The 120,000-nt window shown below is 39.2% G+C and overlaps 3 protein-coding genes across 4 annotated transcripts in view; all 3 read right to left on the bottom strand.

Moving 5' to 3' along the window:
* LOC139696464 (E3 ubiquitin-protein ligase ZNRF2) overlaps positions 1–17,831 on the bottom strand; it is a 327,751-nt gene extending 309,920 nt beyond the window's left edge. The window contains exons 1-2 of one of the 2 annotated variants that reach the window (XM_071595245.1): positions 17,679–17,831; positions 17,331–17,576 (exon numbers count right to left, since the gene is read on the bottom strand). In XM_071595245.1, the coding sequence (XP_071451346.1) occupies positions 17,331–17,576; positions 17,679–17,706 (274 nt within the window). In that variant the 5' untranslated portion in view covers positions 17,707–17,831. Of the gene's footprint in view, positions 1–17,330 lie in introns of both variants that reach the window. The other variant, XM_071595244.1, reaches the window with a different exon arrangement.
* Positions 17,832–23,725: 5,894 nt separating this feature from the next.
* LOC139696498 (pre-mRNA-splicing factor ATP-dependent RNA helicase PRP16-like) lies at positions 23,726–104,998 on the bottom strand. Its single transcript, XM_071595286.1, has 22 exons — positions 104,783–104,998; positions 104,573–104,696; positions 103,499–103,722; positions 95,505–95,727; positions 91,754–91,897; positions 79,369–79,487; positions 70,927–71,141; positions 68,780–68,968; positions 68,485–68,643; positions 66,167–66,325; positions 65,704–65,946; positions 55,192–55,338; positions 52,996–53,206; positions 51,977–52,195; positions 49,304–49,463; positions 42,685–42,835; positions 38,452–38,623; positions 35,814–35,955; positions 30,865–31,025; positions 24,879–25,033; positions 24,018–24,235; positions 23,726–23,926 (listed from the first exon to the last, which is right to left on the bottom strand). The coding sequence occupies exons 1-22, from the start codon at positions 104,931–104,933 to the stop codon at positions 23,845–23,847; spliced, it is 3,768 nt and encodes a 1,255-aa protein (XP_071451387.1). The 5' UTR covers positions 104,934–104,998; the 3' UTR covers positions 23,726–23,844.
* An 852-nt stretch (positions 104,999–105,850) lies between these two features.
* LOC139696451 (apoptosis inducing factor BLCAP-like) lies at positions 105,851–106,680 on the bottom strand. Its single transcript, XM_071595222.1, has one exon. It carries the CDS (start codon positions 106,575–106,577, stop codon positions 106,335–106,337), a length of 243 nt encoding a protein of 80 aa, XP_071451323.1. The 5' UTR covers positions 106,578–106,680; the 3' UTR covers positions 105,851–106,334.
* Positions 106,681–120,000: the final 13,320 nt, after the last annotated feature.

Below are 120,000 nucleotides of genomic sequence, written 5' to 3'. Positions count from 1 at the left end.
GGACTCTGACCACAATTTAGTGGTTATGAAATGCAGCGTACGTTTCAAAAAGATACAGCAGGGGCGGCGGGTTAGAAAATGGAATTTATAAGCATTAAATGGTTTGACAAGGAAGGAGTGCTAACAGGCGGCAGAGGAAATCATGGCGGATGGTAAAGAGCTAAGTACTATCGAAGAAAGATGGAAAAGTATCAAGAAAGGGTTATCGAAAGCCGCAAAAGACACTGTTGGAACCGTTAACGCATAAAGGACTAGGAAACCATGGATCACGGATGAGATGATTACAAAGATGGATGAGCGGAGGAAATAGAAAAATGTAAATACAGAGTTAGGCAAAATAAGTACAAAGAGTTAAACAATGAATTGAGGCGGGCAACAAATAAAGCAAAAGAAGCATGGTGGAAGACGCAGTGCAAGGATATGGAAAGTCTGCAGAGGATGGGTGAAATCGGTGCACTGTACAGCAAAGTTAAATCTTTAAAAGGAAGTAAAAAAGGGAGATCTATGCTAACAGTTAGAAATAAGGCGGGTAGGGTAATAGTTGACACAGGAAAGATCCAAGAGAGATGGATGGAGTATATAGAAGAACTGTATAGTAAAGAGCTTAGACCAACAAAGTTAGCCATAGATGACGTAGAGGAAGATAGCTTAGGTCCAGGCATACTCGATGATGAGATAGAAAGGGCATTAAGGGAGAAGAAACTAAAAAAGGCCGTGGGGGTGGATGACAATCCCGCGGAACTATTGAAATGCTTAGGAAAATGTAGGAAGAAAAGGCTAAATGCGCTGATTCGTAGTATTTATGAGGAAGGAATCTGGGCGGAAGACTTCGTGAGATGAGTTTTAGTCCCTATTCCGAAAAAGGTAAAGGCTACAGCATGTGAGGACTACAGGACGATAAGTTTGATATCTTACGCAGCTAAGTTGTTCTCAGGATCATAAACACAAGTATAGAGAGTATGGCTAATGTTTACTCAGGGGATTATCAGTTTGGGTTTAGGAAGGGGAGAGGTACGCGTGATGCCATTGCAGTAATGAGATTATTCATCGAGAGGAATGTAAAATACAACACGTACATATTTGCCTGTTTCGTGGACTTCGAAATAGCGTTTGATAGAGTGAATTGGGAAAAAATAATGAGTATATTGCAGAAAATAGGAATAGAATGGAGGGAAAGGAGGCTAATCCGCAACCTGTACATGTCTCAGACTGCTTAGGTGCGGGTGGGGAACGGGGAGTCCGGATGGGCAGTGTTAGGAAGGGGTGTAAGGCAGGGTGCCACTTATCACCGTTGCTGTTCAGCCTGTACGCAGAGGAAATGATTAAAGAGGCATTGGAGTAACTTGAGATAGGAATGAAGGTGGGCGGGGAATTCGTAAAATCAGTTAGGTTTGCTGATGACCAAGCTTTAGTTTGTCAGTCAGCCAAGGGGTTGAAAGCATTGCTGAGTGAATTGGAAATTCAGTGCGACAGGTATGGGATGAGAATCAATATTAATAAAACAAAGGTACTGCGATTTTCTAGAAATAAACAGTCTAAGCTAAACATTAAAAAAGGAGGGCAAAAACTAGAGCAGGTAGAACAGTTTATGTATCTCGGAAGTGTTTTGGACCAACACGGTCAAAGTAGTTGAGACGTAAGGAGCAGAATTGCGCTAGGTAAAGAGGCCTTCACAAGGAGGAGGGAGTTGATGACGGGGACTTTGAGTAAGGATGTTAAGAAAAGTCTCGTAAAAACTTTGACCTGGAGCGTAGCTATGTACGGCGCGGAAACGTGGTCAGTGAAGCAGGAGGATAGACGTAGACTGGAGGCTTTTGAAATGTGGGTGTGGAGAAAAATGGAGAAGGTGAAATGGACAGAGAAGAAAACAAATGAGGAAGTACTTGGTATGGTGGGCGAAGAGAGGGGTTTGTTGGGAGAAATCCTATGGAGGCAGGAAAAGTGGATGAAGGGGGTATTGACCGACAGTGGGATGTTGAAGACTGTAACAGAGGGGAAAATGTTAGGCAAATGAGGAAAGGGAAGGAACAGGATAGGGATGTTGGACGGGATGAAGGGAGGAAGAAAGTACTCTGAGATGAAGAGGGGTCTAATGTAGAGTAGGATACTGGATTTTGTATTTTGTTAGGAAGCACAAAATATTTATCTAGTAGCTGTGTCCATCCAAAACCTACATTAACCGATAGATTACCTAATAATAAATAATTATATATATATATATATATAATATATAAATGTATACCTGTGTATATATATATATATATTTATATATATATATATATATATATATTTATATATATATATATATATATATATTTATATACATATATATATATATATACGGGTACCAGATCATCCTGGGAAGCCATAACCGGCGGCACAGGGAAAGGAACTGGCACTCCTACGCTGATGTGTGAGTTTCACACGCTGTGTGAGGCTTAGTACTGGGTGAACTCTACCATCACCTACTGAACCGATATATATAAGTATATATATATATATATATATATATATACTTATATATATACTTATATATATACATACATATATACATTCACATATGTACGTATATATATACACATACATACAGGGTCGCACCCAAAAGTGGCAGGACTGATTTTCTCTGGCAAGAACGGAGCGGTGGAGGGGGGTCTGCCTGGCAGGGTAAGGTGGTAGGAGCTCTTAGCAACAGACCGACACCAACCTCAGTCGCCTGCGGGCTGTCGTTGAGTGAGGACCACGTTTTTAGCGAAGCAAGTTTTTTGTCCGCGTCGAAAAGCAAAATGAATCTGAATTTAGAGCAACGTTATTCCGTGAAGTTTGGTGCGAAACTCGGGAAGACCGCAACTGAGACCCTCGATATGATCAAGCAGGCTTATGGGGACACTGCCTTAAGCCGTTCCACAGTATTTGAGTGGTACATGTTGTCTAAAGAGGGTAGGGAGCTCGTTGAAGACGACCATCGCTCCGGACGGCCGTCGACGGCAAGAACCGACACGAATGGGGACAGAGTGAGGACACTGCTCAACACAGACCGACGCTTAACCAGTGAAGAAATTGCAGACCAGTTGGGTCTGTCTGCATCCAACGTCCAACGCATTATTTCACAGGATTTGTCCATGCGCAAGGTGTGCGCCAAGATGGCGCCGAAAATTCTGAGTGTCGACCGACAGCTCCTGGCCAAATACGGCGTTGCCACGTTGCCGCACCCGCCCTATTCTCCCCATCTGGCACCACCGGACGTTTTCTTCTTCCCCCTGATGAAAAGACAGCTCAAGGGACGACGTTTTGACTCGATAAAGGCCGTTCAAGAGGCTTCGACGAGGGTCATCAACGGCATCCCCAAAGAAAATTTCCAGCGGGCGTACGGGGAATGGGAGCAACGTTATACTAAGTGTGTAGCAGCTCAAGGAGCATACTTTGAAGATTATTAAGTCGATGTAAGTATATCGTCAATAAAATTCCCTGTAAAAAAATCAGTCCTACCACTTTTGGGTGCGACCCTGTACATACGAGGTTGACCCGAAAAGTATCCGACCTGCTTTTTTTATTGTGAGTGTGTGGTGCACTAAAATTTGCTCCAAAAGGTGAGACGATCAACAAAGAATAATACGTTGAAGTTCTGAGAAGATTGCGTGATGCCGTGAGAAGAAAACGACCGCGTCTCTGGTCAAGCGGTGAATGGCTTCTTCATCACGATAACTCGCCAGCGTATTCATCGAACCTTGAGCAACAATTTTCGGCGAAATAAGATTGTACAGCTTCGCAAGCCCCCGTACAGTCCCGAAATAGCTCCCTGCGACTTTTGGATGAAAATGGCGCTCCAAGGAAGGCCGTTCGACGACATCGAGACGATTCAGAGTAATGCGAGGCGGGAGCTGATGGCCATTCCAAAATCTAATGATTAAAAAAATATAAACTCACAATGTTGATTGTTTGGTCACATGCTCTCCGACTCACTATTGCTTCAAATTGATCTGATAAACTAGCACAATGGGTCATCTCGCAGCTGACCACTTCCACCCCCAGCTGAAACCCTCCCCACGCTGACCTTCAACCTTTCCTTGGCATATTAGCCCGCCACTCACGCTCCCTCTTCACCATCCCGATTCTACCTTTCTCTGCTGCCCTTACCTCTCCCGTTAGCTTCGCGTTAGATTCACAGTTTAAATGGACCGCCTTTCCCTCCTGTCTATTCCTGTATTCTGCAAAATCTCCAGTAACTTTGCCAACTCTGCACAGTCGTGCGCCTTCTTTATATGCACACGAAAACATGCCCATTATATTCCAGGCTTCTTTCTAGATATGCTCTCACCGAATCGAAAGTCGAATCACAATTCCCTCTTCACTCTCTGAAGCCCTTACTGATCTTCACATATCTAGTTGTTGGCTACATTTTGTACCTTTCTAGTGATGATTCTTAGGTCTACCTTTCTTGCCTGCGAAATTGAACTTATCGCCCTACAGTCCTCGTATAGTACTCGGAATAAGAATTGACCCGAGGAAATCTTACGCCCATATTCCTTACCCATAAATATTGCGTCTGATCCTTTCTGGAAGGATTTATCCGACACGGTGGATTCAGCTAATACTCACAACTCCTTTTTTAACGAATGGTTTTGGAGCCAAGAAAATAAAGCAAAAGATATCGTTGGTCAGTGATCAGTTAAGAAACGACAGAGCACCTCATTGGGGAAACAGCACAAAACTGCTCACGGCCTGGACAAGCTCCCATTACCCCGGTAGACTCGTATTTCGTGAAACAATAAGGAAGATGAGAAAAAAACAAGTGAGTGAGACCAGGAAACACGAGGTCTCCTCAACACGTTTCTGAGCTTTGCTATGGCGCACCTCCCGTGGGTTAATTTTCAAACCGCTTGGGGGCGTTGTGCCCGCGTAAACTTTTCGAATAACCGCCTTCAACAACATTGTTGATATAATGTTTTTTTGATTAGTTACGGCCATTTATGTGAAGGGGTGCTCGTGGAGTGCGGCGAAAATTCGGATCCGCGGAAATGATATCTAAGAAGGAGGTTGCTACGAAATCCTGCAAATCCTTCATGGAAACTTTATTGAGTTGATTACCAAGGCTGATGGTGAGGGTGCTATGGAACGCACCGCGTGATATGAGGGGTTTACCCGGTTCAAAAAGGGGCGGCAATCAGTGGAAGACGACGAGTACTACGGAAGACAATCAACGTCGACTGATGACCCCCACCATCGAGGGAGTGGACAAGTGGTTGTTCGTGCAAATCGACGTTTGGCCATCAGGCAAACTTGCAGAAGAGTGTGGCATCTCGGTTGGTTCGTGCTCGGAAATCCTGACTGAAAAATTGAGGATGCATCGAGTTGCCGCCAAATTCGAGCCTCGCCTAATCCGAGTGTTCGATCTAGCTGGAGAAGATGAAACCTTTTTATCCAGGATGATAAGAGATTAGGGATGAGTCATGGGTGTATGTGACATCAAAACAAAAGTGCAATCTTCACAAATGATTGGTGAAACATCCCCACCCCCCCCCCCCCCCCCCCGCCCCAAAAAAGCTCGATCGAATGACAAGGCGGCGATGCTAACTGCCGTTTTCCACGCAAATGGGGTTGCGCATCACGAATATCTACCTAAAAGCCAGACAATCAACTCGGAGTACTACATAATGTTATGCAACGCCTAAGAGAGAGAATCAGGCGAAAACGGCCCGAACTTAAAGAGGAGCGGCGAGTGATTATTTCACCACGACAACGCGTCGGCTCATTCGTCTCTCGGAACTCGTTGAGTTTTCATCCAAGAGGATGAAAAAAACCCGCTGTCCTTCCCCACCCTACTCCTGGCCCCCCTCCACATCCGGCCCCATGCGACATTTTACTGTTCCCATAGCTAAAATCCCCGCTCAAAGGAAAAAAGATTCACTACCGTACCAAAGACAGAGAAAAATTCGACGGCGGAGCTTACGAGAATTCTAGAGAAGGCATTCCAGAACTGTATCAAAAAGGGGAAACTCCGTTGGGATAAGTGCATATGTTGGGGAGGAGACTCCTTTGAACGGGACTCTGACCAATAATGTGTTATTGAAGATTTTTGTAATTAATAAATTTAGGGAACCATTATTTACTTATTAATTTCAAAAGAACAGACCTCGTATATCGAGGGAAGTTCTTTAACTGGGCGGTACCGCAACCACTCCGTATCTACCAATTCTATTCAATGTACCTTTAAATTACGTTTTCTTGCCTAGTGATTAGAAAAAAGCGAACAGTGCGCTCATTTCTAAGAAGAGTCAAGACGATAGCTGAGAATTGAGGGTCGGTAAGCATTACAACAGTCGTTTGCAAAATAATGGGAAAAAGATCTCAGACTAGATTCGGGAATGGTGGACTTGGCGTTGTCCACTCAAAAACCAGCTTGGATTTGGAACTCGTACGAAAGAAAATGTTTAGGATCATGTCAGAACATCGGTGACGCCATAGTTGAGGGAATGGAAGCAGATGCGTTGGCCTATTGATAACTCTCCACTGATTGTTCGCGATAGATTGTTGTGCAAATCTAGATTTAAATTGTTTTAGAAAGCAGTGACCACTGGACTTGGCGTTAAGTACGACCGTTAGCAAACGTATTTGCGTCAATTGCTGCCTTCCTCTGCAAACTATCCATATTTTCGCACTGCATCTTCCACCACGTCTCTTTCACCTCGATTGCTTCCGCCTAAGTTTATTATTCAACTCTTTGTACCTCCTCCTACCTAACTCCGTGTTTACATTCCTCCATTTTTTTTCTCATCTCATTTTTTTTCTCTAGTCAATCTTCCATCATCATATTGCCCATAATCATTGTCCTTTTCCTGTTTACCATTCCTATAGTCTTGCTCGCGGCTTTCGGATTCCCTTATTCATATGTTCCATATTTACTCCGAAGTACCCAGCTCCTTTGTCTCAGACATGAATTTATCCACAGCCAGCCGATATTCCTTTCCTGTCAATCCTATTTATTCTTCCTAGTTCTATTTCCTAAATCTTCCTCCCCGATTCACCTTTTTGAATCGGACGCTACACTTCATAGCTACTAAATTATTGTCCGAGTCCGCATCCACCCCCGGGGGATCTAAGGGAATAACCGCGCTGTTTCTTAAGGTGCCTCGCCAAAAATAGTCGTACTGATATCTTTCTGAATCCCCGGGCATTTTCCATTCATACCTACGCCTGTGGCGGCAGTCTAAACAAAGTGTTCGTTGTGATTAACCCCAATTTCTTTCAGAATTATGTGTTTGATTTTGAGGGTCAACGGGCGGAAAGTGGTGATCAGGTAAAGGTGTTTTGGCACGAGGAGTATACTGGGCAGAGGGTTTGAGGATTTTATCTCAGAGTAGGATTTCCACATTTTCTGAGAGGATGATGCATGTGGTCCATGTATTTCTGCTGGGAAGGGTTGTTGGTGCAGAGTCGCAGGCCACGGACCGACCGACAGTGGAAGGGTACGGAGCGTTTGGTGCTTGACTCGGTGGCAGCTGTAGAAGGGAAGGCATTCTTGGTTGTTGGTGGGTTTAATGTGGGCTGAAGTGATAAATACAATGTTTCGGAAGTGAATGTCGACACATAAAAAGGTCATATTCGAAGTGAAAGATACCGAGGAGGAGTTGAGAGAGGAAATGAATGAGGATAAAGTCATCAATAGGACCAAAGGAGGAAGACTTCGCCAATGCATCAGCGGACCCAGAAGAGTGGTCCGAGGGTTGAGTGAAGAGGCGCTGGAATTTGCCTAAGAAAACATAAGCAGCAGCATACGAATATCCACTGCGGTGCCTTTTGTTTGTAAATAGAATTAATTGTCGAAATCAACCGAAGACATTCTCTGTGAGGAGGAGTTGAGTCAGTTCAATGAGAAAATCCGTGGATGGAGCGTGGCTCATGGGGGAGAGGTGACATTTGACGGGTTCTAGGCCTTCTTTGAGGGGGATGGAGGTGTAGAGAGAGGTGACATCTGTTGGGGCCATGAGAATTTTAGCGTCTTGAGGGATTGGGATGGAGTGTAAATGGTGGAGGAAGTGGTTGCGAACCTTTGATACAGCAAGAGGGGTGGGAAGCGACCGCGGGTTGACGGTACTGGTCTATTAATGCGGATATTCGTTGAGAGGGTAAGTTGATGCAGGAGACCGATGGGCCGTCCGGGGTTATCTGTTTTCCGTAAATTGGTTAGAGAATATAAGGGGGAAGTCCATCCATCCCGCCCGCGAACGCTGGGAGGCCTCCGCCGCGATCGTCATTTATTTTATTTTATTTTAAAACATTGTTCACATACAGCAGTAGCGCCTTTTTACAGTGAAACATATAACAAACATGAAAGAGGACAAAAGACAATAACAGCATAACAATAACAACGAGAACCAAGTATGGACCGGGGAAAATTTTAATTTACTGAAAGTTGGGCTAAAGCTTGGGTGGTGAAGTTGTTGCATGATAAGTTAAAGGGGTCGACAGTGTGAGGGAGTGAATTTAGAAGGGAGGAGAGGCGAAATAGTAAAGGTCAGCGCTTGGTGAGAAATATTCTAGGAATAGGAGCAGATATGAAGTAGGGAGTGGGTGCGGGTGGATCGGGTTGGTATCCTGAAGTTGAAGAAAGATAGCAGTTCAGGGCAATCAATAGCCGAGTTTAGGGTGTTGTAGAGGAGTTTTAAATCAGCTTTAAGTCTGCAGCTTTGGGGACTAGAAATGGATAGGGAAGACAGGACAGCATTTGAGGACATATTGCGGTAATGTGGGACTCGGTGTTTGACTATTTTGGCAAAGAAGTGAGAGATGCAATCGAGGGATTTAAGATTAGTTGGGGATGAGGTGGACCAAATGGGGGAGCAATATGATATGATGGGAAGGACAATTATTGAGAAGTATGAATGGAGTGCAATTGGATCTTTAATTTTTGTGAAGCGGTAAAGAAGGCCAAGTAGGGACAATGCTTTATTTTTTAAAGTCTGTATGTGGTCAGAGTAATTTAGTTTCTGGTCAGTTAAAACGCCAAGGTCTTTAATGGTTGTTACTCGATTTAAGGGAGTTGAATTAATTGAGTAGTTAAACATCAAGGGGTTTTTTCAGAGCAAGAGTCATGATGTTGCATTTTCCAGGGTTTAAGTTAAGCCTCCAGGTATCACACCATAGGGAAATTTTATGTAAGGCAAGTTGAAGGTGAATAAGGTCAGAAATGTTATTAATTTGCTTGTAGATCTTGCAATTATCAGCGTAGAGAATTGCATGGACCTGGGAGGAAAGGAGTTGGGAAGGAAGATCATAAACGAATAAATTTAAAGGATATGGCCCAAGGACACTGCCCTGGGGAACCCCAGACGTGACAGGAGACCAAGAGGAAGAAGCATCCGAGAGTATCACACGCTGGGTTCTGTGGGTGAGAAAGGTAGAGAGGAGGCTAAGGAACATACCATGAATGCCGAACTGTTGGCTGAGTTTATGAAGGAGGAGTTGATGATGCAGGGCGTCGAAAGCCTTGGAGAAGTCAAGGTAGATTGCATCGAGTTGACTTGATTTGTCTATTGCCATGACGGCGTGGTGCTGAAAGACAGCGAGATTTGTCAGGCATGATCTGCCTGGGAGGAAACCATGCTGCTGAGAAGATAAAAAGGGAGAGGTGAAATAATAAATCCTGTTGAGAATAATGCGTTCACAAACGGAAGACAGGATTGGAAGCGATGAGATAGGGCGATAGAGCAATGAGATATGCCGGCAGCATCGCCATCTCTTTTATGACGATGCTGCCGGAGCGAAATTCAGATATCACCGAAAAAGGCATCGCCACCCCCCCTCCCCCCCGCAACCGCCCCTCCGATGCGCCCGCCATGTCCTCAGCATTAACAACGGCCGCCCGCCATGCGACAGCGGTTTCTCCAACGCATTTCATCAGAATGATCGGTGTCCACTCAATCGAGAGGGTGAGGTGACAACGTGCCAGCGAAGGTCTCCCGAGCGCTGAATACAAGCTTTTTCTGTATTTTGCATTTTTAGTACCCTCCGAGCCACCGCTAAGGTGCGTGGCAGGGGGTGAACACGCACCAGACTACTTTTCATGTTAAGTATCTTTCCCCACTTCCGCGGTCGGACAATGTTATTCCGATCGTCCGAGGAAAAAATGACGTCTTAAATATATCCGTTCAACACTTGGTCTCTAATTTCAATTGGCAAGATGTCTCCTACAGTATTACGATTGGGTTCATCAAACATATTCAACACCAATGTTACAGAGACGTCCTTCCAATTTATGCAAGAGATTTAATCTGTACTTTAACCTTCGCTCCGTGATTCCCAGCCTAGCTGCTCTAGTATTAATAATAAGCTCGCGAAATTTCGGAGTGTAACAGAAAACTTCGGCAGCTTAACTGGCTAACACTCGGCCGGAGATCGAGAGATCCGGGTTCGAATCTCGGCCAAGGCGAATCATTTTTACACTCTGAAATTTTTGCATTGCTTAACAACGTTTTACAAATCTAGCTCCCCTATGCTGCACGCAATCCAACTTCATGAGGATCCCATATACTAGCAGCATATTCTAAATGTATTTATTTTATTTATAGACTTAATTGGGCGAGGTTGAGACTCATAGTCCCAACTTCCACACAACCCTTACATTAAAGACATTACATTGAAGACAATTACATGCAACCAAGCCCAAGATGGAGGTCAATTCCAACTTGGCGGGAATCGAACCCGCTACCTCTGGGTTGGCAGGCGAGGACGTTACCCCGCCGGGGCCGAAATGAGGCTTAGACAGCGACAACATAACTTACATATCTCGTAAACGTCCCTCGCATTTGGAGCCGATGCGAGCGATCTACTTCATTGCACCCAAATTCTCGGTCACCAATTGCCACATTTTTTCCTCGGCGCGAAGTATAGTGACGCCCTAATCAAGGACAAGGTCGTTCCCGTTTTAGCTCATGCTAATGGCCTGACTGCGCCGACGCAGCCCTCAACCCATCCAAAAACTATAATGTGCGACTATAATTAGCAGAGAAGTGAACGACGACGTTTTTAAGTGTGCCAAAGAGGAAGAACAACTGACTCGAAAAGTGTTCCCTCTCGTCACGGTAAACACTTTCACTTTCAAAGTCCATACGACCTCAATGCTGCGAACCAGAAGAACCATTCTCATAAATATTATCAGTTGAGGGCAATGAGGACGCTCGAAGAAATCACGCGTCCGATGACGCATTCCAAAGATGTCGCGCACACAACGGGAATGGACAGTCGACTGTTTCCCATCACAACATTCTCCGCATTAAAAGAAAACGAAATCCATCGATGCCAATGATATTACGACGGAAACAATAATAACGGCAAAATCTCACATGTACGAGATAAGATAACGATAAGGGGCTCGAATATGGACAAGCAACACCGATAGAACATCCAATATTTACGTGCAAAACGTTTTTGTGCATCATAGCAATATTCATATTAAAACACAGACACGGAGTATTTTGATGAACGACGCGTTCCAGAGTGCCAAGGCACCACAAATCAGTGGAAGTGTACTAAATTACATCCAAACAATACCCCGTAAGCCGCCTCCAGGACGTGTGGCGGGGGGTATTAGATCGCAAGCCATGCATGCACAATCTCAATCACGTAACCTCTAAACACACACACATTTATAGTCTGACCATGCACTCGAAAAATTATAATCACACGGAAGAAATTGCTAACATACAACAATATTAAATAAAAGGATACGTACATTCAAATCATGCGGTAGAAATGTTTAAAACGGTGAGTCTACGTAATAACTGAAAAGAACGCAGAAAGAAACGCAGGATATAAAAAATATACATGCATAAACTACCAGTTCTAATTATCTCCTACGGGATTGCTGCCATAACTATTATGATTTCTAATGGTTCGAGGGAAAAACGCTACATTTTAAATCCATCCGTTCTACATCTACCTTCGTGATTCTACGTTGGGATATGATATACGATAGTAAGTGGGGGCCTGTCATATGTCTTTAACATCCGCAGAAGTAATCTACCACGAATTTATGCATTAAAGGCAGCCTGTATTGAAGCCTATGGCCAACTAGTGGCTCCCACCTTAATTCTTCCAATAGTGTTGTGGCGATACTGCTACCTTGTTCCTAACAACTTTTCACAAACCTAGCTGCTGCTGTACGTTGCACTCGTTCTAGTTCCAAAATTAAGCCCACTACATGAGGATCCCACCGTACACTTGCAGCACACTCACGATAGAGCCCAACTAACGTGAAATGGCACCACTCCCCGACCCACTCGATGGAATTCCCAAATATCCTTTTTATGAACTCTTTATTTCCTATTCCGCAAATTTCACGAATGTGTTTTCCCCAGGACATATCCTCAGTTATCGTAACACCCAAGTGTTCTATCGATTCCAAGTGTGCAATGTTGGTTCCCTGGATTGTGTGTTTTAGGGTGAAATACACATCCTCCCAAAATTTATACAAACACATTTATTCAAATTCCAAAGAAACTGCGGGAGATGCCGCAACAGTAACTTTTAACGGAGTCATCCGCTAATGTGCATTTCAATGCAACTATTTCAGAGCGTAAAAATCATTCGCCTTGACTGGGACTCGAACCCAGATCCCTCAATATCCGGTCGAGTGCTTTAACGCCTCGGTAGCTTAAGTGGCTAAAGCACTCGACCGGATATTGAGGGATCTGGGTTCGAGTCCCAGTCAAGGCGAATGATTTTTACGCTCTGAAATAGTTGCATTGACATTTATTCAAATTTAATTCTAGCTCCCATATCTCGCACCACTTTTGAATTACATTTAGGTCATAAGATAATGATTCCCTCAAAAAGATGAAGTTCACTGGAAACCTGGGATCCAATGTCATTGGTGTATAAAAGGAACAATAGCGGACCGATAACATTTCCTTGTGGGACACTCGATGTAACATTGCTCACGGTGTCGGATGAAACTCCGCCTACTACGCCCTTTGCTCGCGGCCTGTTTAAAATTGATGAATCCAGTCTATCACACAAGTATCGATCCAGTAGCTTCCTAACTTCTCGAGCAACTTCCTACGAGGGACTTTGTCGAATGCCTTTGTAAAATATAGAAATAAAGCATCGGCCTGAATATTAATTTCACCCGAGATCAAAATATCATGAACGAAAAGTGCCAGTTGGGCCTCGCAATATCTACTCTTCCCAGAACCAAGTTGATTTTTTGCACAATCTTATGGCGAGAGGTAATGTTTTGGGAAAGATTAACCAAGGAATCAATCGAGATCTGGCTGGAAGAGAAGATTTTTAATGGAGACGCGGGTTACTCCCTAGTAGCATGTGGCAACCCACACTGAGGAAGACCAAGGCGGCAAGAAAAAGGCGGGAATCCACCGAGCAATCAGAGGGTATACCATCAGTATATAAACCGGCCATTACAGTCTCGACATCATCAGCCCTAAGGATGGAATAAGACTCGTTTTTCGAAATAATGGCGTCATCGAGGGAGGAACTGAATCCTATTTGCTCTGTCCCTTCTGTACATTCCAAAGCCTTTAGGAAAAATCTTGTCCGTAATGTCTTGCGATAACGAGCTCTCGATTCCTATAATTACTTCGGCTTCGGTACTTCTAAAGATATGGTCAAATTCGGCTATTTTGTTATTTTAAACTTCGGCAGTTGATTGTCACAACGGAGATAGCTATATTCTTGAACAATTCATTGCAATTTTCCTTTCTGATGCTACTTATTCAAGGAGTTATATTTGCTTAAACCTTAAACCAGGCCTTCTACCCTGTGCCTTCCCTGAATGGGAGTGGCGCGAAAGATATGATTTATATGTAATAACTTACTTTCCTTGCAGTTACGGACAAACAAACAGAATTATGGGTTTTCAATGGCAGATATTCGTCGCAGTTATTGACAATATAACTCTTGAGTAATACGCATACTCTCACTTCCCAGGCGGCATCCATCATGTTTCCAGCTAATATAAGATTTATGCCGGCAAATGCTACACCGGCGGCGGACATCATTTTGACCAATAAATGACATATATTGATGTAAAATGACATCGGGCAATAATTATGGCTCAACGTGGGATGAATACGAGAAGTTAAAGGCCATTTCTGAAAATATATACGAGGGTCATCCGGAAAGTAGTACCCGTTCGTGAAATAAAGACACAAAAGTAAATATTAACAAACATAAAAAATTTTATTTGAAAGAGGATACTTTAAACTACTTCTCAACATAATCTCCAAGCAAATTAAGGCATTTGTCATAACGTGTGACAAGTTTCTGTATTCCTGCTGCATAGTCCTTCGCCGCCAGCTCATTGAGATACGCGAGGGACCCATCTTGCACAAATTTTTGCATAATGCAGATGGTGTTTAACAATTTCATGAACAATTGTTCGAGAAACATTGGGAAAATGCTCACAGATGTCATCAATTGTGACGCGCCGATCGTTCCTCACGAATTCGTCAACTGAGCTCACCAGTTGGTCTGTAATGACAGACGGTCTCCCCGAACGCTCACCGTCGTGTGTGTTCCCCCTCCCCATGTTGAAGTTGCGACACCACCGCCGAACAGACGACTCGTCCATTACATTGTCTCCATACACCTCCTTTAATTGGCGATGAATATCACATGGGCGAACGTTTCTTGCATTGAGGAATTTAATCACTGCCCTCACTTCACAACTGGCGGCGTTCTCAATTTTTTTAAACATTGTAAACAATCACAGAAACAACACAGGCAATGCTAGCGTCACGCAACTTGGCTCAGAGAAGGCAGACAAGCCACTGAAGCTATCTGACCTCGTCCAGCGGCTACTCGCGTCGTCAGCACTTCATGCGGCACGAACGGGTACTACTTTCCGGATGACCCTCGTACAATAGTCGCAATCCCAGGGTATTATGTGCTATTATTAGTATTAAGCTGTCTACCATTACGGTAAGTTTTGGATGGAAAGATTAAGCACCAACATTTTTTTAGTGTCCCCAAAGAAACTAACCTGACGCCAGGTACCCAGCAATGAACCCTTCTTCAATTTCACGTAAGTCCTTTCTCATACCATTCCGTCCAACATGCTTCCTACCCCTTCTCCGCTTGCCTAAAGTGCTCCCCTATTTTAGTCTTTAACACCCCATTCTCCACCACTATGCTCAGCATCTACCCTTCCTGCCTCCTGCGTATTTTCCTCAAGAATCCTCCGTCCTTGACATCCTTCATCAAACGTGCTCTTCCAAAACGCCCTCGCACAACTTTTCCGGGATCTCGAGTGAAGTTGCATTCTGAAATTAAGTAGTTAATTCACCAGAAAATTTTGCATTAACTGATCCCATTAAGGAATGTTTTGAAAACGTTCAAATGTAAAGAATTAAGAAATTATTGGAATTAATCAAGGCATTTAGCAACAAAAGAATTTCTGGAAGTCTTCCCTTCACGTATTTGTAAATTGTGAGTCACAGCGGAAGGACACCCGATCGACTTCAGCTTCTGCTGTATATAAATACCAATATAAGATGTTTATATAGATGTGTAACGAAAGTAAATATTAACATTATAAAATCACGAATGACACACAAAGTACAGGCACGCGACAAACTGTGATACTAAATATTTACTTACGAAAGGATTAAAATAGCGAACGCCGTCATTGCAATGTTGAGATGCTATTTGCCACAGCAGGTGCCCTTGTAGAAAACAAATGTATCAGATTTTTTCACCAACAGCAGTGAGTGACCCATAGCAGTTTTATAACCTTACTCCCTCTCAATGAAAACATTTCATTATTTCATACGAAAGGAAACTTATTGATATTTCAATTTTCAAAGGGCTACCTATTAGTGGCGAGTTAGGGTATCAAGTAAGGTGATTTTATTTCACACCTTGTGTTTTATGAAGCGAAACCAACTAAATTTAGTCAGTTACCATGTAATTCAACCAAGAAAGCCTAGCACCCTAGAGCGCCTGGCACACACATGAAATCCGAAAGCGATTGTGAAGGCCGCGTCCAAAACATAAGACAGACGCTTGGCGCATAATTGGAATTCAAAATCTGATAATCAGAGACGGTGGGATAACAATATATCTCTGTGGATAAAAATTAAATAGCTAGATTTTTATCAAATTCATTTCAACTTGGTAAAATTACTAGCAATTGTGAAATATTTGCTGACACCTTAATAAAGTAAAAATCCTACTGTCGGTGTTCAAAGCAGTTACATAATAGTATTTCAAAAGCTATCTATGAAGACTATCGTTGCCCTGAGGTAAAATCAGAATTAACTTAATGCCATATTGATAATATCGAATAGCTACAGTGAAAATGAATCGTCAAATCTATCAGTCAAAACTCAAGCAACTATGGCCCACACGTTTCAAAGAATCCTCTGTATTCCTTAATAATAAAAATTCAATTTCAATCAAGTGAGGAGATAGATTCAACAGCACGGCATAAAAGCATAGGGTTCTACGCATATTTTTTTCAATTTAAACTACCTTATCACACTGAAGTCAACAGTATTACTCATAAACAAATTATAATCATAAAATGAAAATTGCATATAATGCATTAAATTGTACGATTCTCATCATACAACGGTTGGAGATTAGTTTTTACTAAATTATAACAAATTCAAATGCACGACAAATCTACAGGATGAAAAATCCACATCTCTATTGATTACATGATAGAACATTGACCTTGGTTGAATGACAGTCCTTGGTGACTCCAAGAATCCTTCGAAAGTTGACACCGAAATCGAGGCAGAGAAAAACAGGCTCGCGAGCGATATATTATCGTCAATAAGGACGGTTCATCCAGAGACATTTTTCTCCAACATACAATCAAACCAAACGTATAAAGGGTACTATTTCATGACAATTTCCATTGGCATTGAATTGAAAACTTGGATAACATGTAACTAAATAATTTTCAAAATTTGTACGGCACCTATATGGATCAAGGTAAATATGACGCATTTATTCCGCGTAGATTATAATTACTGCTGTCAGCAACTAAGAGTTGAATTTTGAAAACCGTCAACTTTCTGTTCCCTGCATTAAATCTTTAAATACAAAGTCTCAATGGAAAAATAAATTGAATTAAATACAATATGAAAATAACGTGGGGTTGCTGAATGACTGATTCTATGGTATTCTCATGCATTGCGTATCGGAATCTTATTTACCAACAAATAAGCCTAGTGCACCAGATATCATACTCATCTCATGGATTATAAAATAGACACACAACAAGCCAACGAAGAAGTATGGTTAGACTACGAAGCTGCAATTGTGGTCAATAATTAATTGTCGAACATCTATAAGTAGTCAGTACTTACCATTTAAAGACCATATGTGGGAAGGTAAGGAGTGCGCAGCATAAACACGGCCAAGACTGATACTTGCAGCAAGAGGACTGTCCAAGACATTATCTTCAGGTGAGCTACTGTCCGTTTCTGGAGACTCAGATATGTCATATGCTCCAACATCACTCGAGTTAGGTATTCCTATGGCCTCATGGCTTGAGTGGCTGTCAGGTACACTTGACAGTGATCTTGCCCGCTGACGATCACTGGAAACAGTCCCTGGAATTGCACGAAGAATACGGAAACCTTCAGTAGTACTTCCTACGACTTCGGAACTACTACTCGTAGAGAAGGTCCTAGTTCGCGGACTGGCTCCCTCACCATTCGCGGTGCTCGCCTTAGCACCCATTGCACGAAATAAATTTGAAACGAGGAAACTTCCCAGTCAATTTCTAAACCTTTCCTTTCCCTTGATATTTGTGTAAACACGCAAAAGAAAACATTATTTAACTTCACAATAAATGACTGTTCTGAGTGAAGGCGGCCATATTGCGAATGACAAGCGGAGCGACCTCTACTAAACAGCTGACAGTGGTCCCGCGGAAAAAACGCACTAAGTTTGAATAACAAAATGACGGGTCCGTGCTTTTATTTCAGTATTAACTTTTTCACTGAAAGTCAAATAGCTACAAGATTTGAAAAAAACTATCCTGTTTCTTTTTTAGTGTAATTGCGGTAAACTGCACGAAAAGTATCGTCAGAGTACTATGTGCGTTGGAGTCAGAAGAAGGGACAATATCGGCACAACATCCAGTTGTCGTTCAATGCTGCTTAGGAAGCCAGAGGAGAGTTAAACAGGGAAACGAGAGTCACCCAAATAACAAGCCTTACATAAAAAGCAAATGCATGAATGGAACAAAATTGCACCAACATTTTTCGAACTTTATTTCATTACTCTTTACGCTAACTCTGGTGATATGAGAGAGCAATTACAACTGGCAATTTTGGCATAGAGCTGAAACATTTGCATATCCCATCTGTCAAAGAAAGAGAACATTGATTGGTATTGAAATTGCATTCTGTACTATTTCTCTCCATTTCTAAGGTATACACCGCGTACGCTGACAATTGTCGACAACGGTTCAATAGGTTTTCCAACCAGAGCGGAACTGCTGTAAACAATGTCAATGTTCGCGGAAAAGACTCGATAAATGAGGAGATACTCTACTGATAACGCCTAGAAACCTAAGAACCAACATTCTGGACTCTATAAATGTGTAGTCTTTATAGTAATTTCCTAATAAATGACGTGCAACCCCATTGTACTATGTGTGCTCAAAAAGTAACAGGGATTTTGTGATTTCGCATGGTGTACAATCAGTTCTTGCCACAAAGTCAAACGATCAATTAAGAGTACTAAATACAAGTTGAACGCCGTTTGCGAAAAGCAATACGAAAAAGCGCCCGATTTTTGTAGCGAATCAATCCATGACTTTTGCACCACCACAATAATGCCTCTTCGCTTTACTTCCCTGCTTGTTCGCGAATTTTTGGCCAAAAACAGCGCCGTGGTGATTGATCATATGATAAATCTATATCCGATATACATGGCCCCATAGTGTGACTTTTTCTGTAGCCAAAAATAAAGAGAGCCTTAAATGGCCGTCGTTTTACTAATACAGATTAAATTAAAAACGCATTACTGAGAGAGCTAGAAGCTATCCCAAAGATCGAGTTACATAAGTGTTTCGAGGATTGGAAAAGTGGTGCGTTCCAAAGGTAATGTAATAATTATGAAATAATATATCGTACAGATTTGCGCAAACACTTAAAATTCTTCAAAGTACTGTCCTTGAGCCTCAACACATTTTTCCCAGCGACTCTGCCATGATGGATACGCGCCCTGGAAGACATCTTCGGGGACCTGTCACAAGATCTTCCTCACGGATGATTGAATCTCTTCTGTAGATGAAACATTTTTAAGGTGCGTAGTCATGATGGAGTTGCCAGGTAGCGGAGATGTCTTTTCTCGTCCTGATGACCCTTTTTTGGAGTCTTTCCAGCACATCCATGAAGTAGGCAGCGTTAACTCTTTGTCCTCGAGGGACAAACTCTTTATGGACCACTCATTTACTGTCGAAAAAGGCAATGAACATTGTTTTCACTATTGCTTTACTCATTTTTGCCTTTTTGGGCTTGGTGGACTGGTCGGTGTGCCATTAAAGGCTTTGGCATTTTGTTTCTGGGTCGTATTCAAAACCCAAATTTCATCGACAGTGATGACGTTGTCCAAATAATCAGGTTCATATTCAATGCGTTTCAAAAGTTCACTTGAAATTTCCGCTCAGTTTGTGTTTTGTGATACGGTCAGCGCGCAGAGGTTTACAATAACTGACGCCCTGCTCTCTTCCACAACTTGGAGATCATTTAGACCGGTTTCGCGGTAAACCTTAGCGTCCCCCCTCCGCACCTACTCCAAGTGGTTCGATTTCACTCCGACCAATAGGAGAGGCGCGGAAATTCAGTTGCATTACTTTTGGAACGCACCCTGCAAGTTTGACTTCGAAGGGAATAACATTACATGATGGATTCATTACATGGCGATTTAGAATGGAAAGTGTCCCTTTTCACCTTTAACCATAGGGCGCTCAATCCAAGCCATTAATCTGTCCAACAATGCATTCCATACAGATTTACAACTTTTTTTCCAATATTCAGATTTTTTTACCGCAGTGCACTCAATGAAGACATACCTTTTCCATAAAACATTTCACAGAGATTTACAGCCAACTTCTCTTCAATATTAAGACTAATATTTTTTAAGTATTTTCAATGTAATTATGATATCAATAATCATATGTTTGACACTATTTATCATCACCATGAATGACTAAAATACACCGGTAACATTTACACCTGCTTTTGATGGTAATTTATTAGGAATCTTAACTGCACAAGATTATATGGCTGTATCTTCGCCAATTTGTAGCTACTGCCTCAAAATTCTCATCTACTGATGCTTATCACGAGTCATTACATACATCATCAGGTGTAAATTTTATGTAATTTTTTTACCAATATTGTGATAGACGATCGAAACTATTTCAAAGCATAGCACCCAAGGCAGACTATTATTGAAGAGAATAAAGCAGGATGTTAAAGGATGGCATTATGAGTGTCATCCTTCCCGTCAGTCATGAAAGTAGCAGTAGAATTAATTTAAGGTGCTTAATAATAAGCTACATCCAAGTTCCATCATCACTCAATCCACATTATTAAAAGTAATGTATAAAAATAACTCATTCTACTACCACTGTAATCAACCTGAAAGTTGGTCTGAAATGCAAGGGTAGGGCCCAACTCATACCATATGGCATGTGACACACAGTCGGGTATGGATGATAGTTTCTCATTCCATGTGCCACCTGTGGTCTCTCAATAAAACCTGTTTCCCAAAATATCACACAGTTTGTTTAAAGCCGAAGGTATTCAGAGGCACCACTAGGAATTGGACCAGGGCCCTTCCGTCAGTAGCCTAGCACTCTAATTAAACTCATATTGCACAATAATATCTTTGAGATCTGCTTGCCATAATTTGCTCGGCACTAAAAAAGACATTCTATGCCAAAAAAATTCTGCTATAACTTATAATTTTGATAAAAACAGATTTGCTTCAAGGAATAACACAATCTTCATTTAAGTGACCACCACCGAGTACAAGGCGTATTTGCTCACTGAGCAGGTAATCATACCCTTCATCTAGGTTTTCCTCCACGGTAAATATTGTTTCCACTTTAGGAGACCAATTGACAATACAGCAAAAACTATGAAGATTCAGACTGTGCCTCTCAGAAATTCCTGGACTCAAAAGCAGAAGAGAACTGCCAAGAACCAATTTGAGATCTTCCCCAGCCAGAACAGCCATGGTTGCCCTCATACTTCTTCCCAAAAAAATCTCTCCCTCATGACCTAATTCAATTCCCTCCCATAGTCCCATATCATGGAAGAGACTGCTGATATTGCATTCCATGCCTTCTCTATTCCATTAACCCCTTGCGCTAAAATGATGAGTCTAGCTCGTCACCAACTTCCGATGCCAAATCACCCAATGACAAGTGTAGCTCGTCATCAGATATTCATGATTTTAGCATTATTTAGAGGAACAATATAATTATTTTGAAAGTTTAAATATGTTAAAACATCACTAATTTACATAAAGAACTCATATTTCATGAAATATGATGCATTGGAAGTAATAAAATGATTTTCTACGAGTAGCGATAGCTGTTTTCTTGATGTTTCTTTGGGAAGAGGGTTCGTAAGCAGATTTTAAATCGCACTTGCTCAGGATCTATTTCCTTGGTCGCCATGATATGTAGAAATGAATCAATTGAGTTCTCTTCCATACATGTTACGAATTCAAAGGATAAATTCTATTGTAACACAAAAATTTAAAAATAGTTTTTCATCAGTATACTTTTGGCAACACTATTGGTGAAACTAAGCTACAATTTGGAATCTTTGACAAACTGTTAGTTTAGCCATCCATCCGTAGTATTATTTTCTTTCATTTTCGTATTCACATAAAAGTATCAAGTTTCTACTACAGAGTTGCAAGTTTCGACTAGCAAGTTTCTACTACAGTTTGTACAGAGTTGGCCTTCTCGAAAAGGGTGTCACTATTACACGATGAGTCATCTTCTCAGCATTTCTTGTGGTGTCTACACAGTTCCTTCACAATAACCTTAGTTTGAATGCGATCATTCATGTGGTCAGACAGAGTTTGTCACAGGTTGTCGTTTCGGTTTTTGTCCACGTTTTTTTATATATATAGTGTGGTGTGAACTACCCTTCAATGAATAAAAGAATTATAAATAGTGTACGTGAAAGTGACGATGAGAGCATTGAAAAGAAGAGTTGGAGAGATGGTAGTGAAGATATTGTTTCAAAACCAGCTTGTGTGATTGATTATAATTGAGGAATGGGAGGAGTGGACAAACAAGACGATGGGCTGGCATGCTTCCCGTTGATGAGAAAGTTCATGAAAGGATATAAAAAAATGTTCTTCTATATTTTTGATAATGCACTGTTTAATTCTTACACTTTATACTCGAAAGTAAAAAAAAAAGAAGAAAAGAATAACTAGTTTTCTTTTGGATGTTGCCGAGTTGTTATTGGCAAAGGTCACTCTGCCAAATTACAATGTTCCTGGATGACCTTCACATGGTGACATACCAGTCCGATACAAGCTAAAAATTGGGCTCATTTCCCTAAACATATCCCATCAACAGCAAAGAAACAACATCCAACAAAAAGATGCCGTGCATACTTCAAAAATAATGTCGGAAGTGAGACAATTTGGAAGTGCCAGGTACCTCCACATTTGCCAGAGTGTTTTGAGAAGTATCATACTTTCTCTCATTATTAATTATATATATGCATATAATATTATGTATTCAAATCTATTATATAATTATGTTGTCTTACTTTAAATATAAATATTTCCCAATTTTTAACCTAATGTATAGATATTTCAATGACATATATGTAATTTTCTTTTTTGTTAAATTTAAGATTATTATTATTAGTTGTAGTTAAAAAAAATGTCTTCATGAAAAAAAATCATTTAACTAGATACTTTACAATATGACATAATAATAACTTTTCATTTCACTATTCTACGTTGATTATCAACTACAAAAATTTCATTTCATTACCTACCATACCTTTTTTTAAAAACCACAGAAAAAATAAATATAGGATAGGGGCATGATATTCAGAAAATAAATTGAAGTGGAAGGAGTGCACCTGCTGGACCCAGATCTTTACAAATTCGACTGCCGGAGGGGACAAAGTGCTAGTATAGAGAAACTTATTTTGCATCAAAACACCTTGCAAGGAATCCTCCTTCATATCAAATAGCAGTATCTGTCAAACTTAAAATTAGCCATAATTATTGATCAAAACCATGGATTTTAAGAGAAATAAATGATTTCAAGTGCATAAATATCATATTTTGCCATCTTATTGGGTTGGGACTTACAGCATGAAAAAAATCATACGTTATACCCTTTATGAAAGCAATTAAGTTGATAAAAATAAACATAAAGATATAATAAATATTGCATAAAAATTTCCTCTTTCATGCAGTGCCTAAGTTATATTTGAAAAAGTTAAATTATTGATTAGATATTATAATTTTGATTAATGTGTGTGCAAGAGTCAATACAACAGCCATCGGCACTTTTAGCTAGCCCTAGGAGCAAAAGCCTTATTATTGGCTGGCAGAGCTGAGAGGGCTAATTTAGCTCTTCTACCAAAATATTAATCAAGATATTGTTTACTTTCTTCTATTATATGTCAGTAAGGTTGATATTTTAACTAATGAAATTGAATTCTAACTTAATAGGCATTAATTGAAAAAAAAATTACCAATGAAATAAAAATACTTTATTTTTAAATAGTTGACGAAATATGACATGATTAATACAATTTGGTTTTGCCCAGTCAGGAAATGTACAAAAAATGCTGGATTTACACTCAAAATTCATAGTCCCAGACGGGCCGGTGTCCGCCGAGGTGTAGTCGATGCTTCAGGATCTCGCATTCCTGGAGTAACTATTTCAACCCTGAGATGAAACAAGAAAATGTTATCAACTGAATAAGACTACAGCATCATCACTTAGATTGAATTCCACACATAATATCCAGTCAACTAACCTTCGAATACTCGCTTGCCCGAGTCTTTCCTTCTCCTCTCTTCGAGATTGCAGCTCTTGCTGGGCCACCTTCATTTGACTCTCCATTTCCTGCAAATGCTCCAAGGCTTGGCGTCTTTTGTCCCTTCCAGATCTCCCAGTTTCTTTCACAGAGAAAAACATTGGCCCCAGCTCAGCCAACCAATGTCCATCGACAGCTGTCACACATTGCATGTATTCCTGTAATTGAAACAATACCATCAATAGAGAATATTCAGCATTGATTAATAAAATTAAAATCATTCACACAAACAAAGGTTACCTTTAAATACAAAAATGATTAGTTATGAATACAATAAAAGATGAAGCAGGTATACATTTATGTGTAAATATTATAGATCCAGACATTTATGATTGGAATCTACAAAATCATTGTACACACAAAATGTCATAAGAATGAATATGAGAGGAAGGGCATGAAATAACGTCAGCCCCATTTGCTAAAAAGAATTACTTTAACAGGTTACATTGATTTTAAGTCATGAATATTTCTCAAAAAACTCAATAAATAAAGGAAATTATTAATTATGGGAGTCCCAACCCATAAATTCAAGGCTTACTTCAATCATAAAAAAATAAGTTATAAATCAGTAACTGGGATGCAACATCCTAGTTACCACATGCCACATTCTAATTATACAAAATGGAACAGAAGACAAACTAAAGTCACAGCTAATACATATAATTTGTCTATTCAATGCATTGTAATTCTTCATTAATATTACACAAATTCTTGCAGCACATGCTTTCTCAAAAAAAATGCAACGACTATGCTCAAATAAATTTGTTTTTCAAATGTTCCAAAATGAAAGTGATGAATTACCTTAGCAGTCATGATGAGCTCATGGTAAACAACATAATCAGGAGTGAATCCCATTCCAAATAATGCAGACGTAGGGTGCAAATGGCAAGGCATTCCGGTTCTACAATTAACATATTCGCCAATGCCTTTTAAACGGGCTGCTTGATGGAAGTAAGCTGTGGAGATAAATTTAAGGCCATGTATTACAATGCAATCATTTGCCACACAACTCTGGTGGCCTGTTCACCCTAGGGGTCCTAAATAAACCCTGGCTGGTAATCAGGCTCCCCGAGGGATGAACCACCAATACTCATGCCCTTGCGCTGCCTTGGCTGGCTGACATATAGCATCAAACAGGAAAACAATTAATCAAAATCATATCAAAGGAAATCACTCACCCGTTAGCTGAAATTTTATTTCGATTCCATGACAGACGCTCCAATTTCACGGAGTTTTGTGATTTTACAAGGATTATTAGAAAAATAATGACAATTGGAATTACACAACCTTTGAAATTGTAAACTCATCTCAAAAGTAAGTTTACATTTCTGTTATCATCTAGGGAAAGAATTGAGCATCACAAAACAAATATAAATTACCCACCATCGACTTATTAAATTATAAACTAATAAAACTGTACTCATAATAAGAAATCTCAGTCTCCTGCCCCACATCATTCAATGTCTGCCATCAACGTCTCAAGGTAATGGCTGAAAATAAAATGTAATCCAAAAAATTCCTGACAAAGAAAATGAGCAGTCCACTAGTTCAAAGAAGTATTCATAGTGAAGGAAATGAAATTAATCAAATTGTAGATGCGATGGAAACAGAGGATTATCATTTTTATATTGTTAAAAACTAACAAGATATAATATTATGAAGACCATTAAAAATTACGGTGCACTGACAGCACTTTATCTTTTGGGTCCCTTTGCGATTTCCATGGAAATAAAAATAACCAGTGAAAAACGTACAACCCATTAAAACAAACTACATTAAATACTAATACACACTAATGCTCACATTACTATTGCAAAGAGTTTGTTGATTCTTTAAACCCAAATACTAAAAATGCTATTCAACACGAGAGCGCATCACCCCTCAGTTACAACACAGTAATTTATAACACTGGCCATATGTATGATACACCTGGATGTGAAATTATTGTTAAAATGCCATCCTGACTGACAGCTAATCCCCCAATTCAAATGCCAACATTTGCAAGAGAGGAATGAGTGGGGGTTCTAAGAACTACTTCTGCGGGCAAGTTCAGAAGAAAAAAATATGTCTAGACAACAAAACAGATTCTGCTCAATTATATGCACAGGTAGGTACGAGGGCAAGGTGAAAAGTTCTCGGCCTGGCACAGATATGGCGTTCCAATCAATTCATCATCATTCCTGCCTGGGTGCCCGTGTCATTAGTTCGTACGACAACTTCCACCTTGTTCTCTCGAGTAGTTTGTTTACACCTATTGTTGCAGTGGATGTCTTTCGTGTTTTCCGCTTAAATGGAAAAACTTGAATATGGTGCGGTCAGGAAATGCTTCGTTTTGGATGGATCAACCCCATGAGGAAATTCATCCCAAGTTGACAAAAGTGCACAGGGATTCTGCTTCTTCAATCAAATCAACTGTTAGAAGGTGGGCAGCTGACTTTGAATGTGGTTGCATTTCCCTCGACGATGACCCACGTGTCAAGGATGGCCAAAAACCACAACCACACTGGAGACCATCGAAACGGTGCACAAGAGCGCGATGGACGAGAGGCAAGTGAAGGTGATTGAAATAGCCGAGGCCGTGGGGATGTCGATCACAAGAAACATTGCAAACATCTTGCACAAATAAATAGGGAAGCTATACCCAAGGTGAGTACTGCATTTGCTGGATGCCGATCACAAGCAAATGCGCAAATGATTTTCGCCGCAATGTTAGGACGATTCAAGAGGGAACTGATCGATTTAATGCGGCGATTTTTCATCATGGATGGGACCACCACTACGCACCACAAATGAACCATCGGTCGAAGGAGTGGGTGGAAGCCGGTGGTTCGGCACCAAAGAAAGCCAATCGTAACTGCCGCAAAGGTTATGGCCAGTGTGTTTTAGGAAGCCAAAGAGATCCTGTTCATTGATTACCTTGAAACAGGGAGAAAAATTAGAGCGGAATCCAAGGGTTGCTATCTATATTTTCATCCTAATAATTAAAAGACAGTAATTTATTGTTGAATATGGCTTTATTGTTTTGCGAAGTATTCTCCATGATAATCAATACTTTTTTGCATGAGCTCGGGCCAATTTTCGTAACACTTTTTCCACTCCAATTTAGGTACCTCCAAAACGTGGTTTTTTGATTCATCAATGGCTTCTTCATGCACCAAACAAAGTTGGCAATACTATTTTTTCTTGATATACAGGAATAAAAAGAAGTCACTTGGTGCTAAATCAGGGCCGTATGGAGGATGACCCATCAATTCGGTGTTTCTGCCAGTCAAATAAGCACTTGCTTCAGCCAGCAGATCTGTGAGAGCTTGCATTGTCATGATGAAGAATGATCCTTCGTTGCCGCTTCTTTTTCTGTACTTCAAGAAGCACTTCTGGCCAACAAATGCTCGTGTACCATTCAGAATTCACGGTTCTACGTTGCTCTAACGGTACGATTTCCGCATGTCCAGTTATTCCGAAGAAACGGGCGATCATTTGCTTCGATGTGCTTTGTGCAAGAATCACTTTTGACAGATTTGGCTCGTCTTGGAAGCCCCGTACAGTGGATTTCGGCTTTGTTTTGGGCTCATACGCATATATCCAATATTCGTCACCCCTGTAGACGTTATACACAACTTTTGATGCACCCCGATTGAATTTGTTGAGCATTTCTTTGCAGCAATTGACACGAGCATTTTTTGAGCTGTCAAATTATGCGAGATCCATCGCGAATAAATATTTTTCACAGCTAAATGTTCAAGCATTATCTTATTGATGCTCGTCATACTAATCCCCAAGAATGCAATCCTCAATCTCACGATAAGTCACATGACGATCTTCCTTCACTAGTTCTGGCTCAGAGTCATTTTTGGACGACCTTCAGGACTTTCGTTGCTGAGCGAACGGCAGCCAGGATGGAATTTTTTACACCAGCGTTTCACAGTCGCATTGGATGGGGCTTCATCGCCAAAAGTGGAAGTAAGTTGATTGATGCACTCCTGTCTTGATAATCTACGTCGAAAGTCATAAAAAATCTCTGCACCAAAGTCTTCACGAGATAACTCCATTTTTTCACTGAGACAAAATTTTTGAGTAACTTTAAACAACACAAGTTATGATTAAATGACAAAATGTTCAGAAGAAAGTTAGCGTTTAAAGGGTCAAACTGTCACATGGACACTTATATGGTGCCAAGAGCACTTGGTGTTGTCAAGGCTCAGGATATGAATAGCAACCCTCCAACCTTCTTGACCAGTTGAAGGTCGAAATTCGCAGGAAGAGGCCTGGGTGGAAGGGGAAAAAAATCATCATTCACCCAGCACGCAATGCCCTGCTCACAAAGGTTTGTTGGCGATGGGAAAACCATGGGATTTTGGGTAAGATTTGCTCCGGCATTTCTCCTGTTTTATTGCCTCCTTCAGACTTCCCTCTGTTCTTGTATTTGAAGGAACGTATTTCTGGGAAGCGTTCTCCTCCAATGAAGAAGTTGAGATGGCCATAGATGGACATTTTTGAAGCCTTTCAGACTCTCACTCCTGAGAAGGACCACTGATGTTGGAGAAATGCTGGTCAAAGTGTGTTGAAGTCAAGGGAGAATTGTAGAGAAATATGATCATATTTAAACTGAAAATTGCAGTCTATCATTGTCAGGCTGAGAAATTTTCCCCTCACCCTTGTCGTAGTGACAGGCTTTGATTAATGGATACAAGCATGCATACATATTCCAAGAATTTTGCTCATTTCAATTTGTCTCATTCGATTAACAGTGCAAAATCATCAAATCGTGACAGCATAAAACAATGTTCTAATGCCTTAGAAACTATAAGTGAAGATTTCTTCGATCTTGCAAATGTGTCGAATCTGCAATGTTCAACTGAACACTGTGACTGAATTCTGTGGACATCTCCGATCCGCTCCAAACGAAATCCGGAAGCCAAGGGTGCTCGTGTGTTTTTAGATAAAGCAGGAACCCAGAGTTCGTCCCATGTGGTCATGGGGGTCCAGTAAGTATCTGATGCATTTTTTTTAAAATCCAATAACGCAAAACCCCTCCCCACAGAGAACTGAGCAAATTAAAAGGATGGCTGATTGCAAATTAATTTCTCATCTGATTCAAAGAAGTTTTGGTGGGGCAGGGGAAGTGCATTTAAGAAAATAAAGCACTCATGTTCATACACAATACCATCACATCCAACAGTTGACGGCCCCATGTCCACACATGGAAATATATTAAAGTCGAGTATTCACTAGAAATGCCACAGTATTAATCCTGACATTTTACTAAACAATAATTAATTATTTAAAGTAAATAACATATCCAAGCTACTTTTATTTTAGCCATCCATTAAATTTCCAGAGCTGCCAACTCTAAGGAAGTGGCATAGTTTAGTGGTGGCATTTAAATTGAGATTGCTTGTGAGAGTGTTTAGTAAGATATGATTGAAATTAGTTAGGAATGATTTTGGAGGCCAGGTCATGGCTATACACATTTCACATGGGAAAATTAATTGCTTTGTCAATTTATCAACTTCATTTTCTGCAAAGTTATGTTTCCACTGCATAGGAATTTATGGTACAGGTCTCTGAACTGTTGCACATTAAAACCATTCCAAAAATTATAGAAAACTAATGATTAACAGTTTAATGACTAAAACTATAGGAACGTGATTATAGCATGGCTGCATTGTAACATCCTTCCCCCTTCTTCCCCCACCCTTAAACTCTGTGGCATAACTGGGAAGCTGTGTATCTCAATCCAAGACAACACACATATTAAGCAGCAGGCCACTGAGTAAGCCCTTGACAGCTGTATCAGTTCCATCAAGATCGATTAACATGTTCAAAATTGTCGTGTGGTTAAGTATTAGAAATTAGGGGAAGGGACCGACAGCTGAGGTCATTCGCGCCGTTAGGGGTGAATGGATGGGGGAGGAGGAAGGGTGGAGGGAAATCCTGCATCAGCATTATCCCACTCTTAATGAAAGAGTCCACAGCCAGACATCCCATCCAACAGACAGCACACTCACTCAAAGTGCTCTCCACAAAGCACCTCAAGTAGAGATCAGAATAGCATTGAAACAGATCTGCCGCCTCTGGGATTCAAACCCGGACCCCCTGAGTGGGAAGTCGGGATGTTATTCACCATCCTGCTCCCCTCATGCAGCTTACAATGCATTACTGAACTCACATAAACACCTGGTCAAAGGTATTGCGCTAACATTGTATCGTGTACTATGACTATATGAGTTAAAGTTGGAATCAACTTTTTGATACGACAGTGACATAATGCACGTACATCCTAACTCTTTACACAGAAAAGCCACTTCTTTCTGCATCTTATTATTCTAAGACATCTTTTACAATAAATATAGTGATTTCATGTAGCATCATCACGGAAATGCACACCCAAATGAATATCAACCAGGAATTTTGCATGCAGTGCCTTTTTGTTTGGTTAAAACCAAGTGACATTTAAAATTTCCAATCATAATGATCTGATTTTCAGGTTTATGCATGAATTATTAGCCATCCTTATAATCCATCAGGACTACAAAGAAGGCAAATGAAAATATGGTAAATAATGCTAGAACAGAGAAAACAAACAACATTTAACTAAACACAGTGGTTCCGACCGTTCACTCTGCTGAAATTGGGCTCTGTTATCGAAGAGAAGGTGAGCACTAGGGGGTTATACTCCGTGAATTATGGAGGAATGTCATTTAAAAAAGATTTGCTACATTTAGACTGGTGCTACTTGGAAAAAATATCACAATAAAAACCTTTCTGTAAAAGAAAGCAAGCTAACCTGAACAAATACATTTTCTGATAATGTCCCAATCAGTCCCACAAGAGGACACTTCCACTTTTTGCTGAACAAGAATATCCTTCAGCTGTTGCCTTACTTCTCGAACTTTCCTCATAGCTTTGATGTGGATGAAATGCTCATTACACCATGCAGAGGAATAACTATTGAAGGGGGGAGGAAAAAATAATTATTAGCATACATACAAATAATAGTACAAGAGCAACTGCAAAAACGGTATTGCCACAATGCCAATCATCTGAAAGCTCTAAGTATTTCCTGATTTTTAAAAAGGAGCCCTGCCTAAAAAATTAGGAAATGTATACAGCGAGGTAGCACTGTTATGATGCCTATATCAGAATATTATACCCATCAAATGTACAGTTCATGCCTAGGATGACTCAAATAAACAGGTAAAAAACACATTGGAACAACGCAGGTGATAGTCATACAACTAAGATGAGCATCCGAGTGGGTTCCAACTTAACAGAGAATCGAGTAAGCGAAGATTCAAACAAAGATAATATTCTAATTTTAACTAATCATGAGTAAATGAAATATCAAAGATAGAATGGTTTATCAAAGTAATGAAAGTGAAGATGTTTGTAATAAAAAGCTGCTCTGCACTAGCCGCTAACAGCCCACACACAGGTGTCCATGGCAGTTTTCACTTTGTCTTACAATGCTTTTTATTTTTCAGTGCAATCAGTTATGATTAAACAGCCAAAGACAGTTATGGTGGTTGTCAATTTCACTGAATTTTCTAGTTTTCCAAGAAAAAATAGAATCTTTGATTCAAAGCTTTCCAGCACGGGTGACTCATCAATCCTTGAATTATCCCACACACTCCCAACACCCCACGCTGTAAATCACTAACAACACCAGTTAATACAACAATGCGGTCAAATTGAAATTGTTATGAAAGTAGCTCAGCTTATTTCATGCATGATTGCCAGCTGATTTAACTTCCATAATATCGTGAAAGTAACTATCATTTATGTAGCCAGCATATGAGGTCCGTCCATATGGATCCAGCCTTGCAATATTTTGAGAAAAATGACCTCCCTGAAACAATCAGGCCTCACACACTTATCCCAGCATCTGTCTTCCACTTTTCAAAACTATCAGCAAAGCCCTTCCTATCAGAATGGCCAGCTGCCCCATCACATCCTCCTTTATCTCGTCAAAGTCGAGAATTTCGTGGTGCAGTTGCAAGAGACTTGCTCCAAGGCGCTAACGATGACTCAGGTTTTCTGAAAAAGGTGACAACTGGAGATGAGTCATCGGTCTATAGCTATGACCCTTCAGCAAAAGCCCAGTCTTCATAACAGTCGGTTGGCGAGATAAAGGAGAAAGCGCGGACGAGGCAGCTGATGATGGCCATTCCAACAGAAAGGACTTGGCCGATTGTTATGAAGAGACGCTGGGATGAGGGTGAGTGAGGTCTCCCAAGGGCAAAGTACGTACTTTTATAGGGAAACACCAAAGCCTCCTAATTGTTTTAGTTTCGGGTATTTTTCTTAAAATAATGCAAGGCTGGATAGTTTCCTGACGGATCTCACATGAAAAAACAATTTAGAAGATTTAATGCACTTATAACGCCTCAATATTTCAACATATTACAATAGATTTCCATGATTATTTAAAGCTCCTAAAGCAAATGCTAAATTTATCTTTACAACTTTTAAAAAATTTTTACATTTTAACTCCTATTAAAATAAAGATAAAAATTATTAAATATAGGAAAACTCCATTATTCTTCCTCCATTATAATAAATTGTAGATTATAATGTGAAATACTGAAAATATAACCTGATGAAGGACTTCATTTTTATAATGCAAAGTTAGATATTATAAGCTATCTACTTAGACATATGTTCACTGTTCCATGGAAGAAAATAAACACTTTTGATGAAATGCTTTTATTTCTCACCAAAAACATGCATATCTGACATAAGCATCCTGTTGTTTCAGCTTTTCATTAGCAAAGTTAACTGAGGATGCCCTCCTCATTTTCCAAAGCCATACATGTACATTGCATTTTCACTCTGCTATTCCTCATTCCTATCTTTTCCAACAATATTCTTCATTCTTCCAGCTTCTCTTACAGTTTTCCTCTGCTCTCTTCGCAGAGAACTATCTGCCACCTTCAAACAGCAAGCCACATGGCACCCTGCTCCATATATCCTCACCAACACACCCATGGCCTGATCGAAGATGCGTGGGCTGAAAGCTGATCCCTGATGCAGCCCAAATGCTATGCAAAACCCTACAGTTTCACCGACACTACTGACTTAGTTCTCAGATCCTTGCATATTCCTCCTGCAAGTGCCAATTCCTCACCACCCTCAAAGATTTTTCTGGCACACTCGCACCTCTTGCCGGGAAACATATATATCATGCCTTCTCAACATTTATAAAATCCATGCGTAGATCTGCAAGCTACATTTTCAATCATGCCTAAGAGCACTCATTAAATCTACTCCTCCTCCCCTCTCCGGCACAGAACCGTACTTTTACTCAACCATGGCCGTCTCCGCCGTGCCGTGATCACCCTTCCCAATATCTTCACCGCACGTGACACCAGTTTCATTCCTCTATGGTGGCCCTCTTTCATCACCCCTCCATAGATTGGTGCACGCCCCTTCCACCTCACATGCTGCCCTGCTCCCACTGCGCTCCGATCAAATCCTCCCATAGCCCATCGATCCCAGCCCCACTCCAAAGTCCACCTGCTCTGCAGCCACAGCCCTTCATCTTGCCAAGTGCACATCCCACTTCTTCACCACTCATGCACATACCTTGAGCCATTCCCTCATTTGCCTGCCTCCCTCTCCATCATCAAATCTCTCTTTCCCCTCTCCCTTCAAATGATATTTCTGCCTCCATCCCTCCCGATCCATCGCTGTTTGCATCATGTCATGTCCTCTCATCCCTTGCTTGAGGCCTCATCAATCTCTCTTCCTCCCACAGCCCCTTTTGCCCTCAGTCAGTCAGCCCCACTTCACTTTCTTCTTCACTATCCCACGTGGATCTCCATCCAACCAACTTCCCCTGCAGAATCCCATGTTCCCTTCACCTCTTTTGTTCGCTTCATTTCAGCCAGCCCCTCTTCATCCCTCTCCCCTTTGCCATGCACACCATTCCCCTCCTCTCCAATTCTCCTCACCTCGTATCACCGTCCACGGCCTACAATTGCAGCACACCATTCGTTTCCCTTGGTGCATTTCCTTCTCCGCACACTCTTTCTTAGACCTTCTTTCAGCCTTTGCCACCTCCAATTTGAGGGCTTATTCCCTTCCTTCACCAAGTCCATCACTCCTGGATTAGGTTGTGCTGCTTCACTTTCTCCATCTATAGCCTCCGACAGTTTGGAAGACAGGTTTTCATGGCACTGATGCCTCATGTTGGAGGATGTTGGAGGATGTTGGCAGCTTTTGCATCATGCCTGGGGACGTTTGCATTCCTATTGATGATGCAGCAGCTCCCGTTGGGAATATTGGAGTGGTAGGCAAAAGGCGTTTTACCTAATGGACTGCAGGTCACAATGCTACTCTCTCACTGGCCTCCCCACCAAGGAGGGAGGACAAGGAGGAAATGCAAGGAGCCATTACCACATCATTCTTCTCTGTAATTTTATTCATGAGTAATATATTAACCTTACCAACACATACCTAACATCCGCACAATCCCTTATTAAAACAATGCACAATAAACTTTTGATTATCTGTTTTCTGGATTGCCCATGCTATTCTCTCTCTTTCCCTTCCCGGCTCCTCAAAATTTCAATAAAATAACAACCAAAAAGATAATTAAATGCTTTTTAACTTTGAAATGCTGCTTTTTAAAAAATACAACCTAGAAATATCTGTGTTTTCTTCAAAATTTTTAGTTTTGATGACACAATCAAAAGTATTCAATAGCAATTAATATTTTAATTTAAACATTTCTACACCATCTGCACTTTCCAATTATGGTTTCCCAGCCATTCATTAGCCCTGAGAATTCCATATTCCCCTTTAAGGCTAACAAACACATAGTTTTACTATGCAGCAAATGAATCACTGACTATCTACGCTGCATCATTTGAATGAGGGCAGATACGATGAATGTGAACATGCATTAGCAATCCTTTGTCAATAATTGTCCTTTGCCAGTCACTTGCTTAGTCCTGTCTGCGTGACTGGTTTGTCTTAGAAGAAAATGTGCTCTCCTTCTCACTTTATCATAATCCTGTCTTCTTTTAACTCGTTGCAACAAAACCATGGTCAAGAAAAATAAAAAGTCCAGTGGGAATCGCAAAGTTAGTCTTTGTTCTTTTACTATGAAATGCTTCCACTAAGTAATGCCTGAGACGGTGTCTTCATCCATCTCTTCCACACGTCCATGCTTCATCATGCATCCATTAGCACGAATTGACATTTCCCCACATCTCCCTCCCCTCCAACACTCCTTTCCAAAGTCGACCCAATGCTCGAATCGGCTCTCTCTCTCCCTGTTCCCTGCCCTCACTCGAAATCCTGCCCTTTCGGCAGTCCCACTCATCGCCCCTTCACGGTGCCCCGCTTATACCCCAACCGCCATTCCCCTCCCAAGGATCCAAACCACACTTGCTGGCACTTGGCACATTAGCTCACTAGTCACAGCACTTGAGAGAGGTCCTGATGCCTAACAAATCATATTTTTTCTCTATTGATATCCGCTGATCTCTTGCATCCATCCAAATATGTTTCCTAATATGTATTTGGAGTTTAAACCCCATTCAAACCTTACTCTTAATATGTTTTTAAGTCACCATTTGATGACACTAACATTCAAAAAACAGAAATGCTTTGAACAATTTGCTGTGATTGTGCGTGCATCTGACCTAGAGTACCGACCATCAACATAAATAATGCACTAGTTTGATTTACCCAATGGCCCACTTACGAGTTCAACAGACAAGCACTTACTTATTCGTCCTCCATTGATTATAAACATTGAGGTAAGTCAAATGATCAGACTCTGGAACTTGAAATTTTTCACGCACAGAATCAGCCTCTTCTTCCCGGCCTTTTGGGCGATAGAAAATTGATGGAACAGACAACATGGACACTGGAAAAAAACAATTTCACTCAAATTATCAGATATTAGACCTTATAAAACAAACACAACATACAATCTACAAGTAAATACAATTTACCATGGCATTCAACATATAAAACACATTCAAGGGATCTAATATGGCCCAAACATTAATTTTTCTGTACCAGGAGGAAGTATTTTAAGAGAAATGATACACAACAGAAAAAAATAGCAAATCGGCAGAGAAATACCTTACCACATTAAAGCGTGATTATCCTACAACTTATTTTGCTCCAAATGCTCCAAACTTAGTACTGATGCAATGAAGAACAACACCTCAGTCAACATCAACATTTTTTCCTGATTGATATTATATGTGCATCATTCACTACAATTATCTATGTTTCAGTTATGAAACAAAGTACATCACCATGAAGATCAACTTATTTTTATTATTTGGGTTGTATTAGAATGCATGACGCAGTGAAATGGAATACACATTCACAAACCGTATTAGCAGGCAATAAATGATTAAATAATTCAAAAAGTCACCATCAAAAGTCATCAAGGTCATCATTTGCTAAGTGTTCCATAGTGATCAAGGATAATTAGAATTCTTTCGCAATACGCAATCATGAAAACAGCGCAATAATTAAATTTCACTCCAGTCCTTGCCTGCCACACCCTCCTCAAGGAAATGTAATGAATCACCTCCTCCCCTCTCATCCACAATATCTTAACATAATTCAAGCCCTATAGTCTTATTAACAACAGTCCTATGCCTTCAGGGGAGTAAACATTTTTATCCCTGTAAATTAAGACTAACAGGGAGCAGAGCAATATTATACCAACATACACATGACTTTTGGACTATAGAGGTTTTTACCAGATGCTAATTGGGGAAAATTATTATCACAGAGTGCCTGAATTTATGAGTGACAAAATATGACACGTAAGTGCAAAATATAACCTATGTAGGTGTCCTATGATAAATATGCACATTTTTTTCTCCACACATAAAAGCTTCTCTGAATGCCTAGTTTTTTATGACTTGTCCCATACTTCTGCTGTACACCAATCCTTGGGTAAATAATACGAGGGTCATCCGGAAAGTAGTACCCGTTCGTGAAATAAAGACACAAAAGTAAATATTAACAAACATAAAAAATTTTATTTGAAAGAGGATACTTTAAACTACTTCTCAACATAATCTCCAAGCAAATTAAGGCATTTGTCATAACGTGTGACAAGTTTCTGTATTCCTGCTGCATAGTCCTTCGCCGCCAGCTCATTGAGATACAGGGTCACTCCTTCTTTAAGTTCTTCATCGCTGTCAAATCTTTTTCCTGCCAAAAAGTCTTTAAGCTTTGTAAAGAGATGAAAATCTGAAGGGGCCAAGTCCGGGCTATACGGTGGATGGTCGAAAGTTTCCCATTTGAATTGCTGCAAAAGTTTTTGTGTTATCCCAGCTGCATGAGGCCTGGCATTGTCATGAACGAGAATGACACCAGTAGACAATAGACCTCGCCGCCGATTTTGTATTGCCCGCCGTAATTTCTTTAATGTTTCACAATACGCATTGGCATTAATAGTGTCTCCACGGGCCATAAAATCAATAAGCAATACACCTCGTCGATCCCAGAAAATGGTTGCCATGAGTTTCCTGGTGGACAGAACTGTCTTGAATTTTTTTGGTTTGTTTGGTGAATGAGCATGATGCCACTCCATTGACTGTCGTTTACTCTCAGGTGATGCATAACAAACCCATGTTTCGTCACCAGTAATTATGCGAGTCAAGAAAGAGTCTCCTTCATCAGAATAACGTCCCAAAAACGTCAGTGCTGCAGCCATACGCTTGGTTTTGTGCTCATCTGTAAGCTTGCGAGGGACCCATCTTGCACAAATTTTTGCATAATGCAGATGGTGTTTAACAATTTCATGAACAATTGTTCGAGAAACATTGGGAAAATGCTCACAGATGTCATCAATTGTGACGCGCCGATCGTTCCTCACGAATTCGTCAACTGAGCTCACCAGTTGGTCTGTAATGACAGACGGTCTCCCCGAACGCTCATCGTCGTGTGTGTTCCCCCTCCCCATGTTGAAGTTGCGACACCACCGCCGAACAGACGACTCGTCCATTACATTGTCTCCATACACCTCCTTTAATTGGCGATGAATATCACATGGGCGAACGTTTCTTGCATTGAGGAATTTAATCACTGCCCTCACTTCACAACTGGCGGCGTTCTCAATTTTTTTAAACATTGTAAACAATCACAGAAACAACACAGGCAATGCTAGCGTCACGCAACTTGGCTCAGAGAAGGCAGACAAGCCACTGAAGCTATCTGACCTCGTCCAGCGGCTACTCGCGTCGTCAGCACTTCATGCGGCACGAACGGGTACTACTTTCCGGATGACCCTCGTATAATCATCATTGTTCTCATTTCTCCTCCCACAACTGGGACCGCCAGCAGAGTGAAATTGACAAATAATGCCTTCCTGGAGCTGAAATCCACTTACCAATGATAAGTATGTCCGCACTGCATCCCATTTCACAGGAGACTATGAGCATTTGGCAGAGGGGAGGGTCCAGAGGGAACTCAGCCATCTGCCTCCCCAATGGAGTCAAGTTTCCAGTGTTGTCCAAGGCACCCAAAATCCACAGCTGATACAGGGAGTTCAAGATGTTGTCCTACAATAGCATTCATTGCATTTGAACAAAATATTTACCATTAATTAAACTAAATTGGGTTCTTCTAAATAAATTATTTGAAGAGATGGATATTCAGGAGTAAATAAACGTGATTTTTTTTATAGTGTTCAATCGAATGTTAACCATGACTTTCATGTAAATAAAAGAGAGAATTATTTGAGATATGGCTTCCGTAGTATTATGTCATTTAATTAGCAATAGTTTTGAATCTATGAACCATAGAAATGAATGCACCTAATCAATAAATAATATTCTCCTCTAAATGTTGGCACTCTTGCTGTTCCACTCATTTAGAAATAATTTAAAATTCAATGAATCATGTTTGGGCATGGCTAGCAATCAGGGTCCAACTCTACGATGATTATTTACAGAGGCTTTTCAATGAGTTTTAGAGGGGATTACTGAAGATATATGACCAAAACCAATGAAGCGATCACATTTTTCATGGTAACTGAAATATGCATGCATATTAAAGCCATTTTATAGGACAAAGATAGCTACTTTTTCTGAAGCTTTAAAAAAGAAATAGCTTTGGAAAAGCAGGCCTATCAACTATCTTGCAATGCTAGCATTCTCTCTTGCATCATTTGGCAAATCTGAATATCAAATGCAACATCTTAAAACTCATTTTGACAATTCTAACAAGAGGAACTTTGTAGGCCTTTCAACAGTTAGGATCCTTTATATTTTCAGATACTCATAAACGAAAGGTTTCAATTGTTATTGGGTATAACTGATTCATAATGGGATAAAAGCGCTCCGTTTTCCATGAGTTAACCATTGATGCATAGCCATTCCTAAAATGGCTTGCATGGCAATACGTTCGTCTACAGTAATGAGTAGAACAGTTGATGATGAGCCAAAGAAGAAAAAAAATTAAAAAAGTGTGCCTTCTCAATCAGCTTCTAAATTAAAATACTTATAAATGAGTCACTCCAGAATTTGCAATGTTAGCTAAGGATTGTAATGAAGGTTAGGCAGGCAAAAAAAAAAATTTGGAAAGATCTAATAACAAAATATTTAATTTTTCACTCATGGATGGCACACCTGAGTCATAAGACGACAACTTGAGATGAAAAAGGGAAATTATTTTACAAAATTTATTTCATAATCAAGTGTGCAAAAACACAATTTCCCTTTCAGAACTTGAAATGTAGAACTGTGAACAATTATGAATGAAACAAATGCATGTAAGCATGTATATATATATATATATATATACATATATATAATTACGTATCTATAATTATAATATACGTATATATTATTATTATTATTATTAGGTAATCTACCGGTTAAGGTAGATTTTCGGATGAACATAATTACTAATTAAATAATTTGTGTATATATATATTTTATACCTGACTCTGAATTGTGTATATATATATTTTATACTGAACTCTGACCACAATTTAGTTGTTATGAAATGTAGCGTCCGTTTCAAAAAGATAAGGCAGGGGCGGCGAGTTAGAAAATGGAATTTAAAAGCATTAAATGGTTTGAAAAGGAAGGAATACAAACAGGCGGTAAAGGAAATTATGGAGGATGGTAAACAGCTAAGTACTATCGAAGAAAAATGGGAAAGTATCAAGAAAGGGTTGTCTAAAGCCGCAAAAGACAATGCGCTGTACAGCAAAGTTAAATCTTTTTCGGGAAATAAGAAAGGGAGATCAATACTAACAGTTATAGATAAGGCAGGTAAGGTAATAGTTGAAGCAGGAAATATCCAAGAGAGATGGATGGAGTATATAGAAGAACTGTATAGTAAAGAGCTTAGACCAACAAAGTTAGACATAGATGGCGTAGAGGAAGATAGCTTAGGTCCAGGTGTACTCAATGATAAGAAGGGCATTAAGGGAGATGAAACTAAATAAGGCCATGGGGGTGGATAACAATCCCGCGGAACTATTGAAATGTTTAGGAAAATGTGGGAGGAGGAGGCTATATGGGTTGATTTGTAGTATTTATGAGGAAGGAATCCGGCCGGAAGACTTTGTGAGATCAGTTTTAGTTCCTATTCCGAAAAAGGTAAAGGCTACATCATGTGAGGACTACAGACCAATAAGTTTGATATCTTACGCAGCTAAAGTTGTTCTCAGGATCATAAAAAAAAGTAGAGAGAGTATGGCAAATGTTTACTCACGCGTGATGCCATTGCAGTAATGAGATTATTAATCGAGAGGAATATATATATATATATATATATATATATATATATATATATATATATATATATATATATATATATATATATATATTTATATTTATATTCGTGCCGTCTGTTCCTGTTTGTCTGCCATCGCATCGTCGCCGTGAGTGTTCTGTTCTCTTTCCTTCACCACTGTTTCCTTCGTTTTTCCTTAACTCTTTATCATTTCCTGCCTTCCCAATGAATTATATATATATATATATATATATATATATATATATATATAACACTTTTTGAAAGTCTCACGGATGTGAATAATAATGTATAACACTTAGCACTAGAGCACTGTTTAAGACAACAACCGTTGAACCTTTGTCTGCGGAAGTAATGATGATGTTAGGATCCTTAATTAGCCTCTTTAGTTCTGTGGATTCGGTAGGAGATAGGTTGGGTCGAGGATTTAGGGACTGGAGGAAAGGATATTCTAAGCCTGGGAAGTATGTGGTGCAAATTGAAAGTGGGTGGGGTTCCGTGGCGGAGGAAGGTTTTGGAGTGTAAAACATGCGTACACTCCCAAACTTTCCTCCGCCGCGGAACCCCACCCTCTTTCAATTTGCACCACATACTTCCCGGGCTTAGAATCTATACGATCAATCCTAAAAGACCTCTACCCTATCCTCAAAAATCATAATGCCACCGCCAACCTTTTTCCCAAATGTCCCTGTTACTTTCAAACACCCCGCCAACCTATCCGATCTCCTCAAATCTACCAATCCACTCGTTAAATCCCCACCCCGTCCCAAAACCGCTCCCATGGCATGCAATAAACTTACATGCAAAACATGCCCTATTTTCAAAACCAAAATCCCATCCCTCTCCCACCCGCTTTTTAACTCTCTCCCACCAATTCCCTCCTCTACTTGCACATCTAGCAATGTAGTGTACCTTCTGAAGTGCCAACTTTGCCCTGCCTATTATATTGGGCAGACCACCACACCCCTCAATATCAGAATCAATAACCACCGAGCCTCGTGCAAAAACTCTTCCTTAATTGATATGCTCCCTATCCCCAAACACGCCTCCGAACACAACACTCCCTTTGATAAATGCTATAGTGTATCCATCATAGCATTCCTCCCACCCTCTGATCCTCCTCTGAAACTGAAAACATTAGAGCAATCCTTCACCTGGCTCTTGGAGTCCTGGAATTGGCCAGGAATCAATATCAGGCACTAATTACCCTGCTCCGAATATATTTTCATCCCCCTTCCACCCCTATCACCCTCTACATTTTCCCCATCCATTTTGTGTGTGGTGTGTGTGTGTGTGTGTGGGTGTATGTGCGTGTGTTCTGTATATGTGTGTGGGTCGGGATAGTGCAGTGGGTAGAGCATTGGACTGCTGACCGGAGGGTCCCAGGTTCGATTCCCAGGCAAGGCACTCTGGGCACCTGCAGCTTTACCCAAGCGATGCGATTTTTCGGGTAACAGGTCTTCCTGGGAAACCATAACCGGCACACGACGGCGTGTGAATTTCACACGCCGTCGGGCTTAGTACTGGGTGAACTCTACCATCACCCACTAAACCGACCTTCAGGTTGATTACTTAGTTTATGGTTTTATATATGTATATATATATATATACATATATATAATATATATAGATGTATAATATATATATATATATATAATATAAATGTATATAATATATATATATATATATTATTTATATATATGTATATATATATAATATATATATATATATATATATATATATATATATTATATATATATATATATATATATATACACACACACACATATACACTAGTTAAATCATACTAGTATATATATACTATTAAATCAGTAATAGGAGAGCATTTTCAAATAACCTGAGGAGGAGGATCCATGAAGTGGAACTGGAGAAGATCCTGGACACCTAATGATTTGAGCAAAAGCACGGTATTGGCTAAGTTGGTCCTTTGTATTTCAGGTACAGTTGTGACAAGCAACTCATCTTTGTACTGTCGTTCAGTATACAACCTATTTAGGAATAAAGCATAAATTATTAATTGCCACATTTCATCAGATATCTAGTTTACATAGAAAAAATAAAAACGGGGGTATTTAACACTAATTTTCTTCAAATGGCCTGAATCCAAGCTACTTTACACCTCCATTCAACAAATTAATAGCTGAAATGAACAGTATCTGTGAAATAAATGCAAGTAGATTAAACTATTGACATCATCTTAGAAAAATTTGCCTTCCAGATTTTTCCATAATGATCAGTTTTTATATTAATATAAAACTAGTTCATCAAAAACATTGGGAAAAGAGAGATAAACATTTAAAAAAACCATTGTTTAATAATTTTGAAAACAATTCAAATTTCAATTTAAGAACTTGACTCAAAGTTGAGATAACCAGACGTACTAAGCTCGAAGGGCCTTCATTAGAGGCAGCCCTGGTGCACAAATAACAGGACTGACTAATGTGGGATTAATTTTATAGACGTAAATTTGCTCCACTTCATGGTAAGACTATTTTGAACCATTGATATTAAGCTATAAAATCAACTAACATCTTATAACTATCACACTGACTATGTAGTTTGTGAGCATTTTATTCTTATAACAACATTGGATTGTCTAGGTATTCTAGCATATTTCCAATCATTTCAGGTATTTAACGCCCACCCATCCACCAGTCGACCCCTCTCCTTCCCTCCTCACACCTACTTCACCCAGCCACCTTGCCAATGGCAATCCCTACCTTCCCTCGACCCTATCTGTTCTCACCCTAATGGCATCCATCCCTCTCCCACTCATTCTTTATCCACCTCTACCTACAAAACACCACCCATCATCCTACTCTACAAGTCCATCTTCAACTCCATATACTTCCTTCCTCCCTTCATCCCATCCAACATCCCTATCCTATTCCAGCCATTTCCTCATTTGCCTAATGCTCTCCTCTCTATCACACTCTTCAATATGCTTCAGATCCATTTTTCCTGCCTCCTTCTGCTTTCTTCCAACAAAACCCTCTCTTCGTCCACCATACCAAGTACTTCCTCATTTGTTTTCTTCTCGGTCCATTTCACCTTCTCCATTCTTCCCTACACCCACATTTCAAAAGCCTCCAATCTGCCCACCCGCTTCAATTACCACGTTTCCGTGCCATACATAGCTATGCTCCATATCAAAGTTTTTATGAGCCTTTTCTTAACATCACTCAATGTCCCTATCTTCAACTCCCTTCTCCTTGAGGAACATTCTTTCCTTAATGCAATTCTTCTCCTTATACCCCCGCTACATACACCAGTATAGTCAAAACCACTTCTGAGATAAGTTAACTGTTCAACCCGCTCTAGTTTTTACCCTCCTATTCCCTCCTTTGCCTTCCTCCAAATATGTGGAAATTCCTATGCTACTGTTTTATTTTTTAGCTACTATTCCAAATTTCTTACCTGCAGGGTTATGAATGCAAATAACACATTTTGAAAGACTACATCTGGCAGCAGGCCTTAGGGGTCAAAGGTTCTGCGAGTTAAATCTAATTTCTCACCTCAATTGAACCCCAACTACGTTCCAAACTTAACTCTTACAGGGTATATACCACATTTATGTTCAAAAAAGGAGTACCTAATGATAACATCAATGCATTGAAACTAGTTATCTCAAAACAACAAGTGTCACCCGGCCTTCAAAATGAATTTACACAAAATCGAGTGGCTTCCGTGACAACTTCCATGTGGAAAAGGGTGATTCCTACTGGCCACCAAGAAAGAGCCAATCCGAGTACTCCGGGCCAGCCAGCATCTCCTATATATAGCGGGCAAATTGCAAAGCAGATCACTTTGAGCCGAAGATGCCTCCAGGACTGGGGGCATACAAATTATCAAACAATCAACCTACACAACAGTAATTCCCGGAAGCAGCATCGATCCTTCAATTTTATAAATATTTGTCTCCAAACTGTTATGCGCAATGGAATTTCTCAGTCTGTCTCATCAAAATGATGCAGTAAATTGGGCAGTTAATGAACACATTGAAGAAAACAGGAGTAGATTGGTGGGATAGGAGACTTATCCACAACTTGCACAGGTCTCAGATAAAATCAGTTGGATTGCTGACGATCAAGCTTTAGTCTTTAAGTCAGCTGAGGGGTTGCAAGAGTAGCTGAGTGAAAACAATGACGATGATTCCAAACACCCAAGCCCTAGGTGGAAGAAAACCCACTCAGGTGGGAATCGAACACTTGGAATGGCTGACGAGAACATTACCCCGCCACCACCAAAGCCAGCAAATCTTGATATCATACTCAATAATGATATCATTTATTGATAAAATTAAATGGTAAGCAATCCATTACATTGAATCATGACAATGAATGACAAACACTAATGTGAACTATATGGCTGCGTACGTTTTCGCGGCGGTGGTTTGAAGTACTCTGCATTGTCGGGTTTCACCACGTCGTTGTTTGATTCAGACAACAGTTTCGCTGAAGTTGCATTCGGCATCTTCAGGTTGAAGATGAGGGACTCGGAATTTTGCCACCCTTATATAGGTGGTCCCGTCTAGTGGCTGCTCCCTGATTGGTCCGTTCCCGGAGAACTCTCTTCCACGCGTTGTAGAGATGGTAGCCTTCATCCCTGTTAATGTTCTCCGGGTTTTTTGTGATCTCAGTTGCTTCCCTAATTAAACGCGGGTAGTATCTACTCTCCTTGGCTATGATGTTTGCTTTTTGGAATGAAATCTCGTGACCGGGTTCACTCCATTGGTGTTCTGAAATGGCCAACAGGTGAAACTGCTTTTTTGTGGTTGCCCGGAGGTGTTCCTTTATCCGAACTTTCAATGAGCGGCATGTTTCCCCGATGTAGGCTTTCCCACATGAACAGGGTACTTGGTAGACCCCTTCATATAAGTCTTTCGGAATTTGGTCCTTCGGTCCAGGGAGAGCGTCGGCTATTTTCTTGGTGCAGTTAAATCTTGTCACCACGTCATGTTTTTTTAGGACTCTGGCTATCTTCTCGGATGTTCCAACTCTCTCCCTGGACCGAAGGACCAAATTCCGAAAGACTAAGAACGGGAGCACCACCACTAAATAAGGGATTTGGAATGATAGGATAGCGCTGGAGACAGTGAAGTTGGGAAATACCATTCAAGAGATGGAGGGGGGGTATACGAGATCTGTCCAAAAAGTATCGCGAAATATTAATTTCCATGGGTTACCTTTATTTGATTTTTGATTTTTTTGTGGCATTATGTTGGTACTTATGTCTCTCACTTATGCCAAAAAGTTTGGCCATTTTGAATGTTCAGTTAATTGCTGACAGCTGTTTTGCTTGGACGTGTTTTGGCTTGTCTTCAATTTTAGCCTTTTCCAAAAAATGGATCAAAGAATCTGTATCAACTTTTGTGTGAAAACCAAAGCAACATTTATCGATGGCACAAAATGTTCTCAGAGGGCCGAGGAGATGTGAATGAAAAAGAGCATACCGGATGCCCGAGCACATCAACAATAGACGGAAACATTGATTAAGTGAAGAAAATAGTATTGGCCAATCAACGAATCACCGTTAGAGTGACTGAGTGCTGAGGACCTAAACAATATGGATTGGCTCGTGCCATTCAATTTAACCAAAGATTTGGACATGAACCAGGTCACCGTGAAATTCGTACCAAAATTGCTCAATTTCGACCAAAAACCGCAACACATTAACATTGCTAATGAGGGGTCAGACCCAAATTTGCTCCAGAGGGTCATAACTGGTGACAAATCATAGGTTTATGGTTATGATGGGTAAACTTAAGCTAAATCATCCCAATGGAAGCTTCAGCACGAGCCAAGACCGAAAAAAGCACGCCAAGTTTGGTCAAATGTGAAAGTTTTGCTTACAGTTTTCTTGGATTGCAGGGGCGTGATGCATCATGAGTCCTTGCCAGAGGGTAGAGCGGTAAATAAGGAATATTACCTGCAAGTTGTGTGCAATTTTCGCCAAGCAATGCGCCACAAACGCCCGGATTTGTGGAAGAACAAAAATTAGCTTTTGCACCATGACAACGCACCTGCTCACATATAGTTGCTTTTGTGCAAATTTTTGGCCAAAAACAACACACCAATGATGCCGCAGCCACCGTATTCTCCAGGCCTGGCCCCCAGTGACTTTTCCTTGTTCCCGAAATTGAAGAGGCCCATGAGAGGACGACACAACGCTACGATTGACGAGATAAAGACTGCATTGAAGGAGTTGAACAAGATCACAAAAAATGATTTTTCGAAGTGCTTTGAAGATTGGAAAAAATGTTGGCACAAGTGTATAATATCTAATGGGGATTACTTTGAAGAGGACAAAATAGATATTCATGAATAAATAAATAATTTTTGTAAAAACAGAAAAGTCGTGATACTTTTTGAACAGGCATCACATAGGCATTAGGCTTGGGCAAAGTGAGATGAAAAGATAGAGGAGATTACTGGAGCATGAGTTATGGAATAATACAGAGCGGCAGGTGAAAGAGTAGACATGGGATAGGCATGATATTGATAGTGGAATCAAAATGAAGGGCGGTGAACAAGTAACAGGTGAATGATTGAATATTACTAATGAATATGAGAGGAGATCCAGTCAATCTAGAGGCAACCCAGGGGTACATGCCCACAAGCAGTCATAGGGAGAAACAACGATAATATACACTACCTATTGACAAAATGATTGCAAATGTACCTGGAAGAAAACACGTGATATTAATGGGGGATTGCAATGCGGTGGTGGGAGTGGGAGAAACAGGAGTGAGGTACAAGAGTACAGTTTAAGAGACAGGAATGACAAAGGGGAGAAAAATATAGTGTAGTGAGATAGGTGGCTTAATTATATCTAGACCTGGTTTAAACAACACCTTAGACACACTTGGAAAATGCTGTAAGACAGGTAGATATCGGTTAGACTATATTACAATTAGACAAAGATTTAGAAATACTTGGATTAACTTAAATGATTTCCCAGGAGCAGATGTGGACTGCAATCACAATTAACCACTCATGAGGTTAAATGTTTAATTTAAGGGAATAAGTAAGGGGAGGAGTAAAAGACAAAAGAGAGTAGATGACAAGCGAGGGGAAAAGGGAGGAGTGGCAAGAGGCAGTTGACGAAATCCTGAGTGGGGGTGAGGGATAAGGTGGAGTGGAAGAAAGATGGGGACATCTCAAACAAGGAATCATGGAGGCAACAAATTAAAAAAATAGGAATGGCAAATGAAAAAAGGGTTACAAAGCCATGGATTACTGAGGAAATGATTAGAGAGATGGATAAGAAGAGGAAGTGGAAAAAAATGAACAAGGAATTATGCAGAACAAAGATCAACACAATAAAGTGAGGCGAGAAATCAATAGGGCAGGAGAGCCATGGAGGAAAGAGAAGTGTGAGGAGAGAGAGTACAGAGTTATAATGAAGTGGGACACTACACAGAGAGAGATACAGGATTGTTAACGTAGAAGAGAGGAAAATACACTCGCATTATTAGAGATGCAAATAAAGGGTAAAAAGGTATTTATGATACCAGAAAAGGTTCTGAGGGGATAGAATGCATTGGGGATGTGCAGAGCTTTGATGTCCCTGTCATCAATTCCTAAAGGATAGGTTAAGTTGAACGTGGATGATAAAATGACACACGTCAAAACTTGGGCATGGAGCAGCATAGTTGCTAATGGCGCGGAAACATGGTCGTTGAAGCAGGATGATAGACGTAGAATGGAGGCTTTTGAAGTGTGGGGGTGAATAAGGATGGGGAAGGCGAAGTGGAGAGAAAGGAAAACAAATGACTAAGTATGGTTGGTGAGGTGAGGGGAATGTTGAAAGAAACGGTAAAGAGATGGGAAAAGTGGATGAAGGGCGTATTGATCGGCAGTGGGATGTTGAAGACTGTAATGGAGGGGAGAATGTTAGTCAAACAAGGAAGAGGCAGGTAGGCATAGAATACGGATGGAATGAAGGGAAGAGGGGAGTACACGGAGATGAAGAGGAGCTTGTTGTGGAGTAGGATGTTGGGTTTTGATTTTGCTATTAGAAGCATGGGAATGATCATCATTGTCTTTGTCAATCCAAACTCTACCTCAATCAGTAGGCTACCAGTAACAAGAATGAAATCTGCATTGGCATTTGAGAGATGGATTTGGATGAAATTAAATGGTTGGAAAGGGAGGAAGTTCCAGGAATGGAGGTGATGGCTGCCGGCTTGAAAGGAATCGACATTTTAAGTGGCATTAAGGGAGGAAGGAAGCATGAAAAGCTATACAGTGGTTTATTTTAAATTGGGGTTTGAGGATGCATTGTGCCAGGCTAGTCGGGATTTGGGAGTGCAGTGGAGTGGAGTGAGTGCCCTGATCCTCCAAATATCCACCCTGACCCAGTACACTACAACCAATTCAATATTTAGAAGAAAAACAAAAACAATACGTTCATCAACTATATGCATATCCTTCCAACTTATTTCATGGGCTCACCTATAACACAGCCCTGGGCCAGTCCTTCCAGCTCTCCCAGACCTCTGGTTAGCATTCGCTTGGCTTATTGGATAAATCTGGAGCGCATCCATGCCAATGCGAGGATTGTACACTTTGAGTTTGCAATAACCAGAGTCAACAACATACATTATTCCATCCACTGAAAAATACAAACAAAGGTCATTCATGAGTGCCTAAATATTTAATCAAAAGCATACTATAAATTGGACAGGAAACATTCCCACTATTACGATCACTTTACCATAAAGAGAAGAAAAAGTAGCAATTTTGCATAATGAATTTCTTGCATTAATTGAAAAATATAACTATTGATTCAATTGAAAGCATACATTTGCAAATGAACTGCTTACATGCATTTTACCTAACTCTTGTGTTTATATGCTTCCATTCACTTTTCCCATATATCTTCCGAATCATTTCGTCTGTAATCTATGGACACTCCCTCTTTATCATTCCTGTTAAAGTTTCCAAATTCCATCTCCTAAACCATCTGCCCTATTTTATCTTTTTGAATTGGAGAGTACATTTCATTATTACTACAATGTGATCTGAGTCCACAACCACTCCCAGAAAGGTGTGCAAATTGATTTTGCCGTTCCTATGTCTGTGTCTAACCATTATAAAGTCTCTCTGGATCCCCAGACATTTTCCATATATACCAACGCCTTTTGTGGTGTCTAAACCAAGTGTTCATTGTGATTGATCGCAGTCTCCTGAAGACCTATTGATTTCTCTCCATTTACTCCCCTAATATTAATCTATCAGTTGCTTACTCTATGTTGACTATGCTTCTTCCTGCCTTTTTATCCAATATAATGGCTACCCCTCGTTGGCCCTCATCCCCTTCGCTTTATATTATTCTATAACTATCACTCAAGTAATCACCGCTATCCTTCCATCTCACTTCGCACAGACCTAAAATATTTTTATTTCCTCTTTCCATCTCTTGCTTCATATTCTGTAATTATCCTGTCTTCAACATTGCCCTAACATTCCAAATTCCTATTCTAACTAATTCAGTCCTCTTCTGTGTCTTTTGTACTGCTTGGTACTCTTTGCTAGGATTTGATGAGATTATGACCGTGGAAGTCTTGTCTCTCCCCCTGCTGGGCACAGCACAGAGCCTATTTGGCATAGTTCCGTAGCTACCAGGATTCATTTTAATTTTAGCATCTAGCCTTTAAGTCTTGCGATAGTTGAGGTGGTTTCCCCCTTGCCTCCCTCAATAGTGTTTTTAAGGTGACACCATCACTCAATGGCCACCCCACTGGGGTCAGATACCTTCGCAGCTGCCTTACTAAGGAACAGACGCTGTGTGGAGTATCTTCCACCTGGATCCTAACCTTTGACCTATTTGGCTGGCACAGGTGGCCTTATTCAAAGCAATTATCATTGCTCCCACCAGCACAGCTTAAGCCAGTAAATTTATGGACTCTGTATAAAAAAGTTTTTATTTTCTCTAAATTTCTACAAAGAAAGCAGTGTTCTATGCTTACTTATTACCTTTGTTAACTCTTAAAATATACTTCCTACCTCTGCATTTGATTTAATATAAAAAGGTATCGAAAAAATGCAAAACAATTGAACTGAAACTCCAATATTTGTACTACACTCAATTTGTAACACACTAGAATTATTTTTAGAAAATGAAAAAGATTCTAGTTTTGATTAAGTACTTCATTAATTGATTTTCATGTATATCCCCTTAATTAATAAAGCAATGTGTATCTAGATAGCACCAGCGAACAAAAACTCAACTCTTTTCCTTCCATCCCTTCAGAAAGATGATAGCGCCACCAAAAATTTGGAATACATGCGAGTTTCACTTCTCATTTGTGTGTTTCTGTATTTTTGCTTTTGTTTGCCAGTGCTATCCTGATACACATTATTATTCAAATCCATGAGGCTTTCACATAAGTTTTATATATTATCTCTTAATTAATATAGATGTGTTTGTGAAAAGTAAATTATTTCAATATGTTTTCAACTCAAAATAATTTCAAATTCTGTTTTGATTAAAAACTTACCATATTTCTCGGCCCACAAGATGAACTACTGTTACTCCAAAATGAGCTATACTCAGCCTGTTTCTAATAGGCCAATTTGGGTATAACAGGTAAAACTTCGACCTATTATACGCAAGCCTATTTGTGGGAAAAATAGTTACTATCACGTATTTTTTCCTGCATCAGACAAAATTATTGCCATTATTACAAATGTTTGAAATATTAATGTAAGCAACAGTGTTACCATAAAAATAATTTGATCTTTTCTGCCCGACAAGTATTTTTCTTAAATCTTGACCTGAAGTATCAGGGTGCATTCTATTCACTGATGCATCTTACGGGCCAGGAAATACAGCAATTATTTCTTTTCTTTTATGTTATGTTATTGTTACATGATAGACTTGAGAAAGTCATGATAAGGTGTTCAGGAGCAGGGATTTGGGAACCTTCTAGGATACAGATTTGAGAGTTTTTGAAATTCATCCCACCTCTAAGTATTTCCTAACATTATAACAAATTTGTGATTTGTACTCTTTTGACTGCATGCTGATTACTACATGTTTTTTCAATGAAATAACGGAGGTAACTGGGCGAAAGAAAAACAGCTCCTGTAATCAAATAATGAAAACATCAGGAAAAGACAAACCTGTCAGTGAAGTCTCGGCTATATTTGTGGCAACAACACACTTTCTCAACCCATCAGCTTCACGATGAAATATTTTCGCTTGAAGATCTGACGGCAACTGAGAATATATCGGAAGTACAGACAGCTGAGGTGCATTATCTATCTCTCCCAAGCGCTCGGCCAAAACTTCACACGTTACTTCAATATCTTCTTGACCTGGCATAAAAACAAGGAGGTCACCTGAAAGAAAAAAGAACAAAATTGAAGTGTGAATCATTTATTTATAACTACACAGTTGAAACTCAGCCATAATTTCTTGAAATCATTTACAATACTTGTCCATACTACGGTTAAGATCAGGGTCAGACTGGGTCACAATGACCTACCGGTTCCTGCGAGATCACCAAATTTAAGCAAATTTGGGCCCAGGTGGAAGTGTGACTTCAATACCTTAATCGTGGCACTGTGGCCCCTTGTCTAAATGCCGCAGGCAGGCAGGGAGAGGAAAAGGATATGCATGTTGGGCTAAACGAATGGGGGTAGGAAGTATGGAGGATTGAAGAAGGGGTTATTGTATTGAGGAGTGCCATGTTTCATCTTATTGGGCAAGGCAGAGTTCAGTTTGAATAGATCCAAAACCTCTTCAAAACCATCTTCAAAAGTACACTACCAAGAAAAATAAATGTATTCACAAGCAGTCATGGTGCACAATTTGGCAACCAGTACTACAAGATTTCATAAGTATCAGCACACTGCACTGTGCACAGCATAAAACATTATTCTGACACCCCTCTCCATGCTATCACCTAAAGATTGATGCTGTGTTGGATTGGGCAATGGAATGAATTTGCCTTTGGCTAATCGCTTGAGCAATTTATTACGGCAAAATAGCATTTTATAAATGAATTAAAATGGTTAGGAGTTTAATTTTGCATTAGAGGCACCTTTAAACTAATGTAATATAACCACAGAAACAGAAAAATAAATATATTACCACATGCCCAAAGATTAAGACTATGAAATAACAGAGAAATTATCACCTGAATTGGGCTGCAGGTGGATTTGTAGGGCTTGCTTTACAGCAGAATCAACATAGTCCTCCACTGCATTTCGTGCAAACAAAACTTCGACAGGAAAAGTACGACCAGGAATTGAGAATGTCGGAACATTTCCAAAGAAGGCAGAAAATTTCCCGGCATCCATTGTGGCAGATGTTACAATAAGTTTCAAGTCATGTCTGCGAGCAACCACCTGTAAATAATTTGACATTCGCTAATTTAAATATGTGATTTTGTTTGGAAAATACTTGCATCAACATATATTTTTTTCCAAGTCCAATTTAAAACTTTTTCCATCTCACAATGAGAATCATACAATTACAAAAATTTATTCTAATTTATAATTGCTTCAAAATGTCTTTATATTATAATTATTCACAACATCTAATGTAGAAAATAATAGGATTGACATAAGTGAACCAAAATTTCTTTGGTAAACACAATGACCAAATCTTTTTTCAAATTAATAGTCAACAGCTCACATTTCTTCATTTAAAGTCTTTTTTTAGCACAGACTTCACACTTTTTTAGCACACTTCATTCATTTAGAGCATATCCACATTTCACTGAAAATAGATTTAAAGCACAGCCCTCAGAAAAAAATGCCACTTAAATTTCCACATTAGTTTAACTGCTTTTATCAAAGATTGGGCTAAAAATATCTGTAGATATGACTCATCTAATGCAATTTTACTGGAGTTTATATTGGTCTTTCAGCTTTAAGTTTTTTCTAATGATGATATGGTTACCTAATTAGAGTACAATGGATTCTTTGCGACTTGACACATCCAATAAGTAAAGTGAATGCAAGATACTCACTGTTTCTGATCCAGAGTACGACAAAGAAAAAAATTAAAAATCATGACAAGATATATTTAAAGGCAAAGCATTATGTCCAGGATATGGTAAGAAAATCATTAATATATGTGCCATAACTTCATTTATTTTACCTGAAGATCTTATAAAAAATTTTATGCATTAATAACACTAATTTGGACCCCTACTACTGTCAGTGAGAATCCATGCTTCTCTGACAAGCATCTGTCGATAGTTTACCATAAAGGCATAAACTATTTCTGAACCTAGCAACACGTGCAATTTCGATGTCTAATGGTTGCCTTTAATTCAGGGCTCGCTTCTTCACCATGCCTCACAAAGCATGTTGCGCAAAACACTGTCGCCTCCTCACAAAGGATGTTCTTTTTCATGGGGTCACCATGTATTTATACATATGAGGAGCAACCTTTCAATATCATTATGAATAAGTAACCATTGCAAAGATCTTGCCACCCCCTTTGATGCATCCATCTCCTTCATTTTGTTCTTGAGGAGAGTAGAAATCGTTGACATTGACCAATTGTAGTGCATCGTGCGCTAGATAGGCCATGCTCACACCTTCTTCCTGATTTTCAATGATTTTACTTTTCATTTCTACTGATATGTTTGTTCTCTTATGGCTGTGTTCTTGCTGATCTTTCTTCGGGGGGACATTTTTTAAAACTTTGCACAAAATAATATTTAACTTGGCACCAAATAATCACAAACAATATGTCTGGACACAAGTTTGGAAAAAATGTGAAATCATCAACGACACTTAGGATGTTTGTGGAACGAGTGCTAAACCTCAAACTGAGGTTGCTGGAGTGCAATCATTCTGGGAATTCCCCTCTCCTCCCATGTCACTCATAATGCAAAAAGTTGCTCATTAAGCCACTGATTAACATTTTTTTTTCAAGAATATATGTCGTAGTTATTTTTTTAATCCAAAACAGGTACTAATTTCTGGTCGACGCTGGTATTTTAATATAACTGTGCTATAACAAATGCTGGAACCTGGGTACTCAAAACGTTGCCTGTTGCCTGTCTTTTCATAGAAGTTTGATGAATATTCTCATGCATGGATGGCAGCCACTTCAATTGCACAACCACACTCATACAATGATCGCCTCTCTTCCTTTGGCCTGGTGGGTGACTCAATAGAGAGCCTTTACTCTACTACCCTCTTCATTTTAGTCAACAGATAAAAAGTTTATTTTTATCTGTTGGTTAGTTTGCAAGAAGCTGCATGGGTGAGTTTTTCATATATTTTAATGTTTGAATTAAAAGGTGAGAAAGTAAATACCTATGAAACATCCAGATCATTAAATAGAATAAATGAGCATCTAACAAAAGTCTTACCTCACGTAACAACCCAAAAAGGACATCAGTGCTGAGAGATCTTTCATGGGCTTCGTCCATGATTATAGCACTGTAATTGTCAAGATCTGGCTCTCGAAGAGATTCTCTCAATAAAATACCATCTGTCATGTACTTTATGATCGTTTTCTGTAATAAAAGAGAAAAAGGAGATAAAAGTCACGCTCAAGTTCCAATTTAATAAATTAGAATATGTTCACTGAAAACAGTCTCACAATCATTCACACATTCACAAACACAAGTACTGACTTTGTAAAAAAAAATTATATTTGATCTGTTTTATTTCTAAAGAACGTAATTATGAATCAGACTACTATAATAATCACAAAAGATGATTCGGAGACAAATTGAGAATCAACAAAGAAGTAAATATGAATTAAAATTTTTATCGCGATTGATCATTTGAAACAAATTTTAATGTAATAAATTTATCATAAACATGGTTCAAGCAAAAAACATGAGCGGATAAACTTTTAATTATTATTATTATTTATAATTTTTGCTGCCAAGTACAATAAATTGAATTCCTCTATTTATTTATAGGAAAAAACAAAATAATGCATCTCCTGTGGCTATTATGTTATTTAAAATTAATTATTAATTTGACATTTCTATTTAACTGTTTCATTTGTTATGCTTCAGTTATGCGAGAAAGTCATTATGGAACTGTGGAGATATTGTTTTGTGCGGCAGAGGAGTAACTATTATTTTGTTGACCCGCCATTGAATCTATGCCTCCATTGAACTGAGATAGGGGTCTTTAGAATATCAATCATTCGTTATGTCATTGCTAAGGAGTAATTCCTGGGTTCATTGAGGAGAACCTCAACCTCATTGCTTCGAAATGCCTCGGAATACTGCCATAGTTTTTTATTATTAGAATCTCCCTTGATTCACTTGCAAACATTCTATAATTCAGATTAAGCGAAGCCATAAATTAAGAAACCAATCTCATTTGATGTAAGACAGGCTTAGTGTTATTAACGTGATGAATTTGGCTTAGATGGCTATCATGTCTCAATGCATACATCTACATCATTTTAACAAGCTTCTCACATTTCTCAGGCGAGCCTCCAGCAGCCCTTGCTCCATACTCCACATACTGTCGACTCTAGCGATCATCTTTGCTCTTCAATGCATATCATATCACCCAGGGTGGCCACCTCATTTTGGAAGTATCACAGAATGCTCCCCATTCTCAAGTATAGTATACTACCTTGATCAAAAAGTTCCCGGAATAACCACCGTGTGGCGCTCCCATGGTTCCGATTTGAGTTCTGTTTTTTTTGTTAAATTGGTACATCTGTTGTTGATATTCCCTTTAAATCTTAGTGTCATAACTTGACATTTGCAAAAGTTACGTAGCCAAGAGTACATCTATCTCTGTGTGTGTTGGCGATTTTTTACAATTGCAGAAATGGATTTAAATTTGCAACAACGAACTTGTATTAAATTTTGCGTAAAAAACGGATTTAGTGGCGCACGGACGTTGGAAATGTTGGAAAAGTGTTTCGGCAACGATTCTCTAAAAAAAACGGTCGTTTACCAGTGGCACGAGCGGTTCAGAAGTGGTCGTGAGTCAATCGAAGATGATGAACGCAGTGGCAGACCATCGACATCGAAGGTCGGTGAAAAAATTGATAAAGTAAAAGAAATGTTGGTCAATAACCGCAAATTAACCATCAGAGAAATAGCGGAAGACTTGAACATTGCCTATAGATCCGCCCAAGACATTGTGGTTAATGATTTGGGTTTCCGTCGTGTAGCAGCAAAGTTGGTTCCAAAAGACCTCAATTTCATGCAAAAAAGAGACCGTGTTGACGTCGCAAAAGACATGATTTGCGAGGCTGAATCCGATCCCACATTCATCAAAAGGATCATTACTGGAGACGAGACGTGGGTTTATGAGTACGACACGCAATCCAGACATCAGGCAAGTGAATGGCGTTCACCAAATGAGCCGAGACCAAAAAAACCACGTCGTTTTCAGTCAAAAAAGAAGGCAATGCTGACGGTTTTCATGGATTACAACGGTGTAGTGCATCATGAATTTTTGCCAGAAGGCCAGACAGTAAACAAAGAGTATTATTTGGGCGTTATGAGACGTTTGCGTGAAGCAATTCGCCGAAAGAGACCAGAAATGTGGGCAGAAAACTCGTGGATTTTGCACCATGATAACGCACCGTCGCACAGTGCTATCATTATTCGTAATTTTTTGACGAAAAATGCAACAAATACCATCCAACAGCCACCGAATTCACCTGATTTGGCTCCCTGTGACTTCTTTCTGTTCAATCGAGTTAAAAAACCATTACGGGGAACGCGTTTTAGCAGCCGAGAGGAAGTAATGGAAAAATCGCAGGAAGCACTGATGGACATACCGAAAACCGACCGTAACTTTTGCAAATGTCAAGTTATGACACTAAGATTTAAAGGGAATATCAACAACAGATGTACCAATTTAACAAAAAAAACAGAACTCAAATCGGAACGATGGGAGCGCCACACGGTGGTTATTCCGGGAACTTTTTGATCAAGGTAGTATTTATGCAGCCATTATCCCAATATAATGCAAGAAAGTTTGATTTCCAAAGAATTATGCCTCTATTATTACATTGATATTATAACTATGAGTTATCATTAGTTTTTTTGTATGCATAATAGCACAGTAAAATTGATAAAACATGTTGTTCCTGCAAAGCTGAGTAAATGGTAAATATTACTATTATAAGGTAATCTACCAGTAAGGGTAGGTTTTGGATGGACACAGCTATTAATTAAAACATTTTGTGAATCCTAACAAAACACAAAATCTAGTATCCTCCTCTATATCAGGTCCCTCTTCATCTCTGAGTACTTTCTTCCTCCCTTCATCCTGTCCAACATCCCTATCCTTGTTTGCCCAACATTCTCCCCTCAATTACAGCATTCAACATCCCACTGCCGGTCAGTACCCCCTTCATCCACTTTTCCTGCCTCCATAAGATTTCTCCCAACAAACCCCTCTCTTTGCCCACCATACCAAGTACTTCCTCATTGGTTTCTTCTCGGTCCATTTCACCTACTCCATTCTTCTCCATGCCCACATTTAAAAAGCCTCCAATCTCCTGCTTCAATGACCACTTTTCCGCGCCGTACATGGCTATACTCCATATCAAAGTTATTACAAGTCTTTTCTTAATATCCTTATTCAATGTCCCCGTCATCAACTCCCTCCTCCTTGTGAAATCCTCTTTACCTAGTGCGATTCTTCTCCTTACGCCCCTACAACTTTGACCGTGTTGGTCCAAAACACTTCCGAGATACGTAAACTGTTCTACCTGCTCTAGTTTTTGCCCTCCTATTTTAATGTTTACCTTAGCCTTTTTCTTTCTAGAAAACAGCATACCCTTTGTTTTATTAATATTGATCTCATCCCATACCTGTCCCACTGAGTTTCCAATTCACACAGCAATGCTTCCAACCTCTTGGCTGACTGACAAACTAAAGCTTGGTCATCAGCAAACCTAACTAATTTCACGAATTCCCTGCCCACTTTCATTCCTACTTCCAGTTCTTCCCATGCCTCTTTAATCATTTCCTCCACATACAGGTTGAAAAGCAATGGTGATAATGGGCAACCCTGCCTTACACCTCTTCCTAACACTGCCCATCAAGACTCCCCGTTCCCCACTCCCTCCTGAGCAGTGTGAGACATGTACATGTTGCGGATTAGCCTCCTTTCCCTTCAATCTATTCTTATTTTCTGCAATATACGCATTAGTTATTCCCAATTCACTCTATCAAACGCTTTTTCGAAATCTATGAAACAGGCAAATACCTCCGGGTGGTGTTCTATATATTCCTCTCGATTAATAATCTCATTACTGCAATGGCATCACACATACCTCTCCCCTTCCTAAACCCAAACATCATCAGATCATCCCCTAAGTAATCATATGCCCTTTTCTCTATCCTTTTGTTTATGATCCTTAGAATAACTTTAGCTGCGTGGGATGTCTAACTCATTGTCCTGTAGTCCTCACATGATGTAGCCTTTCCTTTATCAGAATAGGAACTAAAACTGATCTCACAAAGTCTTCTGGCCAGATTCCTTCCTCATAAATACTACGGATCAGCCCATATAGCCTCTTCCTCCCACATTTTCCTAAGCATTTCAATAGTTCCATGGGAATGCTATCTACCCCCACGGCCTTATTTAGTTTCATCTCCCTTAACGCCCTTTCTATCTCATTGTTTAGTATGCCTGGACTTAAGCTATCTTCCTTTACGTCATGTTCCTTTTCAATGTCTAACTTTGTTGGTCTAAGCTCTTTACTATACAGTTCTTCTATATACTCCTTCCTTCTCTCTTGGATCTTTCCTGTGTCAACTATTACCCTACCCGCCTTATTTCTAACTGTTAGCATAGATCTCCCTTTTTTACTTCCTGATAAAGATTTAACTTTGCTGTACAGTGCACCGATTTCACCCATCCTCTGCAGACTTTCCATATCCTTGCACTGGGTCTTCCACCATGCTTCTTTTGCTTTATTTGTTGCCCGCCTCAATTTATTGTTTAATTCTTTGTACTTCATTTTGCCTAACTCTGTATTTACATTTTTCTATTTTCTCCGCTCATCCATCTTTGTAATCATCTCATCCGATATCCATGGTTTCCTGGTCCTTTTCGCATAAACGGTTCCAATAGTGTGTTTTGCGGCTTTAGATAACCCTTTCTTGATACTTTTCCGTTTTTCTTCGATAGCACTTAGCCCTTTACCATCCTCCATAATTTCCTCTACCACCTGCTGGTACTCCTTCCTTTTAAATCCATTTAATGCTTCTACATTCATTTTCTAACTTGCCGCCCCTGCCTTATCTTTTTTAAACGGATGCTACATTTCATAACAACTAAATTGTGGTCAGAGTCCGCATCCGCTCCCGGGAAGCTGTGCGAATTTATCACACTGTTTCTAACCAGGATATAATCTAGCTGATACTTTTCTGAGTCACCTGGCATTTTCCATGTATACCTGCGTCTTTTGTGGTGTCTAAACCAAGTGTTGATGATGACTAACCCCTGTCTCCTGCAGAACTCAACTGCTTTCTCCCCGCGGTCATTCCTCGTGCCTAAACCGTAGTCCCCCACCACATCACCATCTCTTCCTTCGCCTACCGTCGCATTCCAATCCCCCATCACTATCAAATATTTTAAAGCCAATATATCAAAACATTACATTTAGGAGGTTAAATATGCAACTACATATAAATTCACGGGACTGAAATTTGGTCATTAAGATTTCGGGTACAGATGATATATATCAGCTAGTATTTAAAGACACATAGAGGCTTTCTGTCAAGCCGTTCCCTCAAGCCCTCACTTGCCCGGCCTCCTTAATTGAAATCCATCTCACGCCACCATGGAGTTAATTTCCATCCACTGTGTCATTTAAGTTACAATATTGAAAAGAGTTTGAGATTAAAAGATCAATTAAAGGTTTTCCACAGAAAATATTATTATAGTCCAATAATATAAAATAAATTTATATTTGTATTAAATGAATTATTTCTTGGTTTGCCGACAATATAAAATAAATTTGTACTTTCCACATTGGTACTGGAGCATGGTGCAATTCGTTTAACTACCCTGAAGCATAGTAACGCACAATGCAGTTGATGGAAGGAACTGTTTATGTGGAAGGGAGAGGAGAAAGGAGGGAGAATTGGTGAGGGGTCATGCCACATACATTCAATTAAAGTGTCCAGGAAACTGAGTTACATTTTATTACGGTTTTTCATAATTGTCACAAAGTCACATCTGATGCTATTATGTTAATTTTAGGAATTGTGCAGTTAATTAGAATGACCAGTAAAAGTTAAGAAGTCTCTAAAAATGGCACTGTCCGGGATAAACATTGAGTGTCTCGCCTGTAAACAAATCCCTTTCTACCTCACAAAGTCTTTTGATGAGACAATTGCGAATATTTTTCACTGGGCTATGGGAAATAAGCCTGAAAGCAATCTAAGATGCTGCTGCTCTAAGATGCTGTGTTCTGAATACGTCTAACTTGCCAATCAGCCAACGGCACCCGAGTGGGCAAAAGGGTGGCTGACATTGAATTCCTGAGAGCAAAAATTTTTGACATAAAAGCCCCAATCGAACAACTTAAACATTGAGCCAAGAAAGTAAATTTCTCTGAAAAAGTGGTCAACTCTTCATCTAAAACTGAAGGTAAAGTTAACATGGAAAGGGACACCGAACAGATGGACCAAGAACCACCTAGTCACACAATTTCATTAAAATCCGCCCAAAAGGTAAACCTAAGCAGTCCAACCAAGATACCGACGTGGGACCAAGTCTGCAAGAGAGTTCAATGAGCTCTGATGATGATGAGAACTTTACTGTTGTGCAACACAATAAATTGAAGAAACGTAACTTCTTCACCACAGGGAGAGGTGAGCCAAGCTAGAATTCAGGTAGTCTCTGAGCCTCTAAGAGAATGAACTACATGCATTCGGGCCGTTTGCCCAAAGATACTACAAAAGTTGAGATAGATTGATCATGTTACAATAATTTCAAATTTGAGAGCAAATTTTGTCAAATGATTGCAGGGAAAAGTGCCTTTAAGATTGGCATTGATTATGCTCACGATAATTAACTTGTTGATCTACTCTTTGTGGCCTAACGGAGTTATCGTAAACAAATATATCAAACCCAGAAATGAGAAAGGCTTGATTAGACTAAATTCTATGAATAGAAATAGTAATTTGGCAAGATGCGATGAGTAAAGAAACTTTCGCTTTCGTTAATAAAAATAGTTGTACCTCTAATCTTTCCAATCAGAGTTCCTTAAAAATGCTACATTTAAACATTCAGCGCATACAATCAAAAATGAATGCTCTTGAACTTTTCCTAACGATCACTAGCCTGAACCTCAATGAAATTAAAATTGCCAGCATTGATGATTTTTACTTGGTCTCATATTTTTGTTAATCACAACATAAAAATGGTGTGGTGCTGACTTTTGGGAAAAATCACCTAAAAACAAATTATTTGTTATGAAAACTCAAACAGGGAGCTTGATTTTGAGTTCTGTGGAGAGCATTTGTCATTTTATGATATTAATATTAGTATTATGTGTTTACAGGTCACCTCAAGGTGATTTTCCTGTCTCCGTGGATCCTTTCCTCCAGACACTGCAAGCTTATACAAAGAATTCAGTAGATATCTTTATCAGTGGTGACTTCAATGTTGAGTTTGGTTCTTTGCCTGCTCAGGGAAATCATTTAATGGATACTCTAATGACTTTTAAATTATCCCCTTCCTTTAACGAACCTACGAGGGTTACTAGTTCCTCCTTCTTAATCATTGGCAGCATTTCCTCCTACATTGCACCAAATGAAAGCTTAAATTTGGATATGTCAGAAAGCTCAGTTTTTAAAGTCTATTTTCAATGCTGACTTAAGCACATTTCACAGTGGGATCCAATATAGGTGTTTTAACTCATTGTCAGCTCAATCTCATTTTAACTATCACTCCAAGAGCAATCCTTGGATTGTGTCTTCATAAATGACATATTTTACACTAAATTCCACAACTTCCATGAGAATTTCTTAAATTGCTTCAACCTATGTACCTCACTGATGCCTGTAAAAATTTCAATCTCCAAGAAAACAAGTGACAAATAGGTAACTCAAGAAATAAGGGTTTCTTCTACTAATCTAAAAAAATCTTCAATATTCTTAAATAAAACGACTCAGTCCCACTGAGATAATATTTTAAGTCCATCAAAAAGGAATACAATAACTTGGTGATGCAAACTAAAAGAAACTATGGCATGCACATCATTAATTCCTCTTTAAATCAGAGTCAATCTGCTTGGAACCTCATTAATAATTAATTTTACACAGCCCTCAAAATTGCAATTGTTGAGTATAGATGTTGTATCTCATCTTGTTACCACCAAATAATATAATATTGCCAATCTACCGCATGAAAATATTCTCAATTCCATAACCAGACTGCTGAAAAGTAAAATTCACCAACTAAGGCCTCATGAACTACAACAGGAAATGCTGCTAAATGCTAAAATTATCTTTCTTCATCCTGCAGATGACGGAGAAATTGACAGTAAATCAGATCATTCTTCAATGGTCCTAGTCCATACACATTTCGTCAATGAATCTATCTACATCTACATCTACTTAATACCCCGCAAGCCGCCGCAAGGGCGTGTGGTGGGGGGATCTATATCTTGTCATTTTCCCACATAGATTAAAAGGTGGCTTAAGTATTCCCAGTCTTCAAAGGAAATGACTAACAACACATGAATAATTATAGACCTATTTCAATTCTATATGTTTCCTCCAAGATTCTGGAACAAGTAATGTACAATAGATTGTTATACTTCTCAAATACACTCAATATTATTTCTGATTCTCAATTTGGATTCATGAAAAAAATAAATCAACTGAAACTGCAACATATAAATTCATCCATGATATCCTACTTGAACTTGACCAAAGGAATATTGTAATTGGTATTTCCTATGACTTTAAAAAGGCTTTCCACTAAGTACATCATGCACTACTACTGATGCAACTTGTGGAAAATGGAATACATGGGATAGACAACCAATAGATAAAATCTTTTCCAACAGGAAGACTACAAACAGTTAAATTGTACTCAGCTGAATCAAAATCATTTGCAATCTTTAATCCCTTGATAATTGAGAGAGGTGTCCCACAAGGATATAGTCTGGGTCCCCTACTTTTCTTTCTATACATTAAAAACCTCCATTATTATTGTATTAATGGGTCATTGTATATGTATGCAGATGATACAACTCACCTAACCTGCCTTCAAGAATCCAAGCCATGAAGTAGTTCAGAGTAACATTGACAGTATGAATAAATGGTGTGAAGATAATTTGGTATTCATGAAAAATGAGAAAACTACATTTATCCAATTTCATGCCCACAAAAGAAAATTATAGTCCACCCACTTTTGAGGATTAATGGGTCCTTCCTTATGTCTTCTACTGTGACAAAATTCTTAGGGATGCATATACATGAGAAAATCCTGGGAAACTCATAAAATTAGCTCTGAAGTTGCCACGGGTTGTTACCTCCTGGGAGAAATTGTGACCCTGGCAGATGATGGTATGGCTCTCTCAGTTTATTATGCATTCATAGTAGTAGTAGTTTTGAGGGGAGGCGACCGACAGCTAAGGTCATTTGTGCCATAGGGGATGGACAGGAAAGGATGAAGGGTGGAGAGAAACCCGGCGTCGGCATTAGCCTACTCTTTACGAAAGGCGCCAAGGGGTCCGCAGCTTTACGTCCCATCCGACGGACGGCGTACCAACTGCAAGTGCCCTCCACAAAGCACCTCAAGTAGGGATCGAGATACCCCTGAAAAACATTCAACACCGCCGGGATTTGAACCCGCGCCCTCAGGGTGGGAAGCCAGAACGTTAGCCACCGCACCATCTCAATCCCCTTATGCATTCATTCAGAGTTGACTGAAATATACAACTGCCATGTCGGGACTCTCATATCATTTCATGCACCTCTTTAGGCTGCAAAAATGGGCAGTGAGAATCCTAGGTAAAGTTCCAAGGGCGAGCAGTTGTACTGCTCGCTTTATAAAATTCAAAATATAAACCATTCCCTGCATGTATATTTCCCATACTATTATCATTGCACAGCAAAACAAAGCCATATTCAATTTGATAACAAGTGCTGATGTACATAGGCACAGTACAAGGGGGTGTAATGACTTCAGGATAACTGCCCAGAACTTGGCAATGTTTACTAAGAACCTTTACTATGCTGGTGTCAAATTCCTAGAATCATTACTGAAAAACTAAGGGCCATAAAACTTTGTTTGTCATTTAAATCTAAACTTGATCAGTTCCTATGCGAACATCAATCCTCCACTGTGGATGAATTCATGTCTCTCTCTTTTGAGATATAATTTAATTCTCACGTACACAGTTACTGCCCTTGTTTATGGTTGTTCTCTTATTTTTTCTGTGACTGTATCACTTGTACTCACAACTCCAATCGCATTTCTATTGTATCTGTCTGGAATATCTACAATCAATGTGACGTGTCCCATACATGTCCCAAACATGCCTTCTTGAAACAAATAAACATCATTATCGTTACCAATAACATTCCAATCACAATCCTAGAGAAGAAAATTCATTCAAATGAAAAATATTTGATTGGATGTGTATGTAGAATATATATATATATATATACACAAATGAAAATAAACATAAGTATTAGAATGAGCAACTCCTACAGTATTTTTCATGGCATTCTTTCAACATAGACAGACAAACATCAGGTCTCACTTTTCCCATATTTCAATTAAGGAGTTAATTTTCTCTGCATTTTATAACTTGATATTAAACAGATCCCATTAACGTACGTTCCAACACATTGACAGCTTAATGTCTTTAAATGAAGTTGCTCCCAAATTAAGATAACAGCATAAGGTACCTCAGATGTGCAGTCCTCAAAACGAATAGCATATCCGACTTCCTCTCCCAGAGATGTTCCCATTTCATCGGAGACACGTTTCGCAACAGACATGGCAGCTACTCTTCTCGGCTGAGTACAGCCAATCATCCCAAACTTACTATATCCATCTTCATGAAGATACTGAGTTAGTTGAGTAGTCTTTCCTGAACCAGTCTCACCAACAATGATGACCACACTGTTCTCGCGAATAACATTCAACAACTGCCCGGAAAAATACAGACAAAGCCAAAAATTCAATTAATAATTTAATTTTTTAAAAGGAGATTTTTCTGGAGTACCTCAGAATTGAATGCAATAAAGATATGCATGCATTTAATTTTCATTCACATCAACTATGGATAATTGAATCATATATTCATATTAAGCCAGTTGACCAAGAGCAACAAACATTTAAGATATCAAATGCAATAGATAAACTCACCTCTTGTCTGACAGCAAATACAGGAAGGTACCTTCTTTGTTGAAGCATTGTCTTTTTCCTGGCAAAGTCACTTGATGCTTCTGAAGGATTTTTCATATGTTGAGCAAACTTTTGGTCAGTTTTATAGTCAGTTTCATCTTTGTCATTAACTTTTTCATCCTAGAGTACATAAAGATACGAAGATATTTCTGCAAATTATGATTTCATACAAACTCAAAATATTTACATGCTCCTTCCAATCTCCATTGTGTTAATTGATTTTTTATTATAGATGTTGTTCTTTTAAATTTTCTGATATAATTGGACAGATTATTCAACAACTAAAAAAAATTATATGGCCTCATGATGAAAAGAATAACTATTCAAACATCTCAATTTTACTTTTCAAAATGAATCGAGTTACAATTACTCTATTACTCATTAACTTAGAAAATGATCAACCTAACTACCATTTTGGGGGGAGGGGGTAGACCAGAGGAAGCATATCAGCCTGTGAAGACAAAGGTCGCTGATTTAATCCCCGTGGCCATAACGGTATTTCGAAACAAGACAACCACGCATTGACAGAAAAAACACAACAATGATATTTTGGAACGAGGCAACAACGAGAAAAATGGACTCCTGCTAAAAGAAAGCCACCCTGGTGAAAGCCCATGGTGAAAGGCAGCAGTTTCACAATCAGGCACGGTATCAGCCGCAGTATTACGATGCCGTAGGCAATGGGAAACCCCAGCATATTATATTTTCCCTAGAATATGCATGCAGCCTTGCCTTGCGTTCAGGTATAGTGGAATGTAAAAATATGGGCTGCAGTAAACCAATCCTAGGATTGAAATACTGATCCATGTAACCAACATAGCAGTATGATGAGGGTAAAAAAGAAACTTTACACTTCTACAATAAGGATTTAATATTTCACGACAGAACTCGTGGGTTTAATATGACATTATATACCACTGCCCTGATCCACACTACCTTACCCACCCACCCTACTCACCAGACATGGCACCTAGTGACTTTCTCCTATTCCCCAAACTATAGACCCCATACAAAGGAAAAAGATTTGCCACCATTCCAGAGATCAGGCAAAATTTGACGGAGGAGCATATGAGCATTCCTGAAGCTGAAGCAAACGTATGTTTGCGCCAGTAACAGTAGAAGAGTATGCATAGCCTGGCCACAAGCCAATGAAAGGCCGTCAAACACTGCTATTTTGTGCCGATGCATGCTGCGATTTGAAAGTTAAACCCCTGCTTGCTTACCATTGAGAAACTTCATGAATTTCCAAGATGTGTTAAGTCCACAAGAAAAGGCTGAATTTGGCATAAAGATCACGGGAAACTGTTGCATCGCCCTAATTGCCCACACCAGAAATTTATTTAATGACAATTCTACGCCAGAAATTTATTTAATGATAATTCTGAGCCACATTTTTACAAAACTACTAAGCATCAGCAAAAACAAAGGTCTCCAGACAACTGTCTAGTAAAAAGCTATCCGTTTTGTACCATTTATAATAAACTATTAATTCTGATTCTTTTATGTTTTCACAAATCAAGTTCATATTCTCAGTTGCTTCATTCCACCATAGAAGAAAAGGTGAACATGATCCACAATTCTAACAAGTGTACATAAAATTTTCTTAAGATAAACCTTGCACATAATTTAGTTTTGTTGGCATGGAACACACTACTGTATTTTACATTAATGTGTATGAGAAAAGTCGTTTCACTAAACGAATGTTTTCCTTTACGAGAAAGGTTGCAGGTCAAATTATCCTCATTGCACAATGCTCCACTGTATGTAAGCGTGTACATACTCAGATAGAGATTTCATAGATATGTACTCATGTAGTATGATTCAAACAAGATACAAACTCTCATGGCACAAAACAATGTCCCACCTCAATTGTAAATTGACCTGTCAATTACACATTACATTTTTCACTCTGGTTCAAACTCCAAAAGCATTAGTTTTCACTCTGTAGGTAAAGATGTTCATGGATATGACGAACACAATGGGGATATAAAGAGATCCCGGTGACAGGAGGAAAAATCCACAGAGGGGAGTGTGCTCTGAAGTAAGTGCCCCGCTCAGCTACGAAGATTTGAACAATCACATTTTAACGTTGTGTTTCATCCAAGAAAAGAATAATATGACATTATATACCACTGCCCTGATCCACACAACCCCCTCCTCTTCCATTTTGCTTTGGAATATCTCATAAATTATGCAAAATTTAAGCATAAGGAATTGTCAGTTACCAATTACGTGGGATATTTGCAATCTAGGATCCCATTATTTCTGTCAGTACATACCTTTTCTTCTGTTTTCTTAACTCCCATAATATTTCCTATTGTAGTTCCAGACAGCTCCCAGTGTTTTTTCTGGGCTTTCCTCCTTTCCTTTTGTTCACGGAAAGCTCGAACAAGTGCGGAACCTTTCCTGGCAACAATGGCCATATCCGAGGTGGGATCCTGCGAAGATGATGAGAGGAGCATGCATGATGAGATGCTTTTTTATGAGATGGCAGATGTGCTTGCGGCCCGTTTTCAATGCCAGATAAATTCATGGCCTCGAGCCGAAAAGAATCGTTTAATTTGGGACTCTTACCTTAACAGGCACAACTGGTTCCGGCTGCTTTGTGAAGACAATGCGCCCATCCAAGAATGGAGGAACAATGTTGTGAACCAATAAGTGGACACGTGCTTCATTTTCTTCCTCAAAATCTTCATCGCCCACGTCAACAGACTGAACGACTCCACTGGTGAGCATTCTGTTGCGCTCCCACAGTTCATTGTCCTGCAACAGAAATGGAATGTCACTCGACAAAGGCAGCATTAGGGAGGCACCTTACTGACTCACCACAAATGCCTCAGGGGCGCTGCCTTCCAGCCCTTCACTCAACTAGGTGTTACTTGATGCGATCAATATTAACATGAATAATATCACCTTTGATATTCCTTACTTCAGGGCCTCAGAGCAAAAAAATGGCAAAGCCCAATTTATTGTGCTCAAACATCAACAGGAAATTACTTTTCAAACAATTAAAACTGAGAAAAGGATTGAAGAGAATAGTCGATTCCCTCCAATTGTGTTTAGTTTACTCTAGTGGCATTTTTAACTATGAATTATCTTCCTGCCTCTTCCATACCATCTGATAACCTAGTATTATCACTCGTATCATTTCATGCACCTCTTTACAGTACAAAAATATGCAGGGAGAATCCTAGGAAAAGTTCCAAGGATGAGCAGTTGTAGAACGTACTTTCAAAGACTCAGCATTCTAACTCTTCCCTGTTTGTATGCATTCCATACTACAATCTCTTTGCAGAAAAACAAAGCCATGCTTACTCTGAAAACCAGCGATGATGTACACAGGTAGAGCACAAGAAGTTGCGATAACTTGAGAATGACTGCTCACAACTCATCCATGTTTGCTAAGAACCCTGGATGTGCTAGTGTGACATTCTTGAAAGGACTACCAAGAAAATTAAGGGAAATAGGTTAGTTTTTGTAATTCAAGTCTTAACTATATCAATTCCTTTGTGATCATCAATGCTGAAAAGTTGATGAGTTCATCTCCCTTTCTCAAGGATGATTTATTTTCTTCATATATAACTCAATGAAAATACTCGGTCACTGCTCCCTCATCCTGTTTTGGGTATTTACTCTGTACAGTTACTTGTTTATTCATTTTGAGATACATGCTGACTCTGTAATATCCACTTTGTGATGTCTCCAAGGAATATTAACATACAATGAGATGCATTCCATACTTGCTACAAAAATGACTCAGAGGAACCAATAAACATTATTATTTATGTCACTTTTACAATTTCCACACAATTCCATTGATTGTGAGGACAAAATTAATTTTGGAAGGACTTAGCCGAAAATTCTGGATGAAACATTTTTAACCTGTATGCTGGCTGCACTGCAGGGAAGCACATTCTTAAACACACAGAATCGCATAGGCCTTATCAGAGGCTTATTAAGGCCAGGGCAAAAATTCTACCCACCACCATGCATTACCTCCATCACTGCGATAGGTCAAGAGCTTGCTTCTATTTCCAACCGCTGCCACTGATGCATAACAAGAGTCAAATCTATGAAACTTGCACCACATATACATTACATATTAAGCTAATAACATAATACAAAATTATATTTTTGCACAATAAATTATACAATTTTAAAAAATTTATGGACACACTTCATTGAACAACCCCGTTCATTTATTTATTTACTTTTCCGAACAACAAATAGCTTTGAGATCAGTACTACTTCTATAAGTAATATTGGTGTTTATAATATTCATTGCATCCACATAACAACAGGAATATTTCAAACAAACTACTCATTTATACATAATATATTAAATTCTTTTCAAATTCAATACAAGGTTGTGGAAAACAAAATCAATGCTGCCTTGGTCTGAGGAAAGAGTTAAGACAAGGGAAGCCTGAAAAAGAATCAAGACAACTAAGATTCTACCAAGTATGTATTTAAAACAAATTATCTAACACGGAGAGATTACATCCCAAGAAAATACCAAAAATTGGAAAAATATGCACTATCCCGACATTTACTACTAAGTGTTCTAATTGAATCAAAATGACCACTCTACCATAAATAAAACACAAGCATATTTGCCAGCCAAATACTTCAGTGATGAGATTGCTGTTCAAGAGAGCCTAAAATCTCAAACAAATAAATACGCTCCAAATAACAACCAAGGATAAAAATTATTTTGTAACCTTGTTGATTTGCCTCTGCTGCGCAGACATTCTTTTCTTCTTCCGTTGCTCTAGCTGCTCTTCCTTTTTCCGCGTGTAATCCTCACTGATGCCTGCAAATGGGTTGTGTGTGTCATCGTGGCCTTCATCCATGGAATACCACTCTCGATCCAAGCGCCGCTGTTCCTCCTCCCAAACTTCTCGCTCCTCACCAGTATTCCATTGAATTTTGTTTTCTACAGACATACGTAAATTTGCATTAGTAAAAAACCCCCAAAACATCAAAATAAAAAAGGTTAAAAATCCTTTCCAGGGGCATAAGAACTTCATTGAATAAGGATCACTGCATGTACATCCCTTGTTAGCTGAAGGGTTCAAAAAACAGACGGCACTTCCTATTCCAGAGTTTCCAGGGGTTCCAGCAGGGTCTTGTCCTTTCCCATTCAGAAAAATATAGGATTACCCCAGCTCAAAATTATGCCTGGCAAATTGGCTAATTCCTGGCCTGGTTAATGCAGCCTTCCGAAGCACCAAAAATGAGCAAATTTATAACGCTCATTGAATTTAATATCCCACACCCATTCCCGCTCAATCTAGATGCAAAATAGCCAATGAAATACCATTGTTGAAATTTTTCAGACAACAGACGAGTATCAATCAGAGAATATTTGATTCACACATACTTAACGGCAAATTTGTCATCATATTCTTTGTGTCAGCTTCCAGGCCTCAGTTGAATGACCTCTTTGGTGGCACACAAAACATGATTGGCTTGACAAAGTTGACACTATTTCACAGGGAAAGAAAGCTATGGAAGCAGCAAGGTCAAAGCAATCAAAACTTCAAAATGAATGCATTTTCCTTCAACAAAAATTTGCAGTTGATGGTTAAATGACATACAATAACAACTTCAGCAAGCTAAATCATTAAAAGATAATCCAGAGACAATGTCTGAGGAAACAATAAAGATGGTGAGCAATGTGCGAAGATATCATATTGAAAAAAGGAGGGATGGAAACTACTTTCTGTGAACTTTGAAAAATTAAGTATTGATGATTACAATAGTAAATGAATAAGTAATGAAAATCAAGTAATTTTTTAATGCTTTGATATATTCATTGTAATGTATACAACTTTTGAGAAGGCATGTGTAAATTGGAGTGCAAATGGTAAGGTGAAAAGTTCTCGGCCTGGCACAGATATGGCGTTCCAATCAATTCATCATCATTCCTGCCTGGGTGCCCGTGTCATTAGTTCATACGACAACTTCCACCTTGTTCTCTCGAGTAGTTTGTTTACACCTATTGTTGCAGTGGATGTCTTTCGTGTTTTCCGCTTAAATGGAAAAACTTGAATATGGTGCGGTCAGGAAATGCTTCGTTTTGGATGGATCAACCCCATGAGGAAATTCATCCCAAGTTGACAAAAGTGCACAGGGATTCTGCTTCTTCAATCAAATCAACTGTTAGAAGGTGGGCAGCTGACTTTGAATGTGGTTGCATTTCCCTCGACGATGACCCACGTGTCAAGGATGGCCAAAAACCACAACCACACTGGAGACCATCGAAACGGTGCACAAGAGCGCGATGGACGAGAGGCAAGTGAAGGTGATTGAAATAGCCGAGGCCGTGGGGATGTCGATCACAAGAAACATTGCAAACATCTTGCACAAATAAATAGGGAAGCTATACCCAAGGTGAGTACTGCATTTGCTGGATGCCGATCACAAGCAAATGCGCAAATGATTTTCGCCGCAATGTTAGGACGATTCAAGAGGGAACTGATCGATTTAATGCGGCGATTTTTCATCATGGATGGGACCACCACTACGCACCACAAATGAACCATCGGTCGAAGGAGTGGGTGGAAGCCGGTGGTTCGGCACCAAAGAAAGCCAATCGTAACTGCCGCAAAGGTTATGGCCAGTGTGTTTTAGGAAGCCAAAGAGATCCTGTTCATTGATTACCTTGAAACAGGCAAAGAAATTAGAGGTGAATATTCCTCCAACCTTCTTCACCAGCTGAATGCCAAAATTTGCAAGAAGAGGCCTGGCTTGAAGGAGAAAAAATCATCTTTCACCAGGACGCACCCGCTCACAAATGTTCATTGGTGATGGGAAAACTATTGGCTATGGGATGCGATTTGTTTGGCCATCTCACCCTATTCTTCTGATTTAGCACCCTCAAACTTGCATCTGTTCCTAAACTTGAAGAAATTTGTTTCTGAGAAGCTCCTTGCATCATATGAAGAGGTTGTGAGGGCCGTAGATGGATATTTTCACGGCCTTCAAGACTCTCACTTCTGGAAAGGAATAATGATATTGGAAAATCCTGGACCAAGTGTGTTGAAGTCAAGGTAGATTATGTCATTAATAAAATCATTTTTTAACTGAAAATTGCAGTCTTTGACTGTCAGACCGAGAATTTTTCCACTCACCCTCATAAGAGACAGAATTGGGGAAAAATAGTAGAAAAATTACCTCAAGTAATGGTTGTATTTTCTAGTTGAACCCTAAGGGGCTAAACCAAACTATTGTATAGAAGCCGAATGAGAGGTAGAGTTGACCCAGAATCTATGAGCTTTGGCATAGGAAGCATCATTAGACAAATAAATGGACACTGACTTAGGACGATAAAATAGATGAAACTCAATAAATAAGTATCTTCAGACTTCATGGAGGTGCTTACACATAGAAGTACACTAGTTAGATACTACTTCTTCACATTTATTAAACTGCACATACAGAGTTGCTACTTATTTTAGACTTCAAAATTCCCTGACATTTTCATGTTTTTAAGACAAAAATCATCTTTTCCATATCATGACCTAAAATCTGATTTAAGAGCACAATCAACAAAACAATTCCAATCACAGTAAAAGCTGTGCTATCGAGGTATCTCTGGGATTTTGCGAAGCGAGATATTAGACATTTCTGTCAAGGAGAGCATTTTGCTATTATGATAGAAAGGACTATTAGCTAAAAAAATATGAAGTTATCCATCGTCTATCCCAAAATTAAGTAGAATGTTCTTTTTCCTGCTGACGTGGAGAGTTCTTGGGAAAGCAACGTGACCCTCAACAGTTGCCTGTGGGCCGTTACAGCGTGCAGATCACTGCTTGACTGGACCCATGTGGGAGGGTTTCGTCAAGAATTCACGATGTCACGTTCCATAAAACAATGGTACACAATAAAATTTTGTGTTTATCTTGGGAAATCGGGTTTGGGAGATGAAGCAATGTCCCGAGGACTGGTTTTCTACTGGCACAGGATGTTCCAGGAAAGTAGAGAGGAGGTTAATGACAAGGAATGCCCTTGAAGTCCATCGCCGGCAGAGTGCGATGAATATATACAAAAAGGAAGAGAGATACTCAATTCCAATCGATGCCCGAGTGTCAGAATGTTAGCAGAGGAGTGCGATATTCCAAAAACCACAGTGCGTTGCATTCCTAGAGAAGGTTCAAAACCATGAGAAAGGTGCGTGCTAAGATCGTCCCCAAGGTGCTGGCGGAAGATCAGAAGGGCTGCTACTGTGACAATCTCACATGAACTCTTGGATCGCCACGAAAGTGACCTTCAGCCCTGATGTGGCACCACCCAACTTCTTTCTGTTCCCAAGAATAATAAAAAGGAGATTGAAAGACAACCGTCTTAGAATACTGGATATTGTCAAAGAGGGCCTGATGAGGTGCCTGAACAAAGTCCCCTCCTGGAAAGCATACCGCGTCTGGCATCGACACTGGTATCAGTGTTTGATGCACCTGAATGCTGTTTTGACAAATTTTAGTGATTTGAACTTGTACCTGCAATTACATTTTCCCCCCAAAGTATTCCACTTATTTTTGGGAAAGAGTGTAAAAAGCAAAAGGAACTTTGCTAAAGTTCCTTTATTTAAACATTTGATCTTTAAGGATCAGGGTTGTTGATTTGCGGGTGCAAGGGTAGTCTGAAAGGTTCTCAGAATCACCACTAGATGTCAGCACTAGCACATCGAGTTTCCCACAAAGCAATAGGTAATCCTTTAAGAGTAAACATGTGGCACATCAGTGCTCCGGAAAGAGATCTGTGGTGCGGACACCCATCTGTTTTTCTTCCCACATAGTAATTTGTGAAGATGGAAAAAATTGAGATTGGAACAGTGATTATATACTTGGCAAAGAAAGGTATGAAAGCAAAAAGAAATTCATGCTGACTTTCAGCACACTCTGGGGGACTCAGCTCCTTCTTTTTCAACTGTTGCCAAGTGGACAAACGAATTAAAGTGTGGTTGGGGCAGCTTCGATGATAACCCGCATAGTGGTCAGCCAAAATGTGCCCTTTTCCCAAGGAATTATTACAAAAGTGCATAAAATGGTCATGAAGGATGGCCGGCTGAAAGTGCGAGAAATCGCTGAAGCTGTAGGGATGTCATCTGAACGGGCATATTACCAGGTGCGTATTTACCAGTACGCCCACTATGCCATGGCAAAGGGTGGCAGCTCCCAGGGGGCGGCACTAGTCCCGGAATTTTTATTTCATCAGTTTTTTCAATTTTTTTTAATGCGAACATGTTGATTCAAAATTCCGCGCATTTTTTTTTTAGGAAAAAGGTTCCATTTTTTTCCATTTTTCCAGTTGTATAAGTACTCGAAAAAGAATAAATGGATACATTCTTTTCATTAATGTGAAAATGTAGAAAATTAATCCTCAGGGGGGCGGCAGACATTGACTATAGCGTAGGGTGGCAAATGGGGTTAATACGCCCCTGCATATTACATTTTAATAGTGGAATCAGATACGATACAATTATCTGCTAGATAGGTGCTGTGACTCTTGAAGCAGAATCACAAATGCATAACAATGTTTGACTCGCTTTAAGAGCAGCCAACAAGATGCAATGGTTTGTCACCACAGATGGGACTTGGGGCCACCACTATACCCCAGAGACAAAACAACAGTCAAAAAGCAGGGGATAAATTATTGATTAACCACCACCAAAGAAAGCCAAGGAAGCATGGTAGGCCGGAAAAGTGATGGCTACAGTTTTATGAGATGCGAAAGGGATTCTGCTGATAAATTATCTTCCCACTGGTCAACCAATTACTGGAAAATACCACACTAGCCTACTGGACCAACTAGAGCAAAAGATACATGAAAAAAGGCCAGATTTAGCAAGGAAGAAAGTCATCTTTCATCAAGACAATGCACACCCACCCACGAGCATTGTTGCCATGGCAAAAATACGTGAACTGAAAGACGAATTGTTGCCATACCCACCTTATTTGCCTGATTTGGCTCAATTAGATTTTCATCCCTTCAAAGCTCAAAATTTTCCTCTGTGGAGAGAAATTTTCTTCAAACAAAGAACAGTTGAAGTAGATGGGAATTTTGCAGGCCTGAAGGAATCTAATTTTCGAGAGGGGATCAAGACATTGAAACATTGCTGGACCAAGTGCATTAGTGTGCACGGAGACTACATTGAAAAATAAAAAGTTTCACTGAGATATGTCATTCATTTCTATTCCATTCTGAGAACTTTTCTAGTTACCCTTGTACTTCTTTAAGAGAAAAAGAGTGACATTCCCTTATTAACTGAACACTAGCTACTACACCATGAACTCAAATACTATGCAATCATCGACTTGAATCCAGCAGCATCATTTTGTAGAAAGGATAATACGGAAACATCTGAAAAATTACCAGTGGGAAGAAAATGCCATCATCAACAGATAATGCAGATAAGACATCAAGGAAAACTATTGATTACGAGTGTAAAGTGGAATTCAACCTGCAGCATGAAGGTGGAAAAAAGTGAATATGATAACACGTGACTTGCAGTGATCACATCCCAAAGTATCAATGATGCTTAAGGGCAAATAAAGACTTAGGGAAGTTGTGAAAGGCAGTAGACTGGAGGGATGGATATCTTATCTGACAGCTGTACTTGACTCAAGAGTCCACGGAACAATTAGCACATGCAGAGGCCAAAATATATTTGATGGACGAGAAAGTGACAGATGATTGTTAAGGGAAAAGTTTTAATTAGTGACATCTAAAGAATGGCAAATTGTGCACAATGAAAGGGCTATACAAATATTATAGTTTAATAGTAGTCTAATAAAATAAAGATTACATTTTCAATGCATTGTGTTACGAAATGCCAATAATAACATCAGAGTATCAGATAAAGTATAATCTAACGACACAGGCATCCAAGGCTGCCACTCACTGTGGAGGGCAATTTTAGGAATTCCCAGACTTAAAAAAAAGGGACCAATTAGACACTTTTTTCACTAAGTTCAGTACAGCAAGCATAAATCTTCCACTTAACCCACCCATGCACCTACCAAAATCACAACCATGTACTATAAGTATTTTTCAACAAGATGGAACAGATATGGGTAAGCTACTTATTTTTCCCTCTTTTTAGAGAGGGAGCGAAAATCCAGAGGCCACATTAAATAAGGCAAGGGTATTTTAAGTTCCCTCTCACTCTACATGAGGAGAAAGAAAAAGTAATGAAAGATACTTTACCAAATTAAACATTTATGACCATTAGCTCACGTGGAAGAAAGTAGAAGAAAGACATGATGTTGAGATAGGCCACGTCATTTCACTCTAAAAATCCAAAGAAATTTTTAGGTTTTCGAGACCAGAGAAAAAGCCATTACGGACAAATCAATATTGGTGGTCCAAGATTTTGTTCTTTTCCTTCTCAATGTCATCCTCCATCAATATCAATCTGGACAGCTAGGTGCGTCTCAATAAAATACAATGGAGTTACAAAGTTATAGTTTTTCATTATAAACATATCGACTCCATTATGTCATGACTCTAATATCCAATTCTGTCAAAATATATCAAATGAAAATGTATTCAACTTTGTGGTCTCTTTACAAATTACATTTTATCATCAAGAAGACTTTTTTTCTGGTTTCATTTTGACAAATTATGAGGGACCGTGGAACACAAGGATTGCCAGCAGCTCCTTAGTGCCTCCAGCGGTGGAGGAAATTCAAACTGAAATCTAAGAGCGCCCTAAAGTAGCCACTATCTATTTGCGATTAGTTAACCTGAAGGAAAAACCAAAATAACTCCACTCTTGGCAAAAGCAGCACTGAATTAACTTTTTATCTAAGCCACAAACTGTTCAATGGAGAGGATTCATTCAGTTGGGGGAATACTGACAAATGCATTATTTCCAGGCTTAAAGCAGAAAATTGGATTTGGACTCAATAAATCAATAATTTAATGTTATAACATGTGCTTAACATGGATAGGTAATGCCAAAATAAATATTTTAAAAAGGTTTCCGAAAATGTTATGCACTGCATTGAGAAGAAGGCTTTGCGCGAGTGTCTAGTGCACATGCGATCAGGAAGAGGGGGAGAGAGGGAGGCAGGGGGGAAGGAGGGAGGAGGCAGCGCCAGCGAGGCGTCATCTCAGACAGAGACTGCTCATTCCCATGGTGGGCAAATGAAGCATGTTCTGTTTCCTTTGTTATGCTTCACAGAAACATTATGTTTTCATTCCAATAGCCTAGCAAATCCAAAACTTAGGGGCCTGTCCTGGGTGCAGGTGGCAATTTAAAGTGGATCATGTCAGTGTCTTTGAAGTCTGGGCTCAGAATATCTTGGGAGTCAATGGTGATGTCGTTGGAGGCACATGCAGGAATAGAGATAGCGCTCAAGAGTCATTTGGGCCCGTGTAAGCTCAAAAGAGCTTGGTGTCCACGAAGGTATTTCCATGCACAAGTAATTGATAATGCTGAGGAGACCATCTTAAGTGAGAAAAAGAGGTTTACTTCTAAGTAAATAATAATCAGAGTGCAGAGGTACAACTAGATCTATACTGTGGGAATGAGAGGAGAGGGAGGGAGAGTGGGGGGAGAGGAAAAGGAAAGAGAGAGAGGAGAAGGAGGAGGGAGAGGAGAGGGAGAGGAAGGATGGGGGAGTTGCAAAAGAGGGGAGACACCTCACAGTAGGCTTTTCAAGAGAAAAAAGAGGGAAAATATTATTCTTTTGAAGTGGTGAAAGTGTTTATGCTTGGCGTATTTTCTTTTGCATTACACTGGCATAACGAGTAAACAATAGAATACCTAAGTCATAGATTTAACAATTCAATACAGTTGAGGTTTCATCTTGTTCTGTGGGTCACTTGTTATACTCCGAGTAAAGAGGAAAATGAAACAGTGAACTGGTGGCAATTAAAGCAACAGAATACTATGAAAGATCAATTTCATACACGTTGAAGGAAAAATATTTAAAAATAAACATTTTTCCCATATTTCCTTCACTTTATGAAATCAGAGATATTAATGAATTGAGCTACCAAACTTTACTTGGGAGAAATCAAGTTTAACAAGGCTATGCCAATTTGATCATATTAACATTTCAAATTCAACCTGACTTCTGGACTAACTTAGCATGCCAAATGCTTTAGTATTGCCCTCCAAATGTTAGCAGAGAATTTTTCTTACTACGTACCTCGGCCAATAATAGGTGTCGCACCAGTGCTCTTCCTGTCTTTAACCCAGCTGTTAAACTTGTGGGCTGGAGTAGGTGCAGGACTCTCACCTGAAATCCCTCTGCGTTTCTCGCCAGACCTAGAGACCAAAAGAGAGCAAAATTGCAGTGCCCCCAAATCATTAATGACTGGTAGCCTTCAATAACCCCACGCAGCATGCATACATCATCAGTAGTGGGCCACAATTGTGGCTCCTTGCACAGCTAATGATTAAATGGTAGGACTTCAGCATCTAAATGAATAAACCAGGTTTGAGACAACTGGATTGCTCAAATTTATAAAATACTACAAATATGAATGCTCTAACATACCAAGAAAGGTGAAAAACAGCTTCAGCAGAAGACTCAGAATTGAATTTTTATGTTTAAGTGATACATGGAGCATTTAAAGTCGAGTCGAAGCTTTCATCATGCCCACTCTACGGATTGAAATTCCATTGGCTGACACCTTTCTCATTTTGATAACAATTGGCAGCAGGGATATATGCCACTGCATCACCAGAACTGTGAAGACTGAGCAGGCTGGAAGAATAATTGGGGTGGTTTCCTTTTGAATTCTTCACTATTGTTATTACTAAGACACCATTATTCAAGTGGCCACCTCATTGAGGAACCGATGCTGGGTGAACTGCCTTTAGCCTGGCACCTCACCTTTGGCCTGTGCATGGGTGACCCTATCAGGAGCAATTCCCATTGCTCCACCACGATAACTCTAGGGGTCTTCGGAACCCACAAGCCCTTCCAGCATGCCAAGGTTTTGAACAGGTAGAACAAATAAACAATAAAGGAGTAATTAAGGAAGGAAATGTGCAAAGTAGTAAGGGAAGTAAAAGAAAAATTGCCTTAAGGAAAGAAGCTTTCACAAAGTGGTGAGAGTTTGTGAGAGGGGCCTTAAACAAAGACAATAAAGAGACTATTGAAATATTTGACATGGAGTATGGAATATATAACTTGGTCATTGAGGCAGGAAGACACTTGTAGATTGGAAGCTTTTGAGAGGTGAGTATGGAGAAGAATGTAAAAAAATAAAATGGAATAAGTAGAAAAAAAACCATGAAGATTTAGTTATGGAAGGGGAAGAGGGCTATGTTAAGAGAAATTTGAAGAAGGCAGGAATATTGAAGATAGTAACAGAGGTTTGAATGCTGAGGTGGCGAGGTAAAGGATTTTTCTCCTACTGCACCTTCCTGAAATTACCACCACTGCTGCAAGTACTGCCTCAAATCGGAATGCCAATTAATACCGCTGTAATTGCTTGCTTTTACTCCTTCACTGTAACAGCCAGAAGTAGATTTTGAGGCAAGAAAGTCATAACTGTAATATTATTATTACACGGCTGTAGGCAGTAAATTTTGAATTGCAATCTTATAGAAGTTGAACTCATATACAAATAATATCTTTTTTTTAAGTTAATATAAATACCCCTCTAATATTTATATAGGTCAACCTTTGATTTTTTTCATTGAAATTCTGTATTTTAAGGTAAACCTTTACACAAGCATATTACAAGTACAGTAAATGTTTATGGCAAAAGCATTTAAATACATTTAAATCTGCAAGGAAGAAATTTAACCAGGAAGACATTCAGAGGACCTACAAAGGATTTGAAGGCTTTGAAAATTGTTTTGGATGGCTAATGAAGCTAGAGCTATGCCATTAGTTTAGAAGATCTGATGATGACAGCTTCGGAAGAGTCAAGGATTCCATGTATAAATTTCAAGGCAGGCATCAGTTGATGCAGGATGATGAAAAGGAAAAGTATTTTTCTTTAATGGCATAATTCCAATCCTAGCCAATGACTATGCTGAGAAGTTAATTTGAATTCCAGACGTACAAGGTCTGTTCAAAAGGTTCCCAAACTTATCTTTTATAGTGCACCTCAAGTTGGTTATTTATAATCCAGTTGGAGGCATTGTGCCAGCAGAAACTTCCTTAATGATAGCCTTCAGTCACTTTGTTGATATCCTGATTAGTTGATTAGTTATGGTCAAAAGGTTCCCTGAATATTTTAAATAGCGGGCCTCCAGTTGGTTATATTTTGATTTGCTTGGAGGGGTTGTGCCCACGGCAACTTCCCAAATAACTGCCTTCAACCACTTCTTTAACATCTTGTTTTGTTGATTAGTTACGGCCGTTTATGTGAATGGGTGTTTGTGGAGTGCAGTAAAAATACAGATCTGCTGATATGAGCTTTTTGAAGCAGCAGCATTGCTCAGTGAAATTCTGCCCGAAACTCTGCAAATCCCACACGAAAACTTGATTACCAATGCTTATGATGAGGATGCTACGTAAAATACTGCATGTTATGAGTGGTTTACCCAGTTCAAAAAGGGGCACCAATCAGCGGAAGACAACGAGCGTTCCAGGAGACCACCTACATTGACTGATGAGCTCCACATCTAGAAACTTCATGATCTTGTTCATACAAATTGGCATTTGACGATCAGGGAACTTGCAGAAGAGTGTGGCATCTCAATTGGTTTGTACTATGGAATCCTGACTGAAAAATTGAGGACACTTTGAATCGCCACCAAATTCGTGCCTCGTCTGATGACAGCAGACCAAAATCAACATGGAGTTCAAGTCTGTCAGGAACTGTTTGATCGAATGTCGAGGCGATGTTCACCGTTGTTTTCATTGCAAATGTGGTTGTGCATCACAAATATCTACCTAAAGGCCAGACAGTCAATTCGGGAGCACTACCTGGGGGTTATGAAACACCTAAGATGGGAATCACGTGGAAACGGGCCAAACTCTGGAAGAGTGGCGAGTGGTTTTTTCACCACGACAATGCGCCGGGTCATTCAACTCCCAGAACTCATGAGTTTTCAGCCAAAAACAAGACCGCTTACCGCTTCCTTACCCACCCTCCTCACCAGACCTGGCCCCATGTGGCTCTTTCCTGTTCCCCCAACTAAAAACCCCGCTCAAAGGAAAAAGATTTGCAACCATTCCAGAGACTGAGAAAAATTCAACAGAGGAGCTAATTAGCATTCCAAGAGAAGTGTTCCAGGACTGTTTCAAAAAGGGGAAACACAGTTGGGATAAGTGCATACGTTGGGGAGGAGACTAATTTTAAGACTACCCTGACCAATAATTTGTTAGGTTAGTATTTTATTTGTAATAAATAAAGTTCCGGAACATTTTGAATAGACCTCATATAAACATGCATTCAAAGCACAGCTGCCTACTAGGGCCGATGAAAAATGCCGATCAAACTCAAGTTTGTTTTGATACCCTATCTAGCACCACTTAAAATACTAAAGGTTGTAAACCAAATTAGAACTAAAACTTCCACAATGTTCGCAATCACAACCAAAGGAAAGAAACTAACTCCTTATGTAGTTTCAAAGCTTAAAGCAATGTCAAAGGATAGGCTACCATCAGGGTTGATCGTTTATGTGCAGAAGAAAGGGCAGATAAAAAAGAGCTTGTGCTAGATTGTCAGAAAGTAGATCAAGGGAGGTGCCTGGGTGCATGACTGTGTCAAAAGGGAATTTTAGACCAATGGAACCTCGCTTAACATGCACATCACTTAATGAGCACCATGCATTATTCCCATTATGAGCAAAAATATTATTTAAACTGGCTCATTTAATGAGCAATATTTGGTGCAATGAGTGATGAGGAAAGGGGAAGTCCTGGATTGATTTCGCACTGGCAGCTTCAGTCTGCGTTTGGAACTGTTTCCAATAGCATCTTAGTGTCGCTAGTGACCAGACATTTTTAAGAACTTGCATTCAGACATATTATTTATGGGTTTGCTGAGCCCAGTTAATAGCCCCAATAGACAGAAAATCTCCAAAGAAAAAGTCATAAGAGGACAACCATAAGAAAATAAAAATAATCGTAGAAATGAAAAGTAAAATCTTTGAAAAAAGAGAATGATGTGTGAGCGTGGCTGGTCCAGCATGCACGTCAACGATTTACACTATCCTCACAAACAACAAGATTAAGGAGATCACCTTTGTATCTCCTCAGTCTTGCTGCCCGAGACATTCTCGGCCAGGTGATGAAACTGACAATTTATGTTCTCAAAAACATTTTATTTTTCACCATAATGGCATTCAATATTAATATATTTCATCCAGCGGTGATCCAGTGCCATTATACCAACTCTGTGATGTTCTTCCAGAAGTGCTTCAAAGTACTTGTCAGCAATCGCTTCTTGATTGGACAATATAAAAGTTGACCAGCTAGGAAACGTTTAAGTCTTTGGAAGAGGTGAAAGTCAGAGTGAACCGCACTTTGGGAATAGTGTGGATGTTCCAGTGTGTCACAGTGCAAATCCCTCAATTTTCCCATTGCCAAGACACTTCTGTGGGCAGGGGTGTTGTCCAGTGTCATCTACTCACAGTTGGGTCAACACGAGAGAACAAAAATCATGCGAGTAATTAAGCCATCTATGGGCAAGACCAAGAACTTTAGGCCACTTTTATACATGCTCCAAGGGGAGCGACAAGAATATCTAGGCAATGGTTATTTATCCTACCCAATGTTGAATGGTTGCTACTCATATGGATAAATGAAAAGCGATTGCATTGCAATTGCAAAATTACTAAGAACTTGAGGCCAAAAGCACCAGCCCTGCCGAGATTATACGGATTACCCAAGATGCACAAAATCGGAGCACAACTGAGACAAATTGTGAGTGCCATCAGCTCCCCCACCTACAACCTAGCGAAGCACCTCACCAGCGTTTTGTTGCCACATGTAGGCTGCTGTGAGCATCATCTGAGAAACTCTGCAGACTTTGTAAAAATCCTGGATGAAATCCATCTAGCAGAAGGGGATATCCTGGTTAGTTTGGACGTGGTATCCCTTTTCACATGGGTCCCCCTGACCGATACTTCCTACTGACTGCCTCCTGGACGCCAAGTTCTACGCTGCCATGGTGATGCTATTTCGCCACGTCTAGACCTCCACATACTTCCTGTATGATGGGCAATACTTCTAGCAAGCAGATGGAGTGGCAATGGGATCTCCTCTCTCCACCGCCATAGCAAACTTCTTCATGGAAGACTTTGCAGAAAAGGCACTAAAGTCAGCCCTGCTCCGCCCAAAACATTTTCTCCGGTATGCAGACGACACCTTTGTGATTTGGCCACATGGGAAGGTTGCACTTAATGAATTCCTGGGGCACATGAATCGCCAGCACCCCAATACATCCTTCACCATGGAATTGGATATCGACGGCAAACTCCCTTTCCTCGACATCCTGGTTCAACGTAAGAGCTAAGGCACACTCGGACATGGTGTGTATCGGAAGCCGACGCACACTGGGCTGTACCTCAATGGAAACAGCCACCACCACCCATCCCAAAGACGAGCAGTGCTGAACACACTCTTCCAACGAACCGGGACCATTGCCGACAAAAATAACTTGCCAGAGGAGATGAACTACCTGAAAACCTCCTTCCTCCAGAATGGGTTGAGTGGACGCGAAATCTCCTTGGCCCTAAAAAGGTCCTTCGACCCGCAACCACGCACGGTTGAGGAAAAAGAAAAACCATTAGCCAGGGCCTGCTCGCCGTACGTCACCTCGATCTCCGGGAAAATATCCAGGATACTGGCGAGGCATAAAATCGAGGCAATCCATAAATCACCGGGGAAAATTAGAAACTTGCTGGCCAGAGCAAAGGACCCAATTGGCCTAAAGACCCCGGGAATATACCAAGTCCCGTGTACCTGCGGGGATGTCTACATTGGAGAGAAAGGACGGACCATCGAGACGAGGTTGAAGGAACATAAAAGACATTTACGACTAGGGCAGGTGGAAAAATGAGCCATCACCGAGCACTGCATCGGGATGGATCACTCAATGGATTTCAACGGGACCAAGCTACTTGCCCGCGCCGGTGGTTACTGGGACCGCATTATCAAGGAATCTCTCGAAATTAGAATGGCAGGACGGAATTTCAACAGGGTTTCCGGCTATTTCCTCAGCCACACATGGAAACCTGGGCTAATGCAGGTGAGAAGAGAAAGGAGCCGGCCAGGAGCTGAGGGCCAGAAATTCCTGCTACCTGTAACGTTGGGCCGCATTCCCTGCCTTTTAGAGTCTCTTCGTGGGGTAGAGTGTTTTGTGGTGCATGTTCATGTGGTAGTGGTGTTTCACATTCTTGCGTGTTGTTGGATGGCTTTCGTGCTGCATTCTGGGGTGCAGTTGCTTGTTGATTTATGGCATATGTGTTCGCATGAGTGTTGGATGAAGGGATTGTTGCGTGATTGTGTGCGCTGCTTTTGGTGTAATTTTCCATGTTGCTGTTTTGCATATAGTATTGTTCCTTTTTACGGGTGGTCACCTAACACCCCCGCCACATGCCCTCACGGCGGCTTGCGGGGTATTATGTAGATGTAGAGAGGAGCAAAGCACAACGACCCGGCGACCAATCAGGAAGCTCCCCCGTCAGACCAATCAGAAGTCACCTGAACCCGAGCGCGCATGTATATAAAATGGCCAAAAACCGAGTGGCTATCATCATCCCTGAAAAGAGAATTACATTGTAAATGTAATTCTCTTTTCTTCCCAGCTACACTGTAACCTTTTTTACCCCTCCAACCTCCCTCTCTGACCAACCCCCCCCTCCTATGATCAGAAGGTATATAGAGCCAGCGTGCTTCTATGAGGACCACCTGATGACGACGTTCAACGTCAAAACCGGGGTCGCATTTTTTAAAAATAAAGTGGGTGGAATTACAAAGTCAATTATTTCATTACATTTCAATATGTTATGCAAATTCCATAAAGTTATGCCTGAGACAACAAATTTTACAAAAGAAGTTGTGGGTGGTTCAAAGTTTAAGAGAAGAACTGGCATCCACAGCATCGTGAGGCACAGAGAAGCAGCAAGGTCCAGGGCAAAGGCAGCACGAGAATTCACCAACAACTTCAAGAAACTTATAGATTCTAAGGGTTACCTATCATTAACAGGTTTTTATTGTGACGACACAGGTCTCAAACAAGATAATGAAAGGTTCCAACGCAAGCAGCAACTTGAAAACTAAACCACAGCTTTTCACCATTCAGAAAGAGCATGAGCCTTCAATGGAGTGTTAAGTCAGAAGAACAGACTGAATGTCATTTGTTTCATGCAAATTAAATTTGGATTCCAGTTTGGTTCATTCCATGAGGGAAAAAAAGATGAAACGATTCACAATCCTTAACAATGCGTGCATAATTTTCTTTGCATAAACTAAACAAAAATATAATATGTACTTTTTTATGCATGGAATGCATAATTGTATTTAACATTAATTTATACCGGAAAAACTGTTTCTCTTAGGAGCAGTACATATTATGAGTACAATTGTGGAATGAATTATGTTCATTAAGCATGGTTCCACTGCATTTGAGAAGATCAAGGGATAACTGACAATGAAAATGTGAAGAAGGGAATGATGGATGGAATGCAACAATTCAAATGAGATTTTGTCTCTAGTTTTGCCTCCTACCCAGCCGCAGTCAGCATTTATAGTGCACATCACGTACAAAAGAGAAAATTCTTGAGCCATACTATTGGAATCCATAGAGGTACATAAAAAACAACTTCAATGTGAGTTGAAATTTGTTCAAGATACTGAGTGCATTAATCCCACAATGAGAAATAATGAAAGGAGAGCACCTCCTGAGGAGGCGATGCCTTACCACCTTTTTGAATGTGAGGACTGTCCCTTTCCAGGATAAAGAATCAGGATGGTGGAGACAGATGGAGATATTTATATCACTGGTGGTAGCTCATCACTCTTTATACGCATTATGAAGTCATAGCAGTAGCGATAAGCAAAGTTATATCACCAGCAGTGGCTCATCTCGAGTAATACTAGTCACAGAATACAACACCTGATGTGAAACAAGTATTGAAAACTGAAGCCAAGTACATGAAATCAATGGAGGCAGAGGGTGATAACATATAAATTGTAAGGGTGCAGAGGTCAGTGTTGATTCAAGGTCAAGATTTTATGTCGAGCACCAAAAAATGTGTTCCGTCACCCTACCAGAAGTCTATGATTTTATGTTGCAGACCAAGTGCACGCACAAGGGTTTTTGGAATGTGCAGTTTGGATGCTGGCAGATTTCAAACGAGCCTCGGCAGGATGGAGTTGCGAGGGAGTGTGGGCCCTGAAATTTGTACTTGGGATGGAACAAGGATGTTTATGAATTAATGGATGGCCCAGAATGAAGGTCATATTTGTAATAAGTTTTCTTCTTTCTATTTCTGAATGGGAAAAACACTAATGGGAGTCCAAGAGAAAGATAGCCGCCGGGAGAAAATGGTGGGCGGGCATGGGGTCCTACATGAGGAGTGCATATGGATAATATGGGAGAGATCTGAATTTAACATTTTCCTGAGTTTACCAAGCAAAATTGTTCATATTTCCATGGAAATATTTCACGCAAATGAAGTTGATTTTTGAGCGATATACAAAAGGGAAATGGAATAATCGCAAATTCACCATTTTACTTCTCACCACATGGTGACACACAATTAGTAGAAAGGAACTTAGAAAGGGCGGGAAGGATTCTTTCCATTCAAGGATGGACGAGTGTCAACAAGTGAGGGAAGTGGGGCCCATACTGATGGGCATGTAGGCAGCAGCAAGCAAACCACCACCGCCCCTCCTCCCCCTCAAATGTGCAGTGGCGCACGATGCATGGCCTGCAGTGCTGTCCAGGAGGGGAAGGGAAAGGGGGATATGCGCAATGCTGCAGCCTCATTCAATCAGCCAGAGTACGGCCAGTGGAGTCCTAAAACATGCAGGAATGCCACCCAACCCAAACAAATAAGCCCAAGTTTCATCCTTCAAGACTTTTACCCAAAAATACTTCAATGCCCTGATTTCTCCAGCCTGAAAAAATTATCTGAGTTTTTTACATTGCTGGACTCCCTGATTGAAGGATGAAGCTGGATGGATTCCATTGGTTAGAGAGAGCAACATTACTGTAATAATCTAAAGCCACGCTATTATATGTAGATCCTTCATTAATGTCTTACCAAAACAAAGAGATAGCACTTGTAGTAATGGAAATGTTTTGCTTTAAGTAAGCCTCATCTCACACTAAAATACCGTCTAAGCTTCAGCTGCCTCCATCACACGGCTTCATTTTCATGGTTCATTGAGACAATTCATTTTAAAAGGTTTAACTCTGAAAGATCACAGCAGAGTTGGATGAAGTTCATGGAACATCTGCTCCTGAGTTAGCGAATGTTTAAAATTAAGTAAATGAGTTTAAACGTAGATCCACAAATGATGAACCCTGTTTGGGACATCCTGTGGAAGTGACTCCCTCTGAAATGTTTTGAATAATACACAATATGGTTTTTAGTTATCCACGATGCACGGTTTGCAAAATAGTTGAGGCCACAGGCATATCACAAGGTATCGTGTTTTTGAACAAATATTGGGCATGAAAATCTTGACGAGATGGATCCTGCAATTGCTCTCAATGGAGAATAAACACAATTGAACAGCCGATTCGGTTTGCTACTCTTCTGTGGAAATCCTGATGAGTTTAAACATCAACTGTGGATGAAACATGGATACACCACTGCACTCCAGGGACAAAGGATCACTTGAAACAATGGGTTTCTAAAGGCGATCTGGCTTCGAAGAAGGTGAAGGCAGTGAAATCGGCCAACAAGGTCATGACCATGGTTTTTTAGGATGCACGTGGAATTATACACTATGATTTCTTGTAAAAAGGACAAAAAATAAATGAAGAGTATTATGAGTCAAGTTATTAAACTGGTTGATAGAAGAAAACAAGAAAAAAGTCTTCATTTAGCAAATACAAAAATTCTTTACCATAAAGACGATGCATGGGTGCACACCTGCACAGTTTTGATGGTGCATATTATGGAATCAAAGTTTTAATCATTACAATATCCACCACATTCACTAAGTAGGGTCCCCAGTGACCTTTTTCTATTTTCAAACCTGAAAAAATGACTCTGAGGAAAACAATTAACACTGAATGAGGTTGTAATCACCAACAAATGCCTTTTATGAGGACCTTCTAGAATACTACTCTTAGGATGGCTTAAAAAAGTTAGAGAAATGCTGGAAAAAGGCATCTCCCGCAGTTTCTTGGCAGATACAAGGAAATTATGCTGAAAGATAAAAAAAATCCACTCAAATAATTTGTTTTTCCATTTTTCCTCATGAATTATTTAACAACATATGAAGTGAGCCTAAACTAACAGGCAATGGAACAGAGGATGCATGCAAATCTAGAAGGTATATTAGGGCAGTCAAGGAAACGGCAATTCTAACTTCACGCCAACAATAATGGGAATGGAAGAAGAACCCAAATAATGGAAGAGTTCAACCATTTCAAAAGGGGCCACATATCTGTGGAATAATGTAAACTGCTACATCTGGATGCTAAGTATAAGAACAAAAAATCTCAAAAATCAAAAGGATAAATTTGGCTTTAATTATACCAGGGGTTGGGCTTTAGTTTTATCCCCGAGTCAAGGGTGGTAACAAGTAGGCATAGAATTTTGACAGAAATACAGATGAAATCACAACAGTTTTATTACAGTTTGGGGATCGGGATGGCGTGGTGGCTAACGTGCTGGCATCCTACCCAGAGTTCCGGGTTCGAATCCCAGAGGTGGCAGATATATTTTACAGTGGCATCCCGGTCCCTACTCGAGGTACTTTGTGGAGAGCACTCTGAGTGAGTACGATGTCCCTCAAATGGGATGTTAAAATACGGACCCCTTGGCGCCTCTCGTTAAGAGAAGACTGATGCAGAAGCGGGGTTTCTCTCCACCTTTCACATCCGTCCATATTGGAGCAAATGATCTCAGCCGTTGGTCGCCTCCCCTAAATCCATTACTACTAATATAACAGTTCTCCAGATTTGCTTACTTATTAGACGCATATGCAAAGAAAAATCTAAATTATATACAACCTGAATTGGTTGATTAGCCAAAAATTTCATTCCCTATTTTTTATAACAAAAATTATGGGAGCAGTGGAGCCATGGCAGTGCCATACATATGAATATAGTATTTTGGTATATTTTGGCAGTTAGAACTAACAATATAATTTTGAAAACAATCAATATGAAACCCATCTATATAGAATGCAACCTTAAATTTTCTTGTCCTAATGGTGACATGTTCCACATCAAATCAGTCACTGTTTTCTAGTCATTGCGTGAGCCCCGGTAGAATAGGTGAGTTGGATTTTTAGTTTGTTTAATGTAGCAGAGATTTTCAAGTTATGTCAAGAGCTTTGCGACTCTCAAGTGGAAAGAATTCATATTCAGCTGGTTGCTTGGAGACATAAACATGAGTGGTTCAACCATTGCAAAGACAGCTGCACAACCAGAGAATGAGAGACCACAAAACTCGCTCGCAATGTAGTTCTAGTCTAAGAGGTTGACAGCGGCAGATTGTCTACATAAGATCACCTACGAGGTTGGAATGAGCAAAGATTCTACCCATGAAATTTCACGGGAGGCCTCAGATATGTGCTGAGCGGTGGTGAAATTGGCACCTAAGCTGCCAAAAGCCAGGAGCAGAAACAACTCCATCTAGACGTAGCGAAAGGCTTGTTGGACGCTACCAACACCAATTTTTAGTTCCTGAACACTCAAGAGAAGTCAGGAGTGCATGAGAATTGCCCAGAAACAAAAGCAGTGTCATCATAATGGAAGCATTCCACATCCACAAGACCCAAAAAAGGTATAGAGAAAAGTCAAGGTGATGCCGGCTGCCTTTTTTGGCAACTGTGCCATTGGCATCAAAAATACACGCCAGAAAAGCAAACAATAATGCATAGGATTTCTTCGCAGTCTCCATGAGGCAGTTTGACACAAAAGACCAGACCTCTGTAAGTCGAAACACAGGCAGTTTCATCACCACAAATCTCCAGCTCATTCCGTCTTTCTGGGCAAAAAAAAGGAACCCTGGACCTTTGTGAAGATTTGAGAGTGGAGAGAGGATATATAATTTAAAATGTGAGGGCAGAGCTGCAAGTCATTCCAAAAGAAGCCTTTTGGTAGTATTTCAAGCGGTAGAAAAATCAGTGGGCTGAAGTGTGTGGAGGTGCAGAGGAGGGGGATTTGAGGGGGATCAGGCTCGCAACCACATCAGATCGCAACATTTTATCCCGGCTATAGGTCCAATACTTCAAGCTGGACTCGTATATTTTATGCTCTTTAACTATGCCATTATAACTATAATTCAATTTATAAAATAATGCAAAGCAATTTCAAGCATAGTGATTAATCAAAGTGGAACAATATACCCTACTTACCTAATAAAAAACATAAATGAAAGACCCAAGTTTGGAATTTTGACAATTTAGTCCATGACGGGCTAAAACTTACCTCTCCGAGTGATATCCTCTTTCACACCTCTGCGACCGCTCAGACCACAGTTCTCTTTCCGTTGAATTTCTCGTGGGTCCTGGTGTTGGGAGGTCCCAACTTGATTTGCGGGATGGTGTTGGATCATCATCATCCCAGCTAGTCCTTGGTGGAAAAAAAAGATTTCTCAGGTCAAATACTATCCAATTTATTGCGTTTCTGATCACCAAGGAGCTAAATAAAATAAATTTGGTAATCTTCGATACATTTTTGCAAGTAAAAACTTTCAAAATATTGAGTAATAGATAATGAAATGTATGCTGCATTGGTTTTCAGAGTGATAGCATATTTTATATAAATACATATTGCCATTTACAATTTAAAAAGGAGCATCAACCAAAGGGATGGATTGATGGGCAGAGGTAGAGCTCACCTAATAATGCATAGCTTAGGTAGTGGAGTAAATTTAAATATAAATTTCCCTGATAACGATATTATAAAGTGTAGGTCAATTAGTGGGTCTAACAATACTAGGTTGCCTAAAGAGATTTCTCAAAGTACGTACAGTGCTAATGAAACAAAAGAAAGAATTATTTATCAGAATATAGACCGATCGTGTATTAAGACAACAAAAAGACTAAATAGCATCACCAGAAAGCAGACCCCAACGAACACAAAGAAGGTTCTAGACGAAGAAATAATTTCCATAGTAGTAGTTAACTGCCGAAGTTTAAAAAATAAGATACCGGAATTTCACCACCTCATTCATAGCACAGAGTCATATATCATAATAGGAACTGAAAGTTGGGAAACAGATAATATCGCAGACAGCGAAATATTTCCCAAGTCCTTCAAAGTTCATACAAATGACAGACAAAATAAAGCCGGAGGAGTGTTTATCGCAGTCTAAAACTCTAGCGTCAGTAAAGCTGAGTTATTTCCAGATAACTGTATAGAAAATAACTGCTGCTCAGTAAAAATACCCAGTGCGAAAAGAATATATGTCTGTGCGTATTATAGACCACCTCATGCTGGCGTTAACTCAATACTAGATCTAGAAAGGCAGATAAAAAGCTTTACATCCCACAACAATGAGCATAGACTAATTATCAGTGGCAATTTTAATGTTCCCACAGTAGATTGGGATTCGTACGGTTTTATAAATGGAGGTAAAGACAAGGATTTATGCGAAATTCCTCAAATTCCCTACATCAATTAGTCACTTCACCAAAAAGGGGAAAGAACATTCTTGATCTATTACCTACTAATATACCCGAAAGGGTCTTAAATGTAGGAGTTATTGATGAAATCAGTGATCACAGGGCTGTAAACGCTAAATTTTCCTTAAGCATAGAAAAAATTAACAAACCTTAGAGAAAAATTTATTTATTCAATAAAGCTGACTATGATGGCTTAAAATGTGAATTCAACTCTTCCTTTCTTAGATTTGACGAATTAAGCAAAACCAGGAGTGTCGAGGATACCTGGAATAATTTTCTTGCGATAACACGTTCAGCAATACCGAGATTCATACCGGGTAAATCTATAAGAGAGAATAAGGAACCCCGTTGGTACAACTCTGAAGTACAGAAATCATTAAGACGGCAAAGGGCATGCCATGCCAGAATGAAAAATTCGGTTGAAGATTCCTCCCCTGATAAAATCAATGAAACCATATAGAATTACAAAGCATCTAGGTCCACTGCCAAGAAGGCCTTCCAGAAGGCGTTAGCGGAATTCTGGAAGTGAGGGTAGATCCTGCAAAACTCAACTCACACTCTTTGTTCATGATATAATGCCTTCCGGTGAAAGCAATATTCCAGTTGATGCGATATTCCTAGATTTTAAAAAAGCTTTTCATAAAGTCCCTCATTGCAAGTTACTCGCGAAGTTGGAAACTTATGGAATACGCAGGTGTATTATATGCTGGATTACACAATTTAAAAAAAAACCATGTTCAAACAGTCGTCCTGGTCGGTGTATCATTCATTACTGTCAAGGTCACGTCGGGTGTACCACAAGGAAGTGTCATAGGCCCACTCTTATTTCTTATTTACATACGTGACCCCAGTACCGTGGTTATTAGCAGGCTCCGTCTTTTTGCTGATGATGCGGTGATTTATGGGGACATTCGAAGTCGCGATGACAGAGTCACGTTAGCTAACGACCTAGATGCAATCCAGACTTGGTGCGATACATGGCGATTGGAATTAAATGTCAAAAAATGCGTAGTAATACTTTTTTAGGAAAAGAGTAACTCCCTCCCATTTAGTTACAAATTGAAACAATCAGAAATCGCGAGGGTAGATTCCTTTAAATACTTGGGCGTAACAATTACTCAAGATCTGTCCTGGGGAAAGCACATACGGGAAATATGCGGTCGTGCTAATAAAAAATTGGGATTTGTAAAAAGAGTGCTAGGTAAACGTGACGAAAAAGTGAAGGAACGATGTTTTCTTGCTCTAGTCAGGCCCCACCTAGAGTATGCTGCAGGTATACGGGATCCTCAAGAGATAAATTTGATTTCCGAATTGGATCGAGTGCAGCGGAGGGGGGCTAGATTTGTCAAAAATTGCTATGACCAACGCAGTAGCGTAACTACTTTGCTAGAAAATTTAGGCTGGGATTCCCTTACACAGCGGCGTTTACAATATACTATAGATTAAACTTATTAAAAACATTTAAAGATGGGTCCTTTTCCGATGACATCAAGAACAATACGAACCCCAACGTATTACAGGCGGAGGGATCACGAATATAAGATTAGAGAGATTGACTGCAAGACTGACAGGTTTAAATGGTCATTCTTTCCAAGAACAATAAGAGACCAGAATGCTTGTAATCGAAATCCCCCACTAGTCATCTCGACATAATAAGCATTAACCTACATGGTAGCGACTTCGCATGGTTATACTAGTATATTTACATATTTTTTGCAGGTTCCCCCCACCTTTCCCCATCCATTTGAAAAACCCTAACCCCCTCATCCCTTACCCTTTCCTTCTGGTGCTGCACCCCCTGCCACACACCTTTTTGGTGGCTCGCAGGGTATTGATGTAGAATACCAAGCCCAGTGGTGTATGAAATTCACTCATTAACAAGGTACAGGTAAATTCCTTCATGACTGCCAGTTCCTGTGGGCCACATGTGGTTTTCCAGGAAGATGTTTCCTGAAAAGTCACACAGCTTAGAAGAAGCTGAGGTTACCCATAGGCATCACCTGGAATAGTTCCCGGGTCCCACTGCTAGCAGCCCAGCACTCCACCCATTGGACTACTATGACCCCAGTTACAATTTACATAATTTTTAACCAGCTAATACTTAGGTGTTTTTAAGTAGTACAGTATTTAAATACTCTACATAAAGGGTCGAAATAATACACCGTCAGTTTATAAAATCTTTAATACTTTAACCCGTATTTAAATTGTCAGCATTTTAAATAATGCTACAGCTAAAAAGAATGGCAATAATAGCATTTTAAAATTTAATGAAAAGCAGAGTAGATAGTTGGGATGAGGCACTTTTGGGAGCCAGTTACTAAGGCTTCATGATCCATTGCACAAACTTACCTTTCACTTGCCTGCTACATGCAGACAGGAGAAGAGCACTGCAGTTTAAGGTCTGGAGGCAACGCATCCAACCTTGGCCCAGACGCAAAATTTCTTACCCTTGCTTATCCAATGGGAAGTCATGCTCAAGTGAGGCTAGGCCTTGTTTAAAAGTGAGTACACATCCAGAAATAGAATGGGTGAAGCTTAGATGTAATGCATACTTGGAGGTAGGATCCTTGATTTTATAGGATGGCGTCAGAGGTTCATCACGGAAGCAAGGCGTTGAATCCGTCCAATCTCGGAGGCTGCGGCTGGACCCAGCATTTGAGGGACTACTGGGGGCATGTCTTCGGTCTAGCCCTCGTTCACTCCGACTTGATGAGGACCCACCAGATGCATCCCGCTCCCTAGCTCGGTGTTCATCTCTCCTCTCACGTTTTCTTGCTTCAGATGCAAAAAACATCATCATCTTACTTTCCATCGCCAATTAAAAGAGCACAACATTATTATGAAATTATATTTCACTACTCCAAAATTATAATCCAAATCTGAAGACCAACACTAGATGCTGTGGGAGTTGTTTCCAAATATATGTCCAGCCGTGAGTAATCTGACTGCTGACTACTGTTTCTCCCTGCATTTCCACGTGTACCTCCTCCTCTGCTAATGTTTGAACCATGTGTTAGTTAGTATGAAACCCTGCTGGAATCTTGCCCTACAGATCCTGATTGCTTTCCCTCCACAATTACAAATTATCCCTAAATTATACGCCAGTTTCTACATCCTCCCATTTCTTTCTTTTCATACAAATGCATTCCAATCCTCCTCACTATTAGCTCTTCCCTTCCAGACACATCTCCAATGAATTCTTGTTTGACTTGATGGGGACCCACCGGATGAGTCCCTTGTTTGGCGTTCATCTCTTCTCTCACATTTTCTTACTTACGATGCAAATCTCCCTTTCCATCCCCAGTTAAAAGATCATAACAAGAATGCTCTGGGGAAATTACTCGAGGGGCAGTGTTGATCAGCAAGGAGGAACTGGCTGATGGGCCCCACATCCCTTTTGGGATCCCTACTGCCATTGATCAAATGAATGATGAATTTATTTTACCTTGAGAGAAAACTACAATCAAGTTGTTTCCAAAATATACAAAAACTTAATTAATTTACACACTGACAACTTGAGGCACAGAAACCATAGACATCAGTTAATGGTTTCCGGCGTGACTTTATGGGATCGATTCATCTTGGAAATGAAAAATGATAACTTTGTGATTCCACAGAATTTTTATTGTGATACGACCCGGGTTTCGACGCTCAACGTCATCTTCAGGTAACAACTCTACAAACATCCATCTATATATACAACATTTGGGTGGGGGGCGGGGAGGTGAGAAGGTGGGGGAGGGAAGTGGGGAATGATGGTTGGAGGGAAGGTTAGGAAGCGGGAGGAGACCCCCTATGGGGAGCACTCCTCTTAATGGCGGAGGAATGTGGGTGGGTTTTAAACGGTTCATAACAAAATGCAACGCCTTTTACATATCTTTGAGGTCAAGGGAGAGTGTTGGGGGGGAAATGAAGGGGTTTTTTACCCTCATTAGCCCAGGTATCGAGCAGACGTAGGTTTAAGAGAGGCGAGTGGGAGGTGTACAAAAGGTCGTTAACAATGTTCTCTTTTGAGCGTACGCTTTTTAAAATTTTGAGCTGCTCCAAAGCATCCAGTCTAGGTCTCTTCCCTTCCACATGCAAAATTTCAAACTTGAAGTCACTACTATGGTCATTTTCCAATAAATGTTTTGCAAAAAGTGACGTTGACTTTTTGTTCTTCATGCAGGCTTGGTGCTCCTTCATCCGTTCTTGAAATTTTCGGCCTGTTTGTCCAACATACACTGCGTCACACTCACAGCTTAACTTATACACTCCACTTTTTTCACTTTTGGGAATTTTGTCTTTCGTGTGAGAGAGTAGGTTCCTGAGGTTTGATTTATTGTAGTGGGCTATTTTAAATTTATCTTTTGGTAGTTTTTTGCAAACTCTCCTTTTTCAGAAATCTGTACCTGCTCCCATCATCTTTGAGCTATGTGGACTCTTGAAGACAGGTATTTCGCAAAATTATTTTAAGTTCAACGGTCAATATTTTGAACAACCCAATGGCCTAGCCATGGGTTCGCCTTTGTCCCCCCTACTGGCAGATACTTATATGGACCATTTTGGAAAGAATCTGTTCTCCTCTGGTAATTATCTGATTAAAAATGTATTGTGTTGGCACCGATACGTGGACGATATCTTTTGCGTGTGGGTAGGTTCCAAAAGGCAACTTGAAATTTTCCATTCTTTTCCAAATTCATTAAATCACAATTTGGTATTTACGTGCGAAATAGAAGATAACAACTCCCTCAATTTCCTTGATTTAAATGTTTCAAAAATGAACAACCACCTAGAGTTCTCCATCTTTCGGAAAGATTCTTATTCGGACCAAGTGATTCACTTTGACTCAAGGCACTGTTTTTCTCAAAAGTTAGCCGCCTTTCACTCCATGATTCACAGGTTAGTGCACGTTCCCATGTCTCAAAAGAATTAGCTACAATGAAAACAATAGCTAGAAACAATGGTTATAAGGAGAAGCTCATTGATAATTTGTATTTTAATAAACTTAATCAACTGGCAGTCAGAGCCATTTACAAATCCCAACCGCGACAAGATTCTACTGCCAAATGGCGTATAATCCTATATCTAGATCGCATTACTAGGAGAATTTGCAAAAAATTACCGAAAGATAAATTTAAAATAGCCCACTACAATAAATCAAACCTCAGGAACCTACTCTCTCACACGAAAGACAAAATTCCCAAAAGTGAAAAAAGTGGAGTGTATAAGTTAAGCTGTGAGTGTGACGCAGTGTATGTTGGACAAACAGGCCGAAAATTTCAAGAACGGATGAAGGAGCACCAAGCCTGCATGAAGAACAAAAAGTCAACGTCACTTTTTGCAAAACATTTATTGGAAAATGACCATAGTAGTGACTTCAAGTTTGAAATTTTGCATGTGGAAGGGAAGAGACCTAGACTGGATGCTTTGGAGCAGCTCAAAATTTTAAAAAGCGTACGCTCAAAAGAGAACATTGTTAACGACCTTTTGTACACCTCCCACTCGCCTCTCTTAAACCTACGTCTGCTCGATACCTGGGCTAATGAGGGTAAAAAACCCCTTCATTTCCCCCCCAACACTCTCCCTTGACCTCAAAGATATGTAAAAGGCGTTGCATTTTGTTATGAACCGTTTAAAACCCACCCACATTCCTCCGCCATTAAGAGGAGTGCTCCCCATAGGGGGTCTCCTCCCGCTTCCTAACCTTCCCTCCAACCATCATTCCCCACTTCCCTCCCCCACCTTCTCACCTCCCCGCCCCCCACCCAAATGTTGTATATATAGATGGATGTTTGTAGAGTTGTTACCTGAAGATGACGTTGAGCGTCGAAACCCGGGTCGTATCACAATAAAAATTCTGTGGAATCACAAAGTTATTATTTTTCATTTCCATAGACATCAGGTTCATATTACGGTCTCTTCAAAGGCCACCTGTCAGCCAGCCAGTTTTTGATAAATTTCATTCCAAGATGCAACGTCAAGCCCTTCTCAATGGGCAAGGCAATGGCTAATGGGTCGTTGCACGTGGGCAATGAACGTGCGATCTCATCCCTGAAGGAACAAATCCTTCACCCTTGTAGATTAGATATCAAATACAAGCGGTGACTTTGACTGCCAACTCCCAATCAATGAAAAGGAAATATTAAGTGCTTGGAATGATGAAGATGTGTGCCGCACTTTCAATAGCTGCACGTCACAAATGACCTGCAGGAGGGTATACCAAGTGATAGGATTGCTAATGGTAAATATGTAAATTAGAGATTTAGCATGGATAAATCAAAAGAGGTCCACCAAGAAATTTACACACATGACCTCATTCTGTGACATGCAAAAATATTGTTTATTTCTGAATTCTCCCAAATATTCAACCCAAAAGTTGCTTTGCTGAGCAATAGAAGAGCACCATAGATGTAGAATTCACACAATCAGAGAACGGGTTCAGTTTACTTTCCCTGAGTCCCAGGATTATCTATTTTCCAAATAGCCACTGCTTGAGAGAAGCCAAGGATATTCACTCCCGGCCATGACCCAGAATTAAATCCAGGTTCTCCAATCAACAGTCAAGCATAGTAAATAATTATTACAGAATGAACTTAGTTGATTCAATGAATTTCAATTAGAATAACCCCACAGTGGCATTCCCGGAAATATTGTAAAACAATGGTTCTTTGCACTCAAATATTTTGACCAAAACCCAATCAGCGTTCTTTCTTTTGATTGATTGAGACTTGTTCCTTCAGGGATGAGAACCAAGAGACCACAAACTCCTCGCCCACGTGCAACAACCAATTATCCATCGCCTTGCCCACCGCGGGAGGCTTGGCGGGCACATACGGCAGTCGGGTCTTCCTTTGACTAGGTCATCTGACGCCACCAAGCTCAGCATCCCGTTGACTGGGCGGTATGGTTTCCTCATCACTGGAATAGAAAACTACGGCAAAAAATAGCCTAATCTGTCATACATCAAACTCATTACTGGTATGCAACACCCAAATTGACGTTATGATAAATGCCAAACTAAATGAAGATCAATTTGCTTTCCAAAAGACGACAGGAACTCGCAAAGCACTTCCGACACTATGAGTGTTGATTGAGATGAGATTCATTGATAATTGAAGTTCAGTACCGCACATGACCACGGACGATAGATCACCACCAAGTCATATGCGAAGATTTTGGTGTAGATACTTCAACCTTTTCCAATTGAAAAGATTTCCACAGAGCTCCACACAAGACTTTTTCTTACAACCTGAATTCATATAAAACTTTTATTGATATTGAAATAGGAAACATTCATTTAAACACGAAAAGTGAAGAGTCAGGCGTGATGTTGTGGAATCAAGACATAATAAGAACTTCATTGCAATTTTCCACAGTTAAAACTTTATATTTATTATTTAAGTTCTTATACATTTAAACAATTCAACACAGTGGAAATAACATTTAGAAATAGGTTTACTTGAAACCTGCATATAAATGAAATGTATTCACATGCTCTGAGGGCAGGGGAGAAGAAGTCGAGGACCAAAGATGAGTAGCACAATGTGCTCATTGCCTACCCTTCTCAACCTGTATACCCAAGGTGCAACTCTAAGAAATGCCAAAGGAGGTGTGTGTAAGCATGCAAAGAGCATTCACAGCAGAAAGTGTAGACAAATTAGAGAATATATTCTATTGTTTCAGGCTTCACTTCGTGGAAGTATTTAATATCCATACTAAAAAGAAAGACTCGTACTTTTCCACAGATTTTATTATACGGTACAAATAATAAAATCAATCAAATCAAATAATGAAACAATAAAATGTACCGTATAATAAAATCTGTGGAAAAGTACAAGTCTTTCTTTTTAGTATGGATATACAAATTAGAGAGTATATTGGAAGCTATGAATGGAGGGGAATGCAAGACGTGAATAAACAACGAAAAATCAAAGCAAGGCAGTAACAGTAAAGATACAAGAGAAAAAACACAGATGATAAAATATATCAAATACTTGGGGTCAACAATAACCAATTATTCTAGATGCAAAAAATACAAACATTGAATATCAATACAAATATTGCCATGGAATTAAGGGAGAAATTACAATTTAAAGTTGCACGGAGCACAACTTCAAAAGGATGTGAAACAAAAATGAGAGAGAAGGATGGAAGAAAGACAAAGAATGGATGCCTTTTAAATTGGAGTCATCAGTGAATATTATTAATAACTTGCATAGAGGTGAAAATGAACATGTGCTTGAAAGAAAGAAGGAGGAGGGGGGATATTATGAAAAATTCTCTTCATTATAAGAGAGCTAAGAATGTTAATACCTTTTAAGCATCTGATATCTGTGTGCTGTGCTCTCTTCAATAACCACCCTGATTATGGCCAGGAAATCCAGGTTTCAAGCCCCTTGATATGATATAGATTTTTATACTACACAAAAAAGGCTCTCAGGATATTAAAGCCCTCATCACGTCAGCTTAATAGAGCAAACATTTTTAATGATACAATATAAATGTATCTTTATTGAACACTTTTTATGTGAAAGATAATCTCCAATTATTCCCTACAAGTAATGAATTGCATGACTACAACTCAAAGCAAATATTGTCTATCTATTACCCTGCCTACAGCAGGTATGCATGGTGGATGGCGAGTCTAGTTGGACAGTGCTAGGTAGGAGAGTGCAATGGGCATGCCCACCATCACCTGATCTTTTCAATGCTGTTTTGGAGGTTAAAGTAAAGGAGGCATGGGGAGGGCTGGAGGCAGGAGTGAAATAGTTGGGGAATTCATTAAATTAATTAGAATTGTGGATGGCCAAGCAGTCAAGGGGTTACAATAACCGCTGAGCACATTACAAAGCCAGTACCAAAGGTATGGGATGAAGATCAATGCACATGTCAACAAAACAAAGCTCTTTGAGAAGCAGAAAGGATAAGTTAAATGTTGAACTAGGAGGGCATAAAATAGAGCAGGTACACCAGTTCACCTATCTTGGAAGTGTTTTGGACCAAAAGGGTCAAAGTAGTCGGGGCATCAGAAAAGTAATTGCAGGAGGCAAAGAAGCTTTCACAAGCAGGAGGGAATGGAGAAAATTGATGCTGAATTAGAGTGTTTAGAAATGATCAACAAAACTTAGATGCAGAGAATGGCTTGCTTGGCAAATAAACATTATCTCTGATCACTGAAGCAAGATAGGCATAGCTTAGAGGTTTTTGAAATGCGTGAGCAGAGAAGGATGGAGACAGTGCACGGGAGGGGAAAAAGCAAAGGAGTGTCGTGCACATTGATAAAAGAGGAGAGGCTGTTGCTAGGAGAATTCCAAAGAAGGCAGGAAAGCAGCAGACACAGAGCATTCTAATTTGGGATGGAATGCTAAGAACTGTGACAAGGGGAAGAAAGAGCATTTCGCAGGTGAGGTAGGGAGAAAAAAGGATGTCCAAAAAAAGGGAGGTAGAATGTACATGGAGATGAAGGTGGGTTTATGCTGACCGGGAGTAAGACTGTGTTTTGTTAAGTGAGGCTACGAAATATAAGGGTTTGAAGTTTGTGTCAATCCAAAACCTACCTTAAGAGGTTAACAACCATTTAATAATAATCTGTTAATCAATGTAGACTGACAGAATCCCAACATTCCATGACTAATATAGGTATCTAAGTATTTATTCACTTTCCAGTGTCTGCAAGACTTTATAATTTTGCCAAATTCAAGTTGACTATTCACACAAATATCTAGCATATTGTACTTAGTTGATATTTTTCTCATACTGATACTGGATTCGTCTCCTGATGAGCAATATACCTTCATGTTTGTATTTTTCTCCTGGATGACTTCAATTGTATGGATACGTAGTAACCAATAAAATAGTCATTATTACTGTAATGATAGAAGACCAGAGTGAAAAGAAGAGCATACCACATTGAGGCATGATAATCTCATATGGAATGCATTCAAGGCAATACTCAACAGAACATAGGACTGGCACAAGTGAGGAAGGAGGCACAAACAGCATTTTACATGGAAACAAAAAGGAAATTTGAGAAAAGGGATGGGTGTAGATTTACATTAACACCCAATTAATGAATGCCAACTCAAAGAGAAGATTCACAGTTACTCTGAGATACCTACTAATAACTAAATTTCATATGTCAATTAATGGTGATTATTGACGAGTATTTTTGAACTACGGACATGCTATCAATTCTAGCTAGTAGCAGCAATCTACAACTTTTGCAGAAACTGTTCACAGTTATGGGTAAGCATTTGGAATGACAGCAGGAGTGATGTGCAATATAATGCCATCAGGTTCATCTTTGTAGAAGGGCATCTTGAGGAATTAGAAAACTTTATAAGTCACCAAACTTGAATTTTCTAACTTTCATCTAAAGACATCACGTATACACTCATGATGAAACTGGTCATGCCAAAATAAAGCTTGGTGATCACCCAAGTTTTTTCAATACCTCAGTTGTAATTTGGCCTTTGATCATGATATACAAAATACATCACATTACTCCCAAATTTAAGGTTAGCCATGATACAATAAAATCAACATATAAAGGGGAAAAGTTTACCTCTATCATCTGAATATCCAACTCGACGATGAGACCTGCTGTGATATCTTTCACTGCGGTCATCTCTTCCATTTTTATCCCTCTTCCTTCCATCCTTTTTCGAAGACGATGCCATAATCCCCCTCTCCCTGTTTCTCTTCATGTGTTCCACCAACCTTTGTCTGGCTTCATCTGATATACCACCAGTGTGGGTCGGTGTCTCAATATGTGACTCTCGGTAATGTCTCCCATAGGATTAAACGAGAAAATGGCATTATATTTACAGGCATTACTACAAGATTTAACAATAACAATTATCAATACATTTCCCAGTCCGTAAATATGGTGCACATTCATACATAAAAACACAAAAATGAGACACATCGATCATACAAATCAAAATTATGAAATTACAATATTTACTTATAAAAGCACACACACATGGAGGTAATGTAAACATGGAAATACGCTTAACATTCGGTTAGGTAGAAATTACTGTGGAGCTGTACTTCCAGAATTTCGTTTACAAAATAGAACATTATTTTTGAATAGGTTTGAAAGCTTTTTCTTGTAATCAGTAAAGTTTGCTTTATATCTGACACCATGGTGAAGTTTATCAAATAACTTTAATCCCAAGGCTTTGGTCCCATGAGCATGTCCTGACAAATGGGTGGGGTGCGTCATTGTGGTTCCTTACAAGATTCAAGTTATCCAAAATTCAGTCCAAACCACTACCTTCATTTATCTACCAATAGCCATTACATTGAGATAAAGATCAGAGGATCAACCAGGATAAGGTTGGATATCAGTCAGAAAAGATGAAATTCAAATTATCTACTTTCTTACAATTGTGAAATTTGGATAGCAATGATGGGATAAAAGGTGAAATTTGGCTTTGCAGTGCGCATAATTTACCCCACGTGTATATAAATCGGTTAACTTTTGGCATAAGGGTAACTCAGGAAATAAATTTGAGCATAATTCCTTTCAAAAGGCATAGCGATGATTCTAAAAGATTGAGCCTTCAAGTCATATGAGCACGCAAGTGCTTGAATATAATTTATACAGTAAAACAATTTTTCGGTCAATATTCACCGGTCATTGTGTCGCTTTTTCTTTTGTAATTCTTCGCTGCCGTCGGCGGATGATTCATCAATTCTATACACATGTTTTGATTTTTCTAATTCCATTTCTCCCTCCTTCTCTTTTTTCCTCAAAGCTAATATAAAAAATGCATTAATCATCTCAAATACATTACGAAAAAGTCAAATAATCAATCTAATATTAGTCAAATAATCAACATACCTGCTAATTTATCCAATCCTAACAAAGACTGACGAGGCATTGGTGTTTTAAATGTAGGATCACTCACATTCTGTTTTTTCTTGATTATTAGCCCACCTACTTCATTCATGCTTCCCTCTAATCTATAAACTTCTGTATCGTCTTCTTCCATTTCTTAATCAATTGAATATTCCTACAATTCTAGCCTCCTAGAGCTGTTGATTATTTACATTCAATTCCCAGACATGCGAGAATAACAAATGAAGCGCAAGTGGGCGAAAGTGCTCATTCTGACTAAACTGACGTCGGTTGCCTAGATGCGTGATCAGCTGGCCACTACGGGGGCTATTTTGAACCGTGATAAACACCTAATGATGGAGTGAGCAATAAGGATGTTACTGGAATTTATAGAAACATAAATTTGCTATTATATATCATAAAAATATTTACTCAATAATTCGTCAATATATCGGAACATATGCATTATTTATTCAGTGACCAAACAAATGTAATTGAAATGGGACAGCAGCGAACTACTATGTAGAACGCCATCAAAATTACAAAGCATTTCCAAATGGCCTTAATTCCTTCAGTATAAAAATCAACTGAGAATTATATTAATATAATGTAGCACACATTTTAGCCTACATAACCATACATGGTGGCATACGAAGCGTTAAAATAAAACTTCAATAATCACCACTAAAAGATGTTATTGAAAATCTTTGTCTTGGCGAACGTATATTGAAAAAGAAACAAAGTCTGTTGCTTCCAAACTTCATCGACCCTGGAACACGCTAATCATTCTTACCTCTGAATTCTCTAATATATGTTTTTAAGGCATCCTTCGGAGTTTGAAATATACATTAAAGAAGCCATTCTTGGCCACAACATTGCTTTGAACTTGACTGGAACGAAGCGCTAAAAATATTCATCGTAAATACTCTTAAAACCACCAAAGAAATTAAATCTAAATCCAAGCACTGGATGGCTTGCTTCCATGAGTCACATTCACCAAATAACCTTTTATTTGCAATAGGATTAACTAGAAAGCAATTATTCAATTGAATCAGTAATATCCCCACAATGTTAAAAATTAACTAACATTTAAATCTTTATTAGGCAACAGACAACGAAAGGAAAAAAATCTAGCAATAGCACATGAGTTTGCAAAAGTAAGTTCATCAAAACATTTTAAAATACCACTTCCAAGATAAAGAATGAAACATCTAGTTACGAATAACAAAAATTTATTACCAACCAGTCAATATAACTTAAATCAGCCAATTAAGAGTAATTTAAACAGTTCACGGCATATTTATCACTTTTCTGGTGATACAATAATTTCATACCCTTTCAGGATGTTGGTGTTCAGAACAACTTGGATCACAACAAATAATTCAAATGTAACGCCACACTGCCATCGTTAGCAGCTTCATGGAATACATTGTGAAGTAATGTAACGGGAATATCCAAATCACTTCAAAATAAATTATCATTAATGATTTCGCTACACGGGCGATTAATGCACTTTCTAGACGAATCAGTTAACTGTCAGGGTTTCTTTCATTTATCAACCATTTTCACACTGTACAGAATCACAACTGTTGCTCCAAAATATACAATTTCCAACTCCACTGTAACAAATTAATGAAACAGAAGCCAAAAATAGGAGACTGCAAATTGTACATGGTTTTCTTTCTAGAAAAAAACCAGTGAGGTACAGCAACATGAACATAACATGAGTTTGCATCAAAGCGGGGTTCACTGGTTTGGGTATTAATAGCACTGGAATTAACCACTGCAGACAATACATTCTGACTTGTTGCACCAAGCCACGGATAAATTGTTGCAGAGGAAACAAATCCTCAACCACAACGCAGCTCACTCCAAATATACCTATTGAAGAGAATGACGTAATTCTAAAATGAATAAAGTAATTTGGTACAGTATGGCCAACATAAAAATTACACTCATCGAAATTGTATAGACAGTCTATGCTCGCTGACACCTTTTAAACGCCTAGTAGTATATATACCGTTAGCTATGGTAAAATTTATATTTATTTGGCTAGAGTAGTGTAGCGTAGGGTAATAGGAGAGGAAAAACAGTAAAAATTAATACTGAAGCACAAACAGTATGCGCCGAGGTGTTTGGAAGGACTAATACAACACTTTTTGAGTAGTGTTGTAACGACAGAATGAGTTTGAATAAATTTTAGACGTAGAAAGAAATTTACGGACTAAAATCAAAACTCTTTTCATTGTCATTTTTATATTTTTGGGCTACAATGAAGGAGGAAGTGGCAGACGACTTTCTCTGGCACCAAATGCTTCATGTATTCATTGAAATATTGAGCGTCACAGTGAATGTATATTTTCATCTGACAGCATAATTTTGTTCAATTTATTTGCGCAATTAGTTTATATTGCAATAACTGTATTCCTAATTTTGCTTATTTTATTTAAGAATTATTCATTTTTCTCAAGTTTTCCACATAGTAACATGGAAATTTATTTTACAAATATGCAATATATTTGATGACCAATACAGGAATTGATCAAGTACATTAAAGAAACGTATATAAGGATTTTAATAAATGCGAACTTTAATTTAAATGAACCAACAAGAACACAATATATCTGTCAAAGCAAATATGCCTGGGTCGCATCATTATTAGAACGTTACGGCAATTATTTGAACTTACACATGGAATTAAGTATATTAACACATTCGAAGTCTAAAGGTAGGAACTATAAATTAATTTGCACAAGGAGGAATGCACTGCTGTCATTAATGATGTGAAGTGACTAATTTTCATCAATAAGTTCATATATGTCCCAGTAAATATTTACTTCTGAAAAAAAATTTAAATTATATTGGAAAAAAGCAACACCTGGAGTTATTGTGTGAGCGCTGAGGCTGATGTAGTAATGATAATTTTTATTCTTCTAAGAACAGCACTTCCAAATGTAGGTGTCGTCAAAAGAAAAAAAATACACATGTTTACTACCGTCGTGAAGAGATACACGTGTTATGGTATTACTCTTGGGAAATCGAGTTCAAAATATTCACTCAAAGAATACATGAGGTTTGAAATCAACCAATGTTGTTACATTATATATGTATATATATATATATATATATATATATATATATATATATATATATATATATATATATAATATATATTATTATTAGGTAATCTACCAGTTAAGGTAGGTTTTTGGATGGAGGTAAATACTAATAATTTGTGGCCCCTAGCAAAACACAACATCCTTCTCTATATCAGGTCCCTCTTCAGCTCCGAATACTTCTTTCCTCCCTTCATCCCGTCCAACATCCCTATCCTGTTCCTTCCCTTTCCTCATTTACCTAACATTCTCCCCTCAATTACAGTCTTCAACATCCCGCTGCCGGTCAATACCCCCTTCATCCACTTTTCCTGCCTCTGTTGGTTTGCTCCCAACAAACCCCTCTCTTCGCCCACCATACCAAGTACTTCCTCGTTTGTTTTCTTCTCTGTACGTTTCACCTTCTCCATTCTTCTCCACTCCCACATTTCAAAAGCCTCCAGTCTACGTCTATCCTCCTGCTTCAATGACCATGTTTCCGCGCCGTACATAGCTACACTCCATATCAAAGTTTTTACGAGTCTTTTCTTAACATCCTTACTCAAAGTCCCGGTCATCAACTCCCTCCTTGTGAAAGCCTCTTTGCCTAGTGCGATTCTTCTCCTTACGCCCCTACAACTTTGACCGTGTTGGTCCAAAACACTTCCGAGATACGTAAACTGCTCTACCTGCTCTAGTTTTTGCCCTCCTATTTTAATGTTTAGCTTAGCCTTTTTCTTTCTAGAAAATCGCATAACCTTTGTTTTATTAATATTGATTTTCATCCCATACCTGTCCCACTGAATTTCCAATGCACTCAGCAATGCTTGCAACCCCTTGGCTGACTGACAAACTAAAGCTTGGTCATCAGCAAACCTAACTGATTTTACGAATTCCCCGCCCACTTTCATTCCTACCTCCAGTTCTTCCCATGCCTCTTTAATCATTTCCTTTGCATACAGGTTGAACAGCAACGGTGATAATGGGCAACCCTGCCTTACATCTCTTCCTAACACTGCCCAACCGGACTCCCCGTTCCCCACTCGTACCTGAGCAGTCTGAGACATGTACAGGTTGCGGATTAGCCTCCTTTCCCTCCAATCTATTCCTATTTTCTGCAGGATACTCATTAGTTATTCCCAATTCACTCTATCAAACGCTATTTCGAAATCCACGAAACAGGCAAATACCTCCGGGTTGTGTTCTATATTCCTCTCGATTAATAATCTCATTACTGCAATGGCATCACACGTACCTCTCCCCTTCCTAAACCCAAACATCATCAGATCATCGCCTAAGTAATCATATGCCCTTTTCTCTATCCTTTTGTTTATGATCCTTAGAATAACTTTAGCTGCGTGGGATGTCTAACTCATTGTCCTGTAGTCCTCACATGATGTAGCCTTTCCTTTATCAGAATAGGAACTAAAACTGATCTCACAAAGTCTTCTGGCCAGATTCCTTCCTCATAAATACTACGGATCAGCCCATATAGCCTCTTCCTCCCACATTTTCCTAAGCATTTCAATAGTTCCTCGGGAATGCTATGCACCCCCACGGCCTTATTTAGTTTCATCTCCCTTAACGCCCTTTCTATCTCATTGTTTAGTATGCCTGGACCTAAGCTATCTTCCTCTACGTCATGTTCCTTTTCAATGTCTAACTTTGTTTGTCTAAGCTCTTTACTATACAGTTCTTCTATATACTCCATCCATCTCTCTTGGATATTTCCTGCGTCAACTATTACCTTACCCGCCTTTTCCATCTATACGTTGCTCTATGTTTGTGGATGGTAATCTAACCCTGGACGTTCGTGTACCATCTCGGAATTCTCCAAAGAGATTGTGTACTAGTTTCCAAACAAATTTCACATGCGAGATCGGTTTTTCATTTTTTCTTTGTTGGCATTCTTTATACTATATAAATGAATTTACAACACTTACCTGAAGCCCCCAGAAAAACAATTTACGCCACCATTTTAGAGTTTTCCTCATGAAACAGCTGCTTTCAAATTCTTTGGAATACTTATCCATCATGAGGAGGGAAAATCATTCAGATTGAGCAACTACTAGCTGGCAAAGCATTCGTCCAAAGGGAAAGCATCTGTTGTAAGAGAACCTTCTGTCATTAGGGAAAACACCTGCGTTATGCTTCTAGAAATGTAAATAAGCCTCGGAGACTAAGATAAGGAAGGTTTTTTCACCACAGGAGGATGATGCAGCCTCAAAAAAGCACGACTCTAGGAAAAGGCCTAAGGTTCGTGTTTTACTATGAATATAATAGATCATATCTTGGACCCTCCTACTCAAGATTCCTGACTATGCAATGGATAGGAAAAGAGCAGGCAGAATGTTTGATGAGACAGCGGACACTAGGAAGAAAAGGAAATGAAAGAGTCAAAACTAGAAAGCAATGAACTAAGGATCAGCTGACTGAGGTAACTTTACATTCTGGCGATCTTTTTTCAGGCACCGATAATCTCTAAAAGCCATTGCTTTACATTTAGCTGACTTCCAAATAACAAAAAGCAAACAATACAAATGAAAAAGAACTTACAACACAGTAAATAGATAACAAAAAACATCTGCATTGGTGGTGGCATCCTTTAGGAGATGGCATTTATGTTGACGACGACATCATGGGTCGATACTATTCATTTATAAAACAAGACATGCTATTAATTAAGCTTTAACTTTCCTTTTCCATTCATGCAGATGATTACAAGAAAAGTTATTGGAAAAATAGACAAAAATCCCAATTCCCCTCGTGGTGAAACTCCGTGTCGAGTGTGGCTCGACATACGAGCTGCTGCCGTTGCTCACCGTGTCGAGTCACACTCGACATCCGAGTGCAAAAGGTTAATATTAGCAACCACTTCCAATATTTCAGATGGAGTGACCCACTTCCAATGTAAAGTTTCAGTAGGAGCAGATCTATTGAGGCAATCTTTAATATCCAGAGTGGAGTTACGGATTTTACAGAGAGCAGTGTCTAAGGAACTTGTGAAGAAGTTATTAAATTCAGAGGGATGTATTGGCGTATATTTTGTTACATTAGTTGAGGGACCTATTTTCCTTGTGATTGATCGGGTAGCTTTACATTTATTTTGGGAGCTGTCAATAAATGCCCCATTGGCATTGCGTTTGGCCCATGTTAGCTTCTTATGATATTCCCCTTTGAGCTCACTGTACATTTTAAGGTTAGCATCAGTTGACTTCCTTTTAATATCATAATAGTTCCCTAGCAGATTTTCTCTTAACTGTACAATTTCAGGTGAAAACCAGTTGTTTTGTTAATTAATTAGCTTAAGCTAAATTAATGTTGGTGGGAATGATAGAATATTGAAATGAATATTACAAAGAACAGGTTAAGTTCTGTAGACCATTATCTGAAGTGAGTAAGGACACCCAATCTAATTTGGTGAGATGTTTGAAATTCACCCTTCGACTTGGAGTAATTAGTCATGCAATTGTAGTTTCTTTACTCTTCAGAACTGAAGAAGCATCCAAGGTACTTAAGGCAAAGCACTAAGAAAGGACATTGGCCTGAAAATGAACTGTGATATTGATGATGTATTGATGATGAAATGTAAGTAACAAGGACGTACCAAGTAATATTGGGATATAATTTTGTGTAAAATGCTAAAAAATTTAACAAATCGATCAACCGTCTAACTAAGCATCAATTGGGACTCATTGCTCATGTACACCCACTGAAGTTGTACCTCATAACTTTTATAATATCCTTTATTGTGCTATTGATATTTGTACCAAGTTTTAAACCTATCACTCCAAACTATCTTCTATTGCTTAGTAATCAGGTAAAAACCATGGATAATAACAAAAAAACTTACCATGATCAATTTAAGAGAACAGGCTTTATGGAAATCTACATTAACTCTGCAACTTAAACAGCAGGGTCGACAGATTTATTTACTCAAAGTTACAATAATTGTGTTTTAGATGTAGTAACTTCCTAGCTTGAAATTATGAATTCTTTCTAGAAACTCATTCATACCTTACAAAACTATCTAAAACTCATAAATGATGACTTCTGGTGATTCTATTTCGAACAATCTTAATGATTATGTAATTTTGTTCACCATGTTTTTCTCTAGTATTTTCAATGGTACCAAAATAAAAGAGATTTTTAGTATAATTAAGACAAATGTCATAACATTGTAATTTGTCCCAACCATGTTTTTATAAACTAAGAAATCTGAGTATTCATAAGCACATCAATCCCAATTGTATTCCATCTGTCCTATTAAAATCATGCCATCAATATATTTTTTATCCTTCATCGATCTTTATTAATTTTAATTATTATTTTATTGGTCATTAGGCAGGCCTCATTAAACAGAACACATTGGCAGACATATGACACACATTGGCGCACATATAATACATGGCAGAACATCGGGCATAAGCATGTCGGGAAATCATATCAGTTTTTCTAAGCATAAAAAATTTATTCACTTAGTACAGAGCTTTAGAGGCTAGCTGTGAATACAAGGTTTATTGATATTTTGCAGAACTAGTTCTTCTAGCAGTTGCATAAATAATTTTATACTTAGGGGCAGTGCTGCAAAAGAACATGTAACTGTCTATATGACATTTTTTTATAATAAGGGCAGAATAGCAGAGCCCCAGATTTCCAGGCCATAATTGAGATGACTGTTAAAGAAAGCAAAGTAAATGGACCCTAGGTGCTCTGCAGGCAGTAATAGACAGAGTTGTCTTCATGGAAATAGCTCTTTTGATGATCTCCTGCTGATAGCATTGATATAATGTATCTACAATATGTGAACTATTTATAATATCGGACATGTAAAAAAATTTTAAAAATCCAACAGTACTGTCTAATACCCTAATCAAGGGCATTAATGTGTTCATAGTGGAACCATTAGCAATGTTACTCAACTTATGTTTTCCAGAATCACAGTATGGCTTTCCATCTGGGAAATCTATATTAAATGAAAAACACCATGTATCTTTCCACTGTTCTTTATTTTTTTATTACCAGTTTCAACGCTTAGGCATCATCAACAGGTACAAATTAGTCAAGTGGTATTCCATTTACCTGTATATACCATTCTTGTGGGGGAAGGGGTGGGTGAGATAGGGGGGAAAGATGAGGGGTTGTGATCGGTGCTGATGCGAGGGAGGAGAGGGGTGCTAAGCATCTGGGAAGGCAACTTGTGGGGTTCACAGCAGGGGAAGGGGAGAAGGGTAGTAAGGTCTTTACATGAAGGATTGGGATGCTTCCAGGATTGGGGAGAAGTATTCAAACAATAAATCAGATCAAATGACCCTTTTTCAAATTCTTTCCGATTCCCAGCTCTTTCTATTTGTCCATCCTCCTCCCTTTGTCCATTTTGTGAATCAGTTCCGGGTTGAAATCACTCCCATGATTTTCTCCCCACCGATGCTTGGCGAAGTGAGATTGCGCGAGGTCATATTTCCTAAAATAGCATTCATGTTCCTTCACTCATGTTTTCAATGATCTCCCTGTTTGGCCTGTGTAGATAGCACTAAAGTCCTTACAAGTTGACTTATAAATGCCACTTTTATCTTGTTTTTACACTTTGTATTTCGTAGTATTCATGAATGATTTCAAGTTGTTCGCATTGTAAAAATTTATCCAAAATTGTTTCCTAGGGAAGAGGTTGGCTACCTTTTGTGAAATCAACTAATAATAAGGGAGTCTACTTCGTTTGTAATCTTTTGCATTCATATTAACTGGTTTAAGCAAAAGATTGTTTCTTCGAAGGGAACATTTTCTGAGTAGTATTTTTTCTATTACATTTTCTCTGTACCTCGTTTTCTTTGCAATATCTTTTATCATCTTCAGCTGAAGAACAAAATTACTTTGAGAGAGAGGTATGCCTAGCAGTCTATTTATCAGGAAATGAAAAGTGGATAACTTTTGAGATGTGTGATGGAGGGTGTTGAAGGGGATGATGTGGTTTGTGGTGGTGCTTTTACAAAAAATCATAAATACAAAATCCCGTCCCTTTTTCGATACTGTTTTTTCTAGAAAATTGAGTTTCCCATCATGTTCTTTCTCACATGTGAAATTGATTTCTTCGCATCGGGAATTTAAAGTGTTCCCAAAATTGTCTAATTGTCTTTCAGTGCCTGTCCATATTTCAAAGATATCATTTACGTAAAGAAACCAACAGTGAATGTTCTTTGTAAAAAATGGGTGACTGCTGAATATTTTTTCCTTCAAAGTTGTTCATGTAAAGGCCAACAAGGAGTGGTGATAAAGAGGGCCCAATCGCTAATCCTTCCACTTGTCTGCAGTATTCATTGTTGAACTGGAAATAATTTTGTTCAACACACAATCTCAATAGTGACATGAACTCATTGAGGAAGGTTGGTTTGGCCCCAGCACTTTTTCCGCCACTACCAATGCTTCAAAAACTGGGATACTTGTAAAAAGGTTTGTGACATCAAATGGTACTAGGATATATTTGAAGGGCGGGAGACCTTTTTTGGAGAGCTGTGTAAAGAATTAACTGGAATTTTTTGCTCCTAACTTTGGTTGGAAATTTCTGAACTCTGAAGAGGGTGTTCAAAAGGGAGGCTAGCTTCCTCATGGGGGCAGATAAACTGGAAATCACTGGCCAAATTGGAATATTTTCTTTATGAATTTTCAAAAGTCCAAAATCCTGAGAGCCCTCAGATTCATCACTTTGCTTTGTAAATTTCACTTTGTTTAAGGACATTGGGGGTGGTTTTTACACACCTTATAACTATTTTTTGTAATTTTGTGGCGGCGTCATTTAGGAGTTTCATAATTTTTTCACTGCTGATGAAGTCATAACACTTGTTTATTTAGTCACTTCTATTCATCACTACTGCTGTGTTGTCTATAGAAAATCTACATCTGCTTTAAATATTGATGACACCAATTCTGTGCAAAAATGTGAACATCTAGATGATGCAAAGGTATGATCTAGCACTACCCAAAGACAGGCTAAGAAATGTTTTGATGTAAATAATTTACATTTAAATACTAAAAAAACCCTACTAAATACTAAAAATAATACAATGTAACTGCTAAAACACTAGGAATTTACATTGATACAAAACTTAACTGGAAGACCCACATCAGTCAGATCTGTAACAAACTGAGTAAAGCTGTTAATATGCTAAGAACGCTCAACTTTCTCATTTCAAGTGAGTATCGTTCAACACTCTACCATGCCTTCTCTCTATGTTAATTGAATTATGGTATTTAGTTTTAGGGTCATTCCCCACATGTTTAACAAATTTTGCTACTACAAAATAGAGTTGTCATCCCTGCAAACCTTTTTTTATTAGGGATGGAATAATGGTTGTATTTAGTTTATCCCTGATTATCTTTAAGGCTCTGATTCTTGTGAAAGTTAATCTATAAACTTACCATTAAGATCTCAAATCCATAACTACGCCACAAGAGGTAAAGCGAATCAAAATACTACTTATTGTAGATTGTCATCAACTTAAAACACATGCCATAATTCGAACATACAACTGTTTAACTATCTGCCAACTCAGTTGAAAATGGCCTGCATCCAGAACTTCAAGAATAGCATACATACCAGGTTACTTGCTCAGCCATTTTACTCATTCGACGAATCCTTTTACGACACTCTTCATCACATTTAAGAACTGATGTTTAAAGTAATATTCATATTGATGACATTTAATATGATTGTGCCATCTTTCAAAATGAATACAGTGTCATTATTATTATTGTACAAACACTTTTCTAGTTTGACAAATTCCAAAGAAACTGCGGGAGATGCCGCAACAGTAACTTTTAACGGAGTCATCCGCTAATGTGCATTTTAATGCAACAATTTCAGAGCGTAAAAATCATTCGCCTTGACTGGGACTCGAACCTAGTTGTTCATTATCCCTAATTTTTGATGAGTTGGAATTATAACAATATATCATCAAAATTGGCAAGAATAACTATTCCTATTATTATTACTTTTTATTTGCCCAGAGATCACAATACAAAAATACCAGGTGGGTGCCTTACATGATGTAAGGCACGTCAAAAAGGAGTAAAGTCACAGGCTGAATTGAGATACATAAAAGAAATGAAGCTCACAGTTACATAATGTTTGGCACAAACCCAAGAACATTGGCTGTAACATGCACATGCAATATCAAATTCAGAAAAATCATTGATCACCAACATGAATCGGACCATGACCAGAGCTAGAAACTTAAAATATGAACTTACTCGTCGGGAATATTGTTGAGATATTCATCAACCAAGTAGAACAAATTGTGTTGCAGATATCTTTTTCATTTATGCCTGAATGCAGCAGTTCCCTTTGTATTCTTGATACTTTCGGGTAGTTTGTTAATTATCTGATGGCCATTTCATTGGGGTTTAATTTCAATGCTTTAGTTCTTATATTCCCATAATGGATGTAATTCCTTCCTCTGGTGTAATCATGATGATAGGCAGAGTTAAGAGAATAGTTGCCAATGTTATTTTTTATATATACAATTAAAAACATAATGTAGATACATGGGATTGGTAGCAAATTTAATTCATGGAAAATAGGCCTTGATGGAGTATTTTGAGGTTTCCTGGTGATGCTTCTAATAGCTTTCTTTTGCATTTTAAAGATGGTTTGAGAATTAGCAGCTGATCCCCATAATATTATCATTTTTTTTTGTATGATGGTCTCTGGACAAATAAACATTATTATTATTATTATACTGTAGGTTATATTTTAATATATATATATATATATATATTTGAATAACTGATGTCATAGACTTAATACCAGGAAAAATTCTACCAAAAGTTGGGCAAGCCAACATTGAGCCTCTTTCATATTTCATTAATAATTATTTAGTGGAGGGAGTATTCCTCGAGGCATTAAAACCCTCAAAATTGGAGACTAGTTTTTTTATAATTAAGGGGTTAAAATAACAATAATTATACATTTATGTCTCAATTGATTAAATTTAAAGCATGTTTTGCTGAGGTAGACCGGTAAATTTTCCAGATAAAAATAATATCTTGTCTGACTGCCAATTTGTTTTCAGAAATGGCATGCATAATATTATCTCTTCTGACAACTTTTCTACTCACTTTAATGAAAATAAGAAAGGCAATAAAACATGGGGTGATTTGTCATCATTCTTCAAACTTGATATAATACAAGTAGGAACATTGGAATAAAAAGTGTTGCCCATTAAAAACTAGTTTTTTAATCTCAGAAACAGAAACATTGTTGCAATATCCTAGGATGGAATATTAGCAAACTCAGATAGTATAGTATAAGTGGCATTTCTCAAGGTCCAATTGTAGTGCTAGCAGTGGTAATGGAGGCAACCAACAGTCAAGGTCATTAACAAGATTAATACTATGTAAATTGATAGAAGTAAGATGTTCAGGAAATGTGCACACATTACCTGAAGTTGTTTGTTTGAGCACAATCTCTCTATTTAATAAATGACAGTCACTATTACTGTACAAGAACCTCTAAGCCCTATACGGCATGTGAAATTCACACATCAGGGTAGGGCAGCCAGTTCCTTTCCCTGTGCCGGTTATGGTTTCCCAGGAAGACCTGGTACCCGAAAATTCACATAGCTTGGGTGGAGCTGCAGGTGCCCAGAGTGCCTTGCCCGGGAATCGAGCCCGGGACCCTCCGGTCAGCAGTCCAATGCTCTACCCACTGGACTACCGCGACCCACATAAAATAGTCTCTTATGGGGCAATACATTTTTTACCTTCAGCCATCAAAATGTGCAGTAAAAGCAATGAATCAGGTCAAGTAGCACCAACCTGGAATAGATCTATTCTAATTTGTGGATGTCCCATCTTTCTCCCCCTCAGTATTTCCTAACGTCTTGATGCTCACCATTTGTCAGGGAAAATCCACACAAATTCCCTCCCACCTAAAGTTATCACTACCACAATCCCATAAAGACAGGTCATGAACACATACATAACTACAACAATGCATCCTGTTAAAAAGGTCCTTATCATCTGTCATTCATAATAAGACCCCACAAAATATCAAAATTATAGCACCATTTCATTTAAAACAACTTGTTATTTGTCTGCCTAATTGAGTGAACAAATTAAATAATATTATTCAAATGAAATTGGAATGACATTAATAACATTTTGAAATATGAATGTAATATTGCAGTTAACACCATAGGTGCCGCAAATAGGCTCACCTGATCTAGCCCATGAGACTAGGTAGCGAAAATACTTTTAGAAATACTCCTGAGCATATTGAAGAAAAAGCAAGTTTTTGTCAGCCTAAAATTGGCTACATCACATTTATTCTTTCTGCGATACATAATAATGTAATATATCAGATTTGTAATTTCAAATCTTAACCTTATCATTCAAAATATGTAATAAGAGTTTAACAAAGCACACAACACAATATTCGAGCAGGAGACCATAGCAAATGTTTTTAATTATTTAAATAATATTTATAGCTACATTTTTTTAAGTTTGAAGCCTATGTTATCTATCTGAAGCATTAATACACTAGCAGTTGGAAAATATGACAACCTTAATTCGATATTTTCAAGCATGTGAATGTTCATTAAATTTTAAAAGTACATAAAAATTTTACTAAAATGAAGAAGTCAAGTCATCGATAACCCAGCCATACTCCTCTATATCTCAAATTCATTTGGAAGAACTGATAGGTTGTTAATGATATAACGTCAAGTGATGGGCAGTAGTTGGGAGTGACCTCGAGCATTCAAGATGATGATACAAAGTATTCCATGATCAATTATTGTCGATAATTTAAACTGAACATTTTTCACCGCATATAATCATATTCAAACGTTGGTTATCAGCGTCTACAATCAAAACATATCTCAAGGCTTAACCAGTTTGTGACTGTAAAAATATAGCTAAATGGCATGATAGAAACTAATATCAAAAAATATTTAATTAGGATGAGAATCATTCATCCTCGCCGACAGTACGCCAACCTTGTATGATCACCATTAACATAGTGACGGTCACTAGGACTCTTACAACAGATATCACGAATAATTATTTTCAGGAATAATATCATCAGAAAGCGTCTCGTACACCACATATCTAAGACGACTGCTACTGTATAATTTAAAAGCTTAAAAAGAATCTATATAAGTTCAGTGAACTTTCGTTCCATGCAGGACAACTACCTATTAGCAATATTTTAAAGTTCAAAAATTTATCACGGCCTAAGATTGTAGCATCGTGTACTTTGTCAAACAATTTAATTGAAATATAACTGTAGCCAAGGACAACCAGCATCCCCGGGAAAAATATTTTATGAACATGAGAATGTAAGATTTCCGTATCAATGGGTTAAGGTTCTACGTTTACGATGTAATACGTACCTATAATTTGATATAAACCACAATACTACAAAAGATCTGTGAATGTAAATATCATAACGATAACTGTGGCAAAAAAACATTAATGCCGAACCTTAACAATCCACGTCCAATTAACATTGGCGCCGTTACACGGATGAAACACCATTAAATCCCCATTTCAAAAGAGAAATACTGCGTTAAAACAAAAGGACAAAGTAACGTTACTCAACTCATGTGAGAATACAATTTCGCGACAATAAATACTTACACTACGTACTTCTTACAGAAAGTGTGGTATATCGCGCAAAAAACTATACCACTCGATACACATTCCTTCTACATTACAATAGTTGCATTATATTGACAAGAATGAATGATTATGCCCATAAAATCATATAATTTACATCTCAACATGGTCTGGATATGGATTAACTTCACATATTTGGGTTGATTATATTGACGTAAACCAATAAACTTCATAATCGATAGTTCTTTCACTTCAAATATAAATAAAATATAAGAAAATCAAATACGCAAGTCTCTTGATATTATAAACAGGTCTCAACATTACATTGGGGTAATCGTAATATACAAATCCAACGTAAAAATCAACATAAAATATCACAACAAGCAAAACCCTCTTCTGAGTCAACTTCCTTCAACTTTTTTTTCGGGACGCATTCCATCGTTTAATTGCTTATAATTTCGAGAATAATAAAATACTGCTGGATTTCAAGCATCAATAAAATAAATATATGAT

This window comes from Hetaerina americana, unplaced genomic scaffold (genome assembly GCF_022747635.1).
Source record: "Hetaerina americana unplaced genomic scaffold, ioHetAmer1.1.p SCAF_7, whole genome shotgun sequence".
Lineage (NCBI taxonomy): Eukaryota > Metazoa > Arthropoda > Insecta > Odonata > Calopterygidae > Hetaerina > Hetaerina americana.
Note: the sequence above shows the minus strand (reverse complement) of the source record. Positions and strands in the feature narration are given on the sequence as shown.

Coding starts and splice junctions, on each gene's coding strand:
- LOC139696498 (XM_071595286.1), bottom strand. CDS start 104,933: ATGGAAGAAGACGATACAGAAGTTTATAGATTAGAGGGAAGCATGAAT. Junction 104,697..104,782: donor AGGATTGGATAAATTAGCAG/GTATGTTGATTA, acceptor TTTTTATATTAG/CTTTGAGGAAAAAAGAGAAG. Junction 31,026..35,813: donor AATCAATGGAGGACGAATAA/GTAAGTGCTTGT, acceptor CCCCTTCAATAG/TTATTCCTCTGCATGGTGTA.
- LOC139696451 (XM_071595222.1), bottom strand. CDS start 106,577: ATGTATTGTCTGCAGTGGTTAATTCCAGTGCTATTAATACCCAAACCA.